This window comes from Dipteris shenzhenensis, chromosome 6 (genome assembly GCF_047967505.1).
Source record: "Dipteris shenzhenensis isolate YYH24624 ecotype China chromosome 6, Dip_SZ_1.0, whole genome shotgun sequence".
Taxonomy (NCBI): Eukaryota; Viridiplantae; Streptophyta; class Polypodiopsida; order Gleicheniales; family Dipteridaceae; genus Dipteris; species Dipteris shenzhenensis.
The window spans coordinates 35,922,491-36,060,974 of record NC_141601.1 but is presented as its reverse complement, the minus strand read 5'-3'; the positions used below and the strand labels follow the sequence as shown (position 1 = coordinate 36,060,974).

The 138,484-nt window shown below is 41.6% G+C and overlaps 2 protein-coding genes across 2 annotated transcripts in view; one reads left to right on the top strand and one right to left on the bottom strand.

The window, feature by feature from the left end:
- Nucleotides 1–24,394: 24,394 nt before the first annotated feature.
- Nucleotides 24,395–95,867, bottom strand: ATO (splicing factor-like protein). The gene is made up of 12 exons (XM_087375865.1): nucleotides 95,634–95,867; nucleotides 95,429–95,542; nucleotides 95,045–95,149; nucleotides 94,802–94,944; nucleotides 69,083–69,179; nucleotides 68,818–68,982; nucleotides 26,373–26,444; nucleotides 26,125–26,262; nucleotides 25,936–26,013; nucleotides 25,430–25,558; nucleotides 25,171–25,317; nucleotides 24,395–25,088 (listed from the first exon to the last, which is right to left on the bottom strand). Exons 1-12 carry the CDS (start codon nucleotides 95,805–95,807, stop codon nucleotides 24,942–24,944), a joined length of 1,509 nt encoding a protein of 502 aa, XP_087231991.1. The 5' UTR covers nucleotides 95,808–95,867; the 3' UTR covers nucleotides 24,395–24,941.
- A 38,557-nt stretch (nucleotides 95,868–134,424) lies between these two features.
- Nucleotides 134,425–138,484, top strand: part of LOC147901117 (uncharacterized) — a 6,642-nt gene continuing 2,582 nt past the window's right edge. The window contains exons 1-6 of the mRNA XM_087375530.1: nucleotides 134,425–135,169; nucleotides 135,372–135,409; nucleotides 135,501–135,728; nucleotides 135,819–136,042; nucleotides 136,171–136,328; nucleotides 136,490–136,952. Of these exons, the coding sequence (XP_087231656.1) occupies nucleotides 135,050–135,169; nucleotides 135,372–135,409; nucleotides 135,501–135,728; nucleotides 135,819–136,042; nucleotides 136,171–136,328; nucleotides 136,490–136,952 (1,231 nt within the window). The 5' untranslated portion in view covers nucleotides 134,425–135,049. The remainder of the gene's footprint in view (nucleotides 135,170–135,371; nucleotides 135,410–135,500; nucleotides 135,729–135,818; nucleotides 136,043–136,170; nucleotides 136,329–136,489; nucleotides 136,953–138,484) is intronic.

Sequence of the window (138,484 nt, the reverse complement as noted above, 5' to 3'; positions counted from 1 at the left end):
CAGTGCAGAAAGGTAGACTGTTAGAAAGTGCGAGGAGGGGGTTATTTACTCGAGGTAGGATAGATTCTTTTAAAAGGCTTAGATAAAAAACAAGGGAAAAAAGAAGGGTAAGTAAGTAGAATTTTCATGAAAATTAGAAGGGTAAGTTAGGATAAGAGCCATATAAAATAAAGTAGAATAGGTTATAAAAGGAGCAACAATAAAAGTAGAAAAATAGGGAGGGGGGAGTTTTAAAAGGAAAAAAAATTAAAGAAAAAATTTTTAATTAAAAAGAAAGAAGGGTAAAATAATATCAAAAAAATGCATGATAGTAATAAAATTGGAATTATTCAAAAAAATACAATAGATAAGTACAGGAGTTATATTTGGGGGGAAGGACAGGGAGAGGGGGGGAAGGGCAAAGAGAGAGAGAGAGAGAGGGGGGGGGGGGGGAACTTACTCCCCACCTACCAATAATAAGTGAATAAAAGTGGATCTATATGATAAGTGTCAAAATGAAAAATAATGCGACTAGTAAATGCATAAACCACTTTTGCAAAGTAGATATAAAAGCTCGTTAAAAAATAAGATGGATCACAACATGACTAGGGATCATCCATGCTAAAGAATTATCCAATGGATGTGAATTAATTGTATGGCACTAGCCTGACCAAAGGCTAGTTGGGAAATCACAGTGTGTGTTGAGATTAAAAAGTCCCATCAATAATTGATCCATACAATTAATTCCATCAATTCGATAAAAAGTTCAAAAGGAAAAACATATAAGGAAAAAATGTTTGGGACATCTAAGATGAAAAATGCAACTAGAGTTTGCAAAATTTTTTATCAAAATTAATTAGCAGTTCAAATTCCGAGGTTGGGGTCCACTTACTTGCCACCATCCAAACAATCTAGGTGTTAGAACATCATAGTTAAGTTTGGCTAGACAGGTAATGCATGTTTTCCCCATCTTGTTATCGCTTCATCTAGGAATATAGACAACCATATGGATTCTTAGATAGTTAAAAAAATAGTTTAGCCACAAGTGAAGTTTAAGTCACATGGAGTAAGGAGCAAATGAGTTCATGGGTTAAGAAGGGATTAGAGGAGGCACAGGACGATTAGTGGGCTTGGTATGTGGTGTGGTTAAAAACAAAATGTAAAGGAAAGATTTCACGGGGGCACATAAAAGAATAATTCATAGTTAGGGAAGTATTTGTGTGTGTGTGTGTGTGTGTGTAAAGAAATGAGTGTCTGTGTGTGAGATACATTTACTAATCAAATTTATTTTTTGTGTGTGGGGGTGTGTGTGTGTGTGTGTGTGTGTGTGTGTGTGTGTGTGTGTGTGTGTGTGTGTACATACATATATAATGCCAAGCTACAATTACAATTGAGTGAAGAAGAGAAATTGTGGGATAATATTTTGGATTTCCAAGTTTGTCGAAAGCTCTACGAGTTGTTCAAGTCTTATTCCCACCTTCTAGTTCAATTGTATTATTGAGGATTGATTAAACTCTATTTTTCTACATTTATATTACTTTCCTTTGAGAGAAGTATGTCTCCTTCTAAAGATAAACATATGGTGTTGAAGCTACTATGGAGATTGCCAAGCATAAAAGCTCCTTGAATCCTGCATGAAGTATAAAATCATTGAGCACAAATGACAACATTGGAAAAAGGTAAAGAAGCCAACCATCCAAGCAAGATGAATGTACATTCAATAGGATTCCTGAGCACAAAATCAAATGCAAGGCACTCCAAAAGCAAGAAATAAGGTAGGAAGTAGAATGCTAGTAGGGTGTAGTTGTGGAAGTTGGTGGAAGAATTTTTAAAGATGCATCACAAAAGATGAGAGCATGGAGGGGGAAGAGAGAGAGAGAGAGAGAGAGAGAGAGAGAGAGAGAGAGAGGAGAGAGAGAGAGAGAGAGAGAGAGAGAGAGAAGCTGAAGTCAAGCAAAATAAGTGGGAATAAAAATAGTAAGTTGAGAATCAACCAAACTTTGAGGAGAACAAAAGGATAAGCTTTTCATTCTTCGAAATTTGCATTGTGAATCCTTTTGTAACTCCACCTACAAGAAGGCATTGCGACCATTCTTGAGTTGATTCTCTATGGATTGCACAACCATGCCTCTCTCTCTCTCTTCTCTCTCTCTCTCTCTCTCTCTCTCTCTCTCTCTCTCTCTCTCTCTCTCTCACACACACACACACACACACACACACAAAAATCAAGCTATTTAACTTTTTCATGGGTCTGGGATGAGATCATTTGTTATGTTTTAAGGGATATATAAAAATTGGATCTCTACCAAAAATGCAATCCATGTCTAAAATTGTAATCATACCAAGATGTCCATTTATATATAGGGAGGCTATGAAAAATAATCCATGAATGTATAGCTTTGAATACTTGGCCATCAAGTATAGGAGTTTGCTACTTGTGCATATTTTTGGCAAGAAGGTATTCGAAGATACACACAATGTTTTTATTCCCTCGTGAGGAGTTTTCTTTTAATTTAACTTGGAAGAACAAAGAGTTTTGAAACTTCACATTAAAACTTTGTTTTCAATACTTTAAATTTTCATCCCTTTTGTATGCATGAGAAACAATTTTTCTATCCCATCCATTAATACCACATGAGGCAATCTCTAACTTCTGTGTGCTCTAATGTAGTCTAGAGAGGCACCATCATAATCTATAGATGACACACGTTCAAAACAAACCATGGAAAATACATTCTGACATTTTTGTTAGTATCAATTGAGAGAGTGGAACTATTTCATTATTTTTTATGAAATTAACTTTATAAATTGAGTATAACACAACGCTTTTCAATGCATTGCTTGATGAAAATAAAGTAATCTCCCCAAATATAACGTGCGCTACACATAGAACAAGTGACTATGATTCAATGGTAAGCATCATAACCTTGTAGTAGGCAGAGAGGCTTTACAAGACCTCCATTAATTGAAGAGGCCTCTTAGAAGTCCTTAAGCACCATTACACGTTCTATTTTCATGCTCTCTTGTGCTTTTTCAATGAAGTCTATTATTAGTCTTCCTATGACCTTCACAAGAGACCAAAATCCTAAACCATGATAAGATGCTGTGTAAAATCCAATGCAAAATACACCAACAAAGCTATACCCTGAACCATCCTTTCCAATTAAAGGAAAAAATGGTATGGTATGTTATCTTTAATGAAAATTTTCTTAGTGTTGTCGACGCATATTTGAGAGGTAAGAAATTCAGTAGGGTGTGAATCTTTAACTAAAAGTTTCATATCCTTGATAAAGTATATTCCATTTGTGATGTTGACTTATTAGGTGTGTTAAAGAAGTAAGAATGATCAGCATCCCATGTCTATACTTGAACAATTCATTCAGTAACAACTGCAAATCAATTTTAATAAAATTTTACTAAAACCTCTCTCTCTCTCTCTCTCTCTCTCTCTCTCTCTCTCTCTCTCTCTCTCTCACTCTTTCTTGTTCTCATAGAATGCCTTTGCATATATGCGTACATGTGTGATTGAGAGAGAAATATTATAGTACACTGTGTGTGTGTGTAAGAGAGAGAGAGAGAGCATGTGTATGTGTGTGGGGAGGAGAGAAAGGAGGGGGGGGAGGGGGAGAGGGAGAGCGAGGGTGTAGAGGTAAATGTGTATGTGTCTGGGCGAGAGAGAAAGGGAGGGGGGGGGTTGTGAATGCTTTGCTCCTAACCCCCCTCACCTAGGTGGGTTAAGCCCAAAAGTGACCCCACCTCTTACACCTCTTACACAACTCTTACTCCTAGGTGGGAACCAAAAAATTCAAAATTCAAAATTTGAATTTTGAATTCCCTCCCTCCTTCTCTCTCCTCCCTCCATCCCTCCCCCTCCTCCCTCCCCCTCCCTAACTCCCCCTCCTCACACCCTCCTCCCCCTCCCTCCTCCTCTCCCTCCCTCCATCCCTCCTCTCCCTCCCTGTCCCCTCTCCTCCCCTCCCCCTCCCCCTCCTCACTCCCTCCTCCCCCTTCTGCCTCCTCCCCCTCCCTCCCTCCCTCCTCCACACCTGCTCCTCTTGCCCTCCCCCTCCCTCCCTCCTCCATGCTTTCTCCTCCTTCCCTCCCCCTCCCTCCTCCTCTACCGTTGTTCCTCCTCCCCCCTCCCTCCTGCTCCTCCCTCCTCCCTCCCTCCTCCTCCACACCTACTCCTCCTCACCCTCCACAACTACTAGTCTGCCCCCCTTTCCTCCCCTTGAACTACTGGTCCTCCCTCCTTCATCCCTCCTCCTCCTCGTTCTCCCTCTTCCTATGTGCTGCTCCTTCAAGCTTGCATCTCCACACCTTCTCCTTTAGTCATGACACCATTCAAGGACGTCTCCAACAAGTACCAGTTTCACTTAGTTGGAGGCTGAATATGCAAGCACACATAGTCTAGGATTGAGGGAAGATTCCAAAATCCACAATCTTCGTTCGCAAGGAAATAAACATCTCGACGTTTGGGTAGAAGGATCCTTGTATCCTTTAGAACCTACCAACCAAAAGAGCCCTCCTTTCCATAAAATGCATGAGATAGTTCGGTTTGTTGGAAATGGACATGCAAGGTTGCTTGGTTATTGCAATAGGTTAAACAATGCTCACAATGGCTATGCAAGCAAGTGAGATGCGCAGAGCCCAAGTAGAGATGCTAGCACATTTAGGAAATAGCACCATTGATGCAATGCATAACTCTATGTAGGATCTTCAAAAGGAGAACCATGATCTTCATGATAAAACCAAAGCATTTGACTTGGAGTGCAATGCATTGGACTTGGAGCAACACAAATTAGAAGAGTCACTATATAAGCTAGCTGAGTCCAAAAAAGTCTTGGAAAGATCTATACACAATCAAGTTCAACGAGCCATAGAGAACGAACGAGAGAAGGATGAAGAACGAGTGCAAAAGATGAAAGAAACACCTTTGAGATTAAAGGAGAGGAAAAGAAGGTACTTACATAACATGGATGCATTAGCACCCATTGGTGGTGCTAGAAAGAGGAGAGTCTGGGCTACAAGGTTGGTTATCAAATGTTCCAATGAGATTACACTCTTTTGTGCTACACTGTTTGTGACTAAGTTTTTATTGTGTTCTTCTTTAGAAACTTCATGGAAGATGTGATGGGAAGAATGGACGGGGATGATATTGACTGTTCATATGCTCTAGCTAGTTTATTGAAGTTAAGCGATGTCATTGGGATAATAAGGGACCCAAGACACAAGTGCCTACGTGTGCAAGTTGCTGAGAAGGTGATGAAGGACTTCAAGGATATTGTGGATGCAAAGGAGATGCTTGCAGCTTGTGATACTGCTGATGTAAGTCGTGAAGCTTACACATTTGTTTTCAAAATTTTCAAGTTTGCTATTTTAGGAAAGTATAAGAAGCCTACAGTGCCCCTACCCACACCTTCGTCTGTGAGATGTGCACAAAGAGAAACAAACCAATGTGTAAGAGAAATGCTTGGAGGTTACCATTGCGTAAAGGGCACAATGACTTGGAAGAGTAAAAAGAAATCTGGCTTGCAAACGTTTAAGATGAATGCTTTCAATAATGTCTACTTAGATGCTGAGAAACTGCAACAAGCAATGGTCAAATTCTATGGCATGAGAGAATATGGTAATAGGAAATCCATTATCGCATTGCACTTCACTTAGTTCATTTCCTATATCATGTTTATCCTAATGATTTTTCTCTTTTGTTGTACAGATTGCAATGGAAAGCTCATATTTGTCATCAAAATGGATGAAGCTCAATTGATGAAAGAACACAAGTTAGAGAGAGTCAGCATCTACATTATGAATAAAGCCTTAGCCTTTGTTCAAGGGGATGAAGAAGTAGAGCAAGATTTCTCAGTGTAATCAGAGAAAGATATATGGTGGCTTGCAACATTTGAGACTCCGAAAGAGTGCCATGAGACATTGAAGTGGGTTCCACTGGGAATTGTTGACAATGTGCCAACAGAAATTGCGGGAGTCAAGTTCACCGTACAATTCACCATACTAGATCTTTCCGAAGGATCGACCGAATACCACATATTATTGGGAAAACCATGGCCTATTCTTGCTCATTATGCAGTCATTAATCCCAACCAACAACACTGAGGATTTCATGAAAAAACTTGAAATTTGTAATATAATGTTCAATCATGATATCATTTTTAATGCTTTAATTGGTATTGTTCATTCATTGCTTTCTACTAGTCATTAACTAGAAATGGGTAGTTGAAAATGCATATTTTGAATTTCTAAGTGGTTGTTTTGGTGTGGTGGTTTAATCGTAAATATGAAGAGGGATAGATCAAGGAGGAAAAGTTGCACCTAGATTTCTACAAGCAAATGTTGCATGCCATGCAATTCAAACAATCAAATGTTGTTTTTCCTTGCCCCCTACCCCGGTAGTAGTCATCGACTTTCTCTTAAGTGTTCACAAGTGCTCAAGCTATGGTCTATCATCAACCAATATATATAGTGGGTTTGCTAATGCTTCCTCACAATTACATGTATCATTTATTTTGTTTCATACAAATGCTCCATACTTAAGGCCACTATATGCATAAGAATTGTTGTGAGGTAGTCCTAGAAGCCACAAAGGTCGTGCTTGGATTTAGTATCACAACCACTAAGATGAATCCAACTATGTCAAGTAGGAGTGTCATGTGCCACATTACTTTAAATGCTCTCGCCCCTTTGCATTGCATAAATAAAAGGGGTGAGTACCTACTAAACACTAGTTAGCAGCACTCTAGCATAGCAATGGTTACATAGCAATCAGGACTAGCATAGTAGATGCTATAAGTTAGCAGTACAACTATAATGCTATTAGTGCTAATATTCATATACCAATTTTAAGATAGCCAAGTGCTAGCAATTCTATCATATCACTTCTAGATGAGCATATATCCACCACTAGACATTTCTAACTAGCACAATCACAATTATATAATAGCATCTTCCTCAAATGAATTTGGTTACCACAAAGCTAGCAATAGTGTACTAATACTACTACGTGCTACTAGCATTGGTACTCACCTTGCTAACTTGTAATTTAGCACTATTATGATACTAGTAGGTATAAACATTACTCAATACCAAATAGCAATAGCATACATGTCTAACAAAAATACCTATGCTAGCAGTGTTTACTTATGCTTGTTTTGCTAAGACACAGGCTCAACTAGAGGACAGAAAAAATCAAATAAGCAGATGAAGAGAACAGATGGTAAATAATAAAAGCCTAGAGCTTGCAAGAAATTATAGAATGATGATAGGATATAGCCGAATGTGTATACAATGCTTACTACTATAGTAGGAGTACCAAGTAGCCCAAAAAAAAAAACAAATACATTATTATTAAGAATTAAATCATTTCATTGCACTTCATGATGAGATTATGGGACTTTTTATCAATTCTTTAAGTAGGATTACCTTGAATGTATTTTTTAATCAAAAGAGACATGAAAATTCATACAAGACATGATATGGGAGTAGAGGATTAAACACTCCAGATATCCAATGATCCATGATTTAATTAAGAGATTAATCACATACAAATGGCCATGATGTAAATTACAGTGCCTCCATGATTTAAATTATAGTTTTCCCACCTAAGATTCCACCTAAATTACACTGCATATGTTGTGTATGCTAAGTAATATTTGTTCCTCAAAGGGTACATTTCAAGGCCCTAGCCAAAAGAAAAAAGCACTAGCAATTTCTCCAAAAGAATAGCTTTCTCGTGGTTCCCCGTCATCGAATACCCTTGGGGGGGTCACTATTTATAAATTTTATATATCATGTGCATTAAAGGCCTATTTGTAAAACCCCTTATCTGTAAATTTATCATGAATAAAACACACTCTTTTTTTGTAAAAAAGAGGTAATTAAAATATACTTTTGTTGAACCCACATGCTACGCTTACATGTTTATGAGTAACTCCCTAAGGAGATACCACCCAAGACATCTGGATAGTGTCTTGAGAACAAACAAAGAAAAAGTTGCATTGTTTTTTGAGAACTTCTTGTATGTGAGAATTATGATCACCTCTATAAATTTCATCCGCTTGATAAAATGTCCCATGAGGAGTCCTTTCTTAGGCCATGAATAGCATGGTAGCCCTTACCATGATTGATAACATATCTTTGTATGTGACCAAATGAAACACAATGACAACTATTGAGTATAATAGCCATAACATATTAACAATGAATATCACAACAATGTTTGTAATCACTCGCACACGTTTTGATTTTTTTTTTTTTAATAACTCGTTAATCATAGGATGACTATATAGCTAAAGTCTTTAGCATCTTTAGCATTTGAAGATTCCATTGCTTCTTCCATATGAGATGTTTTCATCCTTTGTTGGAATATAGCATGAAACTCTTCTTTAGTGGGAAGGCTAGCTTCATGTTCAACTATATCCCTATATTTAAGAAGTCTACAATCTTAAGGCAACCTTAAGAAATGTATTTTTACTGATATTTGAATCCATTTAGAAATACTTGTCCACATCATCTCATCTATAAATACTTCATCTTCCTCAAGATTATGTTCCTCAAGGTTATGAGGGATAATTTCAAGGTAGTAGTCCTCCCATAATTCAAAAAGAGCTTGAATATCCAAATATTTTACATATTTTTGGTCACCAAATATGAAAGAAGGGAGGACTGGGGTTGGAATGTCCTCTCTCTAATTTGTGGTGGTGACCTTTTCATTAACAGTAGAGACTAGGACCTATCTCTTTCTAGAGCATAAAAATTAAATTGTTTATGGACATGTCTTTCTTCAGTAAGATTTTTTTCTTCCCCTTCAATTATGATTTCATCTTCCACTTTAGGGGGTCCATTTGTAGGCCTCTATGGTCTCTATATCTTCTTCATCATCATCCAAAAAAACATGCAAGTAGCGCATGAAGGCATAATAATAAGTAGCAAGTCAAAATTTTATTGTTGTGGATTGGAAAAAATTTCTCTTTAATTTCTCTAGGAAAAAAAGATTCTTATTTAACTTTGCCTCATAGCATCATACTGCATGATGTCATTGACATGCATCGATTTGTCATTGTGAGGAGATCATGAACACCACAACATTATTTGAAATGACTCTTGGAATTCCTACTTTTTCTTTTCAAGATAAGAGACTTTGAGATGAGAGCTTTTTCAACGAGAAAGTCACAATTAAATATCCATGATATCTCCAACTGTCGATGATGCTTTGGTGCTTTTTGAAGAAATTCATTCAAAACCATCATTGCTAGAGAAGAAACACAATAAGAGAAACCCAATCAACACAATGTGATGAGAGAATCCAAATCAATGGAGGGGCCAAATTTGCACTGTAATGAACCACATGAAAATGCAAATAAGAAAAACTTGACAGGTCTCAAAATCATCAAAACATGATAAGGAAGTTTTGATATTGACAAAGGGTCCTAATTGCATTCTGATGATATGAATAAAAAAGTGAATAAGGAAAACTAGATAGGTCTCAAAATCATCACAATGTATTAAGGGAGTTTCACAATCGATCGAGGGGCCCTAATCACATTGTAATGATCCAACAAAAAAGCAAATAAGAAAAACTTGACAGGTATCAAAATCATCACAATGTGATAAGGGATTTTTCTAATCGTGTTGTAATAATCTAAATGAAAAGCAAATAACAAAAACCCTAATAGGTCTTAAAACTATCACAATGCGATAAGGGAGTTTCATAATAGATGAAGGGAACCTCATCACAAACATAATAAGGCAAAGGGGCCCTAACCACAATGCAAACAAGACAAATCCAATACGTCTCAAAATCATTGCAATGCAATAAGGGACTTTCAAAATCAATGGAGGAGACCTAATTGCATTGTGATGATCAAAAAAATAAAGCGAATAAGAAAAACTTGACAAGTCTTGAAATCATTGCAATGCAATAAGGAAACGAGCCATAATTTTGTTGTGGTGATCCAAACAAAAAAGTGAATAAGAAAAACCCAACAGGTAATATCACCTGCCCTAATCTATGCCTGCACCGCATGCAAGGAGACTTTTTATTGCAAAATTTTATGTTGTCTATGAATGACCTTGCAAGGTAAGACAAAAGATGGAGAGCAATGCAACACTTGTAGATGGGGGAGCAACCATAACTGCTCGAGTTAACCACAGATAGAAAGGAGCCACCATGAAATAGAAAGGAGCCACCATGAGCAACATTCCTCATGCGAGCCAAAGAGAAGGCTGCTAGAGTTAACACTAGTTTGGTAGAAGGATGTAGAAATGTCCTAGGACAATTTTATGTCTTGTTAACTTGGTTACTTTCTTGAATTACCCTTAGCATTGATAAGATATTTTGGGGTTTTGACCATTGATCATATTGGCTTTTGTTCTTTAAAAAACTTGGAATTATTATGGATTAGAACTCACACCTATGACTTTGAGTTTTACCTAAAGTTTTAATGTCAAGTTTTCAATTAAAGTTTCAAGTTGTTTTCTTCGCTTTTAAACAAAATGGCCATACTTCTTGATGAGGATGAGTTATTTTGTCTTTTTTAAGTCCCATAGTCTAATTTTCACTATAATACATATGCCCTACATATGTTTCGATTGCTTTTGAAGTTCAATAATCATACTTCCTATGATTTATGGACTCAAAATTAAAACTGCATGGTTGCTAATAATTAGGCAAATTTGATCTTTTGCACATTTTCTTACATGTCTAATTTTCAAACTCAATCATACTTTGTAGATGTATCTTCCATTAGTACCCATTATGTTTGATTGTGTATGTATAGTATATATGTAAACCCCTTGCTTATAGGGGAATGTATACCTTGAACTTCGGTAATGTGCTTTGGAACATTTGTAAAAGATTTCATTGTATATGTACCATATCATCACCACATTGCAGTAGCATCAATTTTTATGGGACCTAATATCATGTAGAACTTCAAATTCAAACTTATTTTGATTATTGATTACAATGTAATCTATGCCAATTTCACTCCACTCGGGCTCTCTTGTGCGACGTTCATTCTCTGATCGTCAACTGCAGGCAACTCCATTGCAGTTAATGCATCCATTTGGATTGGTTGCTCTGGCAAGGGATCTTCTTTCTGTCACTCGTTATTACTTAGACGTGCCTTCTTCATCCCCTGGCCTGGTGCAGTAGATGGCCCTGCTATATATACAGCAATATGTCTTCTTACTGGGACGATGATTCCTTGCAGACTGGGGGTTTGGGATATAATGTGATTAGTGGCCTTGTCAAGACTCATATCTTGTTGCTTGAGTCGACAAAAGTGATAGAACCTATACGTGCGTGCTTGACATGCTTGTTAAGCATCTTTGTTTACATGCAAACCAAGCGTGAATATCCAAGCTTGTACCGGAGAAGAGGCATCCAGAATGAACTGGCATGTAGTAGATTACATTTGGATTCTTGAACTTCATATGTACTCAAAGGCGAAGATTCTATCTTGCTTTCCATCAGAATTACTTTCATGGTAAAGCATCACAAAACATAAAAATCCCAATCACTTTATGCAACATGATAATGCAACTCTTGCTGTTGAAGAAAACAAATGGATTCCAAGATGAATTAATCTTTAATGCAATGTTAAGAATCGGTATAAGTAAAGAGTAAGGAATACTCAAGAGCAATAGTTAACGAACACTTCTTTCTCTTAAAAGATTTGGTTAAAACCTACTTTTCCCCTATAGCCTCTCCATGGAGATGGTACAAGCATATCAATAAGAAAGCATAACTCCACAAGTAGTACCTCTATTTAGTTTAATCATAATATGATGATTTAGTTATATTTTTGCTAAACCTAGTTAAATTTTACTTATAGAATAAGAAATGCATCCATGAATGTCTAGGGTAACTTTCATAGTCATGGTATATAGGGTCATGAAATTCCTACTTAGAACTTCAAGATTTTTTTCTTTCCTCATGCTAGTTGTATTTCTAGATTAATTACCAGACAAATCAATGAAAGTCCAAGATAGTAAAGCAATTGATAGGATTATAAGGAACAAAATGTGTGCGATCATGTATCATACGAGGGGTGCCTGCATGGAAACCCACCATGACTCTTTAGCTCAACATCCCAAGTGTAGTACTAATCTTCACAATTTAGCAATACACACGCAAAGCATTTAAGGTCAAGGCAACCACTCTAGTGAGCATTGCAATGTATCTTATAGAACATCAAGTCTACCTAGTCAATCACCTTAGGAGAAAACTTAGATACAAATAATGAGTCATCACCTTCCTCAAATTTCTTGACAAAATAAAGGATATCCTTCAATTCTATCTTCTCATATGCCTCTTCATTTAATTTTTCGCAAACAACATTACATTAAAAAACACCAATATTAATTCTGTTATAATTTATCTATTTCAAGTAACATTAGCATTCAAAGATGGTACACACCATTCATATGTAACTATGTAATTTATTTAAGGCTCCAATAATGGGCAATTCATTAACTAACCCAATAGTTATGAAGCTTGCTACAATAATATGCTTGGCAATATCAAATTACCTATAGTTTTCCTTAATTGGCTCCATCCAAGCAAAAAAGAAATATTTTTTGTAGCGAAATCCTTGTCTGCAAGATTTCTTTAAACTCTCCTCTAAATGCTTTTTTATCTCCTCCAAAATAGAAGACCTTTCATAAGCAACACGAACAACCCCTTCTCCTTCGAATTATAACCATCTAAAATAAAGTTCATTTTTAAATTTGATTGCCTTTGTCCAACCTATTTGACATCATCAAGTATGTAAATGTGACATACTGGGATAAGTTGAGGTGGAGTATCTATTACAATCCTAAGTCTACCCATTGTTTTTGGGCCAACTACTCCATTCGTAAATATGTTGGTATTTCACCATACGTATCATCCTCACTTTTATCCTTTTACTTCTCAATTTTTACTTTAACACAAAAATTCTTTCCTTCTCCCTCTTTTGAATACATCTCATGAAAATCCTCTTTCATGAAGTCATCATCGTCACAACTTTGAATTGTTCTACAAAAACTGTGTTGATTGTTAAAGTATCTATTGGTAAACTATTGACATCATATGTATTCATTGATTGTACCATCATGCACAGTAATATCAATTGAATAAAGTACTTACACCACTTTTATATTTCTCCTTATCCATTTCCTTATCTAATTATTGCATCTCCATTGCAAGTTTGTACAATGACATGGTCATCACCATTCTAATAAAATTTTAGTAATGCCAAATATAGTTCTTAAAAACTGATTGAAACTCTAAATTGTATGTATTAATCTCATCTTAATAAATCTTGCACAAATCTATGTATCAATTGGCTTGCACAAATCAGGGAATGTAACCCAAATCCAATACGTATGACTATGGGTTCTATAGGAAAATACATGGTGATGAATGCACAAAAGAAGGTTAGTCAAGTTTTTTTTTGTACATTTTTCTTTAAGAAATACATTGTTTTATCTTAAAATCATTAAAAATGTTTTAAATACAAACACCATATTTTTCCACTAACTGTAAGAAACCAATTAAGTTACATGGTATGTTGAAACACCGCATGGTATGTGTAGAATATACCACATAGCATTGTCAATATAGCATGTGGTGTTATGGATATACTACACTCTATCTCGAATTTGATACCATGCGATCAATTGTAGCTTGCATGACTAACATGTGTCCACCACATGGAAATTTTTAACATGTGATTGCCTACTTTACTACATGGTAGCCCAACTATACGACACGTTAAATTAGTGCACAATATATAAAAGGGATGTTCACCATTATTCACTGCATTAAATACCTAGTCCATTGCATGTGCATTGCTTCCTCCTTCTTCTTTTTGTGAGTTTTTAGGTTTTGTTTTTCAGGTTCCCTATTTAATATTTGTGTTTGTTAGGTGACACTAGGTGTGTGGCTCATAGTATTTGGCCTGATCAAACCATCCTAAAGGTGTGGAGAGAAAGAGAGAGAGAGAGAGAGGGGGGGGGGCGAATATTAAATCAAGGCCACTAGCAAATGTTGGTCTAGTGGTGTTATAACTTTCTCTTGGTACCTGATTACCTCCATCCCTAAAATAATGGCATCACCAATAGTAGTTGTGAGGTCACCATCAGTAGGAGTTGTGAAGTCACGACTAATAGTGATTGCAAATGGACCACCAAGCACTAGTAGCAAGGTCAACTTGTAAGCCTTATTTTTGCTAGGAAGGATGGCTTGTAGATTAATAATGTCACTCAACCCTGTAAAAGCAGTGTCAAGTGGACTAGGCCAAGGACTTCCTTGGTCATTGAGATTTTGCTCATTGGGATCAGAATTAAGACTATCATGCTCATCGCAAATTTTCTCATTGAGATTAGGAATTTTTCCATTGGGAGTAGGGCTAGGGTTTCTTGGAGGGATCTTGGAGGAGTACTAGGGTTCTTTCTAGAGGATGGATAGGGTTTCTTTCTATGGATCTAGGAGGGAATGGAGAAGAGGATCAAGGAGGGGATGTTGGAGTGGGACAAAGAGACCCCTCTTGGGTACACTGAATACTCCTTGGGGTAAAATAAGGATAGGAGGAGGAAGCTATTTTGCATGCAACCTAGTAAGATTGGGAGGATGAAGCTACTTCAAACTTCACATGCAATCCTAACAAGAGTTGTGAGGGCTGCACTTGATGGCTTTGGTCTACCAGTATTTTTAGTTCTAGCCATAGGAATTGAGATTGAAATTTGATTTTAAGCTTGCCCCAAGCTTGCTTATATAGAGAGTTTGAGAGAGTTTCTTTGGCCCCTCTTTTTATATGCATACACATGCATGCATGCACATAACTCCACACACATTTACCTACTTGTGAGTTGCTGGTGCTTGTGGGTGATATGCCTATGGTATAGACTCACCTACATCTATATTGGATGATCACACACCTGATGAGGGGTTGATTATGTGGAATGTAGTCTCCTTGCCTTTCCTCCACCCACATTGGCAGGACAATTTTGTGACTTTTTGAATATTCATTGTCCTCCTTAGGCTTCACCTAGCCTCCATGAAATTCCATCCTTAAAAGCAATTCTGTAGCTTTTGCAATATACGTTGTGCATACAGTTGCTTGTTGGCATCAAATTCTAAGCATAAACTAGATGGAGATATAATTACTTGTTGGAGTATGCAAAAGCTTAGCATGCAAAGTGCGTACATGTACTCTCTCTAATGGGATATGCAAAATAGAGTCCCACTTAGGGTCCTTTTTGTCACTATTATGAGATCCCATCAGTTGCATGTGAGAATGCCATTTTCCCATTGTAAGCTTCCCTTTTGCATCCTTTAAGGGTGAGTGTGGTACAAGCATATGAATTATCATCTGCACATATGTCACAACCATACAAGCACTTGAATGTCTTCAAATCATCTACCAGAGTCCATTTTATTTGAAATGTTCCATGTCCATCTGCTAATAACGGTTTCCCTTTCTCTTGTCTCCAAATAATTGATGGGACACTAGTTCTATCTAGAACCCACTTTAATGTCTTGTGGCACCCTTTTGGAGTCTCAAATATAGGAACCTACTAGATCTACTTTTTAGACTAGATTGAGAAATTCTGCACAACTTCCTCATCCCACTGACAGAAAACCAAGGCCATAGTGCAAATTCTTACCTTCTCCAACTTGTTCCCTTTGACCAATTAGCTTGTTCCGTTTGATCGATTGACCTTCATCCATCTTGATAGCAAAAATTATCTTACCATTGCACTCTATTTCATGAATAAGAAACACTTTGTGAGAACTGTACTATTCCCCAATATTATGAGTTGTTCTCCTTAGGCTCTCTATAATCCACTTGCTTGCAAAACCAGTCTATGCATGGTCAAATCATTTGCAATCACCAAGCAAGCCAACATTTAAATTTTGAAAATTGCAAATTCAAAATTTGATTTCCTTCTCCCTTCCTCCTCACCCTCCCTCCGTCCCTCCCACCTCCCTCCCCCTCCCTCCCTCCTCCCCACTTTCTTGCACCTCCCTCATCCTCCCCCTCCTCCACATGCCTCTTCCATATGCCTTCTCCCTCTTGCTACCTTCCTCCTCCTCCTCGTGCTCCTCACTCTTGCAAACCTCCTCTGCCTTTTCCTCCTCCTCCTCCCTCTTGCAGATGCCTCCTCCTTCTCTAACATTGAGTCACAATCCTCCTCCTCATCCATCCCATATGATTTCTCCTCCTCCTCTAGCCTTTGACCAATGTGCATTGTAGTCTCTCTACACTTTCTATCTACTCATGGTGCCATTTCATGACATCTATAACAAGTACCATTACAAGTTTCTATTGGAGGCTCGATATACAAACACACAAAGTTTGAGGGGCAAGAGAGTTGCTAAAAGTGAGTGCCACAAGCTTCTCTACAAGGAAAGAATCATATTGACCTTTGGACACAAGGTACCTTGTATCCTCAAGATCCTCCCACCCAAAAGACCCCTCCATTTCATTCAATGCATGAGTTTGTCTGCTTTGTTGGATGGGAACCCTCCTAGGTGTAAGAGATGTAACAAGTGGGCTTAATTGTGGGCTTTAGGATTCGTTTGTCCCCCACCAGGAATCCATTTCCTAATCCATTCCTTATGAGTCCCTTTTGAGACCCCATTTGTCCCCTATGTTTATGTTCAACCTATTTTGTAGCCACAACTTCAAGACATGGATAGTGACATGGTGGACACAATAACAATGCAATATTCTAAGTTCCACATACACAAGGTTTTCTTGGTTCATGCCATGCCATAATTTTGTTTCTTGGTTTCAAAATTTATTAATGCATAGAACAAATACTGTGTGCATATGTAAGCATATAGATGAAAGTGCCCTTGATGCGTTGCTTGGGGAGACTTGGGGGAGCAGGCAAGGTGAACAAAAGGGTGATGTATTTCAATGTCATACATGTAGGACAATGTGGTTATTAGGAACAACTTATATTGAAAGACATTGTATTTTTCTTTTCAATATAGGAAGTTAAAAACAACGGGTGCCCACGAGCTTACCCTTGACTCAAATGACGATGACAACACACCAATATGTGAGCTTGATGGGGAAGATGTCACATCTGTGATTGTCACATCACAGCGGATGTTTGAGATAACTTCTTGCTCATGGAGTATGGGTTGTTAGAGTTTTTCATCTTTTCCTTAAATGGTCAAAGAGTACACAAGCCAAAAAGCTCATGTCTCACGTCAATTTTATGCCTCATTGTGACATAGAAGATAGCAAACAATGTGTCTGAGTAATGTGGCCATTAAACTAAGGAGAGAGATTTTCTCTTTTTTCCACTTCAGTTGAAATATTATAAAAATTTGGTTTATTAGACTATAAGGTTTTTATTGTGTCGTTTCATGTCTTAATTGCTAAAAACTATGCGTTTTTAAATTTTCACCTTTTTTAGGGGTGCTTATAGCTATTTAAGGGTGTAACAATAATCTATTACTTACTTTCACTCTTTTAAAGCTAGAATTTCCTTATCATGCCACTCCCTCTAGCATCCCTACCGTTGACATGACAATCTCCATGGATTCACCATGGGCATCTTTCTGTGAGTTCATCTCATGAGTCGGTCAACTAAGCAGTAACCGATGCAACTTTCCCTGGTATGGCATAAGAGATATGGACATGTCAATTTTAAAAGCTTGATGCAATATGGAGAACGAGATATTTTCCCTATTTTACAAGACCGTAATCTCTAAGAAAAAACCAAGGACCTCATCAAGTACATGCAAGATTGTATAAAGGATTTTCATATTAGCTTAATAAATCTAGGAAATTATGTGTGCCCTCATAATATCTCACCTATTGTACATTGATGAGCCTCGATTCATAAAGCGTCTTTAACGTTTTGTCTCTAATCTTCCAAATGATTCCTATATACATATTAATATCAAGAGTCTTCTAGAGTTGGATATCGTAGGGAACATGAAATCTAGGTTCCTCTTTTGGAAGATGGATTTTATTTTCCTTCTCCAACAAGGACACCAACATGAAGAGCCCTTATCCCCACACAGTCCCTCTACCTCTAGTTCCGAATCCTAGATCCTAAGAATGAGTCCAACCTCTACTTCAAAGAGGCAATTTATGAGGAAGATGAGATTTAAGGAGAGGAATCCTTTAAATTTCTCTAGATTGATCCCAGCATAGAGCCCTTAAGTAGCACAAAGCCCCCACCTCTGCAAACATGCCTAATGATCCAGGAATGGACATTTTGAAATTAGTCTTTATCAATATCGATGGAAAGGAATACCTATTCCTCCATGACATGGAGAATCTATTTTGTTTAAGGGAGGATGAGGCACTTGGAGTTTTATCAGGTTATGAGGTTGACAGCAGCATCAAAGATCCTAGATTTGTGGGATGATTGGATGAAGACCTTGACGAATTTCTTTACACAATATTGGCTAATTTGAAGAATGGAGAAAGGCCCTGTCATGGGTGATTGGGAATTCTATCATACCATAAAAATGCCAGCAAAGTCATTCTGATCCACTGCCTAGTAGCAGTTGTCAATGCACTTTGTGCAAACACAGCATCAGCCATGTATTTGGCTAGCAACGATGCCACTCCCATTGTTGCTATTCGCAGTAGATTTAGAACTCGAAACCTACTTAGGGCTTCAAAAACCTCTATTCTATACGTCATCGAGGTAGCAAAGAATATAAATAGACTTTAAAGCCTCCTTGTAAAGATCCTTCTTATAAATAATACATGGATCTCTTTCATATCATTTCTTTCGCATGGATACATGCCCAATTTCACTTGTTGTTTTTCATTGAGTTATTCTCTGTAAGTCTAAATTTATTATTCCTCATTGCATTGAGTTATGTTTTAATTACTTCTTTTCATTGAGTTTAATGTTTTCATTAGTTTAAATAATCCCATTATGCAATTTAACACATCAATCCACCTGTTTCCAATACTTCATTAACAATGTTTTGTCAATTTATCCTTATTTGATGCCGACACAAAAGGCAAAGTTCATATGGGGCATATTTGATGCAAGACAACCCCATTTCTTGCCATGTGCACGAATTTGGGTCCGAGGGGTGTCCAGGGCCCAAAATTGCATCATAATGGGGAAGGGGGTTTTCTTGCATAAAATGCTCACTTGATAAACTTTGCCTTCTACACGAAAGGTAGATTCCTTCATCTTGGCCATTAAAATCGGATCATTTGTTTGAAATGTCAAAATGGCATAGGAATTTAATGCAATGTATTTATTTAAATGCATTAAATTCCCACTTATGAACCATATACACACACATATATACACATATAATATAAACACATACATACACATGAGAATGTACATATATAGTACACATCATAAACATTTAAATACTTATATCATTACATACATACATACACACACACATGTATATATACATCAAATGGGTTGATTGCACGACTAATAGATTTTTAAATGTTTTCCTTAATTTAATTAACGTCATTATGCAATTTAACAGATGTAACACCCAATTTCCAATAATTCATCATTAATTTTTGAGAACTTTAGAAGGGATTTGATGCAAGGGAAAAGGAAAAGTTCATCAAGGACACCTTTTACACAAGGAATCCCCATTTGCACTATGGCATGAATTTGGTCCCTTGGACACCCTTGAGAAGCCCAAATACATGCCACAGTGGCGGGAAATGGGGTTTCACTTCTCAAAATGTCATCTTGATCAACTTTGCCATCAAAATTTTCTCTTGCGTCTTTTTTCGTACTTAATATAAATCTTTTCATTTCTTTTTACAAAAATACACTAGAGTCCCATAGTTTTCTAGAGATGCTTGAGGTACTATATGGGTTGGTCACTCTGTGAGAGCCTTTATCTAGAATCACACCACTAATTTTGGCATGGTGGAAAGTGTTCATCCCCATTAGTTTTGACTAGTAGGATTTATACATAGTTGAGCTACTAGCATTGAAATAAGCATCAAAAATTATAGAGAATCTCTAACAACATCAATACTATCGATATAAATGTTAATAAAATCATCCATGTAACTACATGTCAATGCTAATAGCAAAGCTTACGAAGATGTATCCGCAAATGATGCACTTGGATGAATGGTCTTTAGCCCAGCTATGCCCAAACTTGGTAGATGGAACACCATTTGTTGTTAAATCTACCTAATTTCTATACTTGATTTGATCAAATCTCATGCCTTCTAGACTACTTGATTCCTATCCTTGAATCTTATCTTTAATTTGATAAAATCTCATATTTTTCTAGCTAAGACAATGACATATGTGAAGAATGTAGGATGTCAAGGGAGCTCCCAATCCATCCAAACTTGTCTAGTTTCTTGTGTTGATTGTGTTCAAAAGTCTTCTCAAGTCTACTATTAGTTGCCGCACAATATCTAACCATTAGATGGAATATTGTGGATGAATAGCCCTTTGAGCCATTTGATATTGTGGACCATTGCAATATGACTAATTTTTTAGGATACAATGTATGGGTTTCCAAATGGCACCACTTGTTATCCCACAATGTTCTAGAATCTAACTAGTTCCATCCAACTTGGGTCACTTTAACCAGCATGCTAATGAAGCACCCATGTTTAGCACCTAGTTGAGGTTAGCATTTAAAAATGAAAAACAATTATAACATAGATGTGTATAGATCCAGGTAGGATCACACGTGGTAGGACGGTGGGATCCCACCTTTAGGCCAACATGCCATATATATATATATATATATATATATATATATATATATATATATATATATGCATATATATATACATACATACATACATACATACATACATATGTATGTATGTATGTATGTATGTATATGTATATGTATATAATATAACACACACAGACACACACATGCGCGAGCGCGCATATATGTGTGTGTGTGTGTGTGTGTGTGTGTGTGTGTGTGTGTGTGTGTGTGTGTGTGTGTGTGTGTGTGTACATACATATATAATGCCAAGCTACAATTACAATTGAGTGAAGAAAAGAAATTGTGGGATAAGATTTTGGATTTCCAAGTTTGTCAAAAGGTCTACGAGTCATTCAAGTCTTATTCCCACCTTCCAATTCAAGTGTATTATTGTGGATGGATTATACTTTATTTTTCTACATTTATCTTCCTTTCCTTTGAGAGAAGTATGTCTCCTTGTAAAGATAACTTTATGGTGTTCAAGCTACTACGGAGATTGCCAAGCATAAAAGCTCCTTGAATCCTAGATAAAGAATAAAATCATTGAGCATAGATCACAACATTGGCAAAAGGTGAAGAAGCCAACCATCCAAGCAAGATGAATGTACATTCAATAGGCTTCCCAAGCACAAAATCGAATGCAAGGCACTCCAACTACAGGAACTAAGGCATGAAGTAGAATGCTAGTAGGGTGTAGTTGTGGAAGTCGGTGGAAGAATTTTTGAAGATGCATCACAAAAGATGGGGGCATGGAGGGGGAAGAGAGAGAGAGAGAGAGAGAGAGGCTGAAGTCAAGCAAAATAAGTGGGAATGAAAATAGTAAGTTGAGAGCAATTCCCTTTGAGGTCCTTAATCACCATTACATGTTCTATTTTCATGCTCTCATGTGCTTTTTCAACGAAGTCTGTTATTTGTCTCAAGAGACCAACATCCTAAACCATGGTAAGATGCTATGTAAAGTCCAATGCAAAATGCACCAACAAAGCTATACCATCAACCATCCTTTGCAATTAAAGGAAAAAGTGGCACGGTATGTAACCTTTAATGAAAAGTTTCTTAGCGTGGACGATGCATATTTCATTTGAGAGGTAAGTTCAGCAGGGTGTGAATCTTTAACTAAAAGTTTCATAGCCCTGATAATGTATATTCCATTTGTGATGTTGACTTATTGGGTGTGTTAAGCAAATAAGATCAACATCCCATGTCTACGCTTGAACAATGCATTCAGTAACAACCACGAATCAGTAACAATAAAACTATACTAAAACCTCTCTCTCTCTCTCTCTCTCTCTCTCTCTCTCTCTCTCTCTCTCTCATATTATAGAGAGAGAGAGAGAGAGAGAGAGAGAGATGCCCTTGCGTATATGCGTGCATGTGTGATTGAGAGAGACATTGTAGTGCACTCTATGTGTGTGTGTGTGTGTGTGTGTGTGTGTGTGTGTGTGTGTGTGAGAGAGAGAGAGAGAGAGAGAGAGATGCCCTTGCGTATATGCGTGCATGTGATTGAGAGAGACACTGTAGTGCACTCTATGTGTGTGTGTGTGTGTGTGTGTGTGTGTGTGTGTGAGAGAGAGAGAGAGAGAGAGAGAGCATCTGTATGTTTGTGGCCAAGAGAGAAAAGGATAGGAGAGGGGGAAGGGGGGAAGGTGCATGTGTATGTGTGTGGACGAGAGAGAAAAGGGGGGGTTGTGAATGCTTTGCTCCTCACCACAAAATCACACAACTGCTTATCTAGCTAAACATTGAGTAAACTGAGTATATAACCAAGCCAAGAAGGGCCTATGGTGGAGGGGTTATTGCAACTTGAAATTTCATTTCTTAAAATTGAAGACATTTTAAGATCCCATCTGGAGACCCAACAGAGCGAGTCTCTAACCCGTCGTAGACGGGTCATGGTACTCATGAATTAAATAAAGGGGGAAGGGGGAGGGACATTAAAGAGGGAGGTACATGTGAATTAGGAAGTGGGGAAAAACTAATGAAGAGGAAAAGCCATCTCAACGGGGGAGGATTTATAATACTATTATAAGAAAAGGGACATATATATTTCTTTATGGCTTAGTGGTAAGGCTCTCGCATGGGAAAATAAGGTTTTAGATTCAAATCTTTTCTTGAACATTTGGGGAAGCTCCGCTTCGACATAGTCCAAGAATAAAGTAAATTAAGTCATGGATAAATTAAGCCATGGAGAAACATAGGTTAATTCATGCATAAATAAATTAAGCCACAGAGAAACATAGGTTAATTAAAGCATAAATAGATTAAGCCAAAGATATACATAGGTTAGTTAGGACTGCATGCACCAAAACTAGTTAATTAATGGGTAGAAGTAGGTGAATAGGTACTCATAAACGTAGCATTTTTCCAAATTTTCCTCAGATCGATGCCATGTAGTCCAAGCAACATATGTTTCAAAAAATGTCTCATTTCTAGACCAAGATTGTGAGTGCTTTAAAAAGTGGGCCGGGATTTTTCCACACTTCGTAATATGGTCTTGAACTATGCATCTAGTCAAAGTTTTCATATCTTCTAGTCTATGGGCAAACCTCCCTTCATTGAGAAGCCAATTTGCATATAGGAGGTGAATGGGTACTCATAAATGTAGCATTTTTCCAAAATTTTATCAGATTGATGCCATGTAGTTCAAGAACACTGATAAACACTGATGGCTAGCCTTGTGGCAAATGTCACTGCTTATGGAGCAAAACCTGGCACCATCATTCAATTTTTCTTTACTACTCAATTTAACAATGGGGGAAAAGAAAAATCGTATTCTTTCCATAGGTTGTCCTAAAACACTGATGGCTAGCGTTGTGGCAAATGTCACTGCTTATGGAGCAAAACCTAGCACCATGACCTTGCCCAGTATTCAATGATGCAGAATATAATGCAGAATATAATGCTGCTTTAACAATCATTTGATATTTACGAGGAAAGCAGTTGTTTAAAAGCTAAACCTAGCACCATCATTCAATTTTTCTTTACCACTCACTCAATTGAACAATAGGGGAAAAGACAATCGTATTCTGTCCGTAGGTTGTCCTAAAACACTGATGGCTAGCCTTGTGGCAAATGTCACTGCTTATGGAGCAAAACCTAGCACCATGACCTTGCCCAGTATTCAATGATGCAGAATATAATGCTGCTTTAACAATCATTTGATATTTACGAGGAAAGCAGTTGTTTAAATGCTAGTATTAGCCATACTATGAGCTGCATGGCTTTCGGAACACCCACACCCTTGCTTAAATACCTCACCTAGGAATCAGCCATCATATCAAAACAGAAGCTAGAACGTGTCAACTTTGCCCACCATTTGCATTCTAAATATATATCCTAAGTGAAGATGCAATTCAAATTTAAGAGTGTATTTGAACATCAAAAGTAATACTAACTCAAATAGCGTTTATTGAAACTTCAACTAAAAGCAAGCTTGCACTGGCATGCTATAATTATCCCATTCAGCAAAGCTACCATTATCCCATTTAGCTTTCCTCTACTAAAGCCAACAATGCACGCTTGAACATCTCCTTGATGTGAGCTACATAACACTAACCTCACACTACAGGCTTTAAGATCGGTTTGGGAATCCCAACCATGTAAGACACCAGACCAAAGTTTTTCATATAATCTATTAATTCACAACTTCCTTTCTACATCCAACACCAAGCCAGCACCTTGCTTTTGCACTAAAAAAGGAGTAGATATTTGATGAAAACAGTGTCACCATAAGCAATTAACATGACGTTTGCCACCACCCGCTCTCTCAAGAATGCTTGTCCATGCAATAAGACAACCTTTTCACGCGCAAGCAGCAAGGATTTCCTACAGCAGCACTTTCTGCTTTGTTCACTTAACATTTCAACTCTACCCCCATCCTCCATTGGCTCGCATGATTACACCTTAAATAGCTTTCTTAAATTTTGTGTACTAGATTTCTTCACTCTTACATTCAGACGTATGATTTCCCAACAAGCCACATTGAAGCGAATTCCATCCCCCTTAAGATGCCTCATGACCAGCACTGCATTTTCCACAGCAGAAAGCTTCCCAGAACGTGCCTACCATCCGTCCGTATACCAGCCTCACAAAAGCGATTGCTCATGACAGTGAAACTTTCGCTCAAGTGCACCCAGCTTCTCAAAGAATTGACTCAGATATGATACAGAGATCTGGCTTGCATATGCTCATCAGGCTAATGCATTGTCTCTATCAAGTTTAATCTTGGAAGTTCAGCTTCAAATTATATGAGACCTTGCCGCTGGAGATCTGTGTACGTCTTCTTGTTATAAACATTACCCTCCTGGTCCTCATATTCCTCCTCCAGATCAGGTCTCCACTTGTTTACTCCTTGTCTCTCTTGTATCCTCTCCCACAAAGCCTTTGCATCCTGGAACAGAATCACAAGCAAACAATGTTCAGGCCTAGAAATCAGAAGCTTACCAAGGGCAGGGAGCTACTGACATACTAACCTTGATATTTGTTATTTCGTGAAAGTTCTTTGTGTTTGGAATACCAAGGCACCGCATGCCATGTTGATGTCGCCATTCTTTAAAATGCCTCTCAAACGCCCTGCGTCCCCAGTAGCTGTAATTACCACAAATTTCACACTTGAATTCCTGCACATGCCCAACAAACTCATTGAGCAATCAGAAGAAGCCTGACAAACTGTTGCTTGAACCTACAGGCATATTCAAAATGTACATTATGAATTAAGTGGGTGCTGTCTACCTGGCCCAGTCCATGAAGTTTGTACAACCAATATGGGATCGGTTTGCCATCCCAGCCCATAGGCAGTTTCAAGGGATTGTAAATTTGCTGCTCTTCCTCATCACTCTCACTTTCAGCTTGTATTTCCTCCTGCAAATTCAACGCCATGAAAAAATCTGATCAATTTCAAGTTCTCAAAACCCTACATATCCTAAAGTTCCATACGGGATTCCCATCTTACAGTAGCCAGCACACATACTCAAAATAACATAGCCCAAGCAGAGCTTTATAACTGCACCACATTTCCATTCTACGTTAATACCCATTTTAGACAATGCAGAGATTGCACAAAAGAAACCTCTTCCCTCCAACCCTGCCCTTAATCTAGGAAAATGGATTTCTTTTGCATTCTGAAATCAAAACCTAAGTAATAGAAGCCCAGTAACACCAGTTGGCATCACTGGATCAATCCCTTTTCCAATACTTAGCTCTCCATAAACTATAGACATTGCATCCCAGATACGCACCTCTTCCCTTTCTGCTTCCATTTCTTCATATGTCAAAGCTTGCTTCTTCTCAACATGTGCCTTAGTCTCTTCAATAGCCTATACTAGCAAGCACAAGAAAGGGTCAACCGTACATACTTCCAAAATAGCAGAACCACGCATTGCAGAGGCGTCCAACTGAGTCTAAAGCTGAATTACATACAAAACTACCTCTTGAAGTAGCTCACATAGACGCTGCATCTTTGCTTCTGCAAGAGCAACTTCCTTCAATGCTCTGAGTTCTTCCTCTGTCTTCTTATGAGGTGGCTTGGTAAAATGCTTACGATCCAGCTCTTCTATTGGAGTGAACTGTTAACATTCCAATACAGCACGCACTTTTGATGAGCCAAAGAGTAACAACCAAACAGGCATGAGAACTATAAAGTTAAAAACTACAAGCAGGAACAATGCCAATGTACCTTTGTGAGAAAGAGCCTCTCTGCCCGTTGTTGAACTGTGCCACCAGTCTTCAACCCCAATGCAGCCAAAGCCTACAAAACCATAGCGTACAAACACCCATAATCAAATGGCTCAGTACACACAGTGCACCGCGCACATGCACAATTTAAATATATTTATATATTATAAGATAGGTAGAAAGGTATACGCATATCACCTACACACTCAAATATACAAAAAGGATAGGGGGTTTTGCACGTGTGCGGGTGTGCATCTCCATCTGTCCGTCCATCGTCCATCGTCCCTCCCTCATCATCCAGGAAAACGCCATACATGTTATCTGCTGCTGGTTTGCTGTCTAGCTTGAGTTGCTCGTAATGGAACCCTCATGGCTTGAGGTGTCACTGATATTTCTTGTTGAGGGGATCATTGGATTCGTGACCCTTGCTCATAAAATATTCTAAGCAAGCTCATGCATTATGTTGTCACACCACTACATGTCACTTGTGTGTCAACTCCAAGAACTGGGCATGAAGACGGCCCATGTATTGAGGTGGCAAAAAAATCAGGCTTGGATGTTCTTCATGAGCTCCTTCTACTCGTATCTGGCTATGATTTGTGTGCCACTTGTGCTACCAAGTGATAGCTTGACCTAATAAATGCACGGCAGTGAGAATGCACTTCTTGTTGTCCTTGTAAAGTGACTCTCAAATTGATTTAGCCAAGAAAGAGCACTAAGCGTTTTACATCATACCTGTCAAAGTTTAGCTTTCCTAGAAACAACAAAAACAGGCCTTGTGGGTTCTATTGCTTTGGATCGAATCAAAGACAGGATCTTGACTCCGCATTCTTTGGCTTCATGAAACCCACAATATCATTCCAAGTCTAAGCTGTCAGATTCTCTATATACACAATGCCACTCCACAAATTTGGGGCTTTTGTCAAATTTTCTGTCGGAATTACACTAACTTCTTAGCAAGGCCTTGTCCTCCACTTTTCTTCACATTGGACTTTCAAAATTTGAGGCTTTTGCTCCCATTTCCTTGCATTGGCCTCTGTATTGTGGTGGATTCTCCTTTTCAGGTACATTTGAGCAGTCATGAGCAGATTTTGCCCTTGACTTAGAGGCAGGACAGTTTTGCTGGACATACGTTATTGTCAGCAGAGATGTGGTTTTTGCTAAGCATGCAGCTTCGCCTTGGCTGGACTGTAAAAAACAGCCTTTTCTAGATGCCTCTAATGTGTTTGATTCCTTGCTGCCCCTCTTTCAATCAAATGAAGATTCAGACCAGCACGTGCAGGGTTCAAATCCTTCAGCTTCTAGCAAATCTCAGCCTCCTCAGATTGATGCCCATATTCAGCCTGATTTGCAGCAGCTTGATGATCATTGTGAAGAACCAACCTTCTCAAGAATGCAAATGTGTGCAATGCATGTAAAATTTGGCCCTCCAATGGGGAAGAGCGCCCTCATGAGAGTACTTGTTTCTAATTCGACCTACATGCCAAGTGGGAGAGAGAGGGCGGATGAATGCAAGGTGAATGAAGAATGCTACGTGAGATTCACAATGAAAGGGTGACACCCTTTCATTAATGTCCCTTGAGATCACTCAAGTTCCATCTTCCCATTTACATCTACCCTTAGCCTATGACCCATGCATCTATCATTCAATGCACCTTAATGCACCCTTCCCTTCCTATTGCCCCTAGGACCTAGACACGTGTGTGCACATTTTTATTAATAGAATAAGTATCACATGTCCAAATTTGATGCTGTTTGAAGCAGTGGCTCCAACTCGACTAGTCCTATCTACTAAGATGATCCACCACCATAACAAATCGGTCGGTGTCCATCATAAATACAAATACATGTTACACCATTGGCGCAAAGTATATAATAATGTTTTAATGTCTCTTGATCATGGATTAGTGATTTCCCTTGTCATGACACTCCCCCCTGCTTGAATGGACAAAAGTCCTCTCCTGGATCCTCTCTTGTGTCTTTCTCTTGCGTACGCTTCTCTATTACTTCTGCCTTTGCATCTCCTCTTCATAATCTGCAAATAGTCTTCTTGCTAGTACACGATCTCTTCTCAATCAGAACTTAAATCTCATCTTCAAGTTCCGATTCCTCTTGATGCTGAATATTCAAAATGCCGAAGTACCACTACAGTGCCTCTTCAATATCTCTTCATACTCAAAACTCTCTTCTGAATACCAAGCTGCTGAAATCTCTTCATAGTAACCTGCTCAATAAGCTGAAACATATTCTGAACAAACTGGTCAGTATTCAAAAGATCAACAAACTGGTCAGTATTCAAAAGATGTTCTCTCACCCCAAATGTGTTATTGAACTAGATAGACCTTGGCCATAGTTGATTTTGCGATGGAGAGCTACTTAGTCTATAGAAACTATAGACCTTCAATCTCTTTTTCCAACTCTTCTGTTAGAATTATAGATATAATTCAGCAGTGGCCAATGTAATTTAATAAGCTAGTTAGGGGCACTTTTCCCTCTTTAAGAGGTTTTTCCCGCTAACCGTAGTTAGTTCAATAACTATGGTTAGTGACTACTAAGGTTTTGTCACTAGAACAAAACCTTATCTCTCACACTTTCAGTTGTACTCTTAACACTCTTCTATTGCAACTCAGCTTCCAAGCTTTCAGCTCTCCAGCTCTCACTCTCTTGCTCTCTCTCACTCTCCATTCTCTCACATTTGGTATCAGAGCATTTGATCCAGCTCCCTGCTTCTTCCCTGTTCAGCTCCAGCCTACAACCCACGCTCCTGCTGCTACACCTCGCCCGTACAGTCTGTACGACTGTACGGAATCCGTACTTCGTCTCTACACGTCCGTACCCTGCCGTACCTCACCTACCGTACCGTACCCGCCGTACAGATCTGCCACACGCGTGGTCCTCGTACATCGCGTCCGTACAAGTGCCGTGGTCGTCGTACATCACGTCCGTACAAGTGCCGTACAGTCCGTCGTCAAACTGTACGGTTCGCCGTACCGTTCCGTACCTGTACATACACCTCACTGCCACCAGCCGTACAATTCGTTGTCATCGTCCATACCAACACGTACCTTCTCCGTACTGTCATTCGTACTCCATACTTCCGTACTGGTCCTGCTTCCGTACAGCAGGTAGTCCTCCGTACAATCTCTGATTCCGTACAAGAGAAACTCGCAGGTGATCTTTGGCAGGCACATTTTGCAGACAGCCATTGTTTGGCTCAGTTTTTTGAGAGTACATTTGGGGCATTTTGTTTGTTGCAGACATTGCAATCATTTTGTAGTTTCGGAGCTACACTTGGAGCAAACATTGCAGATTTGGTCTGAAATTTGGGGCTTTCTACTGAAATTGCAAAATTTGGGGCTTTCTGTACTTCTGCCCCTTTCTGGTTGCAATTTCAAGCCCGAAATTTGGGGCTTTCAATTTTGCAGTACAATTTCTTGAAGAAATTTGGGGATTTTGTAATTACACTGCAATCTTGCAATGAAATTTGGGGCTTTTGCAGACAGAGCGCAATTCTTGCAACATTTGGGGCTTTTGATCAATTTGCACCTTTCAGGTTGCAATTTCAGGCCTATTTTGGGGCTTTTGTGTTGGGAGAGCAATTTCTGGAGTTTTCAGTTCATACTACCTTTCTTGAAGTGTTTTGCAGCACTTTTGGCAGATTCTGGAGAGTTTTTGATGCTTGGACAGATTTTTGACAGTGCAAGTACAAAAATTTGAGTTCCATTTACAGCCGGTGCTTGGCTGTGTTTTTTGGGAGTTGTGCATTTCATTCCCAGTAAGGGAATTCAGTTTTGTATCTGCTTAAATCTCTTTCTCAGATATGGCCCAACAAAATCAGAATGACTTCCAGTTCGGTGGTCTTTCATAGGAAGACAAGTTGGATGGTACCAACTACTCCCTCTGGAGTTTTATGGTACGCAATATTCTGATTTCTCGCAATTTAAGGGATTATGTGAATGGGTGTGAGATCCGACCAGCAGGTATGGCACCTAATACCCCTCTTCAGCAAGGAGGTGGAAGAGGTCGTGCACAGGGGGCAGCTGCAGAACAAGTTGTTGGTGCAGCTATAGCCACTACTACAGATCAGAAGAGATGGGATTCACGAGATGCCTTAGCTTTGTCATGTATCTCTCTTTCAGTGAAAAGATTTATCATTCCGCATATCCGGTCGTGTAAGACCTCCAAGGCAGCGTGGGATATTTTAGAAAGCATGTCTGCAGCCCGAAATGATGCCCGAAATGATGCAAGGGTATCTTTCTTGAAAAGAGAGTTAAGTAATACACATATGGAAGAGGGTGACTCCATGTCAGTCCACTTCACAAAGCTACACGATCTCAGAGAGCAATTCTTAAACATAGATGAAATTATTCCTGATTCAGAGATGATTACAACCACTCTGAATTCTCTTCCTGAGTCTTATCTCAGCTTTCATACCCCGCGTAGCTGCGGCGCATCTGCAAGACACAGCGCGCGACGACGACGACCAGTAGGTCGGCCGACAAGGCCGACACAGCGGGTGACGACCAACAGGTCGATCAGAGCCAAGCCGGCCGACAGACGTCGGCCGTACTGCCGAGCCTCGCCAGCCTCTTCTTTCTCTGCCCCACGTGCCCCCGACCTCTTCTACGCTGTTTTTCGAATAGCAGTATAGGCTGCATTTCTCGCGTGTCTCCCCGTGGCTGAGACAGCTGCACATATGTGTGATTCTACAAGGTCTCCGGGCATCACTCAACTCTGAGGCTTAGCTTATGCCGCAAACAGAGTTGAGACAGGTTATTCACTTGACCAGTGGATTTGACACAGTGTATGCATTGTCAGATTTGCAGTGTGTATGCTTGACACTTGGGCAGAGGTTTATGCTTTTGTCAGTGTGTACCCGCACATGCCTTGTGAGCAGTAGCAGTTGATGCCATTTACTGTGTTAATGCACGGGATGTGCAGCCAATTCAAGGGGCTTTTGATGCTATTATGCTTGGGACAAATGCTTTAGCTTGTTGCTGCAAGTACAATCACCTTTGGTACAGATTTGGTCGATTTTGACCAAGTTTGACTTTAGTCAAATTTGGGGCTTTTGTAGCCTGACCGGAAATCTGTCAAGTGGGAGCACTCTACATGCATCAGGCTATCTCGTAAAGCACTACTATGCTTTGAAAGTGCAAATTTGACTTACAGTTTTTTTTTGGTCAAATGTCAATCTTTTAATTGGGGTCAAATCTCTGATTTTCTTCATGCTTTCAAAGGGCTTTTGAGCAATCTCACTTCCACACTGTGAATTCAGTTGGGGGGGAAGTTTCTGGAGCATATGGAGATCTAAAATCAGAGATCTTCATCCACAATCTGAGATTCACTGTTTTTTGACAGTCCGGGACTGTCAACCATCAAGTTTGACCAGATTTCACTGTCAAAAAGGTCAAAAAGTACTGCTACTTTTTCAGCAAACAGTTCTGGGATTTTTCTGGAGCACTTTGAAGGAGCTGTACCGCACTTTCGCCAGCAAAAAAACACAGGACAGATTGCTGTACTGTTTCTGCAGCAAGTGGGAGAAAGACATTCAGTCGGTTTTATGCCACTGAAACAGTACCAAGTTTATTTTCTGATCGTACTTCCGCTGCGGGGGAATTTTCTTGGAGTAACTAGTGCTTAATTGCACGACTACAGGGAGTCAAACTCTATTTTCTTTACCATGAGTTCCGGCAGCGATGTGTCGTCCTTGTTTTAGATAAAGAAGCTCGAAGGAGCTAAAAATTACGACATATGGAGGACACAATGCTACAATGTGTTGATGCAGAAGGACCAGTACAAACCTATAAAGGAGAAGGGTGTTAAGCCCTCCAACATTACTGATGAGCAGTGGGAGAAGATGGACGGCTTGGCCAGGTCGACCATTATGCTTACAGTTGTTGATTCACTGGTTGTAGGCATCAGGGATGAACCTACTGCGTGGGAGATGTGGCAACGTCCTGAGGATACTTATGCCAAGAAAAGTGCCACGGGAAAAGCTTACTGGCTAAAAAAGCTTGTTGGTCTTCAAATGAAGGAGGGGACAGCTATGTCCACTCATATTATTGAGTTTAACAGCATATTCAGCCAGGTGATCAACCAGGGGTTGAAGCTCGATGATGAGCTGAAAGCTACACTCATCCTATGTTCTCTACCTGAGTCATGGGACACATTCAGGACTTCTACCAGCAACTCAAAAACCATTCTGGTATTTGCAGATGTGGAGAGTGCTCTTCTACAGGAAGAGATGAACAGAAAGAACAATGCTATTGGAAGTCAAATGCTTTGAATGCACGCAGCAGGTCCAAAACACGTGGTAAAGACAAAGAAAGAGAGAGGAGCAAGTCCCGCTCTAAGAGTGATCTTGTATGCAACTATTGTGGCAAGAAGGGACATATTGAGAAAAAGTGTTTTCAAAAGAAGAATGACCAGAGAGCCAAAGAAGGCAAGGCTCAAGGCAAGTCTAAGGGCAAAGAAAAAGAGGAGCTGAATGTTACTTATGTTAGTGACAGTGACAGTGGACATGAGATATGTTTCACCTCTTCACTGGAGGCTCGTACACTTCATGCTGGTGATGGATCAGATATGTTTTCCTGGATTATAGATTCAGGAGCTTCCTTTCATGTGACATCCTACAGAGATCTGTTTGTCAGATATGCAGGAGGGCAGAAGGGAGTTGTCTTTCTTGGTGATAACCATGCATGTTCTATCATTGGTATAGGTGATGTCAGGCTTGTGCTTGAAAATGGCCAGCAGTTAATGCTCAAAGGGGTCAGGCATGTTCCTGAGGTGAAGAAAAACTTGATTTCCACAGGGTTGTTGGATGACGATGGTTATCATACCACCTTTGGAAGTCAGAAATGGAAAATCAGCAAAGGGGCAATGGCTATTGCCAGGGGTCCTAAGGTTGATACTTTGTACTCACTTCATGCTGGACATTGTCCGCATTCTGATGTAAATGCCACCGAGCTGCCAAAGATTTCATTGTGGCATAGCCGGCTTGGCCATATGAGTATTAAGGGAATGGAGCAATTGGCTCATTTTGGTTACTTGCCGAGTCTAAAATATTCAGATTTGCAGAAATGTGAATTTTGTCTCTACGGTCGTCAAGTACAAATACCTCATAAGAGAAGGTCAAATCAGAAATTACAGCTCTTGGAGCTAGTACATACAGATGTGTGTGAGATGCCTACACTCTCTTTAGGAGGTTCAAAGTACATACTGTCATTCATAGATGACGCCACCCGCAAAGTGTGGGTTTACACTCTCAGAAAGAAGAGTGATACGTTCAAGGCTTTCACTAAGTTTGTTGCACTAGTTGAAAATGAGACAGGCAAAAAACTGAAAGCCTTACGATCTGACAATGGTGGAGAGTACTTGTCCAAAGAATTTCAAGAATTCTGTGAGGCAAAGGGTATCCAAAGGGTTTTGTCTGCACCATATGATCCTCCACAGAATGGTACAGCTGAAAAAATGTTCAGGACCATTCAAGAGAAAGTCAGATCCATGTTGTCACATGCTGCATTGCCCCACACATTTTGGGCTGAAGCTGTAAAGACAGCTGTGCACCTTATTAACAGGTCACCAAACAAGAGACTATGTGGTGGTGTGCCTGAACAAGCATGGACGGGCAAGCCTCCGTCTTACAAACACCTACGGGTCTTTGGTTGTGTCGCGTATGTGCATGTACGCAGGGAGGACAGAACTAAACTGGATCCAAAGTCTCTTAAATGCATATTCCTAGGTTACGGTGACAAAGGTAAGATGGGCTACAGGATTTGGGATCCCAAGAACAGAAAACTTATACGCAGCAATGATGTCGTGTTTGATGAAACCATCATGTTCAAGGAACCTGTTGTACAGCAGGAACCTTTAAAAGTAACTATTGATGATGACAGGCATCATGGGCAACACAGACAGGCTGTAAATCAGCCACAACAGCAGCATAATCAGCCATTAAATGATGCTGCAGCAGATCCTAATGGACAGCCAGTTATGACAGAAAACATCCCAATGGATGAGGCACAGTTAGGTGATCTTCCTGACATGCAAATGCAGCCAGGAATCATGGAACAGCCACCTTCTCTGGGTGATGAACAGGCTGGACAGCCAGCTCAAGATGATGGTCTTTGGGTTAGAAGGTCAACCAGACAGACGCGGCAGCCAGAAAGATTTGTTCCAGGCATTGATTATTTGATGCTCACTGATTGTGGAGAGCCTTCATGCTACAAAGAGGCTAGGCAGAGGGCAGACAAGGTTCAATGGGATCTTGCTATGAAGTCTGAAATGGACAGTCTTCACAAGAATGGCACTTGGGAATTGGTACCCTTGCCTACTGGTAAAAAGGTACTGCCATGCAAATGGGTTTATAGACTTAAAGTCACACCTGGTGAAAAGCCAAGGCATAAAGCCAGACTGGTTGCCAAAGGGTTCAAGCAGGAATATGGTGTTGACTTTGAGGAGATATTCTCTCCCGTTGTCAAGATGACAACACTCAGAACTGTATTAGCATTGGTTGCACATGCAGATATGGATTTGGTCCAAATGGATGTCAAAACAGCATTTCTTCATGGTGATTTACATGAGGAAATTTTTATGCAGCAGCCAGAGGGTTTTACAGTGAAGGGCAAAGAGAAGCTTGTATGCAGACTGAAGAAAAGTCTTTATGGTCTAAAGCAGGCACCCAGGGAATGGTATCATAAGTTTGATACATTCATGCGAACCCAGGGTTACAGGAGAAGTGACATTGATCACTGCTTATATACCAAGAAAGCTTCAGATGGCAGTTTACTTATCCTCATTTTGTATGTGGATGACATGTTAATTGCTGGAAAATCTCATAAGGAAATGAATGCCTTGAAAAAGAGATTGCACCAGACCTTTGATATGAAGGATCTTGGTGATGCCAACCATATATTGGGTATGCGCATACTTCGGGATAGGGAAAAAAGGCTGCTATACTTATCTCAGAAGGAATACATTGGCAAGGTCTTGCAGAGATTTCACATGGAGGGGGGGAAGAGTATTGGTACTCCATTACCTCCTTATGTGAAAATCAGCGCTTTGGACAGCCCTCAGACAGATGCTGAGATAGCTGAGATGTCAAAGATTCCGTATGCATCAGCTTGTGGCAGTCTCATGTATGCTATGGTTGCAACCAGGCCCGATATTGCGTTTGCAGTGGGAGTGGTTAGCAGATACATGGCTAAACCTGGCAAGAAGCATTGGAATGCAGTGAAAGGTGTCATGAGATACCTAAAGGGTACACAGGACTTGTGTATATGTTTCGGCAGTCAAGATGCAAAAGTGCAGGGTTATACAGACTCTGATTATGCCGGTCACCCTGATACCCGGAAGTCTACTACCGGCTATGTTTTCACTTTCACTGGAGGTGCAGTGTCGTGGGTATCTAGAATGCAGCAATGCGTTGCTTTGTCTACTACAGAAGCTGAATATATTGCAGCCACTGAGGCGTGCAAGGAAGCTATATGGCTATCTCGGCTAGTGGCAGATTTGGGCTACTCTAGTGATACTCCATTGTTGCATTGTGACAGTCAGAGTGCCATACAGTTGGCACGAAATCCTGTTTTTCATGCAAAGACGAAGCACATCGACGTGAAGTATCATTTTATCAGGGAGGTGCTTGAGAACAAGCAACTTCAGCTTGTGAAAGTTCACACTGATGACAATCCAGCAGATCTGTTGACAAAAGGATTGGCTGCTGTGCGGTTTGCACACTGCAGACGGCTCATGGGTATTGGATAAGCAGACCAACTGGTCCTGTACATGATGATGTATATTGCTGTTTTTCTTTTACTCTCTCTTATGGGCACACTGCCTTTAAGTGGGAGGTTGTTGGGGTAAAGGCACTGGCCACCCTTGTAACAGTATTAATCTAGTACTACTAAGTACACTAAGTACACATTGTACTTAGGTACTTAGTGGCCCTAGTCTTATCCATATATATACTAGTGTGTGTACTTGGGGAGGTACCACTCATTCCTTTATCCCCACCCACTGGTGTGTGACTACAGTGAGTGTGTCTCTCTACTCCCTACTCTATCTCTCCCTCTCACTCTCCATCTCACACTTTTCCCTCTTTAAGAGGTTTTTTCCCCTAACCGCAGTTAGTTCACTAACTATGGTTAGTGACTAGGAACTTCTAATGCGAAAATTTTGGACGATTTCTTCCTCCAGGTATGCCCTAATTTTGAAATTTGCTGCTGCAAGATCTTGTACTAAGGTTTTGTCACTAGGACAAAACCTTATCTCTCACACTTCCAGTTGTACTCTTAACACTCTTCTATTGCAACTCAACTTCCAAGCTTTTAGCTCTCCAGCTCTCACTCTCTTGCTCTCTCTCACTCTCCATTCTCTCACATCTTCTATTTCAGCCCTATTCATCCTATCAGACGCTCTACACGGAGGAGAAAAAATATTTATTCTCTGTTCATACTCTACAATGAATATGCCTACTCTCTATTCAGTTCACACATCCATACACCAATGTTGACTGAATGGATAGAATTTACTCTTGGTTCTATGTTCACCGTGGAGTCCTGGGACGAGGAGGTAGAAGCCTCACCCTCCTGCTTGGATGCTTTGCCTTTTCCTTTTACAGAACTTGTTTAGGCAATTTTGGCTAATAGAGAAGGGCATTTATGCCATGGATGCCCAGGCTTATGTTTCTTACATCTGAAACAATTACCCTCCTTGATTAGCTTTTTCTTCTCATTGTCAGTCATGGAAGGAAATGGTATCCATACAGGACGTGATTGGTTGTTAACATTTTGTACAATAGCTTTCTCTTTTCCTTTGTTGAAAGGTTTCCGAGAATTCAATTTCCTCTCAGCAATCTCAGCCAATTTAGTGAGGTCTTTCAAGGTAGTTGGGTTGAATATTTCAACCTCATATCTCACTTTCGGGGTTAGGGCTGCTAAATACTTCTTCCTTTTATCATTCTCACTCTTCTCAAGCAACTCTAAAGAGAGTTTCCAAAACCTAGCTGTAGATTCAGCATTAATCTCGTTATCGAATTGCCTGAACCTTTCCCAACAAAAGGTCAATTCTTCTTCATGCCTCGGAGGCATGAAAGTAGCCTTAAGCTGCTCTACAAATTTGGACCATTGAAGAATAGGCTCTTTTCCCATTTGTGATAAAGACCACGACATCAAAGCATCCTTCTGTAAATGTAGTGTGGCAGGAGCAAGCTTCTCGTGGTCGGTCTTATCTTGATTGGCAAAATATAGCTCAAAATGGTGAATCCAATTGAGGATTTTATCCGCCTCTCGCGCTCCGTCATACTTTGGGAACTCTATTCTCTCTTGAGGTTAAAATTTAGCTCTCTTTGAGGGGGTACTTAAATCATCATCCCCAAAATTCAGCACTCTCTTAGTCCCCATTAGGGTACCCCGTTCCCCGTCCAAAGACCAGAAAAATCAAAGAAAAAACTTACCTCTGAGACTCCAAAATTCAGAGGTTGCGCCCTAGAAAACTTGGCTCTTACTCCGCTAAGAAAAAACGGAATGGAGACCTTCCGACAGCCTTGCGTCACACTTTGCTCTCACCTTCTCGCTGGATTTTGCTGCCTATCCCAGGACTTCCGTACCGCCCTTGGTGAGGTGAAGCGTGGCCTCGCCGTGCGCCGTCTTTTGTGCCACTACACTCTTCCGTCCGCTCGTCTGCCTTCCTACGCGGCAAGGTTTGCAAGTACGGTGCTTCGTTGCTTGTTGTCGTACATCCTTCCCATATGGACCCTTTTCTATGCTGCGCTGCAGTCCGCGCATGTTCCGCTGCAGTCTTTCTTTTCTCCTACTGTCCCTTTTGTGGATTGTTGCTGCTCTGATACCAAATGTGAAGAACCAACCTTCTCAAGAATGCAAATGTGTGCAATGCATGCAGAATTTGAATGCCAATTGGCCCTCCAATGGGGAAGAGCGCCCTCGTGAGAGTACTTGTTTCTAATTCAACCTACATGCCAGGTGGGAGAGAGAGGGCGGATGAATGCAAGGTAAATGAAGAATGCTATGTGAGATTCACAATGAAAGGGTGACACCCTTTCATTAATGTCCCTTGAGATCACTCAAGTTCCATCTTCCCATTTACACCTACCCTTAGTCTATGACCCAAGCATCTACCATTCAATGCACCTTAATGCACCCTTCGCTTCCTATTGCCCCTAGGACCTAGACACGTGTGTGCACATTTTTATTAATAGAATAAGTATCACACGTCCAAATTTGATGATGTGATGTCCAACCACTAACAACATTGCAAATGTTTTCACAAAGGCACTTCCAAGGGACCAACTGGAGCATCCCATTCGATGGATGGGATTGGCCCACAGTTGCAGCATTGAAAGGGGGTGTTAGAAGTCACTGACCCACCTGTGAGCCCCCAAACGAGGAGGACAAGGGGTCAGTATACTAAGACGGGGTAAGGGCTACCTAGTGCGTGGTTTTGTAGCACTGAATGCATGGGCAGAACACATCTGCGATGGATTGTGTTGTAGAAGGTCAGCATAACAGTCGGGATAGAGGACGGCCAGGGCCTATTTATAGCCCTGGCAGTAGGCACCTACACCTGGAGCCAAACCCTGGTCAAGTCGGGTAGCAAACAATCGGCTGAGTTGGCTGTTACAGTTTGTTGAACCTACAGCATCAATAGGCTGTTCAGGGCTGGTATCCCCTGCACTTCTCTACAACATACTGAAGCCAATACAACTGGCACCTAGACTTGACACACCGTGGAACGTTCTACTTGAGTAAAGTCAGCACTGTAATTGCAACAGGACTGCTCCTAACTGACAGCAGAAACCACCAAATTTGGTAGAATATGCAGGAAGGTTAGAGTACAGTAGTACCATATGTTTTAGGAAAAAGGTAGGGGTAGGAGGTCATGGGCTGGACCTGCTGCACCCAGCAGCCCTGTAACTGATTGTGAATCACCCTGGCGGCTGCAGGCAGCCCTGCATCTAAAACGAATTCGTTTTGGAGCTTCTAGCAAACCCTGGCAGCTCTCTAACAACACACGAATTGCTTAGGTTGTTGGTAAACTGAAAGTAAGGCAAAGAGTGGACAAAAACTCAGAATACTTGCATTATGGAATGAAGAAGAGTGAGGTCCTTAAGTAGGCACCTCATACATGCTCACTGACATCATTGATGACTTCATAGCTCCACAATCATCTCCTCAATCTGCTCCTAGATTCTCTCAATCATCCTATGTGGCTTTCCACCACCTAACTGTGCTTGTGGGCACCTAACTGTGCCTCTAGCACTCACACATAGAAACCAAGGTGTGCCTGAGGCATACACCTTGAGATATCCCATCAAACCCCCCCTCAAGGGAATGCCTCAGGCTATGTCAAGGATTCATCTAGTCTCATAGTTTCTCATGCCATCTCATGGTGGTCAAGGATAAATCTATGGCTAGGTTCTCATGCTAGCAAGGGTTCCCATGGATGTAAGGTAAACAAAAGGGATACAAAAGACCTTCCAATGGTTATCTCCACTGCATGTACATGCACACAGTGTCTGCAAGAGGTACCATGGAGCAAAACATACACATGGCCTATATCATAAGGTGACCAGAGGTGTTTACAAAACACACAAAAACACAATAGTTTATTTCATTCATTTTGGAGGACTATCCAGGCTGAGTACCTTGACATAAAAAGAGAGATCTGGAGCATACATAGAGATGATTTAAAATGCATAATCTTCATGGGATGCCTCATCTTGTGGAGGCAAAATATCCATGTCAAGGCAAGGTCTTACCACATGGGCAGTGTCTAGTGCCTTATAAGATGGTACTATGATAGAACAAGTGGATCTGAAAATCAATGATGCTTTCACTTACATGCTTCACAGACGTGGCTAAAATGAATACTTTCCAATCAAAACCAGGTATAGCAATTCAAAGCAAAACTGAAGCCACACTTGTACTGATGTTATTGAAAGTTTCAAAAAAATAGAAATGCTAGAATAGCATCTTATGTAGCATCATCTTCAAAAAGCTTGTCAAAACTGTCAAAACCAAAAGGCTGAACTTGGGAGGCTTGTAGCTTACTCTTCAGAGCAAAAGAAGAGGGGCTTTCTGAAGCAAAAGAAAGCTTACATAAAGGTGAACTTCTGGTGCAGAGATCTGAGGATATTTCGCGCGACTTTGCTGGCTGGAGCGTCTTCAAAAACGACTGGTTTTTCTCTGTTTTTACCTTGAATATGCAGCCATTGCTGCTCAGATTTCAGCACAGGATAGCCCAAGGCATGGAGAATCTACCCCTGAAAGGAATTAGAGGAAGATGATGTATGCTGAGAGAAAACGCAGAAGCAAAAGTCGACGGACTTCGTGTAATGGCGACGAAACGAGGGTGTCTTTCTCTGATTCCTTTCAGCCAAGGGTTCGCCCCTTCGAGGTGGATCTCCAGCAGGAAGGACATGGGAAATGGTTGAGAACCGGAGGAGAACAAGCTTAAGCAAACTTTGGGAAGAAGAGGAAGAGATGGTGAAGAAGAAGATGAAGAAGAAGATGATGATGTGGCAGAAATGGGCTCAAGGGGGATCAAAGGACTCTGATACCATGTTGGTAAACTGAAAGGAAAGCAAAGAGTGGACAAAAACTCAGAATACTTGCATTATGGAATGAAGAAGAGTGAGGTCCTTAAGTAGGCACCTCATACATGCTCACTGACATCATTGATGACTTCAGAGCTCCACAATCATCTCCTCAATCTGCTCCTAGATTCTCTCAATCATCCTATGTGGCTTTCCACCACCTAACTGTGCTTGTGGGCACCTAACTGTGCCTCTAGCGCTCACACATAGAAACCAAGGTGTGCCTGAGGCATACCCTTGAGATATCCCATCACAGGTAGTCAAAAATCAGCAAGGGGACTTGTCAGAACAGCCCTGGTGCCCTTTCTTAGCTTGTGCCCCGCCTCTCTATGCCTTTCTCTGGTCCAAAAAACATGCCTCTAAGACAATTTCACCCTTTTTTGCTTGCTCCTCAAGCCAGGGTGCTAAATGTGGCCCATGAAGCTATTTCTAGCAGTGGAATTCTTACCCCTCTCTTACCTCCAGTCCCTTGCCTTGGCCCATGGAATTAATAACAGGGACTTGTGAGAGGCTGCACAAGGACAGGAGGAAATCAATCCTTTTTAGAATTCAGATGAGTATTGAAACTCTTGTATATTCTATTTCAATAATGAAGTACAAATCTTGAATGAAATGCCAAGTACAAATCTTATATAGGTATGGCCCAAGGCAGTACAGACCAATATTGCTTATGGGATTACCTCCTAGGATGCCATGTGGCAACTTATGGTATCCCCTAAGAAAGAAAAAAAAACACTTACAAGCCAATAAAGGCCTTTCCACTAACTTTAGCCTAAAGTTTAGCCTAAGTAAAAAGTAACCCTCTGTTACAATCCTTCCTCCTCAAATAGAAATTTGTCCTCAAATTTGAAAAGGCTGTAACCTGGACATACAATGCTTCTTGTAAACCTGAATAGCTCAATTCTGGTCATATCAGCTGAACAATGAGATTTCTCAGTCAAATACCTCCTGTAGGCATGCTGATCTGTAAATGAATCATATAACATTCCCAAGAAATCAAGCAACTGGGTGGAAGAGCTATGCTGTCCAATATAACAGATTTGATCCAATAATCCAGTGAGACATGCTGATCTGAGAAAGAATAGTGAATGCTGGCTGTAACATATCCATATATGCCATATAGCAAAAGAAAATCAGGTCTGCTCATAAAGATGCAATTTTGGCCATAGAATTCAGCTCAGCAATTGAGGGTACTGCTCCACAATTGTAGATGGCTGCCAAGAAGACTCCTCATCAAGTAGACCTATCCATTTGATAAGATATTCCATGTAGGACTTGTTCCTCAACATATGATCTCTAAATCCAAGGATCTTCTCAGGTATATACTCAATCTGGCCCTCTTCATCCATAGGAGGTAGCTCCTCCATAACTTGCTCCTTAGGCCCGAAATACTTCTTGAGAAGTGATACATAGAATACTTTGTGTATTCTAGAGGATGATGGAAGCTCCGACTCATACGCCACTTCCCCAACTTTCCTCAAAACCTTGAAAGGTCCATAATACCTATGAGCAAGTTTAACATTAGTATTACCTTTCAAAGAAGCATGCCTGGACTTATGTAATCTAAGAAACACATAATCCCCTTCTTCAAAATGAAGATCTCTCCTATGCTCATCAGCATAATCCTTCATCCATGCTTGAGCCCTTACCATATTATCTTTACGTTGCTGTAATAGAGCAGTCATGTGAGCCAAATCATCCTTGGCTTGCTAGCTAGTCAACGCTTGATTAATAATGGTTGATGGAACATGAGCTTTACAGCCAAACATGGCTTCAAAAGGGCTCATACCAATTGAAGTGTGCTTGGTGGTATTATAACAAAACTCAGCTAGATGCAACCATTGGTCCCACGATGCTTGGGTCTCAAAGCAAAAATGCCTAAGATACTCTTCCAGCCAGTGGTTAACCCTCTCTGTTTGTCCATCAGTTTGAGGGTGATCTCCTGTACTTGGGGTAAGAAGTGTTCCCATAGAACTGAAAAGCTCTTGCCAAAAATGCCCCATAAACTTAGCATCACGATCGCTCACAATTTCATGAGGGAGTCCATGTAAATCAATTGCGTGGCCACCTTGGAAGCTGTAAACTGTGTCTTAGTAGGAATGAAGTGGGCAGCTTTAGTAAGTCTATCAATAACCACAAAGATGCTATTCCAACCCTTAGAGGTCACTGGTAGGCCTGCAATAAAGTCCATGCTGATATGTGTCCATTACCTTCAGGTATAGGCAGAGGTTGTAGTAGACCAGCTGGTCTCAAATTCAACTCCCTGTTTTGTTCACAGGGCTTACAGCTTTGTACATAAGCAAGAATATCCTTCCAAAGCCCCTTCCAGTAAAAACTCTGTTTTACCTTATCATACGTCTTGTTGAGGCCTACATGCCCAACCATAGGAGATGAGTGAAATTCCTGCAAGATTAGCATCTTATAGGAGGAATTTTCAGTAAGAAATATTCTATCATTATACCACAAGAGCCCATTGTGCAACTTGAAATTGGGATATTGCTAACAGTCAGGATCTTGCAAGTCTTGGAACATAGCAGATGCTTGAGGATCATTCAAATACTCTTCTTGAATGCCATGGATCCAATCTTTATAAACCTCAGTAATAGATGACAAAGTACAAGCGCATATCCTGGAAAGAAAATCTGCCACAATATTTTCTTTGCCCATCTTGTAATCTATGTCAAAGTCATAGTTTTGCACAATGGATAGCCATCTCCTTTGCTTGGGTGATAGAGAAGACTGAGATAGAAAATATATGAGAGTCTTATGATCAGTCTTGACCTTGAAATGGCTGCCATAGATGTAGTGGCGCCACTTTTTGATTGCATGAAGTATTGCCAACATCTCTTGGTCATAAATGTGGAAACTTGACTCCTTGTCATCCAATTTCCGACTTTCAAAGGCAATAACTCCATGACTCTGCTTTAGGACAGCTCCAATGCCCCTTCCACTAGCATCAGCCTCAATTATAAAAGGTTGAGAGAAATCAGGACATACCAAGATAGGCGCTGAAGTTAATGCCTCCTTTAATGCTTCAAAGCTCTTATTGGCACTGTCAGACCATTGGAAAGCATTCTTTTTTAGAAGATCAGTGAGAGGAGCTGCCAATTGGCAAAATGCCTTATAAATCTTCTATAAAATGATGCTAGACTAGGCCAATCCTTTACACACTTTACCTTGCCGGGATCCACCTTAATGCCACTACTGCTGACAATATGGCCCAGATATTCCACTTCTTCAGCCATGAAAGTGCATTTACTTGATCTGGCATACAACTGGTATGTACTCAATACTTCCAATACTTGCTGGACATGCAATAAATGCTCTTCTATAGATCAATATATCATCAAAGAATACCAACACAAATTTATAGAGGAAAGGCTGCAATACCTTGTTCATTAAGGCCTGGAAAGTTGCAGGTGCATTGGTTAGACCAAATGCCATCACTTTGAATTGATAAAGCCCACGTTCTGTCCTGAAGGCAGTTTTATGTTCATCTCCCTCCTTCATCCTTATTTGATGATAGCCTGACCTTAAGTCAATCTTTGTGAAGTACTTTGCCCCTCTAAGCTCAAGCAATAGATCATAAATTCTAGGGATAGGAAACCTATTCTTAATTGTCATTTTGTCCAAATCCCTGTAATCGTCAAGGAGTTCCTTTATTTGCCTTGCCACCTCCTCTTTCAGCTCTAGAAAGTCTGTATAGAGCCTTGTTGATTGGCTTAGATCCTGGCTCCAACTGTAACAGATGGTTACTTTTTACTTAGGCTAAACTTAGGCTAAAAGTTAGTAGAAAGGCCTTTATTGACTTGTAAGTGTTCTTTTCTTCTTTTAGGGGATACCATAAGTTGCCACGTGGCATCCTAGGAGGTAATCCCATAGGCAATACTGCTTTGTGCTGCCCTGGGCCATACCTATAAAAAGGCTCTAGTTGTACTTGGTAAGAAAATTCATGACTTGTACTTCATTACTGAAATAGAATACACATCAAGAGTTCCAACACTCAGCTGAATCCTAAAAAGGAATGACTTCCTCCTGACCTAGTGCAGTCCCTCACAAGTCTCTGTTGCAGATCCAGCCCATGACCTTCTACCCCTACCTTTTTCCTAAAACATAAGGTACTACTCTATTCTAACCTTCCTGCATCTTCTAACAAATTTGGGTGTGTTTACTATTAGTTAGGAGCAGTCCTGTTGCATTGGTATCAGAGCACTTTTCGTGGGAATTGGTGGGAAATTCTTTGTCCAATCACTTTGAAATTTGGAGCATCTACTCTTGAGCCTAGAGCCTACCTCTCTGCAAAAATTCAGCGCCAGAAGTGCTCTCTGTTGTGAGCTGCCACATGGCAGGCTTTGAGAAACCCTGATTTTCGAAATGCTCAGAATTTGGGGCTTCTTACATCGGTGGAAAGCCCTTGCTTGCCTGATCATTTCTATGCGTGAGATTCCTAAAAGAAAGGAGGATTGAGTCAACATTGACGTTTTTTTTTCTCTCTGGCGCAAGAAAGTGAAGAAAGTGACAATCTGTTGTTTTCTTGCACCAAATTAGGACATTCTTGGCTTGTTCTGTTCGCCCTAACCTCATAAGGCTGCTCCCTAAGTCCGGTGGTGATCTAAGACTATTTGGAGGAGAGCTGAGCAAATTCAACTGGCTGGAACAGAAGAAACTCTGCGAAAAATCAGATTTATAACTCCATTTTGGGTCAGCCTTAATGCATATGGTCGCCCAGCTCCATGGATGCAGCTGATAAAGTTTGATAGTGATCTGATTTTTTGTTACTGAGAAACTCGAAATTCAATTGCAACAGCTAGCGCAGGACAGTTATTTGCCAAATGTTCTAGCAATTTCTTGCAATCCAGGTGCAATGTTACGATTTTTCTACTTCTGATTGGCTCTATGGTTCATTCCTAGCGTAAGGATCGCCTCATCAAGTGGGAAATTTCAAGTTTTTTCTCAAAAATTTGACCTGCGAAATTAGGGCAAAACTTGCATTTGGGGCTTCTGGTACTGGTTTTTGATCAGGGCTTAAGACAGTGCATTTACTCTTGATTCGAGTCATTAAAGATGCATGTAAAGAGGCCTACAGGTCAAGCTAGTAAGCAGACAATGAATTGGACCAATTGCATATAAACTAGAATTACCTCCTGATGTTAAAGTACATCCATAGAATTATCGCGGAATACAAGGTCAAGTGGAAGGATCGTATTGAGGAGGATTCAACATGGGAGACATTACAAAACCTCCAGAGGACATTCTCGGGTTTTTTAGTGAATTTAGGAGTGAGTTCTTAGAGGAGGGGAAGTATGTCATGTGCACGGATTGGTATCTGACATATACTAGGTACACAAGACTAGCTCAGGTAGCCTAGGGAGGCTTAGAGCTAGGCAGGCTTGATTCTTGGGTTGAGTGGCAAGGGTACGAAACAGTTAGAGATCTTCGCTATTTTTAACGCTTGGGGCCTGAGTCTATATAAAGGGCCCAGAGGTTCAGTTCTCAGGGAACCGATGGGAGAAAGTCTCGTTCCCAAGTGCTAGGTCTGATCCCGGATTAACAATGGGTATCCTTGATTCCATCTCAGAGAAGGAAGCAATTGATGATCAAACTGTAGTTTCTGAACCTAATAATCCTCATGTTGGCAATGTTCAAGGGGATTTGGCAACAACTCCTCAAGTACAAACATCCCTTAACCAAGAGCAGATCATAAAGAATTGTATGAACCCAATGCTACAGATATTCAAGAAGCTAACTAATGAGATTAAGACCAATAATCAAAGGATTGACCAAAGGATGCAGAACATGTCTGCCACTTTTAATAAAAGGTTGGACCAGTTCAAGAGTAGCCAAATTTAAGATGGAAAGAGACCTATGGATCCCTAAATTGATGGAGACTCAGGTTCAGATGATGATGATGATCATCCTATACATGTAACTGAACCGGTTGGTTTTATGGCTTCTGCCCGAAGGACCTATCACTCTAGTGGAGTTACAGCTCATATGGATAAGGATTCAGCACATGGTAAGACTCCTAATAATAACAATTCAACAGCTGAAGAGTTGTGTCGAAATTTTCCTGAATATAAGTTGCTACTAGCAGACCTTAGGGCAGCAATGACATTCCAGCAATATATACAAATAGTTAAATCTATTGAACCAAAAGGACCTGTTCATCAAGACAAAGATATGAAAGAAAGACAAGATTATACTTCCAAAGTTCAAAGGTGATTCTACCTATCCTGAGGAATTGGAGGAATGGCTCAGCAAGATGGATGACTACTTCCTTCTATATCCAAAGGGTGATCAAGGTAAAATCAGATTTGCTATTCTTCATCTGGAAGATTATGCCCACTCTTGGTGGAGGCATCTACAGCAAGAAGGGTTAACTTTTAATGCTTGGGATGAGTTCAAGGCTGAAATGCTTAAAAGTTTTATATCTCCTTTTACTAGAGATCAATATATTTGTAAGTGGTATGATCTTACTCAGCAAGGATCAGTGAAAAATTATATCAAACAGTTTTGGAAATTAGCTCTGTTTGTTCATGGTATTGATGAAAGAGTTAGAATGCTCAAGTTCATCCATGGTCTGCACCCTAGTATTGCTTCAGATGTTGCAGCTCAAAAGCTCGATTCTCTTAAAGAGGCCATGCAGTTGGCAGAGCTTTATGAACCCAAATATGATGGGAAGGAGAAGACTTTGGATATTGGTCACTTTGGAACTAAGCCTATGGTCAAAGGGGTTTCCAATGATGAAAGCAAACTTCCTACACCTGCTACAACTTCTTCTATTTCTAGGTTCCCCACAGTGTACGGCAGTGGCATGGGAAAACCTAAGGCTTACAAGGCTACAGATGTAAAGTCATCCTTTAAGCCCACTCCAAAGGATGATATGAGTGATAAAAGAAACAAGTTGGTTAAGCAATTATCTCAAGCAATTGTTGATGACAGGAAGAAGAAGAATTTGTGCTACCTTTGTGGTAAGAAGTGGACCCCTGAACATAGGAATGTGTGCAAAGCAAAAACAGGAGCAAAGTTGAGCTTGATTCTAGAGATTGATGAGGATTTATCTCCTAATACATCTGCAGCAGAATCTGAATTTCATGAATATCAGGACCGTGTGAATGAAGGCCTTGATGGTGATGAGGATCATAGTTCCAAAAAGGGGCCCACCTTTTCCTTTGATCCAGGTGGGTTATCCATGTTTGACACCATGCTTAGGGATGATAGTTTACCAAGGTGCTCAAGTAGATCTAGACAATGAAACATTGAAGTTGCTGAAGATTATGAGGATGAGATCAGAAATTCTGATGGAAATGATGCTGTTGATGATGATGAAGTGTATTGGGATACACAATCAGCTATGTACAGCATCTCTCCTGATGTTTTTATGGGCTGCAAGGACTCTCAAACCCTTAGGTTAAAAGGAACAATCAATAACAGACCAGTCCGCATTTTGGTTGACAGTGGGAGCACTCATAACTTCATTAATGCAAAGACACTTCAAACAGTGAGGTTATGCCCATCCACTTTGGATCATGGGATCAAAGTTGAGGTGGCTAATGGTCAGCATTCCCACAGTAAGCAATATTGTCAGGCTGCTCAAGTGCAACTTTCTCAAGACTATACTTTTCATGGACATCTATTTGTCTTGGAAATGGGACCTATTGACATTGTCCTTGGTTGTGAATGGTTGAGAACCTTGGGAGAATTCTCTATGGACCTTGACAGGCTATATATGAAGTTTATGCATGACGGTAAGCACATCACTTTGATGTGTCACCAATCTCCTAAATTGTCCTTAATTTCTGCAAGAAGAATGGCCAGAGACCTCAAGAGTGTTTGTGGAGTCTATGCTATTCAGTTGACCAAGTCTCAAGAAGGTAATGGGTTGTTAGTGGAGGATAAAGACATGTAGTCCCTATTACAGCAATACTCTGATGTATTTGCTGATCTTCCTAACCATCTCCCTCCCATGAGAGATGTGGATCATGCAACTGTGTTGGAGCCAGGATCTAAGCCAATCAACAAAGCTCCATATAGACTTTCTAGAACTGAAAGGGAAGAGGTGGCAAGGCAAATAAAGGAACTCCTTGACAAGGAATTTATTGTCAGTCACCCTTTGCCTCTCCCGTGTTATTGGTCAAGAAGAAGGATGGCTCATTTAGAATGTGTAATGATTACAGGGATTTGAACAAAATGACAGCTAAGAATAGGTTTCCTATCCCTAGAATTGATGATCTATTGGATGAGCTTACAGGGGCAAAGTACTTCACAAAGATTGACTTAAGGTCAGGCTATCATCAAATAAGAATGAAGCAGGGAGATGAACATAAAACTGCCTTCAGGACAAAACGTGGGCTTTATCAATTCAAAGTGATGGCATTTGGTCTAACCAATGCACCTGCAACTTTCCAGGCCCTAATGAACAAGGTATTGCAGCCTTTCCTCTATAAATTTGTGTTGGTATTCTTTGATGATATATTGATCTACAGCAAAACAAAAGAAGAGCATTTATTGCATGTCCAGCAAGTATTGGAAGTATTGAGGACACACCAGTTGTATGCCAAATCAAGTAAATGCACTTTCATGGCTGAAGAAGTAGAATATTTGGGCCATATTGTCAGCAGTACTGGCATTAAGGTGGACCCCAGCAAGGTGAAGTGTGTAAAGGATTGGCCTATACCTCAGAATATCACTTAGCTGAGAGGGTTCCTTGGTCTAGCATCATTTTATAGAAGGTTTATAAGGCATTTTGCCAAATTGGCAGCTCCTCTCATTGATCTCCTAAAAAAGAATGCTTTCCAATGGTCTGACAGTGCCAATAAGAGCTTTGAAGCATTAAAGGAGGCATTAACTTCATCGCCTATCTTGGTATGTCCTGATTTCTCTCAACCTTTTATAATTGAGGCTGATGCTAGTGGAAGGGGCATTGGAGCTGTCCTAAAGCAGAGTCATGGAGTTATTGCCTTTGAAAGTCGGAAATTGGATGACAAGGAGTCAAGTTTCCACATTTATGACCAAGAGATGTTGGCAATACTTCATGCAATCAAAAAGTGGCACCACTACATAAATGGCAGCCATTACTGATCATAAGACTCTCATATATTTTCTATCTCAATCTTCTCTATCACCCAAGCAAAGGAGATCGCTATCCATTGTGCAAAACTATGACTTCGACATAGATTACAAGGTGGGCAAAGAAAATATTGTGGCAGATTCTCTTTCCAGGATATGGGCTTGTACTTTATCATCTATTACTGAGGTTTACAAAGATTGCATCCATGGCATTCAAGAAGAGTATCTGAATGATCCTCAAGAAGCTGCTATGCTCCAAGACTTGCAAGATCATGACTGTCAGCAATATCCCAATTTCAAGTTCACAATGGGCTCTTGTGGTATAATGATAGAATATTTCTTGCTGAAAATTCCTCCTATAAGCTGCTGATCTTACAGGAATTTCACTCATCTCCTATGGCTGGGCATATAGGCCTCAACAAGACGTATGATAAGGTAAAACAGAGATTTTACTGGAAGGGACTTTGGAAGGATGTTCTTGCTTATGTTCAAAGCTGTAAGCCCTGTCAACAAAACAGGGAGTTGAATTTGAGGCCAGCTGGTCTACTACAACCTCTACCTATACCTCAAGGTAAATGGACACATGTCAGCATGGACTTTATTACAAGTCTACCAGTGACCTCTAAGGGTTCAAACAGTATCTTTGTGGTTGTTGATAGACTTACCAAAGCTGCCCACTTCATTCCTACTAAGACCCAATTTACAGCTTCCAAGGTGGCTAAGCAATTCATGGAGAATGTGTTTAAATTACATGGACTCCCCCCGGAAATTGTGAGTGATCGTGATGCTATGTTCATGGGGCATTTTTAGCAAGTACAGCAGATCACCCTCAAACTGATGGGCAAACAAAGAGGGGTAACCGCTGGTTGGAAGAGTATCTAAGGCATTTTTGCTTTGATACCCAAGCATTGTGGGATCAATGGTTGCATCTAGCTGGATTTTGTTATAATACCACCAAGCATACTTCAATTGGTATGAGCCCTTTTGAAGCCATGTTTGGCTGTAAAGCTCATGTCCCATCAACCATTATTGATCAAGCATTGACAAGCCAGCAAGCCAAGGATGATTTGGCTCACATGACTGCTCTATTACAGCAATGTAAAGATAATATGGTAAGGGCCCAAGCAAGGATGAAGGATTATGCTGATGAGCATAGGAGAGAGCTTCATTTTGAAGAGGGGGATTATGTATTTCTCAGATTACATAAGTCTAGGCATGCTTCCTTGAAAGGTAATACCAATGTTAAACTTGCTCATAGGTATTATGGACCTTACAAGGTTTTGAGGAAAGTTGGGGAAGTGGCTTATGAGTTGGAGCTTCCACCATCCTCTAGAATACACAAAGTATTCCATATATCACTGCTCAAGAAGTATTTGGGACCCGAGGAGCAAGTTATGAAAGAGCTACCTCCTATGGATGAAGAGGGTCAAATTGAGTATATTCCTGAAAAGATCCTTGGATTTAGAGATCATGTGCTGAGAAACAAGTCCTACATGGAATATCTTATCAAATGGAGAGGTCTACCCGATGAGGAGTCTTCTTGGCAGCCATCTACAATTGTGGAGCAGTACCCTCAATTGCTTAGCTGAATTCTATGGCCAAAATTGAGTCTTTATTAGCAGATTTGATTCTCTTGCTATATGGCGTATATGGACATGCTGCAGCCAGCATTCACTATCCTTTCTCAGATCAGCATGTCTCTCACTGGATCATATGATCAGATCTGTTATGATGGACAGAATAACTCTTCCACCCGATTGCTTGATTTCTTGGGAATATTATATGATCCATTTACAAATCAACATGCCTACAGGGAGGTATTTGACTAAGAAACTTCATTGTTCAGCTGATATGACCAGAATTAAGCTGTTCAGGTTTACAAGGAGCATTGTATGTCCAGGTTACATCCTTTTCAAATTTGAGGACAAATTTCTATTTGAGGAGGGAGGATTGTAACAGATGATTACTTTTTACTTAGGCTTAAACTTAGGCTCAAAGTTAGTAGAAAGGCCTTTATTGGCTTGTAAGTGTTCTTTTCTTTTTTTAGGGGATACCGTAAGTTGCCACGTGGCATCCTAGGAGGTAATCCCATAAGCAATACTGCTTTGTGCTGCCCTGGGCCATACCTATATAAAGGCTCTAGTTGTACTTGGCAAGAAAATTCGTGACTTGTACTTCATTACTGAAATAGAATACACAGCAAGAGTTCCAACACTCAGCTGAATTCTAAAAAGGAATAACTTCCTCCTGTCCTTGTGCAGCCCCTCACAAGTCTCTGTTGCAGGTCCAGCCCATGACCTTCTAAAACATAAGGTACTACTCTATTCTAACCTTCCTACATATTCTACCAAATTTGGGTGTGTTTACTATCAGTCAGGAGCAGTCCTGTTGCACCAACACAATTGCATGATCCACATCTCTCATGGAAGGAAGATGGTTGGGAAGATTAGCAAATACATTAGAGTATTGCTGTAATAGGGACTGCATGTCTTTATCCTCCACCAACAACCCATTGCCCTCTTGAGACTTGGTCAACTGAATAGCACAAACTTCACAAACACTTTTCAGGTCTCTGGCCATTCTTCTTGCTGAAATTAAGGACAATTTAGGCGATTGGTGACCCATCAAAGTGATGTGCTTTGCATAAACTTCATATACAGCCTGTTAAGGTCAATAGAGAATTCTCCCAAGGTTCTCAACCATTCACAACCAAGGACAATGTCAATAGGTCCCATTTCCAAGACAACCTCGCTGTTTGAAGTGTCTTTGCATTAATGAAGTTATGAGTGCTCCCACTATCAACCAAAATGTGGACTGGTCTGTTATTGATTGTTCCTTTTAACCTAAGGGTTTGAGAGCCCTTGCAGCCCATAAAAACATCAGGAGATATGCTGTACACAACTGATTGTGTATCCCAATACACTTCATCGTCATCAACAGCATCATTTCCATCAGAATTTCTGATCTCATCCTCATAACCTTCAACAACTTCAATGTTCCATTGTCTAGATCTATTTGGGCACCTTGGCTAACTATCATCCATAAGCATGGTGTCAAACATGGATAGACCACCTGGATCAAAGAGAAAGGTAGTCCCCTTTTTGAAACTATGATCCTCATCATCATCAAGGCCTTCATTCACACAGTCCTGATATTCATGGAATTCAGATTCTGATGCAGAAGTCTTAGGAGATAAATCCTCATCAATCTCTAGAATCAAGCTTAACTTTACTCCTATTTTTGCTTTGCACACATTCCTATGTTCAGGGATCCACTTCTCACCACAAAGATAGCACAAATTCTTCTTCTTCGTGTCATCAATAACTTGTTTCTTTTATCACCCAGATCATCCTTTCGAGTAGGTTTAAAGGATGGCTTTACATCTGTAGCCTTGTAAGCCTTAGGCTGTCCCATGCCACTACCATATACTATGGGGAACTTAGACATAGAAGAAGTTGTAGTGGGTGCAAGAAGTTTGTTTTCATCATTGGAAACCCCTTTGACCATAGGCTTAGTTCCAAAGTGACCAATACCCAAAGTCTTCTCCTTCCAATTGTATTGGGGTTCATAAAGCTCTGCCAACTACATGGCCTCTTTAAGAGAATTAGGCTTTTGAGCTGCAACGTCTGAAGCAATACTAGGATGTAGACCATGGATGAATTTGAGCATTCTAACTCTTTCATCAATACCATGAACAAACAGAGCCAATTTCTAAAATTGTTTGCCATAATTTTTCACGGATCCATGTTGAGTAAGATCATACCACTTACAAATATATTAATCTCGAATAAAAGGAGATATAAAAGTTTTACACATTTCAGCCTTGAACTCATCCCAAGCATTAAAAGTTAACCCTTCTTGCTATAGATGCCTCCACCAAGAGTGGGCATAATCTTCAAGATGAAGAAAAGCAAATCTGATTTTACCTTGATCACCCTTTGGATATAGAATGAAATAGTCATCCATCTTGCTAAGCCATTCCTCCAATTCCTCAGGAGAGGTAGAATCACCTTTGAACTTGGGAAGTATAATCTTGTCTTTCATATCTTTGTCTTGATGAACAGATCCTTTTGGTTCAATAGATTTAACTGTTTGTATATATTGCTGGAATATCATTACTGCCCTAAGATCTGCTGGTAGCGATTTATATTCATGAAATTTTTGACACAACTCTTCAGCTGCTGAACTGTTACTATTAGGAGTCTTACCATGTGCTGAATCCTTATCCATATGAGTTGTAACTGCACTAGAGTGATAGGTCCTTCGAGCAAAAGCCATAAAACCAACCGGTTCAGTTACATGTACAGCATCATCATCATCATCATCATCATCTAAACCTAAGTCTCCATCAATTTGGAAATCCACAGGTCTCTTTCCATCATAGATTTGACTTCTCCTGAGCTGATCAAACCTTTGATTAAAAGTGGCAGACATGTTCTGCATCCTTTGGTCAATCCTCTCATTATTGGTCTTGATCTCATTAGTTAACTCTTTGGATATATGTAGCATTGGATCCATACAACTCTTTATAATCTGCTCCTAGTTAAGGGAAATTTGTACTTGAGAAGTTACTGCCTAATTCCCTTGAATATTGCCAACATGAGGATCATTGGGCTCAGAAACTACAACCTGATCATCAATCACTTCCTTCTCTGAGATGGACTCAAGGATACCCATGGGCTGCTTACTAGCTTGACCAATAGACCTCTTTACAGGCATCTTTAATGACTGGAATCAAGAATAAATTGCACTGTCTTAAACCCTAATCAAGAACCGGTACCAAAAGCCCCAAATGCTAGTCTTGCCCTAATTTCACAGGTCAACTTTCTGAGAGAAAACTTGAAATTTCCCACTAGCTTACGCGATCCTTATGCTAAGACTGAACCAAAGAGCCAATCAGGAGTAGAAATTCATAACATTACACCTAGATTGCAAGAAATTGCCGGATCTTTTGGCAAATATCAAACCTACGCTAACTGTTGCAACTAAATTTCGAATTGCTCATTAACAAAAGTCCAAATCAATATCACACTTAATCACTTGCATCCATGGAGCTAGGCAACCATATGCACTAAAGCTGACCAGAAATGGAGCTGTACATCAGAAATTCGCAGCAGTTCCTCCATGCCAGCGAGTCCAAAATTGCTCATAACTCCCCCAAACCGTCTCGGATCACCACCAGACTTAGGGAGCAGCCTCAAGAGATTAATGCCAACAGATCAAGCCAAGAATGACTTAGTTTGGCGCAGGAAAACAGCAGATCGTCACTTTCTTCAGTTTCTTGCGCCAGAGAGAAAACCACTTCAATGTTCACTCAATCCTCCACCATTTTAGGATTCCCACACACCATTTTAGAAATGATCAGGGAAGCAAGGGCTTTCCACTGATGCAAGAAGCCCCAAATTCTGAGCACTTTGAAAATCAGGGTTTCTCAAAGCCTGCCATGTGGCAGCTCACAACAGAGAGCACATCTGGCACTAAATTTTTGCACAGAGGTAGGCCCTAGGCTCAAGAGTAGACGCTCCAAATTTCAAAGTAATTGGATAAAGAATTTTCCACAAATTCCCACGAAAAGTGCTCTGATACCAATGCAACAGGACTGCTCCTAACTGACAGAAAAAACCACCAAATTTGGTAGAATATGCAGGAAGGTTAGAGTAGAGTAGTACCTTATGTTTTAGGAAAAAGATAGGGATAGGAGGTCATGGGCTGGACCTACAACAAGGACTTGTGAGGGGCTGCACAAGGACAGGAGGAAATCAATCCTTTTTAGAATTCCGCTGAGTATTGAAACTCTTGCTGTATATTCTATTTCAGTAATGAAGTACAAATCTTGAATGAAATGCCAAGTACAACTAGAGCCCTTATATAGGTATGGCCCAAGGGAGTACAAAGCAGTATTTCTTATGGGATTACCTCCTAGGATGCCACATAGCAGCTTATGGTATCCCCTAAAGAAAGGGAAAAAACACTTACAAGCCAATAAAGGCCTTTCCACTAACTTTAGCCTAAGTTTAGCCTAAGTAAAAAGTAACCCTCTGTTACAGTAATCACCCTGATTACTGTCTTCTGCCCCCCTTTGCTGAATATTCTGTTATCTGTTTGAGAGCTTTTCTTCCCACATCAGTGCGGAGATGTCACCAAGAACAACTCTTCGATTACCACATTAGCTTTGGCTTTTGTTTCACTCTCTGAATATGCGTCAGACTCCTTCCTCCTATTTTTCTGATCCGCCTTCTTCTTTCTGCAGTCCTTCGCAAAATGGCTTGGCGTGTCACAATAGAAGCACTTCTTCTGCTTCTTCCTCTTGAAAGTGCCCTTGTCCTCAGAGTCTTCCTTGGACTTGCCACCGTTAGGCTTGCTCTTCCCTTTGCCAGTGTAATCCTTCGCCAACAATGCCTTGTCGTCTTTGTCGTTGTTATGGAGCTTCTCCCTAGCTTCTTCCTGTAGCAGTAATGGACCCAACTCCTCAAAAGTCAAAGGCTTGGTCCTCTGTCTTGTTGTCACAGTCGTAACAAGGCTTTTGAAACTACGAGGTAGCCTCCTCAGTACCATCAAGGCCAAATGGCACGAGTCACCTTCTCACCAACTGATGCTGTAAACTACTCGGTGCTTTCTATCAATTCAAACAACGGATTTTGCAGAGGCATTTGAATGAGATGATTGCGAGTTGCCAAACACATATACTTAAACTTAAGAGTTTGCAATTAAGCTGGAATTAAGACTTATACAGCTTAAACACAAAGTGACATCATTGGAGAATGCAATATGATTGAGGGGCCAAGACGGCCCCCCCCCCTTATCCAGGCTCACTTTATTCTTGAAAATGGAGATACAAGACCAAGGTGCAATGCACCTTCCAAACTGATGAACTCAGTGAAAACCTAGGACCTAGATACAAGACTCAAGAGCATATGTACAAGGTAGACAACAAAAAGGAGGACTCCAAGCTCAAGTTTCAACTCTTGGCTTGCCCAATCCACAAGGAAGAAGCCTCCAACAATCACCACTTACATCCAACATTAGAGACAAGCACTAGTTTCTAGAAAGATAGTAGAAACAACATGAAATAGTGCTGTAAATGAGATAAACTTGACAATACAGGCTCCCTTCGTGACTTGACCCTTTTGTAGATGAAGTCCTTGATGCCTCTGAAGCTACCTTGGGTGAGGAGAGTGTGGAAATGGGGCTGGAATGAGAACAGCTTAGAAAAACAGCCTGTAGGCTAGAGAGAGAAAGCTTTTATGGAGTGATAGCTGTAGTGAGAGAGTGCCAATGCTGATCCCAAGGGAGGAGATCTAAGAGAGGAGCTGCTGCTGTTCCAGAGGTGCACAGAAAGGCAGATTTCTGCAAGGGAAATGGGCTGGAACAGTAGAGAGAGAAATTCTGCAGTAGAGAGAGAAAGACTGCAGCAAGAGAGAAAAAGGGGCTGTGGCTGCTCCAGGCTAGGTGAAGGAGAGAGGATGCTGCTGCTGTTCCAGAAGAGCTGAGAGGGGGCAGATTTCTGGAGAGGAGGGGCTGGAACTGTAGAGAGAGAATGTGCTGTTGTAGAGAGAGAAAGTGCTGCTGAGGTGAGAGAATGGCCTGGGGAGAAGCTGGCTGCACCCAAGGAGCTGGAGAGGTTTTGCTGCATCATCCAAAAGGAGGGAGAAGAAAAGTGACGAAATTGTCAAGTGTGGAATGAAGGGGAGAGGCCTTCTTTTATAGGCTCAGCCCCCCCCCTAGGCCTAGAGTGGAAGGTGGACACTTGTCCCAGATTTTTGGTGGGCTGCAGTCCCAAAGAGGACAGCCCACAACTTGCCCCAAATCTACCAGATTTGGGGCCAAACACTTGGCCTGCATGCCCTGCCACTTGCCATGCATGCTGCCACATGTGTGGGACAGATGGACTGACCTGCCAACTCAGATTCCATGTGGCAGTCTGCCACGTGTCAGCTGCCAAAGAGTGTACTATTCGTAACTTCAGTTTGGCCATCCGTTTGAGGATGAAAAGCTGAGGAGAAACTTAGAAGAGTTCCAAGGTTCTCAAACAAAGCCTGCCAGAAGTTACTAGTGAACTTTGAGTCTCTATCTGATACTATAGACTTGGGCATGCCGTGGTGTCTAAAGATGTGTCTAATAAATAAATGGGCAGCTTCAGGTGCCTTGAGATTCTTTCTACAAGGAATGAAGTGGGCTTGCTTGCTGAATCAATCTACTATCACCCAAATCATGTCATGATTTTGATTGGTCCTGGGAATTCCTGTAATGAAGTCCATGGTGATGTGTTCCCATGGTCTCTCAGGAATGGGTAGGGGCTGAAGTAAACCCTTGGGTTTTCCTCTCTCATACTTAGCTTTTTGACATGCGAGACAAGCTAAAATGTAGGCAGCAGTGTCCTTTTTCATGTTAGGCCAGTAGAAAAATTTATCCATGGCTGAAAAGGTGGCCACAATACCCCTATGACCAGCATAGGGTGGGTTATGGCTTTCCTCCATCACTTTAGATCTAAGCTGCTTTGTGATACATAGTTTGTTCTCCATGAATAAATAGCCATCCCTGATGTGGTAGGGATGATGGGTGCCTCCATCTTTCAAATGTGCCCATGGCTGAGCAAAATCAACATCTCCCTCATAGAATTCTTTGAGGGCTGTTAGCTCATCATGATAGGGAACTGAAATATGGTGAAGCCGTGGTCTACGAGAAAGGGCATCAGCCACTACATTCTCTTTTCCAGGAGTATATTGTATCTGAAAATGAAATGATTGCAGGAAGGTAGACCATTTCATATGTCTCTCTCTGATCAGAGGTTGAGTTAGAAAATATTTAAGACTTTCATGATCAGTTTTTACAAGAAAATCTATCCCTAAAAGATAATGTTTCCAAAGTTTGAGAGCATGAATTACAGCTAAGAGTTCTTTTTCATAGATATCATAATGAAGTTCAGCATCTCTTAGCCGTCGGCTTTCAAAGGCCACAGCATGACCATTCTGGGTAAGAGAAGCCCCAAGGCAATCACCACTGGCATCAGCTGCTACTAGGAATGGTTTCCTTAAGTCAGGAATGATAAGTACAGGAGCTGTAGTCAGGGCATGCTTTAGAGCATTAAAAGAGTCCTTTTCTTTTTGGGTCCATCTGAACTTCAGATTTTTCTTAGTGAGATCATGTAGAGGGGCTGCAAGTTCAGCAAAATGCCAAATAAACCTTCGGTAATATGAGCATAGGCCTAGAAAAGACCTTACCTCATGGGCATTCTTCAAGTCAGGCCACTCTACAATTGTCTGTATCTTGGCTGGGTCCATACGGACACCTTCTCGTGAGATAGTGTAACCAAGATAGTGAATCTCAGGAAGAAAGAACTCACTTTTCTTCTCATTGATGTGAAGAGCATTTTCAGCTAACATTTGAAATACAATCTTTAGATGTTCCTTATGCTCTTCCTCATTCTTGCTGAAAATGAGGATGTCATCAAAGAAGACGGCAGTGAACTGTCTATAGTTCCTGAACAACCGTTCCATCAGTCGATTGAACGTGGCTGGGGCATTAGTAAGGCCAAATGGCATTACCATATATTCATACAGCCCAAATGTGGTTCGGAAGGCTGTTTTATGAATGTCCTCAGGTACAACTCGTACCTGATGGTAGCCACTTTTAAGATCTATGCGGCTGAAAATTTCAAATCCTCCTAAACGATCAAAGATATCATCTATACGAGGAATTGGGAAACGATTCTTAACCGTCTGTTTGTTTAAGGCTCTATAGTCTATGCACATCCTGAAGGTTTTATCCTTCTTTTGGACTAGTAAGACAGGAGAGCAAAAAGAAGAACTACTGGGTTGGATCAATCCCTTGTCCAAGAGTTCTTGGACTTGCTTGAAGATTTCATCTTGTTGAGATTGACTAACTCTATATGGGGGTCTATTTGGAGGTGAAGACCCTGGAACTATGTCAATTTTGTGATCCTCTGGTCTCTCAGGAGGGAGGTGACTAGGAAGTTCCTGAGAGAAGCAACTAGAGAATTCATGAAGGAAATCTAATCTTTCTTTTGTGAGAGGATCTGACTTTTCTTCACTTGGTTGCTTATCGCGTACAAACACTAGAAAAGAACATACTCCTTTCTTAAGCAAATTGGGAGATCGTGCATGACTTACCATAGGAATGGTGTTTCCTGAAACTCCCGCTGTAATGCTCACATCTCTACCCTTATGTTGGAGGGTTAGAATATTCTTCACATAATCGATTCGGGGATTGACTTGCTTATGCCAGGGCATGCCGAGAATTACATCTGATCCTTGAAGTGGTGCCACCATGAAGGGTAGATGATCCAAGTACCCCTGGATGTGTACCCGAAGCTTGCCGATGATGGGGTACACCTTCTCTTCTTGGTTCTTGAAGGCTGCAGTTGCCTTCAAGGCTTCTCCTTTATCCTCTGGGGCTATCCCCAAGTTCTGTGCCATCTCATGAGAAATAAAGTTGTGAGTAGCTCCACTATCGAACAAAAACAAAGCGGATTGATCCTTTACCTGACCCCATGTTTTCAACAAACTATGGGTGTCGTTTACAGCTCCCTTTTCTGGAGGTGCTTCCACCTTGTTAACTACCAAAACTGGCTTTTTGAGGGCTGCGTCTTTGTTGCTGCTGTTTTTGGCAGCTTGAGGGCATTCGTAGAAGTTGTGGCCTCGATCGCCACACTTGAAACACCGCCCTTCGGAATTATACTTTTGCTTCTGTTGTGGAGACAATGAGCTGAAAGTGCGGGCTGCTTTCTTCGAAGGAGGCTGGCTGGCTGACTTTTGCTCTTTTGGTGCGTCCTTTGCTGTCTCCTTACCCTTTTGTTCCTTGGAAGAGGTTCCCTGGGACTTTCGCTTGTTGTTGCTGCCATTCCGCTTGTTGGAGAAAGATTGTTTCTTCTCCACCTTCAAGGCGATGTTGATGGTGTCTTCGAGAGAAGTAGGAGTGGCAATGTCCACCTCATGCTGAACGATATACCGTAGGCTAGCAAAGAACTTCCTTTGCTGCTCTTTTTTATCCTTCCTACTGAATGCTTGAACTTTTAACAAAGTATCCCACAAACGATCAACATACTCACTGACTTTCTCTTCTTGGCGTTGGCGGAGGATGTCCCACTGCACCATTGTATCTCTCTTAAACTCCTTAGGCAAGAAGTGCCTCATCAAGTTCTTCTTGAAGTGCTTCCAGGTGTGGGCTTGCTGTCCAGTGTTGACCATAGCTGCCCACCAAAGTGAAGCACGGTCTTGCATGTGCAGGACAGCAAACCGGATCTTCGCCTTGTCCTCGTACTCGTCCCCCTCAAAGAAATACTCGAGGTCTCGGATCCAAGCCAGCAAGACCTCGGGCTTGTCCTCTCCCTTGTACTTGGTAAACTTGAAGAGCTTATCTCCAAGAGGTACCTTATGCTTTGCATACCTTCGTCTCTGTGGACGTCTCGAAGGAGATGGACTCCGATGACGCCGTCTACCTCGAGGAGGGGAAGAAGAGGATGATCTTCCCTCCTTGTTGGAGTTGGTGTTGTCCGCACGGCCTCTTCCTTGGGATTGGGCCCTTATGTCATGAGTTTCTGCTTGGCTGCTTTCCAGCAATTAAACCTGTTGAGCAATGTTTGCCAAGAGAGCACTCAACTCATGCAAGTTAGGAGGAGGGTTAGGTCCATTGGCTGCCATGATGACAAGATGACTCAATGAAGGAGAGACTCAACAAGAGAAAGCACAGAGTACAGGACCACTGCCTAAGCTCTGATACCAATGTAAACTACTCGGTGCTTTCTATCAATTCAAACAACGGATTTTGCAGAGGCATTTGAATGAGATGATTGCGAGTTGCCAAACACATATACTTGAACTTAAGAGTTTGCAATTAAGCTGGAATTAAGACTTATACAGCTTAAACACAAAGTGACATCATTGGAGAATGCAATATGATTGAGGGGCCAAGACAGGCCCCCCCCCCTTATCCAGGGTCACTTTATTCTTGAAAATGGAGATACAAGACCAAGGTGCAATGCACCTTCCAAACTGATGAACTCAGTGAAAACCTAGGACCTAGATACAAGACTCAAGAGCATATGTACAAGGTAGACAACAAAAAGGAGGACTCCAAGCTCAAGTTTCAGCTCTTGGCTTGCCCAATCCACAAGGAAGAAGCCTCCAACAATCACCACTTACATCCAACATTAGAGACAAGCACTAGTTTCTAGACAGATAGTGGAAACAACATGAAATAGTGCTGTAAATGAGATAAACTTGACAATACAGGCTCCCTTCGTGACTTGACCCTTTTGTAGATGAAGTCCTTGATGCCTCTGAAGCTACCTTGGGTGAGGAGAGTGTGGAAATGGGGATGGAATGAGAACAGCTTAGAAAAACAGCCTGTAGGCTAGAGAGAGAAAGCTTTTATGGAGTGATAGCTGTAGTGAGAGAGTGCCAATGCTGATCCCAAGGGAGGAGATGTAAGAGAGGAGCTGCTGCTGTTCCAGAGGTGCACAGAAAGGCAGATTTCTACAAGGGAAATGGGCTGGAACAGTAGAGAGAGAAATTCTGCAGTAGAGAGAGAAAGACTGCAGCAGGAGAGAAAAAGGGGCTGTGGCTGCTCCAGGCTAGATGAAGGAGAGAGGATGCTGCTGCTGTTCCAGAAGAGCTGAGAGGGGGCAGATTTCTGGAGAGGAGGGGCTGGAACTGTAGAGAGAGAATGTGCTGTTGTAGAGAGAGAAGTGCTGCTGAGGTGAGAGAATGGCCTGGGGAGAAGCTGGCTGCACCCAAGGAGCTGGAGAGGTTTTGCTGCATCATCCAAAAGGAGGGAGAAGAAAAGTGACTAAATTTTCATGTGTGGAATGAAGGGGAGAGGCCTTCTTTTATAGGCTCAGCCCCCCCCCTCTAGGCCTAGAGTGGAAGGTGGACACTTGTCCCAGATTTTTGGTGGGCTGCAGTCCCAAAGAGGACAGCCCACAACCTGCCCCAAATCTACCAGATTTGGGGCCAAACACTTGGCCTGCATGCCCTGCCACTTGCCATGCATGCTGCCACATGTGTGGGACAGATGGACTGACCTGCCAGCTCAGATTCCATGTGGCAGTCTGCCACGTGTCAGCTGCCACGTCACTCCCAAAAACCCTAAAATTTCAAAGTTGTCAGAATTTAATTCTGATCGCACCCACGGGTTCCTAACAGCTTAGACTATCTATTGACGTACTCTAAGGTCATAATTGAGCCATACTGAGCTCATCTGTTTGTCGTCTTATCTTGTATCTCCATTACTCTTGGCAAGCTGCCAGGCCCACACCCAAAGCTCAGGGAACATTCTCTTGAATGGTTCCTAGGTTGGTATGCAATCTGTGCATTTGATTGGTCCCATGTTTGGGTACTCAGGGGTGGAGTGTGGTTTCTAGATGTCCCTCTCAAAGAGAGGCCATCACTCTTGTGGGTCACTAATGCCCATAACCCCAAGCAAGGGGGTCCACCCTCAAATGCTAGACCTAGTCCCCATTGTCCGTAACTGAACAGAAGGAAAACATTTCATTTCTTAATAAGCATACTATTGAAAAACAAAAAGAAATAGTACCGAGCAAGTGGATACATGTTGAAGTAGGATGACAGATGCCAGTGAATCCCTCACCACCTTGACCTTCATCAAGTGGTCATGTACCGAATCTCCTTCATCCCATATCAAGGTTGTAGAGCTGATGCTGAAGAAGCAAGATCTGGAATGTGTTGTCTGTCTTGTACAGATCCTTCAGAATGACCGACGCCTCTACTGACGTCTCGACCATCTGAATGTGAGAAAGCACAGAGTCCAACATAGTCTCTATGATCAATGCTAGGGCATGGGCACCTCTGTCTTCCCAAGCTTCGAGCTCCTCTCCATCTACAGCCATGAGTATCTTCCCGTGTTTGTCCACCATATCCTCCGGCTTCGCCCCACTACTGTTGTCAATTTTCACAACTTCCAAGCCACTAAATGACTCCGGATCTTTACCTTCCAAATCGGGTAATTTGACCATCCAGTTTCCCAGACTCTCCAAACTTGGGGAGAGAAGGAAAGGAGAGCAAGGGCTGAAGAGGCTTCTAAGATCGACATCTATGCTGCTAAACCACACAGCAAAGTCTAACAAACTCAACCTTCCGTAGACCAAAACTCTAAACGCATCTAACTGAACCTGAGTCACCCTCCTTCTCACAAGGGCATTGTCCTCCAGTCGTGGAAGTCAATTCCCAAGAGCTTCTGAATCATTGTCATCCTCAGCAAGGTCCTTGCCTTCAGGCTCCCACACCTGTGAGCCTCTTACTTGGGCTCTGATACCATTTTAGAAATCGACCAACAAAGGGTACCCACAGAGGAAGACTAATAGAATAGCTAAGGATCTCACACAGTGTGTGTGGGGTGTGGAATCACAAACTTCTTAAACTTATGTGCATAGGATAGATGTGCAGACTCATCAATAGACAATGAACCAACCAAAAATAGAAGACACCAAAATAATATATTTCCGTCCAAAGCAATGGACACAATACAAAAGATATAGATCCAAAGTCCCACCAATGGTGTGGTTCTCTTATCTTACCACAAGGTCCTTCTCCTATCTGTCAAGTATCTCTAGACTCGCGCCTATGTGCTCCACCTCGAGCTTCTGTAGACTTTCTACCCAGATCCAAACACCTTGCTACCCTAGAAGACAGCCAAGGTCCAGCCCTAGATGAACTCTGTCTCAGCAACTCCTAGTTTCCTCTGCCACCTGGATGTAGACCTGAGGGTGTGAGTATAGCTGCTCCTCTGATGGCTGATCTGTTGAATGAATTATGAGGCCCAAGGCCTCTCCTTTTATATGCAAAAACCAACTGGTAGACCCCTTCCTGGTCGACTTTCTCTGCCCTAAAAAACCAACCTGGTTGGCTGCCCCTACCAGCCCAACCAGGGCCCTATATAAGGGCCTTTTCTAGGCCCTTTTCCAGCCTTTGTTCCAGGGCATAAAGCCCTCCATTTATTGCAGGATTCAGCCCCCTGGGCCAGCCCATCTCCAGGCCTGATTTGCTAGCTCCAACCAGACCCACCAGCCTCGGCAAATGGCCAACCCAGGAGCTGCTGCTCCCTTCCATGGTTGTGCCACTTGTAGGCTCAGTTGCAAGCTGTCCATCTGCACACAGATGCCCTCCACATAGGCGCCTTTATCTGTGCAATCCCCCGCCATGTCTGCTGCTCTTGACTGACCTCCTGCCAGGTTAGATTCAGGACTTGCTGTCCCCGCCATCTGCTCCTTCCATACGTTCCGTCCGTTGCAGCCATGCTGGTCTCTTTGATGTGAGGTGCTGCCCGTGTGGCAGCCCCCTCTCTTTCTGTTCTCTTGGGCACATCCTGCCCTAGGTCTCCCTCCCCCACGTTCTCCTCATATGGGGGCTTACAAATGGGGAGGTGACCTTTCCAACACTCCCGCCATTGGTTTATGCAGTCCTCATGGCTTCTCTGCCTCTTATCCCTTCGGAGTTGAAGCTTTTCTGGGCACAAGGCAGCCACATGCCCCTCTTTGCCGCATCTGCAGCATTTACTTGCAAATATCTTTGAAGTGAGTCCTGCCCGATACTTCCTGAGTTGAGTCTTGTCTGAGACTTTCTTGAAAGGTGAAACCTCCAAATATGAGTCCCAAAACTTCTGATTATAAGACTCAACTGTATCTTGTGCACCCATATGCATACTTTCCCAACCAAGGAGGGCATGGTCCCGAAACTCCTTGGGAATGAGCTGTTTATAAAAGGCTTTCTTGAAGCCCTTCCATTTCTTGGGAGGTGTATAATTAGCAGTTTGGGCTATCCACCATACACTGGTTGGACCAGTCAAATGCAAACCAACCATACGAAGTTTCGAAGACTCACTGAAATTTTCCAAACTAAAGGCAGCATCAAATTGCCTTATTAATTGCATTGCCTTCTCGGCTTGACCATATTGGCCATTATATGTGGCAAATCTCCCACCATTTTTGAACTCTTTAGTCTTTACTCTCTTGCTAGACTTCTTCTTCTTCTTGCCTCTGCCAGCTGAGTAATCAGCTCTTTGTAGGCATTCTATTTATTTGTCTGCATACCCTCTACCTGCTGAACCTGGTCAGTCTCTGCCATTCCCTCGTGGGATGATTGGGCATACTATTGTGAAGCCATCACTGCAACTTATCTGAGATTTGCACACTGTGTATGCAACTGATGCACTCAACCTTTGCTTTCAAGGAGAAAATACCTCAACAAGAGGTATAACGCACTCACAACTTAGCCCCAACTCTTACAAGAGCTGTAAAGTCAAAGAGCATCAATTTCTGTGTTATCCCTTTCTGGCGTTGCAAAATGCACTCAAAATGCATCTAATTCCTCTTCTCTGAGCACAAAGGCCTACATTTCATTATTTCCCTGCAAATCTCTGATTTTCTCTGTTTTCTGCTGATTTTCTGACATAAGTGCAAACTAACGGCGTAAACTGTCTCTACAACCTTTTTTTTTAACAGTTATTGGATGAGTAACCGGCTGGTTATACTAACCAGACCAACTGGCTCTGGTCTGGTTAGATGAACAAACTGGTTAGTCTGTGACTAGGCCTGTAACCAGAGTAACTGGGCTGGTTACACTAACCAGACTGGTTTGGTTGAGCCAGACTAACTGGACCTCTAACCAACTCACTACCCAGGATTAGATTAGATTACCCCCCTCCCTGGTCAGGCATGTCAGCAAATCTGCCATGTCAGCATGTGCCACATGTCTGCCACGTCGTTGCTGCCCTACTTGCCACGTGTCAGCACTGCATCTGCCACATCATCACACGTGTAGCCACATCAGTGCCACGTCAGCTCTGCATGGAGTGCCACGTCAGTGCGCCACGTTAGCATGTGCCACGTGTGATCTAGCACATCATTTGCTTTGTCAACGCCTAGGTGGACAGGTCGCAACGTCATCGCCATCTTCAAACACCCACCTACAGAGAACGCTGTGCATGGAAGCACCATGTGTTGTCACCACAATAGAGACGTCCATTCGGAGTACATATGCAGTGATCGGCTGGACCATCGCCAATCGAAACCTCTGTGTGCTCCGTCTTTCTATCTCTATCATTGACACACGTGATGACCAAATCAACTTGGCCTAAAGGTTCTTGTGCTAAGCAGGCTGAACAAAGACTAGTGGAAATTCCAAGTTCACCGTACGAATAGGGAGATTTCGCTTCTGCTAAGATGGTTAACCACGGTTACCCAAAGAACCAAGGCGCTGACTTCGGTCAGAGAGTGTTGACTTCGGTCAATGAGACTTGGCTTACACCAAGAGGGTTAACTTTGTTAACCAAGATGCAGCAACCTCGGTTGGGGAGAGACTTGGGCATAATTAAGAGGCTTTGACTGATGGTCAAGCCCCTTAATTACGACCAAGAGGGTTGACCTCGGTCGACCAAGGAATTTGTTCTATGTTTTGTGCACATGTTTGCTTGGTGGGGATGCCCGCAGTGACTAGGATTAGTCCACAGATCATTATTTGCATGCAAAGTGATAAGCTTTGATGGGTGCCATGGTTGTGCGCTTTAGTTTATTATCGCAGGTATCAAGCGGGATTGAGAACCTAAGCTCTTTTGAGCTCTACGCTCAGCTAGAAGGCGTCCATGTGACCAAGGGCTATGAAGATCCTAGAGCTTTGTCCTTTGTGGCATGTAACTAGTTTTTAGTTAGTTATTTTGACAAGTGGCATGTTGCCAAATGAATGAGCCTTGAGCTCTTGTAAAATATTCACGTTTTGGAAATTTTTGTAACACAGCTCTATGCCGAACTCTTGTACTACTGATTTCTTCTCTCAAGTAATAAAAACCTTTGGGGTGGTCCAGCCCGACAATTTGTCTTGGGCCCTAGTGCTGTGTGTGAGAGTGAATGAGAGAGAGTGTTTGCTGTAAATGAAAGACAATGAGAAGGAGATATCTATGAGGTTTCCTAAAGATTGCATTGGTATCAGAGAATGGCAAGGATTGTCCTCTACGACAATCTCGATCAAAGAAGTTGCTGCTGATGGGAGCAAAACGAGTGCCAGCAGCTTGAAAGCTTTGAATGAAGCAATCAATGCTTCTGAGGAGTACATGCATCGATCTTTGTTATACTAAGCTAGCCGATGAGGAACTGCAACTGATGGAGAGCCAGCTATTATGTTGACGTAAGGCCAGACAAGTTGTTTGGGTGCAATGAAGCTGGAAGCCAAGTGATAACATGGCCATTGACGCCTCTGGCGCAGTTCTTGTGATCATGCAGGGATTTCGATGGGAGATTGACTTTGGAGTATTTACAGCTTGGTGACAAATAAAGTCTCTCTTCTTCTCTTCTCTCTGCTGTCTATTCTCTTAAGTGAGGCTTTCATTAGTGAGAGCATTCTAAAGTGCTTGGAAAGAGTTCCTTGTACCAAGGTTTGAGTGATTCAGACTTATATTCTCTAACAAATGTCACTATCTATTGAGACTGTCTTAACGTTTTTGTTTTTCGAGAATGGATCTAATTCTATTAAAAAAAAGAGCTGCAACAAAAACCATCTTTACAAAGATCTCCATAAAGTAGCAGCCAAGCCAAAAAATTTGCCGCATGGCCATTGTCTGATTTCTTTTGAGAAAAAATACTAGGAATGATCTTCCTATATGAAGCTTTAAATTAAGCAGAGCAGTGCTTCCACAATAACACAAAAACAATTAGTCAAGTGAGAACATAGGTAGGTAGGTTTTCCAAGAATAGGGACTAGGGTAAAGTGAGAGAAAGTTAGCGAGGTAGACTCACCTGCTTAAGCTTCTCAGGCCCGAGTTCGATGAGTTCATCTACTGATTCATAATCATCCATGTCAATCATCAGTTCAGCACCATCAGATTGACCAAATTCCATACCCTTATCCTCCCAACCTTGCACAATCCCAGCTTCCCACCGATCTTCAAAATCTGCCTCAACCTGCATATGATACTATTTATTTGATGCTACAACACGTAACTTAAAGTTGTTCTATGTCTTTAAATATTCAATTTCATTCCCCAAAGCAAGAGATTCTAACCTTGGCAAATATCTTGTCCACATCTTGAAGCGGTTGCGTCCGTTCAAAAAAAGTAAGAAGATACCCCGATAAGTTTGCAAGATATTCACTATATTGCCTGTACAAGCAGGTAGAAGATTTAGAGCCTTCAAGCATAGCCACTCATAGACAAGAAAAAGACACCATAGGTCCTTTAAACCAGCATGGAACCTACTACAAAGTTAAATAAAAACAAAAAATGCTAAAATGCATTTTCAGACAAACATATAATAGACTAGGAGACAAGTAGAGAAAAAACCATAACCAACCTCCATTAACCAGTATCAACACAAAGCTTAGGTTTCTTCTCAAACTAAGCACCCATGACCGCATCATAGGACTCACAATACTCAGGCCATAAAGTATTTTATACTCTTTAAGACTGCATCAGTGCACAATTCGCAACACACCCCTTTGGCTTTGGTGGCACATTCATTTGTCTGAGAAAATGACAAATGACTAATATAAATTGATGCTACTTTTGAGCATATGGAAAGTCTATCCTACTCATCAACGTGTTTGTGGATTTTTTGCATGTAAGTAGCCACTCCATGCTCCCATCTCAGAACAATCTATCCCAAGAATAAAAGGGATGATGTTGGCCACTACACAAGCTAGCATGAGAGAGTCAGTTGCCACAGCCACACCAGCCTCTACATCAGCTAAGGTTACATCCCTCACCTGGTCCACTCCGAACTGTGAGGGACCACTCAGCTATCGTGCAGCTTATTCATTAGTATGTTGCTCATTTTCCATTAGTACGAATTCAGGACGAACAACCTCAGCTCACCATGAGGCAGTTACGTGGCGGCGGCTTTTGGGCCAATAGCCATACTAACCCTACCATGCATGTCACAAATTTCATTTGGCATACGTGTGTGTCCAACCTTAGCTCATTTTTTGCCACCCTAGTATAAACTTAACTTGGAAGATGAGTTCTCTTCTTTCCCACAACAGCTTGCATGTGTTGTCTATAGTAGCACGGTCATCACACCGGCACAGCAATTGGGTGTGTCAGAAGACAACAAGCTGAAGCAGTTCATAGGATTGGTCTTTGAAGGTAAGAGGAAGGGCCACCTCGAAGAACAAACGAAGGCTCTTATCAGAGCGTATGGCACAACTAAGGGGCCCGCAATTTATTGTCCTATTCAATATGGGAAGCTCTACAGATGCTATCTCCCCACAATTAGCCAAGAAGATGGGGTACACTCTGGTAACTCATTAGCTTGCCATGATGGGCTCATGCTTGAAGAATTCACACAAATCACGCATAAGGCCACTCATTTTTCTTTCTCAATTCAAAAGACGGGACTTCATCATTACACATTTGTTCAGGTGCAACGTGATATTAGGGATCCATTGGTTCCGTTAGCATTCACGTGTTCCAGATTGGCAACGAGATTCCTTCACCATATGATCGCTGAGAAAAATTATTCCATGTATGACAAAGAGTTGCTCGGAGTTATCCAAGCAAGCCATTCCTCTCTAGACGGACTTTCACTATAGGACTGGAAGCCTCTCTAGACGGACTTTCACGCTGAAGACAGATCACCAAGCTCTGAAATGGCTTCAAACTATGTCAAGCTCAAAGTGAAGTGATCAGCAATCTAATATTTCAACTTGGGAGTATGATTAAGAATAGCTCCATCGCTGGTGCTCTCAGTAGGACAACCTCCATCGAGACAATTAAGGGGGCCATTGTAGAACCAAATGCTAAACTCTGCTAAATCCCCATACTGTGCCTTCATACTATCAACGTCTTTCACCACTCTCGTTCCCGACCATTATTCCATTCAAGATGGGTGGCTTTTCTACAAGCGCAGAATATGTGCACTTAAAGACAAACAACGGGTGCTTTTCTATGATGTCCACGACTCCCTCACAGGTGGCCATCAAGGCATTAATGATACATTGGAGAAGTTGGAAAGCTAGCCCAAGATGCGGAAGGATGCTTACAACTATTTGCAAAGTTGTTAGATCTACCAAAAAGTCAAGGTTTCCCACAAGAATGCGGCTGGTTTAGTTATGCCATTGCCTATTCTAGAAAGTCCTTTCCATGACATAACCATGGATTTCATGGGGCCATCTCCATCAATAGCTACGCGCCAACATATAGTGCTTAGCTATTATTAATCGCTTTAGTAAGTATTGCATGCATGTACCTTCCAAGCAGACAACCAACGCAAAAGACATAGCACGCTCGTTTATCCGGCATTAGTATCCCATTGGACAGCTGCCGCAAACCATTACATCAGATAGGGATTCGAAGTTCACCTCGCATTTCTGGAGGGCCATGTTTGATAACTCATGCACCAAGCTACAGATGTCCAATGCATTTCATCCACAGACAGACTAATCTACAGCCAGCTAGCATTCAACGTGCTCAAGACATATTGTCATCATACACCACCGAAGTAGGAGCATTATCTTCATTTAATACATGCCATTCTTAATGACACTTATTCATTGATATTAGCCGCACACGATACGAAGAAGCTTTTAGCAAGAAGTTTTCACCACTCCTTACCAAGATGATTTCTCCACCTCTCGAAGCCAATAAGACAACAAAAACCATGGCAGAGATTACAAAATCAGTCAAAGACCATCTAGCCAAAGCACAAGCAACATACACACACCATGCCAATAGGTCTCATTGAGATGTCACATTTAAGGAAGGAGAATCGGTTTATTTACAAATTATCAAGCGAAGCTTGAAGCAGGTGGGCAAGCGATGCCCCAAGCTATCCTCTAGAAGCTTTGAACCCTTTCCTATCATTATGAAGATCAACAACATCCCCATGAAGTTGCGGCTGCCAGATAGTTGGACTATGCACAATGTCTTTCACGTATCGTGGTTGAAGCCATACTTCAGTGATCAACGACGCAGAAATTATAGAACCAAAACAGACTCGTGGAATCATGAGTCAAGACGACGCATTTGAGAGTTCTACACCAAGTTCCGAGATCGAGGGACCCAAGAGGCAGTATGGTTAGATGAAGCTTTTTCCAAGAGTTTCCATAAGTTTTGGTAGAAGCCGAGCAATTATCACCAAGTTTAGGAGGAGGGAATGTCACATGCACCCCTGCACTTGGCTGCATTGTGATACACTGGCATCATCGTGAAGTGCCTAGTAGATCCCTTTATAGGTGATTTTGTCGTATGCCATGACCCCGTTGCAAGCCCTAATCCAAGGACAGTACTAGTACATAGGGAACTTAGTCGGTTAGTGTTTCCTTCTAGGGTTAGCTAGGACTAGGTCATAGCCTAGTACAAGAGCCCCAAAGGGGCCTTAAAAGGTTGGCCTATTGACTAGTAGAGGGCTCGAAAGGCGCCTTTTATATGCAGCCTCAGCCCGTCCCCAAGTCAGCCAGTAGGGCTGGCTACTGCTTGCCCTACCAGCCAGCCGACCTCAGGCAACCAATCGGCCTGCTAATCGGCCTATTTGGCTGGCCAATCGGCTAGTTTGGGAGGCTATATAAGGAGCCCTTGCCCACTTCATTCCACCTTCAGCCCTTGCTCTCACCTTGTGCCAAGCTCCCTTCTACTCCAAATCGGCCGTACAGCAGCAGCACAAACCAGCCATACCAAGATCGCCATCCAAGCAGGGTTCCATGCAGCACTACAGTTCAGAATTGGTTTGAGCATTTGTTTCAACAGCTCTCATCTCTCAGTTCTTCTCTTAGTTTCTCAGCTCCATCTCCTCATCTCGCAGTTCATCTCTCTCATCACGCAATAACCCTGCATGCCCATGCATAGCACTAGCCTCATTAGCCTCGCAGAGTGGTCTAGAACATCAGTGTGGGCAATATTAAGGCCATAGGGCTGTTCCTCAAGTCTACGGGTCACCTCCATGTGTTCATAGTTGTCCTCTTCAGAGTTGCATTCCGTGCACTCTAGAAGAGTCTCTTTTGTATTTCAAGTTCTCCAAGTTTCACTAGGTACAAGAACCATTCAGCTATTGACTCTATATCTCTAACCCTTATATCTCTCTCCCCCCTCTCTATGGTGCATATGCAAAGATGTCTTGCAATAAGGTTTAAAGGTCTCTGGATTACATAACCATTAACCGTTGCATGTTACATGATGAGTGGTATTTTGAGATTATAGCTGCTTCCTCACATATGCAATATCAAGGGATCCAACTCTTTGTGATTCTAGGCCAAGGTCCCAAAACCCAACCATAGTTTTTCATGTCACAACGTAGCTCTCATCACCACAACCATAATCAAGGTGGTAACATACGTCAGGTATCATATGTACAACACAAGTACCGAGACATGCACTATATGGTAAAAATTTTTAATACGTCAAGCATGTCCCCTTTGTAAATTTGTAAAAATTCACTTGAGAATAGAGAGAGGGAGAGATAGAGAGGCATAGAAAGGATTGGGGGTGGGACAATATACTCATGGCTATCGTCACGAGGACGTGAAATTATGGGACTTTTGATTTGTGACTCCCATAATTTGCATGTGATTGCCTTGAGCCTCTAGGGTGCGAGGGTCCCACCATGGGGCGGGACTTGGGGAATTACAATTCCTAGTGGACCCTTGGAAATAGTGAATGTGTGCCCAAGCAATCAATTCCTAGGGCCAAAGTGTGCAACAAGGGGGCCAAAAGAGTGGTGCAAAAACTGCTATTTTTAGCACATGACTACAAAAGGGGCCCAGTGCTCTTATTTTGGGTTCAGTTGGCCAAATCCATTTCAAAGGGAGCCAGATCATCAATTGTGACCTGCCAGAGCCTGCGGCAGGTGACTGCGTCCTGTTCTGGTGTTGTTTTCAGGTATTTGTCCACTGTTTCAAGGATTGCGATTTCTTTTCAGGAGTTTCCAGGCTGTTCAAGCAAGGCAGGGGAAATTGCAATTTCTTTTCTGGGCTGTCCAGGCTGTGCCGGAAAATTGCGATTCATTTTTCAAGCTGTCTAGGAAGATTGCGATTTGATTCTCGTGGCTTCCGGGCTGTGCTAACTGACCTTGGCAACTTTCCAGGTGTGGGTGTTCGCTTCTAGGCTGTTGTTGGGGCTGTGCCAAAGCAGAATCAGCTTATCTCCGTAGGATCTTGGGTTTTCTGACAAGGGTGACCTTTCTTCTGTGGATTCCAGGCACAAGAAGAGTTGTGCCTGCTTTTGCCGTTCCCAGGTTGGTTGCTGGATAGTTATTGTGTTTGGGTTTCTTTCCTCACGAAGAAGGGTTGATTTATGCTGTTGGGCAATGGCCAGGGAGGTTATAGACTGTGGCAACCCACTGGGAAGTGTTTGGTTGTTTGATTGCACCAGAGTTCAGCTATTGAGGGCTTTGTCTTGTTGTTGTTCAGCCGTGTTGGCTGGTTGGGCACTTGGATGTGCGATTGCAAAAGTGGTTCAGACAGTGGATGCTATTTGGGTCTCTGTTGCATGCTTTGGTTGGCTGAGGATACACGATTGCCTAGGGATTGGATGCCATTCACCATTTGAAGTTGAGCATGGAATTGCAGGGTGGGCTGGATGAGAAGTCTGAGGGCGTCGGTTTGCCTGTGGAGCAGCTTCCCAGAGAGAACTTTGTAATCAGCCTCTTGGCTTCAAATGAATGTTAATTAAATACCACAAGGGGCACCAGTGTTTGGGGCCAATAGGTGTCTTTGTTTTTTAGTAGAAGCGCTCTAGCTCCCCTGTGATTTGTGGTGTGTTGCGAATTTGCTTGTCTATTTACTGTATAGGCTGTATTTGCGTGGATCCTACCACCCTTTACATTGTTGAGGCTGGTTTCAGTGGTTCCATTGCCGGGGTCCACCTAACTTCTTCAAGAGGGGATCCTGTGGTTGGCTTGGTGCAAGTCCAAGGAAGAAGACAGCATACTATTCAGTAAATATGTCACACAAGGAGAGATCCGTGAGCCTTACTGAGGAGCAGCAGATGTCTCAGTCTCTTGGAGGGGACCAGGGTGCAAGAGAAGAGACCCAGCATGTTGCAGAGCATCAAGATGATCGGACGGATGCGGAGGATATGGAGCTATTTAAGGCACAGATGCAGAGCTTTGTGAGTGCTTTCATGCCGTTCACACAAGATCCTCGCTTCCAAAAGATGATGAACTCAGATGTGCAGCCGAACAAAAGGAAGCCTGATGATGGGGATAGGGATGTTGAGCTAACAAGCGACCCCATGTCACTTTTCAAGTCAGCCCTCTCAGATCCCTTATGATCAATACCAGTCCAACACAGTTCTGGGACCGTCTCAAGGTCATAATTTTCAGTCCATGGTTTCCAAACAGCAAGGAGTTTTGGCAAAGCCAGTTCAGCCAAGCTATTTTGGTGGTGGGTCAATGTTTCAGGCTATGGTCATCCCTCAAGCCCAATTTTCGGGTATGCCTGCTAGTCAAACAGTTGCGCTTCAGCCTAATTTACAGCCCACGGGACAAAACATGATGTATGCAAATGTTGGAGCAGCCCCAGGGATGCAAATAGGTAAGCCTAACGCAGCAACAGGTAACCTTGCTTTGGGAAATATGCAAAATTCGGGTGCTGGTCTGAATGGTACAGCTTTTCCTAATGCTGGTAGTGTGGGGGATACAGTGAGTGCTGCTGTCCTATTTGCCCAGGCTCCTGTTTATGACAATTTGGCACCTCAAGGGAAGTTGAAGGACTTTAAGGAGGCAGGTGCAGCCGTGAAATTTGAGACATTCAGTGGGGTGCAGGACAAACTCAAGGCCTTGACCTTTTTGTAGCAGTTCGATGCAGCTTATACAGTAGGGAATTTCACCGAGTCATCTAAGATACGCCAGGCTGCTAGTTTTCTAAAGGGGAATGCACTTCAGTGGTGGACCACTATGCTCATGCAAAACACTGCACCAAACACATGGGTAGGTTTCAAGCAAGTGTTTTCAGCCGCGTAGCTTACCACGACTTTTGAAGTTGACATTATGACTGCTTGGCATGAGCTGAATTCCATTAATTGCCACAATTTAGAGGAGTATAACAACAAGTTTTGGGCAGCTTTGTTGCCAGTTAGCTCCTACCGGTTTGTTCCTTTCACTGAGCAGGTTGAGAAATATTGTTGCGGACTGCCTAAGGAGTTGAGAAACTATTGCACGAAGACCCAAGTTTCTAATATGTCTCAGCTTATCGAGAATGCTAGCACGGCTTATGCTTTGATGCAGGGGAAGACTTCAGGGTTCAAAGGTGGACAAAAGCAAGAAGCTAAGAAAGATGACACAAATAAGAAAACAGGCTTCCGATTTTCCAAAATAGAGAAGGCGGCCAATCATCAGAAGGCTGCGTTTGTTGCAAGGAGGCGACAAAATAATAAAAAGGCATCCGAGTATTTGAGTAAAGAGGAGCAGAGAACTCTCTTTGAGGAAAAGAAGTGTCTCAAATGCAAAGAACCAGGTCATATATCTCGGGATTGCCCACAGTGGAAAGAGGAGAAGCCAATCAAGAGAGAATGAATCACTCAAACCTCCACCCAAGATCTCTCAAACTCTTACACACACTCAACTCAGATAGATGATCACAGATGCAACAAACCCTCACTCAGAAATAAATATGGACGAAGAGAGAGAGTATATTCATCCATGGGATGGTGGGCAGAAAAAAAATCGCTCCAAGGGAGCAGTACAAAACACAGCAAAGTGCTGGAGAATATTGATGAACTCTCTCTCTCACAAACTGCTCCAGATCTGAGTGCTGAACACAGCCTTGGAGAGGGGCTTTCAGTCTTGCACTGGATGCTGGAATGAATGGAGGAGTGGGCCTTTTATAGGCACTGCCTAGGCCCCTTGAGTTGACCGACCAGCAGGGTCGGTACCCTGTCTAGTGGCCGACCACATGGACCCTAGAAAACCGACCAGGGTTGGCCCTGGACGGTGGCCCTGGTTGGGCTAACTTGGCCTGCCACAGGCCCCTATATAAGGGTGCCCTGTGCAGCCAGTCTGCGCTGCTGCAGGAGCCTCCATGTGAGGCCTAAAACCCTGTTTTACCTGCTGTTGCAGGCTGCAACCAGCCCGTGTGCTGGTTGCCTATGATGACGGCCTGAGTCTCTCTCCCTCCCCAGCCCTCCTACCTCTCACTACCCCTTGTCCCCTCAAATCGGGGGCTCACAGGTGGGCACAGTGAGTTTCTAACAGGCTGAGGCAAGCAAAGGTAATCAGAAGGGGAAGAAACAGAAGATCGTGGCTGGGTTGATGCCTGATGTGATCAGTGAGCAGCCCCAAGGTGAGAAAACTGAGTTATGCAGAGCTTGAGGTAAGATTCGGGATCAAACAGCCCTTATTTTCTTTGATCCACGGGCAAAGGCCAATTTTATTTCTCCCGAGATGGCAACGAGATTAGGCATTCGAGCTGAGGAGATGGGACCGAGTTGTGAAGCTGGCATGGCTAACCCGGAGTTCACTACTCCTGTCACACCTACTATAGGGAAGTTGCGTGTACACATCCAGTCTTTTGTGGACAGCGAAGATTTTTACATTATGCCACTTGCAGGTTGCGACATTTTGTTGGGTATGCCATGGATGCATCGTTGGGATGCCGTGATTGAAGCCAAGAAGAGAAAAATTACAGTTTTGCATAAGGGGAAGACCCATGTAATTGACACGAAATTAAAAGGGGAGTCTGTCCCAGTTGTAACGGCTTCTGCCATTTATTTCTGCATACATGGTTTTTGCTCGAGAGATACCCCCTGTAAATGAAGAACAAACTGTTTCCCGTTTAGAAAAGCAAAGGGCTGTTTTTCTAACTGAATTTTCAGATTGTTTTTCTAATGAGTTGTCAAGTGAGCTTCCACCCAAAAGGCTAGAGGACCATGGGATTGACATCATACCTGGCAGTAGTCCACCCAATAGACCACCTTACAGAGTTAGTGCAACAAGAGGAGATCATGAGTCAGGTAAATGAACTTTGGGAAAAGGGGCTGATTCAGCCAAGTTCATTGCCTTATTGTTCTCTAGTTCTGTTGGTTCAAAAGAAGGATGGTTCTTGGTGTATGTGTATTGATTACCGTGCCCTAAATAAAATCACCATTAAGAATCGCTTCCCTATACCAAGAATCGATGACATCCTGGATAGGTTGAAGGGGGGAGCTGTTTTCAGCCGCATTGATTTGAAGAGTGGGTACCATCAAGTTCGCATACGTCCAGAGGATGTCCATAAGACGGCGTTCAGTACTTCTTTTGGGTCGTATGAGTTTTTGGTTATGCCTTTCGGACTCACTAATGCTCCTGCCACCTTCAATTGTATGATGGACAGGATCTTTCGAGACCACAGAGCCTTTGTGGGTACTTTCTTTGATGACATGATTGTATTTTCAAAAGATGAGAAGCGAGCATCGGGTGCATCTCGCGATTGTGTTCGCTGAGCTCAGGAAGCAGAGGTTGCTCATAAACCCCAACAAGAGTGAGTTTTTCATGGCTGAGATTCATTTTGTGGGACATATTGTTTCTAAGGATGGGATTCGTATGGATCCAGCTAAAGTTGAAGCAATACGGAGTTGGCCACAACCAAAGAATTTGCACGAGGTTCGTAGTTTCTTGGGTTTGTGTTCCTACTACCATCGTTTTATCCGTCACTTTGTAGAAATTGCAGTCCCTATGCATGCGCTTTCCAAGAAGGAGAGACCTTTCCGATAGGCACAAGCGGAGAACGACTCTTTCGAGGAGTTGAAGCACAAGCTTACAACATATCCGATGCTGATTTTACCAGACTTGAGGAAGTCTTTTCATGTGCATGCGGATGCTTGCAGTAAAAATGGTATTGGAGCTGTTCTCACACAGGATGGGTATCCTATCACTTATGAGAGTTGCATTCTACAGCCAGCTGAGTTGCATTTACAGATTTATGAGAAGGAGATGCTGACTGTCCTTAATGCTTTATCCACTCGGAAGCATTTATTGGGAGCTGATTTTACAGTATAGACGGATCATCAGTCTTTGCGCTACTTCTTGACGCAGTCTAAGCTCTCCAAGAAGCACGACGTGGGCAAACTTCTTGTCCATGTTTCATTTTCAGATTGTTCATGTTAAGGGCAAGAAGAATGTGGTTGCAAATGCCTTGTCCAGGAAGCCACAAGTTTCAGCTGTGACCGTTGCTTATCACAATGAGTTGGAAGAAATGAAGGATTTCTATGTGGAAGATGAGCAATTTGCTGAAATCTATGACCAGCTTATTAATGGACAACAGCACGAGCATTATGTGCTTAAGGATGGGTTTATGATGATGCATGGCAGGTTATGTGTAACTAAGTAGCTAAGGCAAAAGGTCATGAGGGAATGTTATGCTCCACCGTATGCAAGACATCGAGGTATTGATGCTACAGTTAAGGCGGTGGAACATTTCTTTTATTGGCCTACATTGCGTCGTGATGTTGATGAGTATGTCTGCACATGCCTAACTTGTCAGAAGGCGAAGTATGATCGCAAGAAGACTCTTAGACTATTACGTCCTTTGCCCATACCCAATGGACCATGGGAGAGCATAGCCATGGATTTTATTTTTGATTTGCTGAGGATGCCTACAGGTAATGATGGAATATGGACGATCATTGATCGCTTCAGTAAGCAAGCACACTTCATTCTTGTACGGAAGAAGATTGGGGCAGATCATATGACGAAGTTGTTCATGCAGAATATCTTCAAGTATCATGGTAAGTCTCCATTTGAGATAGTGGAAGGCCGACATAAGATTCCACCCATCTTGCAGACAAAAGATAAGATTTTTGAGGCTGATAAGTATGTGGAAAGCTTGGACATAGCTTATCAGAAGGTGAAGCAAGTTTTGCAGAAGTCTTAGGAGAAGATGAAAAAGGCAGCAGGCAAGCACAGGCGTGACGTTGTCATCAAGGAAGGTGATTATGTCTTGCTGCGCTTTCAGAAAGCGAGGGTGAAAAGTACACAGGGTCGTACTCGGCTATTCCCTAAGCTAAGTATGAGGTACTATGGGCCTTTCAAGGTAACCCAGAAGATTAATGATGTAGCATTTCGCTTACAGTTACCTGATCATTGGAAGATTCACAATGCTTTCCATGTGAGTCTCCTTACGCCTTTTCAAGGTGATGTGCCTGAGGATTTGCCTTCGGAGATTCAGCCAGAGGTGGAAGACTTAGATGAGATCCTTGTACCCAAGCACATCCTAGCACATAGGAAAAGAAAGGTAAAAGGTAAAGTTGTCTAACGCTATTTGGTGAAGTTTTGTAACTATTCATCATTGCATGCAAAGTGGATGGAGGAGGACGAGTTGGCAGATACTCCTCAGGTGTTGCAGCTTTATCTTGAGGCTTTCCAGTTGGAGCCCACTTTGCGTGGTACTCATTCAGGTTCAATAGAGCGCCGGGTGTCTGTAGCATTACCTGATGCACAAGGGGGGAGTGAGTGCTTCCATTCTTGTTGTACAGACCCGCTCATGTGTCTTAGAGGACACTTTGTGTTGCATTTTGTTTCACCCGAGGTACTGGTTGCCGACAATATCTTCGCCGTGACGGCCTCTATGATTGGTGTGCTAGCCGCTTCGTTTTGATGCATCTTATGTGCAATGTATTATATATTTGTTATCTAGGCTCTACAGAGACATATTCATTGTTGATTCACCTATTGGCGGCATTGGTACGCTGTCCTTTCAGGTTTGTTTGGTCTGTTGGGTCGCTCCCATTTCAGACTTAGTTGATCTGTTGATGGCCTTGTTGGCTGTCTTTCAGATTTGGTTATTTGGTTATTTTTCTATTTCAGCTTTGGTTATTTCATTTGCTTTTGATTTTTCCATAGCTACTCTTTCTTTTTGTTTTGGTTTGCAAGCAATCGAGGACATTTGCCTTCTTTCAAGGGAGGGGTCTGTCACGAGGACGTGAAATTATGGGACTTTTGATTTGCGACTCCCGTAATTTGCACGTGATTGCCTTGAGCATCTGGGGCGCAAGGGTCCGGCCATGGGACGGGACTTGGGGAGTTAAAATTCCTAGTGGACCCTTGGAAATAGTGAGTGTGCGCCCAGTTACTAAGCAATTAATTCCTAGGGCCAAAGTGTGCAACAGGGGGGCCAAAAGAGTGGTGCAATTAAAATTTGCTATTTTTAGCACAGGACTACAAAAGGGGCCCAGTGCTCTTATTTTGGGTTCAGTTGGCCAAATCCGTTTCAGAAGGAGCCAGATCATCAGTTGTGACCTGCCAGAGCCTGTCAGGAGCTGCTAGAGCAAAAATCGCAGATTCCCAGGAGCTTCAGGAGCCTGCCAGAGGAAAATGTCACCAGTCAGGGCCTGTACCAGCACATCCAGGACCTGCCAGAGGAAAGCGCACCAGATCCAGGGCCTGTAGCAAATTGTGATTTCTGCCAGGGGTGTCTGCTGCAAATTGTGATCCAGTTTCCAGGTCTTCCGGGCTGTGGCAGGTGACTGCATCCTGTTCTGGTGCTGTTTCCAGGTATTTCTGGACTGTTTCAAGGATTGCGATTTCTTTTCAGGAGTTTCCAGGCTGTTCAGGCAGGGCAGGGGAAATTGCGATTTCTTTTCTGGGCTGTCCAGGCTGTGCCGGAAAATTGCGATTCATTTTCCAGGCTGTCCAGGCTGTCCTACCAGGGCTTCTAAGCTCAAGCTGAATTCTAAGATGGAATTAACCATTCTCTGTCCTTGTGCAGCCCCTCACAAGACCTGTTGTAGGTCCAGCCCCTGACTTACTTTCTCAACCTCCCTTTCAAAGTTCTAAAACATACTTCTATGCTTCCTTCAGCATTGTACTTTCTGCAATGTACATTCCAGCAAGTGAAATTTCTGATTGTAAGGAATGGATCTAGCCTATTTCCTTTCCCAAGCTATTCTAAAGGTGATTAGGCTAGCCTGGAGCTGTCATTTGAGATAAATAGGCTGAGAATTAGCTCTAGTTAGTAGCAGCATTGTTAGAGTGGTATCAGAGCACTTTATTGGGAAATCACATCAGTTTACTTTAAAACTTGGAGCACATAATCTTGAGCCATGGGCCTATCTACCTGTAAAAAACTGTCGCGGCCAGGTGTCTAGATTTGCAGATATACACGTGGCAGCCCTAGACTAGGTCTTCTTACATCATTGTGCTCAGTTTGATCAGCAGATCAAAAGTCCTCAAGAAATTTCTGGAAATTTCATGGTATGAGTCAGCATCACTCAAGTTGTATGAGCACTGCCAGTTTTATTGATTCTGCTGCGAATTAGGGTTTTGCTGTACCAAATCTGGATTTTTTGCATATATAATTTTGTCCCAGCTACCCCAAGGCCTGTACGAAGTTTTATTGGGATCTGAGGTCATTTGCCCTAATTTCTACCTCGAAATTGGTTCCAGCAGAAGCTTTTATGAACATCAGCAGTTATAGTTTCCCTAAAATTTGGGGCTTTCATGTTTTTCCTGCATATATGGAACTACCTGAGCTGATTACACTCTTGTACCAAGTTTCACATTGATCGGAGTTCATTTACTCTTAAAATTGCCTCGAAATTTGTTTCAGCAGGTACAATCTAAGGTTTTTTCTGCTTACAGATCATCTGATTTGGGGCTTTTCAGTTTTACTGGGTATTCTACTCTGGCTATCCCTAAATTGCAGCAATCATTGGTGATTGAGCCCCAAAACTCACAATTAGGGCAAACTGTGAATCTGGCACATCAGCGGTAAATCTAGTGCTAGCATTGGCATTAAATTTGGCATTATATTCTGCATACTGTTATTTGACACCCAAAATAGTGTATCTGTACACTACACACTGTCATTGCCCCTTCTCATTACATTTTCAGTGGTTTGGGACATTAAAATGCCTAACAAGAGGACTGGAAGTCAAGGCAGCATGCATCCTGTGGGTGATCCTGATCCTAACACTGATACTGAACCTGGGGGTGATGCCATAAGGTCTGGAGGAATGGCCATTCTTGACATTGGCCACATTGATGGTGATCAGGGTGAAGGAGCTGATTTCAATCATGCTCATGATGATACAAAGGGGATCTTGGAAACCTCTCCTCGTGTGCAAATGTCTCACAGTCAGGAGCAGGTTATAAAAAGCTGTATGGCCCCTATGCTGCAGATATTGACGAATGAAATCAAGATGAACAACCAAAGACTGGACCAGAGATTGCAGAATTTATCTTCAACCATGAATAGAGGGTCAAAAGGAGCCAAATCCAAGAGGGAAAGAGATCTATGGAGGCTACCCTTGAAATAAGTCAAGATTCTGATAAAGAATTTGAGCATGTGACCAAGGCTGAAGGGTTTATGGCATCAGCTAGAAGAGCTTACCATAGGTATGATGGGGTTGCATCCAAAGCAAAGGACCTTCCACAAGGGACAGCTCAGAAAAGTCCAAGCCCTGAAACTGAAGCCTTAGACCAGAGATTTAATGAATACAAGAGTCTCCCTGCTGACCTCAAGTCAGTTCTCACATTCCAGAGACCCTCAGAAACCAAAGGGGGATTACTGCAGGGCAGTGAGGTTAAGGATAAGATTACCCTTTCCAAGTTCAAAGGGGAGACAGGTTCAACCAGTGAATTGGAAGAATGGATCAGTAAATTGGAACTATTTTTTATTATATCCTAGCCGGGATCAGAGTAAAATAATATTGGCTGTGTTTCATCTTGAGGATTATGCCCACTCATGGAGGAGCCATTTGCAACAGGATGGTGTGATAATTGCCACGGATCAGTATATTTGCAGATGGTATGATTTGACTCAGCAAGGATCAGGACAAATTAAAGAGTTTTGGAAACTTGCTCTATTCATCCATAACATTGATGACAGGAGCAGAATGCTCAAACTCCATCCTAGTATTGCATCAAAGGTGGCAGCTCAAAGGCCCAGTTCTCTTAAGGAAGCGATGCAGTTGGCTGAGTTATATGAACCCAAGTACATATATCTAGATGAATCCATGAACATGCCCAAACTCATCCTCTAAAAACACAACATAGTGCAGTTTCAATCTCATGATAGTCACTCATAAGGTTGAAAACCATAAATTCCATCATGCATAGCAGGGACTAACACCCAACATCCTTGAGCAGATAATGAATCCTCTTGGCAGCCCTCATCTATAGTGGACTCGCATCTGCTCAGTTGACACAGAATTTGGGGAGTCTTTGAGCAGCAATGTTGATACACGGATATGATCCCATCCCATTTACTCTTTTCACTGTTTTCCATTTCTGTTACAGTGACTCTTCAGAATTTGAGGACATTTTCTTTTTGGGTGGGGAGGACTTTAACAAAAGTGGTATTTTAGTAGCCTTTTTATTAGCCTTGTAGTTTTGTACTTTGTACTTTAGGCTATAGATTGATGCCACGTGGCAGTGTGGGGTTACCATCCCATAAATAAAGTTGTATTTTGGCCTGCCCTAGTTCCTATAAGAGGCATGGCACCCCCCCATTTGTACCAAGCTTGATTTATACTATTATAAATTATAATGCCAAAATGGAATTCTTCTAAGCTCAAGCTGAATTCTAAGATGGAACATTCTCTGTCCTTGTGCAGCCCCTCACAACACCTGTTGTATGTCCAGGCCCTGACTTACTCTCTCAACCTCTCTTTCTCAGTTCTAACAGGTACTTCTATGCTTGCTTCAGCATTGTAATTTCTGCACTGTACATTCCAGCAAGTGTATTTCTGATTCTAAGGAATGGATCTAGCCTATTTCCTTTCCCAAGCTATTCTAAAGGTGATTAGGCTAGCCTGAGCTGTCATTTAAGTTAAATAGGCTGAGAAATAGCTCTCGTTAGTAGCAGCCTTGTTACCATTAATATGTCATCAAAAAGTACGAGAACGGCTTTGTAGGGAAAAAGTTGTAGGATCTGCTTCACAAGGGCTTGGAAAGTTGCAGGAGCACGGTAAGGGCACAGGCCATTACCTTGAGTCCTGAAAGCAGTTTTGGGCTCATCTTCCTCCTCCATCCGCTTACCTAAAGTCAGGCTTCCCACATTAGTAGGTGGTGTTGCAATGACGGGGACAACAGTGGTGCTGGTTGTCCTTTGGCTTGCTTTGCCACTTCCGACTAGCTGTAAAGAATAGATGCCACAAACACTTTTGAGATATGAGAGCTAACTTAGGGGAAGTGAAACCCATTACTATCTTAGCTAGTCTTCTTGCAGACATGAGAGCTACCTTAGGACAAGTGAAGCCATCCAATGTAATAGGCTTACCATAAAGAATGAACTTCTTTAGCATCTTGTTCAGGTCCAAGGGAACCTGTCATGTGCACGGAGTGGTATCTGACGTGTATTAGTTACACAGAACTAGCTCAGGTTAGCCTGGGGAGGCTTAGAGCTAGGCAGGCTTGATTCTCGGGTTGAGTGGCAAGGGTACGAACTATTTATAGGTCTTCGCTATTTTTGGCGCCGGGGCCCGAGTCTATAAAAGAGGCCCAAGGGGTTCAGTTCTCAGTGTGCAATTGGGAGCAAGTCTCGTTCCCAGGTGCTAGGTCTGATCCTGGACTGTGTCGCGGACGCGCGCCTGCATCTTAGCGTAGCCCAAGGCCCAGTGGCAGATCCAGGGCTTCACAGCGCCACCTGGTGGTATGGGACACCAGGCTGGTTTGGATCTGATTGGAAGTTCGTACATCTTCTGATTCGGGATCACATCCCGTAGATGTCACGGTTGGGTGGTGAGCAGCCTGCTCAGTTCTGATGTTGTGTGTGGTTATTTTGCAGATCAGGGGTTTCAGGAGTGCTGGGATGTGTCAGTTGGTATCAGAGCCAACTCCTGAGGTAGGAACTTCTGATGCGAGAAATTTGACGGATTTCTCTTCCAGGTATGCCCTAAAATTCGGATTTCCTGCTGCGTTTTTTGCTGTCTACCTGGGGTAGAAGGGGTGAAGAAATATCTGGAAAAGGCAGGAAGAAGGAGAGGCTTGATTTCGAAATTGCTGAAGGGTCTAAGTGAGAGAGGGAGTGAAGTTTTAGCTAGGAGAGTGTGGAGAGAATTGGAAGAGTGGCGAAACAGGGGCTGTTAGGTAGGAGATGGAATCGGGTTGCTGGTCAGGGCTGCACAGAGGTAGGTGTCGCTGGTAGGTGAGGCTGAGGAGTGCGCCATCAGTTGGTGCAGGATTCGGCCCAGGCAGGGGTGGGTGCGGCCAGTTGCTGCTAGGGGTGGCTGAGGTGCGAAAAAAGCACCACCTTCCAAGTTTGGAAGGTGGGGCAGGAAAAAGCATCGACCCTCCAAGACTGGAGGGTGTGCATGCTAAATTTAGCCTCAAGCCTCCAATTTTGGGAGGCAGGCTTTCCTAGAAAGCATAGCCTCCAGAATAGCTGTGCTACCTTCTATAAAGCCTGGCGAGATCTCAAGTCCAGCCATAGTCTCAAGCTAGACAGCGCAAGAGAGGCCTGCCCCTACCAGAGTTCCGCCATCTAGATACGGCTGCAATAGCAGCAGCTCTGCGTCCTGCCTCTGCCTGAGATTCGCCTCCAAGAAACGGCTGCAACAGCAGCAGATATTCCGTACTGTACGGCCTGCAGCGGACCAGCAGAAGGAAACCATCACCTACGCAAGCTGATCGTCAGTTTACGACATCTCTTTTCCAGCCAGCTTCTTTGATTTCGCCACATCTTCGAGGGACGGTTTCTTTCCTCTACTCTTCTCCTTCCAGCTTCGATTCTCCCAGTTATTTCTCTCAGTTTGCAATCAAATCAGATTTCAGCCATGTCTGATGCTCCAAATCCCGAGTTCGCTATGGGAGAGCAGGACTTAGATTACACTCCAGTGGGAGAGGATGATCAGGGTCTCTATGACGACCTGATCACTAAGAAAGCCTTCAGTGAGTTCACGACTGCTCTGGATGGTAAATTTGAGCAGGTCAACGCTAATCAAACGGGGTTGACACAGCAACTCCAAGGGATACAAGCCACTTTGACTCTTCTGGCTAGCACGGTTCAGGCACTCACGCATGTGGATGCCATGGCTTCCGTGCTAGGCCCGAATATCACTCCGGATCCCTTTCCAGGTGACCAGAAATCAAGAACAAAGGAGGTGGTTGACACTTGGTTGCACAAGTGGCAAGTACACTTCCAATTTCACCCCTATCCAGACGAGAAAAAGATTCGGCTAACAGCAGGGTTTATGTCAGGTAAAGCCTTGCTTTGGTGGAAAGAACTTCAGCCTAAGCCTAATACTTGGACAGAATTTGAGGGTATCTTCAGGAAGGAGTTCCTGAAGAAGGAAGATGACTATGATATCGTCGGCAAGCTCAAGGCCCTCGATATGTCAAAATTAAATTTAACTTTTGAAGTTTATCTTCAAAGATTTAGGGATCTGCAAACCAGGGCCACTAAAATGGATCCTGTAACCTTGTTAGGTTTTTTCGTGGATGGTTTGCCAGACTCCTATAAGTTACAGATTAAGAATAACAAGTGCACAACATTGCAGGAGGCCATGACATATGCGCGCATATATGATGATACCATGGCCGGTACCAAGGCAACCACAGTTACCGAGACCAGCGGAAAGAACAAACGCAAGTTCTTTCAGCATGCGACTGGTATTGGGGAGACGAAGTCTACAGACAACGCCTCCAGGAAAAGCTTAACTCCTGCGAAGAATGGTAAGGCCCGTTTCCTTCGCACTCTCAGGCTCAAGAAAGAGGGCCGGTGTTTTTATTGCGAGGAGCGGGGCCACACGAAGAATGAGTGTCCTAAGCGGAAGAACCAGAAAATGGTGCTAGGACCCAAGCTCCAGGCAGGTCCACGAACCGCAGCCAAGGGAGCCAACCAAGTTACGATGACAGGTATTTCAGTAAATGTCATTACCTGCCCCCTTTCTTGTAATTGTACCTTTAATACTTCGTTGTTTGGTTCCCATGATCTTTTTCGAGTTTATGGAGAAGTTAGGGACCAACAGGTTCACATTCTTTTTGATCCGGGCAGCTCTCACAATTTTGTTAATTACAAATTTGTGCAGAAGATGGGGTTGTCCACAGTACCTAGCGACCACACCTACGAGGTGCAGCTTCCAGCTGGGAAGCAGTTTTGGGATCGCAAGGTTGAAGCGCTTCCCATCCGGATTCAAGCCTACACGGGAGCTCTCACATGTTATGTTATGCATTTAGAGCATGTAGACTTGCTGATCGGGATAGAGTGGTTTAAAACCCACAATATCCAGATTGGATGGACGGAGCATACACTTTCTTTTGTAGACAAAGGCACCCAATTTTGTATTCAGTGTGATAAGATTATCCCTTCTCAGGGGCCTATTGTATCTGCGATGCAGCTTCGAAATATATTGAATACTTCTCATTATGATGTCTATCAGTGTGTTTTGATTCCACTTTCTTCATTTATTGTTTCGGTGATTAACAAAAATGAATTAAGTGTGTTTGAACACCGAGAATTGAGAACGTTGTTAGATAATTTTAAGGACGTATTCCCAGCTCAACTGCCGGAAGGTTTACCTCCAAAAAGGGCAGTAGATCATCGCATAGACTTGGTCCCAGGGGCTCAACCTATCAGTGTACCACCGTATAGGATGAGCCAGGTAGAGGAGGATGAGTTAGCTATCCAGCTTCAGGATTACCTGAATATGGGCTATATCCGCCCGAGTAAATCTCCTTGGGGTGCACCTGTCCTCTTAAGAAAGAAGAAGGATTCTTCCTGGAGGATGTGTATAGATTATAAACGACTAAATAAAGTTACAATTAAGAATCGCTATCCTTTACCTCGTTCTGATGATTTGATAGACCGTTTGGCCGGAGCGAAGTATTTCACTAAGATTGATTTACGTACGGGTTATCATCAAATCCGTATCTATGCTAAACACATAGATAGGACCGCATTCCGGACTAGGTATGGTCATTACGAGTTCCTCGTATTACCTTTTGGTTTGACCAATGCTCCTGCTACTTTTCAGCAGATGATGAACGATTTGTTCAGAGATTATCTGGGCAAATTTGTTGTCGTGTTCTTAGATGATATCTTGGTATATAGTAAAACGCTTGAGGATCATATAGGACACCTCCGGGTTGTCTTACTTGTTCTAAGACAGCATAAGCTTTATGCCAAGATGAGTAAATGTGACTTCTTTATGAAGGAGATCATTTACTTAGGACACAAGATTTCTTCTGAAGGTATTAGCATTGATCTGGATCGTATCCAGAAGGTTTTAGAATGGCCTATCCCTCAGACTGTGAAACAACTTCGTTCTTTCCTAGGATTTACGGTATTTCTTCGGAAGTCAGTTCGTGATTATTCACAAATCACGGTACCCTTGACCAACATATTGAAAGGTCGTGGACGCAGGTCTACTCAGCCGATCCCTTGGAATGATGCAATGAACAAGGCTTTTAACACCTTGAAGTTATCTATCAAGGAAGCACCCGTTCTTGCATTACCCGATCCTACCCGGCCTTATGTTTTAGAGGCCAATGCGAGTGATTATGCGATTGGGGCAGCTTTATTCCAAGAGGGCAGACCTGTAGCTTTTGAGAGTAAGAAGCTAGACGACACTCAGTATCGTTGGCCCACACTTGAGAAGGAACTTTATGCAGTAGTGTATGCTCTCAAGGTTTGGAGACACTACTTGTATGGTTCAAAGTTCCTTGTATTGACTGATCACCAGTCAATTAAGTATGTGTGTGATGGATCAGACTTGAGAGGAAGGAAAGCCAGATGGGCAGAGCTAATGCAGGATTTTGATTTCGAAATACATTATCGTAAGGGTTCGTTGAATAGTGTGGCGGATGCCTTAAGTCGAGTTAAGTTTGTAAATGCTTTGTCATTTACGGAAATATCCTCAGACCTATTTCAATCCTTGAGAGGGCTATACGCAACTGATAGTCATTTCAGTTCTTATTGGCAGAGAGTCCAGGATGGGAATTCCATGGTTGACCAGGACTCAGGGATTGTGCCACCTAGGATACAAGCGGCGGGAGGTCAGTGGATGATTAGGAACGGCTTGCTGTTCCGGAATGAAAAGATTTGTGTGCCTGATGTTCTGGACCTAACATCCAAGATTCTCTGGGAGTGTCATGATGCTCCTAGTGCGGGACATCCAGATATACATAGGACTCTGTCTCTTGTGAAGCATATCTTTTATTGGCCTAAGATGCGTGCATTTGTAGAGAACTATGTGGTAGGTTGCCGAGTTTGTCAGGTTACTAAGGCTAAACGCCTTAGGAGCGCGGGCTTATTACAGCCATTACAGATTCCAGGTAATAAATGGGAAAGTATTTCCATGGATTTTATTACTGGTTTACCTCGAACGCGCAAGGGTCATGACTCTATTTGGGTCATAGTCGACCGTTTGACAAAAATGGCTAGATTCTTACCTACAAGAACAACTATTTCAGCTGTTCAGTTGGCTCACGAGTTTGTGGACCACTTGTTCAAGCTCTGTGGTTTGCCATCTGACATAGTCAGTGATAGGGACTCAAAGTTTACAAGTAACTTCTGGACACTTGTATTTGAGAAGTTGGAAACTACTCTAAGTATGAGTTCCTCAGATCATGCACAATCTGATGGCAGTACAAAAAAGGTCAACCAGTTGGTTGAAGACATGCTTCGGGCATATGTATCTAAGAGACAGTCTTCATGGGAAGATTATCTACCCATGATTGAATTTGCTTACGACAGTGCAAAGCATTCTAGTACAGGTTATAGTCCTTTTATGCTTATGTACGGGTTTCAACCTAAGTCACCAGTTATGGTAGGATTAAAAGGGATTCAAAATGATGCTGCTAAGAACTTCTTGCAAGACATGCAGGAAATGTTGCAGTTTGCCAAGGAGTCTATTAGAAGTGCCCAAGATCGGGACAGATTTTATGCTAATAGACATCGTTCACCTAGAGAGTTCTCTGAAGGAACGATGGTATATTTGAGAATTCCTAAGGAATCCAAGAGCCTAAGTACTGGTTTGGTTCCGAAAATTATCCCCCAGATACTGTGGCCCATTCAAGGTCATTACAAGAATTGGACCAGTTGCATATCGACTAGAATTGCCTCCTGATGTTAAAGTACATCCAGTCTTTCATGTCAGTAGACTGAAAGAAGTTTTGGGTGCAGATGATCAAATTGTTTCTCCTCATGAGATTATAGAAGTTACAGATTTAACTTTTATTCCTCACGAACCTGAATCTATTCTTGAATTCCGTGAAAGACAGATTCGAAATCGTACTATCACGGAATACAAGATTAAGTGGAAGGATCGTGTTGAGGAGGATGCAACATGGGAGACATTACAAAACCTCCAAAGAACATTTCCCGATTTCTAAGCGAACTCAGGAGTGAGTTCTTAGAGGAGGGGGAGTATGTCATGTGCACGGAGTGGTATCTGACGTGTATTAGTTACACAGAACTAGCTCAGGTTAGCCTGGGGAGGCTTAGAGCTAGGCAGGCTTGATTCTCGGGTTGAGTGGCAAGGGTACGAACTATTTATAGGTCTTCGCTATTTTTGGCGCCGGGGCCCGAGTCTATAAAAGAGGCCCAGGGGGTTCAGTTCTCAGTGTGCAGTTGGGAGCAAGTCTCGTTCCCAGGTGCTAGGTCTGATCCTGGACTGTGTCGCGGACGCGCGCCTGCATCTTAGCGTAGCCCAAGGCCCAGTGGCAGATCCAGGGCTTCACAGCGCCACCTGGTGGTATGGGACACCAGGCTGGTTTGGATCTGATTGGGAGTTCGTGCCGGTAGCTCAGCTCGTGGCTCGGGGGGACATCTTCTGATTCGGGATCACATCCCGTAGATGTCACGGTTGGGTGGTGAGCAGCCTGCTCAGTTCTGATGTTGTGTGTGGTTATTTTGCAGATCAGGGGTTTCAGGAGTGCTGGGATGTGTCAGAACCCCCCCCCCCCCAATTTCATCCACTCACATTCCAAAACCACATCAATAGGGCCCTAAAAAGAACACCCACAAATGAGTAATCTTCGGATAGTTGGATACTAGTGGCTGGGCAACATTGCTGGCTAAGGGAATGCTATCCATTAGCCACTTCCACTTTAATACCCTGATCCATAATAGTGGTATGCAACCTCACAGCTTGGATAGACTTTGAGTTCATGAAATTATGAGTGCTTCCACTGTCAACTAATATGTGGACAGGTCTGTTTTGGATGAATATGTTTAAACTGAGAGTCTGAGCTCCTTTACAGCCCATAATGGCATCTAGAGATATGCTGACTAGTTCAGCCTGTGCATCAGAATAAATGTCATCATTTTCTTCACAAGAATGTGCATCAGAAATCTCTCTCAAGCTCTTATGGAGGAGAGGAAAAAGAAGAACCAATGTTAGGAGCACATGCAAGGCTAAATCTGGTGCTAACGTCAGCATGATTATAGAGGTTGATGAGGACTCAGCCTTTGATGAAGCTGCAATAGAAATGGAATTTCATGACTGTGTAAATGACAGCAAATACAAGTGATAAAGAGTCAAGTATCACTTTTTTTACCAAAAGATGCTTGCTATCCTGCCTGTACTTAATCCTCAATTGCTAAGTTTTACGGATCCATGGGATTCAAGGGAGTACCTCTCAGATCCTAAAGCCGCTGCTATTTTCCAGGCTTTGCAAAACCCTGACTGCCAAGGCTACCCCAACTCCACTTTACACAATCGTTTATGGTGGTATAATGGCAAAATATTTCTAATTGAAAGTTCCACCTATAAGCTGCTAATTTTGCAGGAGTTCCATTCATCTCCTATGGCTGCCATATTGGGCTATTGAAGACTTGTGAAAAAGTCAAGCAAGGCTACTGGAAGGGACTTTGGAGGGATGTCTACACATATGTGCAGAACTGTAAGCCATGTCAACAAAACAAGGAACTGAAGCTAAGCCCTGCTGGTCTTCTCCAACCATTGTCTCCCTGAAGGGAAGTGGGCAAACAGGGATTTCATTCAAATCCGCCAGTAACTCCTAGAGGATGGAACAGCATATTTGTGGTGGTTGACAGGCTGACTAAGGTTGCCCATTTAATTCCCACAAAGACTCAATACACAGCTTCTATGGTTGCTCAACCATTCATGGAAAACATATTCAAGCTGCATGGCTTACCTCAAGAGATTGTGAGTGACCGTGATGCCAAGATTATAGGTGGTTGGAAGAGTATCTAAGGCAATTTTGTTTTGATACCCAATCTACATGGAACAGGTGCTTCATTAAGTTGAATTTTGCTACAATACCACTAAGCATACTTCTATTGGCATAAGTCATTTTGAGGCCATATCGTTGCAATGCCCAAGTGCAAAAACAACATGATGAGAGCTCAAGCCAGGATGAAGAAGTAAGCTGATCAACATAGAAGGGATCTACATTTTGAGGATGTATTTCTAAGGCTCCACAAATCAAGGTGTGCATCTCTGAAGGGGAATACTAATGCCAAGCTTGCCGATAGGTATTATGGACCATACAGGGTGATGAGGAAAGTTGGTGAAGTGGCCTATCAGTTGGAGCTTCCTCCTACTACAAGAATTCATAATATTTCACTACTCAAGAAATACTTAGGCCTTATGGAGCCCTCTCCCTTGCCCTGTCTCTCCGTCCCTCTCCCCTGCTCAGCCCACCTATCCTTCCCCTCTCCCTCCCCATCTCTACCTCCGCATCAATCAGCAGACCAGCATGCTACAGTTCAGCAACCCCAGCGCTCTCCCAAGCTGAAAGGCAGCTGAGGTTGAGCGAATAGCAAGCTGAAGCTGAAAGACAGATGGGCTGGCACAGACGGGAGACGAATGTGGGCAGGGGAGCAGCATATGGGCAGGCTGAGCGAGCACGGAGGGGAGGCGAATAGCACGAAGCAAGCATCAAGAGTTTCATCAACATTATAAAGGGAGACTCCAGAGTATGTTCTGGAAATTTCCACGGTTACCTAGGATGGACATAAGTGGGAGAGGCTCTTGGATAGAACGAGGCGGCAAGAGTGTGCAAACAACCACCAAAGCAGCAATATTTAAAGCGGCAACAGGATCTATAGGTACGTTTTGTAGTTACAAGTATGAATTTAAAGGGAGAGGGCACATCTGAACAAAACCATCCACCTCTGCTTATACCCCCCCCTTTACAGATTTGTACCGTACAGCATTTTGCCAAACAAGAAATTAGTACGGTGTACATACCAGAACCTCTATGATCATAATGCAATAGTCGGCTCTAGAAACACATTTATCTAGGTTGGCCACCTACAAAAGGCCACTAAAAACAGGCCCCAATATGTATATCAAGTGGTTGTAGAATGGGATTCTGCACAAACACACTTTCTAGGAATTTAAGAGTCGCTAATTGATGTTCAATGACAGATGTCAATTGAATTTGTAAGTACTAAGCTTCAAGTTCTCAAGCTTTAAAGCCTAAGTTTGGCACCTGGTCATATGCATCTCAATGAATCGTGGAACATGCCACAACACTAGAGAAACTATCTATTAGGACATGCCGCTGCTATTATCATGCTCAACAATCCATGGATACGTGTATAGATATCTGCACATCCACACACACTTCCTGTTTCTGCCGGAGCTTATAATACGTTTGATTCCTATTATTATGTTTGATGCTTATGACTTATTGTTCTGAATTAGATTTTCATGTCTTTTCAAAATGCCTAAAACTCAAACAAAAAATATTTAAACTAGCTGTGTTGACATTCTCATTGAAGTTTTAAAAATTCCAAGCTTCTTTACAACATCTAAAAGTACATGAGATCCAAAGCCACACGAGGTCTATGTAGTCTGCTTTGCGAAATGCAAAAATACATGAATTATGCATGCAGCATATTAAGAAAAAGAGTTCACAAAGGAAGACAATTAACAAAACAATAGTTCCAAGGAGAGGATGTACTTGCCTTGTCAATTTATTCTGGCGGGGTATATTGTGTGTCTGTGGAAATTCCTCTAGGTAAACGGAGTACTCTATTGGCTCCCCAATCTTACAGTTCTGATACTGATTGTAGAGCTCGTGCAGATCCAGAAACCTTCCATAAGCTTCCTGCAACCAGCCAAACATAGACACGCACATCTAGATCAGCCTCTCTACTAAGGCAACGCCAAAAAAGGCAGCTACTGGCAATTGGAAAACTGGAAGAGACCTCGCCACTGAAGTCCACCCATGGCTCCTCCTTCAGCAATTCCTCAGGGTCCTCTCCTGCATCGATTACCTTGGCATTAGGGTGACGTCTATGATATTCACGAATCTGCATTCTCAAGATGAAACTATTTGGCATTAGTCAAACCCTTTATCTGTATGCAACTCACAAGTAAAAAGTAGGCTTGAACTGCGAAAAATTGAAGCTGAGAAGTTTCAAGAGACATTCTACGGGCCACGCATAGGGAGTGCTCATAAAAATACTACGAGCCACCTATAGAGCGTGCTCAAAAAGACGCATTGAGCAGCTGACTGAAAATTGCAGAGGAGAACGCGCTTACAAACCTTTTCACGTGCGTACAAACCTTTTCACAGAAAGAAAATTTACCTCTTTAAGCCGATCGTAGAAAGCACTGAAGAAATTTTGCCCACTGGCACCTTGTCCCCCAAGCGCAGCGATCTCATCTCGACGGGAATTATCTTTGTCTTCATAGACATCAATCTGCAGGCAGCGGCGACCAAAATTTTATTACCGAATGACCAAAAGACGAAGTTATGATCAAACTCAACCACTAAGAATGTAGGAGGCTTACAAGCCGAGAGGAGGCGGTCATAATGGAGTCGACCATGTTCCGGACTCTATGATTCTGGTGCAACTGTTCCTTATGTGATTTGGCCTCCCGCTGTAATTCTTTGACAATAAGCCTTTCAAGGCGCTCCACCTCCTCGTGGTCGGCTCGAGTTTGCTCAAGCAGGGTGCCCGACATTGTTAACGCTCCAAATGCCTCTACGTCTGTGTTGGATGATGTACAGCAGGATATATTTTGGATTGCAGTTCAAAACCACTCAGGAAGCTTTGCTGCAGCTTGTCCTGTTACGATGATACTAAATTACGACTTCATAAACACTAAGGAAGCTTTTCTTGCGAATAATTTCACTACAATTGCGAGTGCAGGTGAGATTAACTTACCGAGTGGAGAATCTATCGCCAATGTTCCATCTTCGATTCTTCGATGGAGAAGAACTTGCCCTAATCGCGAACCAAGAAGCTCCAGCCACAACCCTAAAACTATTTGTGTATGTGCTCTTTTACATAGAGTTGTGTATGATGATTTTTGCATGGAAGAATCTACTAAAGTTGTTGCGTGGTCTTGTTGGCCCTCCTAAGGGTCTCTTTAACTCTCTTATTTGCATGCCAGAGTCTAGTCCTAGCCTGGTGGTCAAAACAGACCGCCCTGGACCCGGCTCACGTCTCGGATTGTGTGCCCATCAATTGGACCGCCTTGGCAGGTGCGTGTTGAGTGTTGTGAGCGGGACTAGAAGTGGGGTGGCAGGAGGGTTTTTTTCCTTCTTTTTAAAAAGGGTACTCACCCACCCATGGAGGAGGTGATTGGAGGATGGTCGTCAGGTGTGGTGGTTCACACCACCCGACAGTCATTATGAGGCTGCTAATTTATGTCGCCAACGTGTGATTAGTGTAGCATTGAAGGAGATGGAATGGGCCAATCATTGAAGCAGATGGAATAAGCCGAACACAAATCTTTGTATCAATGTCCAAGCCCGTCCCTTCTTTTGGGCCAGCTAGGACGACAGCCCTTCACAACACCTTTTAGAGGATGCCGACAAGTGGTGTGAACCCAGCTTAAGGGTCTATGATTTTGCATGGAAGAGTGTTATTAAAGTTCTATTGTAAGCAATGCTAAGGTCTTTGGACAGTCCCTTAGAAGTAGGTTAGTATATAATTGGTGTTGGGCATTAAGGTTGCCTTTCTTTACTACTCTTCCTTTCGATTATATGATTTTTCCCCATATAGGCTCACCAAGTGCATATATGATTTGTTTTTTTTTTTACATTTATGGATGAAGCACATTGCAAGACCTTAGGAATTTCATGGATAACAATCAACATGAAGTACTTAATGGGCAGGTCGACCCCAAAGAGACAAAGAACATAATACACAAATCGGTTAACCGTAGCCTACATTACATATTGTAGCTTGTTGAGAGCTGGATTGAGTGCTTATTGTGTGTCCGAGCTTCTCTAGTTGTCCACCCTCTTGCCTAGCTCCTCTTCATAGAACGATCCTTCTAGAATGCAATATGCACATGAGTGCAAGATGTTGCCCTACAAATGGGTCATAAGGATCACCCACATGAGCTTACTTGTTTCTATTGACTTCTTTATATGCTTAGTACATTCTCGACATTCCTCATATTAATGCATGCATTCCCCCATAAAATGCAACATACGAGAAGCTACACCCTCTCATGCCATTTGGGTTAGCTTCCACATCCCCATTACTCTACCCTTAAGGCCCATGACACTTGATGTCAACTATTTATTAATACAATACCCATGCATCCTACCCTTCTTAGACCTATATGTGTCAGTGCATGTCTTTATTAGGATGGACTCCTTAGATGTAGTGACTAGTGCTATAGTGGAGGATTGAAACTCCTTTTGTGAATTTTCACTTGTAATTTTAAAAAAGATTAACTAAGTTGTGTTCCAAATTGCCATTTATGGAGATCATCCTACAAAAATTATCTTTTCATAGAGCCCAATGCCCCTTTCTTTTGCATCCAAAAGTGCTTGCCTCTATCACTATACTAGGAGGCAATGTTCATGCACACTTGCACACGCTTGCTAATAATTGGCTCTAATATCTTTTACAAGTTCCACATGGTCCATAGGAACAAAGGTCAAACTAGGATGTTGACTTAGCAAAATCAGGGCAATGACTTAGCATCCAAGATCTGAGATATATCCAAGTACAGCTAGGGTAGCCTTACATCACCTACCCTTGACAAAATCATCTATCAACTGCTAAACAACTAGACAATAAATGTGCACAACTAGCATACTAGCTCTCCACGATGTTGAGATAGTATCCTAGCATCGCGAAGGTAGCCCCATGACCCTAAGATGGCGAAATCACTAATTGAACTAAAAATGAGATATCTGGTCAATTCTTGCTAAGATATAAACATAGTACCTTGAATTACACTAAAATAGCCATCACATTGAGTAATCATCCTTGGGCATTGGGATTACATCTCAGTGAATTGGGATAGCATTTGCCCCGAAGTGCTATCAAACTTTCTAGAATTTAGGCTAATCACTTCAATACTCATGAGAACCTAAAAAATTTACTTATGGCATCAACACATGGAGATAGCATCAAACACGTTGAGTTAGGTCTAAGTAAGCGCCACTGAAATAAGTCTAAGTCATTGCTGTTGGCATAAGTCTAAGTTAGGGTCAAAGGAATACCCTGGGAGCTAGAGTTGGGTAGGTAAATTGCAGGGACTTGCCTAGGTACATAACACCCTGCAAGGTGAAATTGTTTCATCGACATGCACCTTAGGTCTAGTAAAGTGCTAGAAGTAGAACCGAAGCCTGAAGATAGTGCCTCAAACAACATCTTGTCTAGCTACCTACCCAGCTTCCCATTAATCTGATTAGGGCTTCAGCCCTTATCTCATACTCCATGCACGGACAACCACAAGGTAACATGTCTAGCTCAGAAGAGTCCATGAGTTTTGGCAAAGACATGGGAGAACCCTCCAATGCTAGAGCCTCAATAGCACCAAACTCCAGCTCTATTGAACCTTGATCCCACCCATTCTATAACAGTGGGACACCTTTTCCAATATGATGGGAATATGCTTACTAAAGTAGCAGACATGGTAATTCCTTTGCTAGATAGATAAGGGTGTGAGAAGAGCCTCAAGTGTTAATCCCGCCACCAATGTCAAAAGCAATACATAGGGAACCAAGTTCCACCATACTTGGAGGTTATCAGCACCACTAAAGCAATTCTTTAAAAAAGGTCAATCATATAGGGGCAAGTTTGGCCCTAGGCCCCACAAGACTACCAGGTGCCAACCCTAAGACCACAAGCCTTACGACCCTAAGACCACAAGCCTTAATCTATTAAGCATTGAAAGAGGGCTGGTGCCATCATCTTGTAATCCTAGTGTGCAACCGACCTACGAGCTGTAACCAAGGAGTGCTATACTAAAATGAATCACATTGCTACAAAGTGGTATCCTAACACAGATACATTGTCCAAGTAAACTATGGAGAGCAGTAATAATTCAATAGATTACATCTCAAAGACTCCTTTCCTTTAGGGGGTTGGTTCCACATTGCTTTGAGTGGGTCGGATTTTTGAGCTCCCTGATTGTAGGCTTGGCCCTCCTTGCTCCTTTTCTGAAGGGGACTGGTTTCTCCTTTTAGGGGCCCAGCCCCTCCCTTCATGTTGCTTCCTCTTTCCTTGCTTTGAGCTTCCTAGTTGCAGGCTCGGCCCTTCTTCCTCCTTTCCTAAAGGGGCCTAGTTCCTTCCTTCAGGCTCCTTTTCTTTGCAATCTGGGCTTCTTCAATTCAAGCTCCTTGTCTTTTGCAAAATTTGCCCAATGCAACATCTACTTTCTTGCTTCTGATAGTTGTAGTAGGCAGGCACATTTGATCTCTCCATGACCTGGCCAGTGGCACCCTACATACTCTACATTTCAAACTTACATCCACAAACACCCCAAAGCAAAAAACATGCATAGGATGTAGCACAATGGCCATCAGACCATGCAGTCATCTATGATGTGGGTCTTGTAGATAGAGCATTTTGGACCCTGTTGCATAACATGATAGGCATCTGATTTAACTATTGCAGCCGTCAATACCACAGTCTGACTCTGTACTTGAAGAAGTTACTTCTTGATTCCTTCCTCCCTCATCCTAAGGCTACAGATGTTGTCCTTTAGCTCCTCCACTCTTTGCTCACTCCGTGCAGTAGCTTCATTTGATTCCCTCAGCATCTCTTGAAGCTACTTAAATTGATCAATAGCATTAAGATGGGCCATTTCTAAGACTTCCACTCTAGTTTGGATATCTCTCATGATGACGGACTACTTTTCAAAACCTTTGAAAGCCACTGCAAGCTTGTGTACAACCTTATCATAATCTTGTAGGGTCTTGTGTCTTACTTTCCAAAATTGCAAAAGTGGTTCTACATAACAAATTCCACTACCGCTACAACTTGCTCCACCGTGGCTGCTCTCTGCATCCTTCTTGGCCTAGAGAGCTACCTCATTGTCTTTTACATTATGGCTACTCTTTGCCCCATCTTTCTTGGCCTTGAAGCTCTCTCGCAGTTGCTGCATCACCATTGAAAGAAAGATGAAGAATCCTCCATCATCTAGTCTTTTTCAATGTTCAATGTGTTTAGTAGAACCACTGAAAGAAAGATGAAGAATCCTGGAAGCTCTAGGATATAATATAGATATGAAGAATCCTGGAAGCTCTAGGATATAATATAGAGAGCACAAAAAGCATCGGTTGACGGCATGTTGCAGAGCCATTTATAAAAATCCTCCTTTGCAGCTATCTAATCTTCAAGATGCTTTCACATCATTGCTAGCTCCTTCTCCACAATGTCCCCATCCATTCTGATGTCTTCAAGCCTATCCTGGAGCTCCTTGATGCGCTTCTCTGCTGCTTCTCTTCTATGCCTTTCCATGTCGACCATTTTTTCAGTGACCTCAGCTTGCTCTCGTGTCTACAAGGCCCTCGCTTCTACCTCCTCTACTTTGGCTTCTGCACCCTCCTTGAGCATTTTCTCATGTAGCACTAGCTTTGCTACATCGATGGCTTTATCTTGTAGAAAAGTCATATTCTGAGACATCTTGTCATATAGCTCAAAAATCCCTTTGAGGGTAGATGTCATCAGGTGCATTGCAACTCCAACAGACTAAGTTGACAATTTAGATTTGCCATCCATGCAATTCTTCAAGTTGGTTATCACGCTCTTGGAGATCGCCCTTGAGAAAGAGACATCATGTCCTTTCAGTTTTGCTGTATTGCTACTTGAACATGCCAGAACTTCATAGTTCCTCTCGTATCAGGAAAGAAGTTCATTGTCTTCTTCAACGCATCTTGGAGGTCTGTTGGCAAGCTAGAAAGCTTGACTCCACCATCTGTATTAATCTGAGCGTCTCGGGTAAACATATAGAATATCCTGTCTCTTCCATTGCTTCTGCAAATCACCCCCAGGAATGCCTAGCACCTTTTCAATCATGCTTTCAGTGATGTTAATCTTTTGACCTTGACAGACTATTTGTCCCTCCATGTACACCTTCTGTACTTACCTAGTGAAGTTGGTGAGAGCATTCAAATCGGGATTTTGAAGAGTGAGTGAGAAGCTCCCATATGTCACAATTTCAAGATCAGGGGAGAAGATTGTGCTGTAGAGGGGGAGAAAAGATTGTGTGAGGAGCTCTCGGACGATGTACAGGGGGAGGAAAGATTATGTGAGGAGCTTTCAAACTATGCCGATAGGTTTTGGAGCTCAGTGTATCTAGGGGGATCCATTGTGAGAGGGGATAGAAGTTACAAGAAGAGTGCAAGGGAGAAAGAAACAATAGAGAGGGATAGAAGACGAAACCATGAAGGAAATGGAATAGTGGAGGCTTAAATTTGTAGTTCGAGTGCAAGGGAGAAAGAAATGGTCGAGAGGGATATAAGACAAAACAATGAAGGGAATGGAATAATCGAGGCCTAAGTTTGTAGCCCGACTAGAAGGGAGAAAGAAACAGCTGAGATGGATATCAGACGAAATAGTGAAGGGAATGGAATTGTAAAGGTGAGAGCCACTGCAGTGGTTGGCCCAAATGAGTGAATGCTACCACCATCACAGATCACTAGCCCTTGCTCCCAACAAAAAAAATATTAGAAAAGCTGACAGGATCAGAAATATATAGCTTCTTAGATGGATTTAGTGGCTACAATCAAGTGCAAATAGACCCTAAAGATTAATCTAAAACAACATTTGCAACAACAGAATCAGGAATCTTTGCCTAGAGAGTCATGCATTCAGATTATGCAATGCCCTTGCCACATTCCAAAGAGTCATGTTTACTGCCCTCAAGTCTTTGGTCAATAAGTTTCTATAGGTCTTCTTGGATGACATCCATTCCAACAAGCAAGACCACCTACAGCCTTGAAGCAGTTCTTATCAAATGCAAGGAGTATGGCATCTCTCAACATCCAACAAAATGCCAGTTCACGGTCACCCACAGAGTTGTTTTGGGACACATTATCTCTCAACATGGAGTCTAACATCATTGGATATTTAGTGACAGGAAGACCCCCACTAGAGTTGCGGCCAATAGAAGCCCACAAACTCGTTATCAAAGTCACACCGTATCAACTTATAAGAAATGGTTATAATTGCCTCCAAGAACTCTCTTGGATTTTTGTATCTAGAATGATTCTTGCAGTCGACTGTTATGGGGCTGCAGTTTGCCGACTGAGGTATTAGTCTGGTTTTGGCTTGAGGTGAGCTTAGTTGTTGTTCAAAGAAATATCAAGAGGAGAGACTTTTGGTGTTCAGCTCTCCTGTACATTTGGATATCTTGAATTATATCTGCAGTCCTTCCTTTAGTTATCCGCTCTGTTTTTTACAGTGTGTTGCTCCCCAAAATTTCATTGCTTCCAGTTAAAGTTAGTCAAGTGTTTTGCATTGTGAATTAACCTGGAACACATTTGGTGATCCTACTCAATGTTCGAACTCAGAATAACAGAAGACTGGTGCGGAAAGGTGAAGGACAACAATCAGACAACATTTCGATTCAACAAAGAGCGAGGTGACGAGAAGACCACTTTGCCACAAAACAAGAAACAAGGACGACAACTACAGACTACAAGGGAAGGAAAACATCAAAAGAACAAGACAATTGGTACTACAACAAAACAACTCAAGTCCAAGAAAGAGCAACAACAATACAACTTCATTCCACCTCAAACAGAGTCGCAAACATGTTAAAGAGCAACCTAACTCGAGAAGAGGATGAGTAGATAATCAACAAGCAAAAATAGAATATAAAAGAGCAATCTGACAATGCTCTGACAAGCAATCCAAACAGTTAGCCGGCACTGAAAGAAGATGAGCAAAAACTCCAAACCTCTGAAAGAAGCAAGCACGAAGCTAAAGAATCTTGCTACAACATATCCAAAGCACGATGGACAAGCTAAAACGACTATTGAGGTGTTAAGGAATGTACGAAGTAACTTTTTCAAGCAACAAGCCACAACCAGGCAGAACAAAGTCTAACTAGACAATAGTCACTGATCACAGAGCACAAGCTCTAAACAAGAACCTGAACACGAATTTCAAAAATTCAAGATTCTGAATTAGAGGCTAGCTGCCTCACAAAGGCCTACAGATGAACAACTTGGAGACTACTTTTGCAAAGGACTAACCAAGCAATTGAGATTAATGTTGAATACAAAAGGTAAAGAATACCAGATGTCCTGGTTGATGGAGGATCAAGTGTTAACATGTTATCTGAGGAGTTATTCAAGACATTCTACTGCAATGAGTTAGCTCCAACACCATTCCAAGTGAGAATGGTTGATCAAAGAAGAATCTAGCCACTTGGCATCCTCAGAGGCCAAGAAATTAGCATTTGGGAGTTAAGTTTCACTGTTACATTTGTTGTACTTAGAATGGAAGAAAAAGGCAGTTCCTACTTGATGTTATTGGGGTAGACCTTGGTTGAGAGCTGCAAGAGTGAAACAAGATTGGGAAGTTGAGGGAGTCATGATCAGAAAAGGTAAGAAAAAGTTTAAAATTTGCCTAACATCTAAAAAAAGTTCCATCGGCATATGCAGGCATTGGAGCCAGAAGGTGTAAACATGGTGCCTGAATTTGAGGAGGATGAGGAAGAAAGCTTCCTAACAAGAAACCAATATGTAATACCTATATTTGAGGTAGATGTGACAAAAATAGTCAAACAATACATTACTCAAGAGAGGAAACCACAAGTTACTAATCCAATTGCATAAAAAAATACATTACTTAAGAGAGGAAACCACAAGTTACTGATCCAACTGTAGAAAAAATATAGTCAGATAGATTCGGATAGAAGTTGGATGCACAATAAGAAAACAAAAATGACAACACAACAAAAGAAGCAGACAATGAGGAACGTATATCAAGGGAGAACAACAAAACAAGTATATAAGCCATCATTGAAGCAGAAGCACAGTTTGAAGAGCATATTAAAAGGAGTGCTAGAGTCAAAGAAGATGATCTAGAAGAAATGAACCTTGGCAACCATGACAACCCCAAAATAGTGCTTATAAGCACTGGCCTCAATAGTTCATTCAAAGAACAGCTCAAGAAATTGCTGGTTGAATACAAAGATGTCTTTGTATAGTACTTTACAGACACCCAAGATTTTGCCAACACAGAATCAACCTAAAAAAAGATGCAACACCAGTGATCCAACATAGACATAGGATGAACCCAATTATGCCAGACAAGTGAAGGAGGAGCTAGAAAAACTACTCAAAGTTGGATTCATATATCCCTTAGACCATGTAACATGGTTATCCCAATTGTTATTGTACCAAAAAAGAATGGGAAACTCAGAATATGTGTGGATTATAGGAAATTGTATGCTTCCACAATCATTGATCCATTTCCACTCCCATTTTGTGACTCATTACTAGATGTTGTTGCATGCCATGAATGTTATAGTTTCCTTAACAGATTTAGTGGCTACAGTCAGATCAAAATGGCTCCTAGAGAATCAACTCGCAACTGAGAAGTTTAATGAAGGAGAGACAACGGAGGTGTTCATAACGTGAATCAAAAATCTGCATGACCAGATAGCTGGTGTTGGGATACAAAAGACTAGCGAATAGCTAGCTCGGTGGTGTCTCCAGATATGTCCACCAAGGTCTGATGGATTGGTAATAGCGCTTAACACTCGGGTGAGACAGATGCATAAGGAACCTTGGCCATCATGGCCCTTTCCTCATCTGATTTGGGACTATCTGTATGACTCAGTTTCACATATGGAGGCAATGGAGTACTCACTACCTTCCCCCCCTCCATATTGAAACACTGCAATACTTTTGTAACATACTCTTTTTGTGAAAGCCAAAGGAGTTTCCTACTCCGATCATGCGTGATGCGCATACCAAGAATATGACCTGCAAATCCCAAATCCTTCATATCAAAGGCCTCATGCAACTTGGCCTTTAATGCATCTAGCTCATAAGTATTCTTGCTAGCCAATAGCATATCATCCACATATGGTGCCAAGATTATCAAGCTATTATCCTTACCTCTTTTAGTGTAGAGGCAGTGATCAATTTCACTCCTAAAAAAACCCTAGAACTGAATGAAAGCATCAAACTTTTGATACCATTCTCTAGGTGCTTTCTTAAGACCATAGAGACTCTTCTTAAGCTTGCAAACTAAATGCTCTTTGCCCTTTTCTTCAAAGCCTTCCGGTTGCACCATGTAAATTTCCTCATGCAAATCCCCATGCAAGAAAGTTGTCTTGACATCCATCTGCATAAGCTCCATATCCTCTGATGCCACTAGTCCAAGCATGCATCTAAGTGTGGTCATCTTCACAACTAGAGAGAATATCTCATCAAAGTCCACACCCTTCTCTTGCTTGAACCCTTTAGCGACCAAACGGCCCTTGTACCTAGGCATATCATCACCTGTGACCTTCATTTTGTAGACCCATTTACATGGCAATGCTTTCTTTCCATGTGGCAAAGAAACCAACTCCCAAGTCTTATTCTTCATAAGTGAACTCATCTCTGATTGCATAGCATACTCCCACTTGCATTGATCCTTGCGCATCATAGCCTCTCTGTAGCAAGAAGGCTCCCCGCAATCAGTAAGCATCACATATTCTACCCCTAGAACAAACTTATCAGGCGGTCTAGACACTCTAGATGATCTTCTCAAGGGTATTTCAGCTTGCTGTCCCACCTGCATATCAGCCACATTTGGCTCATCATTTCCACCAATAGATGATCCATCATCTACCCTTGATTGTATACCTGTGGGAGTACTTGGTGGTACCATTTCTTGCACATTTGGTGCATGGACAGCTTGCTATCTATCAACATATGCAGGTGGATTCACATCCTGGAAAGTGATTCTCCTCATTTCCACATCCCTCATGGGTGCCTTATGCATATTCTTCTCATTGAAGACTACATCATGGCTGCGTATAATCTTCTTTGCTTCTGGATCCCAGAGAAGATAGCCCATCTCTCCACTTTCACCATAACCCAAAAAGATTTCCTAGACTTAGGATCTAGCTTCTTTCGAAGCTCTTTTGGCACATGTGCATATGTCTCACACCCAAATATATGCAAATGAGAGTAAGAGGGCTTCTTGCCACTCCATGCCTCTTCAAGAATACCACCATCCGAACTCTTACTAGGTGATCTATTGATCACATGCACTGCAGTCTTCATTGCCTCAACCCAAAAACCACCAGAAATACTTGCATTGGAAAGCATGCATTGCAACCTTTGTTGAATGGTACGGTTCATCTTTTTTGCAACTGGATTTTGCTCTGGAGTATGAGGGGATGTGAGCTCCCTCTTAATCCCACATGTATCACAGAAATGCTGAAAGTCATGAGAGATACTCTCCACCATTATCAGTCTGTAGGCATTTAAGCGTTCTACTTGGTTGATTCTCAACCAAGGCCAGCCATTTCTAAAATACCTGGAACACATCACTCTTCTGAAATATAACATAAGCCCACACTTTCCTAGTTGCATCATCAATGAATGTCACATAGTATTTAGCCCCGCCTAATGACCGTGTAGGCATGGGACCACATACGTCTGAATGCACCAAATCAAGCTTTTCAAACTCTTTCTTTCCCCTTCTTTTATGGGCTGATTTATTCTACTTTCCATAGAGACAATGCTCACAAAATTCAAAGTTAGAAAAACTCAAATGCAGTATGTAACCCAAACACCATAAGAGTTTCATTCCATTCTGGCTCATGTGCCCCAACCTGCAATGCCACAAAGAAGTGCTTAGCTGCTCAGTTATTGCAACAACATGATCAAATACACCTGATACATGTAAGGGATACAAAGTCCCACACTTGGCACCCTTAGCCAAAAGCATAGAGCCCTTTTGAATTTTCCAACTCTGAAAGCCAAAAGTGGTGTGAAAACCAGCATCATCTAGTTGACCCACTGAAATAAGACTCTTGGTCAACTTAGGCACATGTCTCACATGTTTCAAAATAAATGCAGACCCATTTGCAAAAGAAAACTTTATGTCACCTACTCCCACTATGTCACATGCATAGTCATTTCCAATATGCACACAACCTATCTTTCCACTGTCATAAGTGGAGAACCATTCCCTATGGGGAGTAACATGGAATGAAGCACTAGAATCCAAAATCCAATCTTGGGAATATGCATCATCATTGTCACTATCATGTGTGACTGCATTGATCTCCTCGATCTTCACTTTTCCTTTGTCCTCCCTTGGACTCTCTTCCTTTTGATTTGCACCCCAATTTGCATTCTTTTTCTTATCCTTTTGCTCTCTTTTCAGCTTGTAGCAATCCTTTTTCATATGGCCCTTCTTGCCACAGTGGTAGCACTCAATGTTCCGTGCCCTGGCTACGAGACTTCCCTCTTTCTTGGGACTTCCCCCTGAACTGTGATCTGCCCCTTTGCACATTTAAGGCTGCATCTTGCTTGTTGTCGTCCATAGACTTCCGTCTAATCTCCTCGGCCAACAAGCTACCCACAACGTCATCAAATTTCAGTACTTTACCAGGTGCAGAGTTACTGACAGCTGTACGAAAGGTATCCCATGAGGATGGCAATGAACATAAGAGAAATATTGCCTTAGTCTCCGCATCAAAATTCATCTTCTGAGCCTGAAGCTGGCTGAAAATACTATTGAATTCATTCAAGTGAGAAGCAATGGAGACCCCTTACTTCATTTGTAGCTCAAACAATCTCTTCATGAGGTAAACTTTATTAGAGGCAGTTTCCTTTTCATAAGTGGCACACAGTTTCTTCCACAAATCTTCCGTAGTTTGCTCATTTACTACTGTGAAATAAACTGATTCTGCAAGATGAAGTCTAATAGTAGACTTTGCTAATGCATCCAACTCATTCCAATCATTCTCAGATATATTTGTAGGCTTAGCTTCAATCCTTGCCAAGGGTCTAATCTGCTTCTTTTGAATAAGCACATCCCTTATCTGTTCTTTCCATAAAGAAAAGTTTGTCCCATCAAACTTTTTAATGTTGAAAATCTCTTTTCAGACATGGAAGAGGATGCCATAATGCAAATAAAGCAAAATCCCAAATGCTAGTGCCTGCAAGAGAGAATCACACCAAATACCAGGTGCACCCAAATGTGTATGCCACAATACCAAAATTCAAAGCTCAAAGCATCAAAAGATGCATCTGACTCATGTGCATATACTATGCATCCATATGAGCAAATCTGGCCCAAAAGAAAATGCCAACTGCAATGGCAATCTAAAATGCCAATAAGTGCCAAATGACTCAAGCATAAACACCATCCACTGGTATATGCATCAATAATATCTCATCCAAGAGAGCATAGCACTATCAATGCATCACCTGCAATGTGTCAAAGCTGTCCCTCAGCATAAAATAGCATCCATGTGCAAAGCATCCATAAAAATAGCATCCCACAAGGCAATTTGGGCCTATCAGCGCATCCAATAAGGATCGCAATGCATCCAAATGGCCTATAAATCATCCATTGCAACCCAATGCACACCACGAATGAGCGCACGTTGCCCAAACTATAACCAAAGTGATCTGCATAAGGTATGCTCAAGAAATCATGGTCCCACGGTAATGACCGCTACTAAAAATAGAACCTGAGATGCCTCAAAACATGGGCGCCATTGCATAATCGGACTCAGCAAGAAAATCTGCAAATATCTCTCTTCTGCCGAAACTCTAAAATCCCAACCGATGAGTGAGAAATGGGAGTCAACACTTATCCACTGCCATGTGGCATAAATCTAAGGTTTCAAAGCCTTATAATGAAAAATGCATAACAGAGAGATGAAATCGAATACACAGAGATCTATAACTCTGAAAATCCTCCACCGAATCGCACAAGAACTGGCAAGTAGGGGTTTTTGGGTGTCCGGAATGCAATGGGACAAACGGTTTTGGAAACCATGGTCTCAATCACTAGGTCCAACACACAGACTGAAAAACGTTTTTGGAAATAGAGCTGTTTGTAAACTCCACCAGAGTGCGAATGATGAGCAACATAGAAGTTTTAGGACCTCTTGAGTCCACCGAAACTGACAGATCTACAAATGGTTGCTCCAAACTTGAGTTCCAACACCCGAGCAAAAAATGCAGAAACTGACACAGTGAGTTAGAAATCCAATGAAATGATCTCAGATTCAAGAATGAAGGTGTTTCCAAGCTCCTGAAGTGAAGTGGATACCAAAAGCAAGCAATAGTTGCCTCTACAAGTCAATACGGAGTCTCTGTCATCGAACGGAACAGGGAAAAGCTCAAAAAACGACTTTTTCTTTGAAACCACTTAACAGGCTCTCAAAACCACTTCGTAAAGCCAAAGTGACTTTTCCAAAGGTTCCTCCAAGGTCTCTGCACACTCGGATGCAAGTAAAGTCACCCACAAAGCTTCCCATAGAGCTTCTCCTTCCTCCCATAGAGCTGCTGTGCTTCAAGCATTCACGCACGCTCAGCTAGATCACCTGGGCTCTGATACCAGTTGAGAGTGCTCTCAACGAAAGCAAGAACGGAAGAGGGAGAGAGAGAGACAAAGAGCCACACAAGTTTTGGTGGGTGCAGAACCACCCTAATCTTCTTTTTCATTCATTTATATATGCGTTTGAGTATTGTACATAACCGCGGTAAAGGCACATTGACCTTTAACCCCCACAATATGGTCAGGACTATGATGAGACTTATGCTCCAATAGCAAAGATGGATTCCATATGGTTCTTGATATCGCTAGCGACACTCAGCAAATGGAATGTGTATCAGCTCGATGTCAAGAATGCATTTCTCAATGGTTATCTAGATGAGGAAGTCTATATGCAACAACCAGCAGGTTATGTTGAACCAAGAAAGGAGAACAAGGTTTGCCATCTCAAGAAAAGTCTCTACAGCTTAAAGCAAGCACCCAGAAGTTGGTACAGTAGAATTGACAAGTATTTTGCTGATCTGGGGTACATGAAGTCCAATGCAGATCATACTCTCTACTACAAAGTTCAATGGGAAGACATTATATTGCACTTTTGTACGTAGATGATCTGATTGTGATAGGAAGAAAGGATAGCTTCATTAGAAATTTGAAACAAGACTTATCTACAGAGTTTGACATGAAAGATCTTGGACTTATGCACTATTGTCTTGGAATTGAGTTCTGGAGAGATTCAGATAGCACATTCATGAGTCAGCTCAAGTATGTTGACAGTCTCTTGAAGAAGTTTCATATGGCAGATTGCAAGATTGTAGCCACTCCCATGGAATAGAGTTTGAAACTTACTAAAGATTCAGAAAGATCTACAGTCAATGACAGATACTACAGGCAACTCATCGAATCTCTTATATATCAGACAATCACATGGCCAGATATTTGTTATGCAGTAAGCTCACTAGCACAGTTTATGGCAAATCCAAAATAGTCTCATTGGAATGCAGCCAAAAGAGTCTTGAGATACATCAGAGGTACAAGATAGTTTGGGATAGAATACAGAGGAAGTCATCCATGGTTGCATGGATACTATGACAGTGACTATGCCGGAGATCATGAGACCAAGAGATCGACACAGGGATATGCATTTTTCCTTGGTCAAGGTGCTATATCATGGTTGTTAAACAAACAACCAACTGTTTCTTTGTCTTCAACTGAAGCAAAATATAGAGCACTGACTACAGGTGCATGTAAGGCTATATGGCTTAGAAGACTATTGTTAGAAACAGATTACTTTGATGATTCAAAGCCAACAACAATATACTGTGATAATCAATCGGCTCAAGCATTGGCCAAAAATCTAGTATATCACTCTAGGACAAAGCGCATTGATGTCAGAGAGCACTTCATCAGAGAAAGAGTGTTAGTTGGTGACATCACACTATAGCATTGTGATAGCAAAGAAAATGTTGCAGACATCTTTACCAAACCACTGGTAAAGAGCTATTCGAGAAACATCGACTAGCTCTTGGTTTGATGCAGAGGAAGGACATTCCCATTAAAGGGGTGTGATGGAATGTAATGCTCAGTCCTTCTTCAATTCCCCAGAATCATCATCTTGAGGGAAGGCCTACTTCATGATGTTGATCTTGAGGGAAGGTGTTGGGAGTTCACGCTCAACACCATGTGATCATGTGTGCATAGCACCATCACGTGATCATATATGCATAGCACTAACCTTATAGAGTGCTATAAAGGAAAGGGTTAGATGCCCTAACCCTAACCCTAAAAGGGTTTGTATATATTCTATTTTTTCAACTAAATCTAGTGTACAGTTAGTCATTTGTGGTGTGCTCTCTAGCTGTGCCCTCTCTCCTCATCTCCACTCTTCTCCTCTCCCCTCTTCATATTTTGTCAAGGTCAGTCTTATGTGGATGGTGAATCGAGTGGCTCAGAACATAGCATTGATGATGAGTTGGGTATACCTTTTGTTGTTACACCTAGAGTAAGGAAGACCAGGGATGTTTTTGTTAGATATCAATGCTCCACTCTCGTATAACTATGCGGGAACCAGCTAACTCTACTTGTAAGCCCCCCATATGGGGAGAAGGCATTTGAGTAGCTCGGTTATCCAGTAAGTCTTGGTTTGGACACCAGATGGGGGCCATGTGTGGCCTGATGGCTGGAGGGTTTCAGATAGAGTTGGCACACCACCAACTAGGCTACATACAAGTTTGGGAAGGCATCCCTTGACTGACCACACTGAGGGTAGACGGAGCATTTCCCAGGGTATAGCCCACTCTTGGGTTGCAGAGCCCATTTGGAGGCTCAAATGATCCCAGATGGCTGTGGGCCGAACGGTGACCATAGGTCAGTTGCTCTGTTTTGTGCACCGGTTCTATCGTATGGTCGGTGACCTATTTCGGGACCGACCCCCAGTCGACCGTTTTAGGCGGTATAGGAGCAAGCTCGTGAAGCCCATTTTATCACAAGCTACAGCAACCTTGATTCCTTAGCATTCACCCAAGTTTCACATCCATAAAGTTCTATAATAAGAGAACTTTTCAGGGTCAAATTGCCTCTTTTTGCCACTTTTGGACCTATGAGGGTCAAAATCGATCATGGACTTCACAGTCATATGCACCCACTTGAAGGCCACAAATCAAAATTTTTTATGCACATGAGGTCATGAAGAAGTATAGAACTTTCCTACTTTTGAGAACCCTCTTTTACCCTATTGTCCAACAATTCAACCTATCTCCATCAACACACAACATGGCGGAAACGAAAAGGAGAGGTACACAAAGATTACAATGTTGATAACATGTTCAATCAACTATGCAACAAAAATAACAAGGGGAGAAGACACTTTGCAAGCTGGAAAGGCCAAAGTACAATGGGCAGGGAGATCTTGAAAGATTTTGCCAACTTTTTGATGCAGAATTCATGTTGGGAGCTAGCGGGGACCACCAATCAAATGAAACAAAAGTAGCTTGGTTTCCCATCGCCTTGACTAGTGAGGCCTCTAAATGGTATCTGGATCTTCTTATGAAGGAAAGAGCCACATGGAATCTTCTCTTAGAACAATTCAAAAGAAGATTCCAACCCAAAAGATTACAGGATGACCCTACCCTCAAACTCGAGAATATCCAGTAAGGTAAAGAAGAGAAAGTCATAACATATTTGGGAAGAATGAAGAGATTGATATTGTGACCATAAGTCTTCCAAAAAGGGAAACACTTCCTCTAAGGATCACGACACTGAGGACCTGTTGAAGCCATGGCCTTAAGAGTAAAGAAGAAATGAATGTAGGCCATTGAATAGAAGTTGCAAGTATATCAACCACAATACCCACAATGACAAAATGTATGGTGCCCACACTATATGGCCAACCACACTACAAATGTCTAATCTTGAAAAGTAGACTTATCCCACCAGAGCTAGCCCAACCACCAAGGTTATGGTGTGAAATTTGTAATGTTTCAAGAAATGATGTAAATGCATGCTTCTACAACATGAGGGTTGCACAGCCAGGCCCCAGCAATACCAATAGGCTCCAATCCCAATGTACAAGTAGCTAGCACTTGCACCCAATATACAAAATATGAGGCTCAACCCCATCCCTATGATAACACAAGTGCCACAACTATTGAGAAATCCCAATCCTCCATAGTACTCTAGAGCTCCTAAGCCTGATCTAGTAGTAGTCCTAGTTCAACAAATCCAACTAGAAGAACTAGAGCTACAATTTGAGTATGAACCAGAGCACCCCATATACCACATAGAAGGTATAGAAGGACTCCAGAGCTCCAAATCATGATCCAATAGTGATCCTAGTTCAACAAAACCAACTTGAAGAACTAGATCTACAATTTGAATATGAACCAAAGTACCCCATGTACTAGATAGAAGGTGCAAAAGAATTCATCCCAGTGTACGCAAATCAAGTAAGAGCTACCACTTTTCGAGCACCCATCAAGTGCTTTGGATGTGGGGAAAACTAGCGGGTAGAGGAATTCCCACACAAAGGGAGTCCAAACATATTTCAACTTGTGTCTAGAGATTGTGGAGGTGGGCATGTATTCATGGATTTCCCACTCAGAGTAAAGCCTCAATAGGCCAATGAAGTAAAGCCTGATGTACCCCTTGGAATCATTGGCATTGAAAGTAAAAGTGTGGCAATTGCATAGTGTTCAATCTCATCCAGTGCTTGTGTTAACAAGGAAGCAAAAAGAAGGATCATGGCTATCTTCTACTCAAAAGGCAAAGATTTCGATAAAGAAGCAAGCTTTGCCAATCGTGAGACAAAGCATGGCAACACCAAGCACATTTGTGTGCAGCACTACTCAAGAGGCAAAAGAATTCTATCCCAAATTGAGGAAGCTCAATATGAAACCCTAAAGTAGTTGGTAGACAAGAACAAGAGTAATTCAAGGCAAGTCAAGATAGCAGAAGCAGCTGCTAGGGTCACCTCATCCCCAGTTGGAAGGCGCTGCATTAGCTAGCTTAATTAGCTACCCAGTCACAATCCCAATTGATACCCTATTGAGAAACTGCCCTACCATGTGGGAGAACTTCAAGGGGTGGATTGAATCTACACATGGTCCCTCATCACTCAAAGAGGAAGATAGAGAAATCTAAGTCAAATTTTGGGATAGGAATAACATTAAAAATGTAACCATGCCACTAGAATCTCATATAGCCTTTGGCTAATACCTTGCAATAGTGAAGGTGGAGCAATAATAAACATATTGGCAAAAGATCTCTATGAAGAATGGGGACTACGACCAGGAGGAATGCCACATTCAACATACACCTAGCCGAGTATACTAAAATGAAGCCACGGGGCATTGTTGACAATGTGCCAACAAAAATTGATGGAGTCAGGTTTGTAATACAATTCACCATATCTTCCTAAAGGCTTGACTGCATACCAAATATTGTTGGAAAGACCATGGCTCAAAGAGGCTTCGGTACTCCATGATTGGGGCACAGATAGGATCACAATCTCAAATGGAGATATTGTAGTTTTAAAAAATCTAGAAACAAGGGAAATCAAACCCACTATGCCTAGAAATATCAATGACACTTCTTCCACCACAACAACCAATCAAACCCACTAACCTAGAAATATTGATGACACTTCTTCCACCACAACCACTAGTCATGCATTACTGTTAGCACTAAAGGAGTGTAGGACACTTTTATGCAAGAGAGGGAAAATCTTACACTTTTAGGTTTTGTGCAAGGAGGGAAACATTGGAACATGTATAAATATCTCTCAATGCAAAGAAGCTCCCACTCTTTGGGATTAGTGTTCAAGTTTCGTTTTTTTTCATGTGCACGATCTTCTAGCATACATGCTCCCTTAGATTATCATGTTCTAGCATGCTCTTACCCTTGTCATCCTTACCCATGAGCTCCCTTCTTACATCTCCTCCTCCTCTTCCCTCCTCCTCCTCCCTCCTCCCTTCCTCCTCCTCCATCTCCTCCCTTCCTCCTCCTCCTCCATCTCCTCCTCCTCCTCCACCTCCTCCCTTCCTCCTCCTCCTCCTCCTCCCTCAGTCTCAATCTTGTTCCTCCTTCTCAACCCTTTACTCGTGAAACCATGAACGAGCCTAGCTCTTCACTTCTTAACCTCGAACTCTTTCTCAATCTTGAACTCTTTCTAAACATTGGAACCCCTTGTTAGCTTTCTCAACTCTACCCCCTTTAAGATCTACAACATTTCCTAAACCACTGGACACTCATGGAGGTGAAAACCTCCACCAATCCTTGTGATCATCCTCCATTTTCATCTAAGCACACACTAGAGCTGCTTTCCATGATTTTGCCTACACCTCTCACCAAAATATGACTGGAGGATCTATGCTACATTTGTGAACCCCTATGCTACAATGAGAAATGACACGAATGTAGGTGACCAACACCCTCAAACTTGGAAAGGAGAGAAAGAGTGACAACAATGGTTTCTACTTTATTGTTTATTCGTTTGTTAGTTTATTGCTTTCCCCTCTGTCTCCCCCATGTCTCCCTTCTTTCTTTCACCCCCTTTGAAATTTCCCTTCTTTCTTTCTCCCCCTTCTAAATTTTCCATTTTCTCTTCTTTCTCCCCTCCTTTCCTTCCCCTTTCTCCCCTCCTCCATTCACCCCCTTCTAGATTTCCCAAATTTCCCTCTTCTCCCCTTCTTTCCTCTTGCTTTCTCATCCCTTTCTCCCCTCCTTCTTTCTCCACCTTCTAAATTTTCCATGTTCCCCCTTCCCCCTTTTAAATTTTCCATTTTTCCCCATCCATCTTCTTGCTTTATCCCCCTTGTAAATTTCATAAAGGCCTCTCTTCTCTATCCCTCTCATTGCCCTCTTTGTCCCCTCTTTTTTCCCTCTTTCTCTCCTCCTTCTTTCTCACCTTTCTCCGACTACCCTTTTTTTGCTCACTCTTTCTTGTCCCTTTCTCCCCTATTGTTTTCTCACCCCTTTCTCCCCCTTTTCTTAACCCATACTTCATAGTCAGCCCCTCCCTTTCTCAGCCTTATCCCCCTAATGAGTGCATGTCCATCCTTCATATTTAGCCCCTTCCATGCATCCATCTCCACATTCAGCCGCTCCCATGCATCCATATTTAACCCCTCAATATTTACCCTCTCCCATCATATTCAACCCCTTTCTCCTTTATCCACATTGAACCCCTTCCACGCATCCATATTCATCCCCTCCATATTTAGCCTCTCCCATACACTCAGTACATCCTTCATATTCAGCCCCTACCATGCATCCATATTCAGCCCCTCCCATGCATCCAAATTCAACCCCTCCATATTCATTCTCTCCCATAAACTCATTCCATCCGTCATATTCAACCCATCCCATGCATCCATATCCCCCTTTTTCTCCTCTCCTCCTTTATCTTTTCCTTTCTTTTGCTTTCTCCTCGCCTTCTTTTTTAGTCTTAACTATTTGCAAACACATTCATTAGCTCCTATTGCTTTGTTTTTATCCTTGATATTGATGGAGTATGCAAACCATCACTAACCTTTATTGACTCCCGACATGATTTGCAATCTCCCAATAATATGGTACATGGATTCCTTAACATCTCATGTTTTGATAGAAACTCAAACATGATATATATTGGATAGATTACAATGTCATCATGGGAGAACATACTAGGGCCCCACACAAAATATGATTTGAGAGGAACATACCTATGGTAAAAGTGAAAGACCATGATATGGACAAGTTAACCTACATAGATCTGATCATGATCGAAGTTGACAAGCTCATGTATTGAGCATGCACTATCCAAGAAGAGTATAATTGGATTCATGAAGATGTAGAAGACGGTGTCGAGAGTACCTTCCAAGTGATGACAATGAGAGTCCTAGTGATGGTGATAGCAATACTAGTTTGTAGTTTGATGTAAATCTATTTTGTACAAAACATTATAATCTCTTTTCCTTTGATAAAGATTTCAAATAATAGTTAAGTTTTTTTCACACTAATGAGATTAATAGAGATGCCATTTAAATTTCCGATTGTTTTGTATCATTACAGTTCATATTGTTTTTTAGTATTTTTAAATTTCATATTGTTTCATATTAGATTTCATTGAATTTCATATTGCTTTGTAGCACTTTGCAAAAGCTGACTCCCAATCTTCCACAACTCTCCCCTACCTAGTCGATGCCCTAAAACAAATAATCATGGTCACAAAGCATAAGAGGGTGATCAATTGAATGCACCAACTCTACAGATAAACAATTAAGAGAGTCATGGAGGACTTTCAACACCAGCTTAAAAAAAAAGTATTGGGTTATAAACTCATTGCAGTCAGAGTTCTCAATGCTAGATCAATATTAGTTTGACTCTCAATGGATGTTGGGAAAAATTTCTCAAGTCCTAAAATTAAGAAATGTTTAAATTTGTGACTCCTTAAGGCATGCAGAAGGCAAGACGGCTTGGGCTCATGCGGATGATTGGAAGAAGGCCAAGAAGGAGATTAAGGAGCCCAAGAAGTTTGACCAACTACGGGAGCAATGTTAGCTACCATGGCTAAAGTGGGCCAATCGCACTTAGACTCAGGAGGTAGGGATACCTTCCTTGAAGGTTTTGTAACTTCTCTACTCTTTGTCTTCTTTTAGAATGTTTGTCTTTTTTTAGAATCTAAATCATTCGATTTTAACATGTGTTCTTCTATATGTCAAGAAATCAAAATGTGAAGGAGTTGGATGAACGAAGATTATACCTACATGTACCAAAATGGTATAGAGCCATTGTTCAAAATCCTAGAGAGAAGGGAGCAGTTCATCCCCTTTGTTGATGTAAGCTACTCAAACTAGACATATTTTTTTTCCCCAATGCTTAAATTGAACAAGTAGAGATGAACTAACCTCTAAATTGAACAAGTAGAAGATGAACTAACATCTAATACATGTGCTTGTTGAATAGCCCCGAGATATGGATGAAGCATTAGATGAGGCCAGCATGCAAAGGGAGCATCTAGAGGGGCAATTGGATGGGAGATGATGATGATTAGGAAGGCGGTGGCCGTGGGGAGGGGTGAGAAAAATGAGCACTTGGAAGATGATGATAATGATGAGTGGTGTATAGATACAAACGATTCTGCAAGAATAACGTAATACAAACAATGCAATACACACAATGTAAATGGCCAAAAACAATGTAATACACAAATATATAATGGGTAGGTTAGGGCAAGGCCAAGCCCTAATCTGCCCCAAAAACAACAAAAACAATTCCCCCCCATTCTTGGTAAAATTTTCTGAACGAAAGGAATAGCATCACTATTAGTGTCATGTGAATATATGCGTCTCACAACAATACTAATTTACTAACACTAATAATGACCAAAATACTAATGCTTTCTTTTCCATGCTAATACCGATGCTAATGCCCATGTTTTCCAAAGTTAGGAGAAATTTCTTAAAGTCTCAATTCTGTAAAAAAAAACATCGAAAAAGGTTCAATGTTCTATAGTGCTACCTCTTCACACTTAGCCTCGAAACAAAGACCCTCTTCCCTCACTCTCATATACTTTTGCACAAAAGAGAAGATTGATAAAACTGACACAATGATCATTCATATCGGTTTCATGCTATGATCATTCATATAAATTTCATGCTAAAAATTGAAAGACTCCTTGAAGTAAAATGGGGGGCCTGGTAGAGGAGTTCTCTCACTCATTCACACATAGTAAATAACTTGGTAGAGATTTACAAGCTAGAACTATACTAAAATGATATCGTTGTAGAGATAAGATGAAGAGGTATAGTCTATGTTTCATCTCTCTCCTAACTAGCTAAACTACACATCTCTACTACCATATCAAATTGAGCATCGATGTTACACTCTACATATACTATGAAGAGGAAGACACAGCTATTTTGGCTATACAAAATCTACATTATTTGAGCACTCAATCATACATGATATGTTATATACTATACGCTAGAAGAATTGCCCTAAAAGTCTATAATGATTATTCACACTGAGACTTACCCATCGGATTCCCTATATTTGCTAGCTATCATGAAACCCCCCCTTGCCCCTGAAAAAACAAAAGGAGCAACTAGCACGCCCCAAAAATGGAGTTGTTGGGAAACTCAAAACGGTCTTAATTCATTAGAAAAAGTAGACACACTCAAATTCCTTCATTTTAATCAACTTGAAAACAATTTATACCATCACAAGAAAACCTAAAGAGGTCCAAGTATGAATGAAACACTGCAAGTTTCAAGGAAGCTCCATCAAATCATAATACATGAGTACTCAAAGAATATGAAGAGTCCAAACTCATAGGATCTTCCCACCTTTTTATAATATGGTCTACAAGGGACCCATTGCTTATTGTTTGCATAGAGAATATCCCCACAAGTCCCATAGAGAACAAGTCTATTATATGTGTCCTTTCATAATTTAAAAAAGCATCAAACCTATAGTCAAGATGGATAAATGCTTGTTTAAAGCCAATATCATTATGTTCTAAAGGAACTTGCCATTGGAATGAATTAAAGCTCATTATGAAAAACAATTGTGAAAAACAAAGAGAGGACCAAGACTTTGCTTATATGGCACCCAATGTGATACCATTTCTAACTAAAATTAACAATCATGAGCAAGCTTATGTCTTACACAGAAATTTTGGAATACTTTTAAAGTCAAGCTCAAGATTGCTTGCTACTTAATCTATGAAGCATAAAAGGGTTGCATTTAGCAACATCTAACTTTAACAGAAGCTAGCATTGGCCAATTATTCTTATTTATTTTCTCTAGTTCAAGATTTTTTACATTTTACATAAACAAAAAATTATAGACATTAGACTCCCACTATCATGTAAATGACTTTAACAAAGGAAAATCCTATACTTAGACTTTGTTTTATCAAAGGTCCAGGTTTATTAAGCACAACCATTAGATTTTTGTTATGTAGAGATTACATCCTGTGTTGACTTGTACCTTGTACAAGTTGTACGTGATTCTTTGAATGTTAAGGATCAAAGATGAATATTAAATACCAAAATGCATTGAAATGGTACAATCCACGAGACTTGCAAACATTATGAGCTAAAGAAATGCTCTAAATGAACAAACTTTTCTATAGTAGCTTGCAAAACTTTACAAAGGAACACACTTTTTCTTGTATACATTTGTAGGAAATCATAACATAGTAATAATATTCCATCAAACACTAAAATTCCATGGATAGACAAAACAATGATGCAAAGAGGCAATTGTAAATATTCCAAACATTTTGAAATGTAGCGTTAATTATGCATTCCTTGAACAATAAAATGCCATGGATGGACAAAACAATGATGCAAAGAGGCAATTGTAAATATTCCAAATAGTTTGAAATGTAGCGTTAAGTATGCATTACTTAAAACCAATCACAAGTTTATTCCCTCTCTACCATGCCTCCTAGATATAAGAATAAATAAGGGAAGTAGCTATGTTGGACTATTTCAATACATTTATGAAACTTAGCAAATCCTATATCAAAATTTCAATGAGGTAAATGAAGAGGAGATAAGTTTGACTAGTTGAGGATCTGGCCTCTTAAGGGGTGAATGATTTTGTGGTCATCACCTTAATTGATTCATTGATGCTGACGTACAATGTTACCTTCAATGGGATGTCTTATAAATTAGGACATTAAATCTCCACAAGACACATAATTCAAGATACGTGTGTGTGTGTGTGTGATCGAGTGGCTCTAGTCTTAGTTTATATGTAGATCTAACCTCAATAATTTTTACGTTTGCCTCATTTGGTAAACCTTTAGTTTCATGTCCTTATTGTCATGATATTGCATACCATGTACATTTGGTTTTAAAAAAACCATTCAATTGGCCTTTATGCTTCATAGTTTGCTTGTTTCTGCACGTAAAAGATGAGCTACCAAGAGCTACTTACTTTAATATTCAAAGTTAAGAAATCACCACTTCCATCTCGCTCAAATGAAAACACTTGTGCATGGTGGAATGGTGCCTTAACTTTGCATGCAAAGCCTTTAGTTTCTCTGAAGGTTTGTTTAGTCACATACTCAAACATGAAGCATGAGTATCGGTGCGCGCAGAGAGAGAGAGAGAGAGAGAGAGAGAGAGAGAGAGAGAGAGAGAGAGAGAGAGAGAGAGAGAGAAGCTTGAACTCCTTGTTATGGAGATGCGTGTGCGCAAAGAGAGAGAGAGAGAGAGAGAGAGAGAGAGAGAGAGAGAGAGAGAGAAGCTTGAACTCCTTGTTATGGAGATGCTTAACATAATTGTTATTTTCGAGGCTCGAATAACGGGTATCAAAATTACTTTTTCCTACCAAACAACACTGACCAACGGGTGAATGCCACTTGGCACGGACTCGTAAATGCTAGAAAGCTAGAAAAGTTTGGTTGGTGACGAAAGGGATGTGTATGGAGTATGAATTTGGTTTGTGTGTGGAGACTCGAGGTCGTTGGAGAACTTTTGGACTAAATTGGGAGGTGAAGAAGTAATGCACGTGTGCGCAGCATGTGGCAAGTTGCAATTGCGTGTTGTGTGGTGGATGATACCGTGATACGGAGGCCCCACACGTGCAAAAGGTTTTTCGACCAATGAGGGCAAATGGAGGTGACCGGTGAATTATTGGGGGCGACTCAGAGTAGCCAGTTTGCGGCGGAGATTCGCCGAGTCCTATTCCCGGCGTCAGGTCCCGTCAGATCGTCGTCACCGTCAGCTACTCTTTCCCGTCAATAATAATTCGTTCAACGGCCAAGTTGGGAAGGCCGTTTATACCATATTAAGAGCGGTTTCAGACTAGGCGCCCTCGTGGCCTCCCCAATAAAAACTGAAGGGGCTCTCTCTCGTTTGGACCAATCAGAGTCGTGGACCCGAATGCAAAAAACCAAATAAGATGTCCGACGTAAGAAGGCCGCCCATCGCACCATGCGATGGGCGGCTGAAAATTTTAACGTGGGAAATGAGGGTAGGGTATTGAGCATTGAACCTGTGCCGCCAGGTCTACACCAACCACCAAGCCAATAGACTTATGTTGTAACTACGAGGGCTCACTTTTATCAAGAATTTTCCGCTAAGTGGTGTGAGCCACCACACCTAGACATGTCCTAGTTTTTCAACAAGCAAGGCCACCGGGCAATACTCAATCTGAGCCTATTGATTCTCACACCTCTCACTGAACGTCATCAATACACAGGATCCCATTGCTTACATTCAAGGAGATCACAAGATGCGGAGCAACCCCTATCTGTAACTCTCCTTTTTTTGAAAGAAGAATTATTTTGAAAGTAGAAAAAGAAAAAGAAATTACAACTAAAGAGCTAGGTCTAGAGCGTAGGGCCCTCAGTTCCCTAATTTTTGCCTGGCTGAAATCAGCAAGAGGCTTACAATGCTAAAAACTAACGAGTTCCTTTGTTTCCAACTTGCTGAATTACACCTGCTCTAATGAGACTCCATATGCAATATTCGGAGTCTTTCTTAATAACACCCACTCCTCTCAAATCCATATATCAAGTATATGGATCTTCTAAGGTATTTAAGAAAGACTCCCATATATATTAAATATATGGCAGATAGAGTGCAAACACTAGCAATGGTCTTTTTGGTAGAGAGAGAGCTCCTCCTTATTCAAATGATGACCTCATTTTTGCTATAAAGATCAACTTTAAGAATGCGTTAAAATAATATACTAAGAGTTTAAAGCCATTTGAAGAACGAGATAGTCTCATTTGTAATGAACTCATGAATACATAAACAATGCAAGAGACTCACTACGCTGTGCTATAATTGCAATAAGGGATTCCTAATCAATAATTAATAGGAAAGAAACACAATCGATTCTCCAAGGTCCAAGTATTAGTATCTAAGAAGAAAGATAAGCATCCATGGGAGTTTGTCCACTAAAATCTAATAGTATAATCAGAAACTACAAAATTTCCCATGAGCTGGAAGGAATATTACGCCAAAGAACAATTATTGTCCATACAAAGTATGATCGTAAAGATAATATTGGTTATATTCATTCACATGTGCTTGAGTTGAATCCAGAGTAATTAAAAAAAACACTCAAAAGTAATTTTGTAAAAGTTAATAACGATGAATTTTGGCCCTTGAAGGTCACACTAGCTCAATGGAAGATACTCGTAAAATGGTGGAAAAGTGGCCAAAGCCTTGAGATGACGTAACAATGTCTAAATTTTTACTCCTTTCTCAAGCAATGCTTTGATAACGTTACTTTGCAACTTATAACTATATAGACAATGAGCCACATTCTAAGGATGTTGAGCCCCCAAATGAGCCAAACTCTACGAAGTGTGGGCCAAGGAAAAGTCAAGGAGAAATTCTAACAACAATCTCAATTATATCTTCTTCCAAAGGTTTTGACTACATTAGTAGCTAGATACCTACCATGGAGAATATGCCAAGCCTGATGGAGGTTTTGGCTACATCAGTATCTAGATACCTACCATGAGAATATGCTAAGCCTGATGGAGGAGAGTGCTTAAGGAGGTGGTAGAGTCAATTCAAAGGAGTACATAGAGGATATAGGTGTGGCAATTGTGTAGCAAGAAGAGTAGTTATTGCGGATGTGTATGAGACGAGTGTGGGAGTGTTTCCAGTAGCAGTAGCATTCATATGGATTGCAATGGGTTTACATGAGCAAGTGTGGAGATACGATAGATGGGTGCCTTGGAAGAAACAAAAGCATAGCTGTGCTAATGTATTGCATTCAGCATATGAATGAGACGTTAAAGGAGTACTTTTTCTTCTTTGAATTCTCTTAAATTGAATTGGAAATGTATGCACTATGCATTATGTATAAATGTATGCACTATGCATTATGTGTACTCTATGCATTATGTATAAATTCACATCATCATCATTTTTTCTTCTTTGTGACTATGTGTAATCTCAAAGACTAGGGCTATGGGTGCAAGAAGTCCATCCTATGATGAGCAATCACTTCTATTAGGCCATTTGGAGGTAGGTATACTTCCTTCCCAAGGCATGGACAACGTAAAGGCACCATCTGAGCAAAACAAAGCATAGTGTTGGGCACAATGTGTAGCCAACATTTTTTGTAACCCTGCTAGAGAATGACTAATGAAGGAAGATTGTGGGATTGAATCTACAAGAATGGCAAATAAACCTCGGTACTAATGAGGTATCAAGATGAGATAAAGTAAGAAGGTGGATACTAACAAGTACCAAAAGAGGTGTAAGCCCAAACTGGTAACCAAGGTGCAAGATGAGAAAAGCTAGTGGTACCAAATGTGCTGAAGATGAGAGCCCAAGAAGCTCACAGAGCAAGCATTGCAAATCAACATGAGATGAATATCAAGCACAACAAAGGATGCAAAAGCTCACTAACAACAAAGTCACCGTAGAGAAGTGTAGAGGATACACTAACTCATTGATAGCAAAGATATCAGTAGAGAAGAGAAGAGTGGATTGGAGAGTAGGTTCAAGTAGGTGAGTAAGAGGTGAGAAAACTTAGGGAAGCTTGTCACCAAATGAGAAGGAAATCCAAGCTAGGGAAGGGAGTGGAAATCTTGAGCAGTTCAAAACAAGATATGACATTAGGACATCAAAGAGAGAGAAGCATAAGAAGACCAAGAGAGTAAAGGCTCCACCTCCAAAGGGAAAACAAGTGTATCACATCATACAAGACTAGGAAGAAGTACCCATTGAATCCACGAATGCTAGGGAGCAATACAAGTTTAATAGAGTGCTCTAGATGATGGAAGATGCAACAAGAAGTCCACCAACAACTCTAGGAGGGATTCACCATTAGTGGCAGGACCAAAGATGACAATCAAATTAAAAAATACACAAGGCGAGGTGAAAATTCACAAATACACAAGGCAAGAGGGTGAAGATCAAATAAAAAATACACAAGGTGAGAACATGAAAATTCCCATAAATTTCCATTTATAAAGCTTCTTTCTAGCTCCAAATGGTAGAGATACTACAATACAAATATAGAAGAGGAGCACTTGATGTATTTTCCCATAGTGTTCATAGATAAGGCTATCAAATTATTTAAGATAAGGCTATTGAATGGTTCTACCAGTATCTTGACCATCATTTCAATACATGGAATGAGTTGAGGGAAGCCGTTTTGAAGAGGTTTCAAGATGAGTTCAACAAAGAGGATGTGATATTAAAGCTCAACAGAACAAAGCAAAAATTAAGAGAGATGGTATATGACATTGTATCTTGGATGCTCACCAATCATCTGACCACCAGCCAACAATGCACATTTGAGAGCATAGGAATCGCAAATCCAACAATAATATATGATAGATTGCTACACAAGGCTACTATAGTCAAGAAGGGGATCATCAATGAGCCTAAAAGAAGAAAAAGGTAATCTTTGTGAATAATGGAAGCAAAGAAAAAGAAGATGAGCTTGTTGTCAAAAAAGATTCAACAAAGATAGATAGGGAGGAGATCGAAAAGATTATCAAAGCGATGGGAATAAGAGGATCTCAAGAAAAATGAGGATTATGGTGAACCAAATGCAAAGTTGATGGGCACACCACCATCAAATGCAAGTCGGGATGTATGCAATTGTTCGAGCCACACAATCGAAGCATGTTCGTTTAACAAAAGTAAATGAATTATAGAGGTAAGCAAAGTAGATAGGGAGTGTAGAAGAACCTATCAAATACATAGACTGAAGGATTTCAATATGGCATGTTTCTTTTGCGAGAAGGAAGGTAAGTGAAATAAGGATTGCAAATTGTGGAAGAAGCAAGTAGATATATTTCCAAGAGCGTGAGACAATGATGAAGAGGACCTAAAGAGGCACTGATTGTAGGCTTGGCATTGGCACACATCAAAACAAATGTGTCACAAGGTCATAGAGTAGCCATAAGAATTTACTAAATAAAGCCAATAGAGGAAGGGTTCTTTTTTTGAAAGAAAAAAGGAAGATGGCCACTGATATACCAAGGCATTGAAGTAGAGAGTGCCATTGGGCCAGTGATCAAATGGAGGCATAAAAAAAGTGTGTAAGGAAACCCTTCACAAGATTGTGATTGAAAAGTACTTATGATCCCAAATTGGGTTCATAAGTTACAAACTATGCTATGGGCATATCATATAGCATTTAAGGTCACCATGAAGCACATAATTTTTCACCTAAACATTTGATCAAGACTAGGTACTGCTAGGGCAATTTCTCATACACAGATAAAGAGTAGTATTGTAGCATACAAATGGTCTCAAGAGGAAGCATAAAAAAATAGGCTAGATGAATTCTCAAATATAAATTAATTGTGGTTGAAACATAATCGAAAGGAGGAGGAAGGGATCATGATAAATACATCAAAGGATAGAAATTCATAAAAAGCATGCTATTGTTGCTCTAAAGAAACAAAATCTTCAATGACTATGGGCTAGGCCATACAAAAGTTAAACACTATCACAATAATTAGGTAGTGATTATTGAAGATTTGGAAGGGAACAAGTAACCAAAACCATGGATGTCATGAAGATAAAAGAGTGTTGGTTTGAAGCATGATTTGTTGTGGTGGAGGAGATACCTTAAGTGACCCACGGTAATCAACTAGATAGCTGGCTCTTGGCCATCACATGTTAAACCAAAATTAACAAATGAAGGAAAGTGATCATGAAGGAAGAACATGCTAAATCTTGAAAGGTCCCTCAAATCTAGGAGCATTAAATGGCCACAATGCTATGGTTAGAGGAGGTTCCATGATCGTCGAGAGGGCACCACAAGTTTAATTAGTAGTGAGCTAGAAATTCATGTATAATTGCAAGGAGGTAACCTATATCCACCACCATTTAACTCACTACAAATGAATGTATCCTTTTATGAGATCAAAGTGAAGATTTCTCAAGATACACACTCTCCCCCTCTTTAACCCTCATTATATTTAAGCTTCTCACTTCCATAGCTTGGCAATCCTTCACATCCCCATTTTGAGTCACAATCTTCTCAAAGATTTTTCTACACATTACAAGGATTAATCATACAGGATGCGAAAGTAGAAGCAATAATAGCAAAGATTATGGTGAATGTTCCATCCAAGCATACGACACCAAGTAAGGAGAGGGATTCATCATTGGCCCCTTAGAAATTGAAGATAGCAAAGAAGCCCAAGGGAATCAATATACAATCCGTCTTAAGCAAAACTAGCCATTGAATAGCTAAAAAATACCTCATTAAACGTTTTTTAAATTTAAAATTTTCACATTTTAAATTATAAATGTCGTAAATAAGTATAACAATTCAATAATTCCTACATGGCACCATTGCATAGATTACACTTAGTAGCATCTGGGATGGACTTTGGCGCATCCAATGTATTCCTTTGTTGGATACAGGTGTTGGTTACCAAGTTTGTGGAAATATTTTCCATGATTCCATTACTACGTGCTTCTAAGATTTCAGACCCCTCTCTTGAGGATCAAAAAATGATCTACCTTGAATCTGAAAACATTATTTTTGGTTCTAGAGAAAACTAAAGCCCATATTCTCTTAAGCCTTTGAAAAGTTATTTTTCACACTAGTGCATAGTACAAATAGCACACACACACACGTGCGTGTGAGTGTACAAACAAATAACTATGTAAATAAATTAATATGGAAACACACACACACGTGCGTGTGAGTGTACAAACAAATAACTATGTAAATAAATTAATATGGAAACACACACACACACACACACTTACTATTCTCCTTTTTCTTTTGCATCCACTTAATTTCTTAATTTTCCCTTTTCCTATATTTTCTAATTCTTTCTTCTTTCTCATAAACAATCCCTAATTTTTCTTGATTCCTCCTTTTTTTTTTCAATTTCTTTCTTAAAGCTCTAAAACTTTTTCTCACCCCCCCCCTCTCCCCGTATCTTTAACCAATTTTCTCCAATTTTCTTCCCTATTTTTTCCTCTTCCTTCCCCATAATTTTCCCTAATTTCACTTGATTTCCCCCAATTATTTTTATTAATTTTTCAAAACTAACTTTTTAAATCCTTTTTCCTTTTTTTCAAATTCTCTCTAGGCCCCCTTTTTTACACCTTTAAAGTCCACATCGAGTTGTTTAAGTCTGTGTTTAAGCCACTATTTTATTGTGACCTTGATAACAAGGGAGGGGTGTTTCTGACACCTATCTTCCCAATTAAAGTTAAGCTGGTTCTTACCATGTTTTCTTGTTGGATGGTGGGGTAGGTATCTAGACTCTCCTCTTCAATAAAAGAGATGCTTATCAGGACTTCACCAAGCTCTAATTTTTTTTGCAAGAATGTTTTTTTTTAAAACATTGTCATTTCTTATCAAAGCTCTTATATACTTATGTAATTTCGTAGGTGCTTTACCTACATACTCAAACTCTTCCTTAATTCTATAATGTTCTCTTTCTTTTCTTTACCCTGACTCTTTTGTCTTTTCACTATGCAAAAGGGGTTGTTGTCTTGTCTTCCACACACACATGGCCCTCTCCCTCCCTATGTCCCTCCCACCCCCCAAATTCTACCTCTTTCCCATTACCTGTGTCAATCCCTCAGTCCATCTATCTACCTACCTTGACCTCTCCCTCCCTCCCTTCCTCTCTCTCTCTTTCTTTCTCTCTGTCTCTCTCTCTCTTTCTCTATGTGTGTGTTTCTACACACAAAAAAAGTGTGTGTATGGGTGGGTGGGTGTGTGCATGCTCACGTGCATACGTGCATGTATGCAAGTGCTTCCACATGAATGTCCTTGTGTGGATGTCTAGGTAATAACTATAGCACAATGTCCATCCTTAAAGTATAGACTTCTTGGTGATATTCATCCGAATTCAAAAATTATAACATTAGATATGAGATGATAAAGCTAGATCCTAATGGTTTTGAGCATTTTTCTTCATTAACTTTCTCATTTAGACATTTAACCTCAAATTATTTCAAAAGTAGTCCATACATAGAGCTTAATCTAAGGAGAAGAGCAATTAGTCCATTAGTTTGCACATCTACAACTCCCATAACCTATTATAAAGGCATTTAACATCAACAAATGTCAGAATTATTCCATACATATAGCTCAATGAAGGAGAGAGTTGCTTTAAAATTTCATGCAAAGGGCGAATTGAAATCAAGACATGTAGAGCCCCCAAAAAAAGTCTTACCAACAATATAGTTAAGGATGTAAAAACATGGAGGAAAAGGAATTTAAAGGCTTAGTACCAAACAAGAGGGGCTTCTCCCCTCATAAGTCCCCAATAATCTCCCCTCTCTCTCCTCTTCCCCTCCCCTTACCTTTCAACCCTTTTCATCATGTCCTTTAGAACAATTAACAAAGTTTTGGACTTTTGTGGGGACCATCAAATCTATCAAATCTAGGCAGCAAAAAACTTCATCGCATGCCTAAGAGTATTAAATGTGGCCACTAGACAAATTTTTTTTTGGAGAGCTAGCTTTATAAGAGTGAGAGGATAAAGGAGCAAACAAGTTGAAGAATATCAAGAAGATCCAAATAGTCAAGATAATTGCATTTTCAAATATACTTGATGGAAGTACAAACCACTATCAATTCTTGAGAATACTTTGTAAATAAGTTAATTACTTTAGAAATAAAAAGGAGAAAATTTCAAAAAGTCTAAGAGTAAATGAGAGTGCCATTTTATTATAACTCATTATTCATGGAGCAAGGATTGTTGTTTAGCAATGCCACACGCATTAAAGCACATGGGCATGTTTCCTTTGATGTTGATACAATGAGCCTTTTGGGATAGAGATCTACATAAGGAAAAGGAAGGATTTGTAGAAGATTAAACAAAGTTAAAAGGAATCATACAAAAATTTTGAGTGCAGAATGAAAGTTAACATTAGGAAAAATTGATGTGTGCTGGGACTAGTATCCACTATAAAAATTGATGTATGTTGGGACTAGTATCCATTATGAAAATTCAATGTGTGTAGGGGCTATCATACTCACAATCATCCAGCCTAAAGTGCATAGAAAGAGAAGCTCATTGATTTGCAATCCCTGGTAGCAAATTATGAAAGAACAAAAACTTTGGCTAATGGTAGAGTTGATAACCTTATTAGTTAGAATGGGATATGAGTTATGAACTAGTAAATTATAAGAAAACCATGAATCTCCAATAGCTAGTAGTTATAGTACCATGTGAGTATCTCTTAAGACTATTAGTGGTGGGAAACATTTGTAATTGGAAATTACAAAAGGACTTTAAAGGTAGATTACTTATTTTAAACAAAAAATTCAAAGAGAAGTTGAAAGATGAAAAGAAAGTGTGCATGTGTAAAATATATTTTTGGAGTCGAGTATTCCCATGGTGTGTCATTTCATCTAGGTACAAGTTGTATTCAAGCAAGCTTAAAAGGCATAAAGTGGGACATTATCATGATAATGATTGCATGCACGTAAGAAAAGCTCCCCTATGTTTTTGATGTTAAGCTAGCAAAATTGATGGCACATATGCTTTTAAACACTATGATGAGGCTTTCCATAAAGAATAGGCAACTAGAGCTATGGCCCTATTTCTTTGAACCTAGAGATTGTTGATGGGATTAGTGTACTCTACGAGACTTCAAATGTACTCTATGAGATTGTTGATGGGATTCATGTACTTTATGGGATTTCAAGATAGAAGGTGAACAAGGGATCATAGAAACCAAGAGACATTTCCATAGTTTTCAAATGATCTAGTAAGGGATTTGGGAAGCTTCATTCCTTGTTGCAACTTGTTCGCACAATACGTCAAAACAAAACTAAATGCTAGAGTCATGCAAGAATGTGCATGTATGCAAGAAGTAGATTTGTTGTTTCATTTATGTACCCCTCTCCCAAAGTGAATGTAGTATCAAAGCAAGGGAGGAGAGGCAAGGAGGACAAAAATTAGAGCTTGTTAACAAGAGCTATTAATAACACTTGCATTGCACCATCTTGAAACTGATAAGTGGGAAAGAAAATGTAGGCATTGATTAGCAACTATGTTGAGTAGAGATAAAGGATAAATGGATAAGATCTTCCAAGTACCTTTTCAATTCTACATCCCCAACAATTCCTTCATTCTAAAGACAACAAATTATACATGCCAACAATAGTCTCATGGCATAATAGTGATAATGATGGCACAACTTCCTAATAGAGTAGGTCATGGGTGCCCACGACCACTTGAACAACCCTCCAAGGCATGCAATTGCAAGTTGATGAGTAGGGCAGAGTGGAACTCAACAACAATGGCACAAGTAGATATGAGGAGAATGCTAAGAGAGTTCTCCCCATAATTGTTGTTATACTACAAATGGGAGGCATATGATACCGAGAGACTTTTGAAGGGTTAGCTCAAGATGTTGAAAGGGAAGAAAAAACATCGAAGGAGGTGTTTTGAAAAGGCTTGGAAATGGGGGGAAATAAGGAAAAGTTTCAAACAAGTGGCAAAACTAGTATAGGCCTTGCTAGAGCTAACTTGTGAGTGTCAATGTGTGTGTAAGCTATATAGTGATCATGAGGGATGAAAAAGGGAAGAGAGGAGAGGGTTACAAAGGGAGGTCCATTAATTTTGTGTGTGTGTGCGCACGCATGCACGCATGAGTGCGTGCATGTGTGTGTGTGTGTGCATGCACGTGCATGTGTGAGTGCATCCATGCATGTGTGCGTAAGCACGCACACGTGTGTGTGTGCATGCGCACGTGCACACACACACACACACACATAGAGTAAATGGGGTATTGGAGGCCCCTTGTCATACATTAAATAAAGGTCATCAACCTTGCAATGCCAAGATAGAGCAATGCTAGCATAGCATTAACATGACCCATTGTGTGCAGTAAATGGGGGATTGGAGGGCCTTGTCATACATTTAATAAAGGTCCACCAAGCTTAGAGGAGCACAAGCGTCTTGTCTCAAAGTGGCCCAACATTTTGAAGACCTACAAGCCAGTGTCTTGTCTCAAAGTGGCCCAACATTTTGAAGACCTACAAGCTCTTCATTGGTGACTTTTGTAGATTCATTAGAGCATGTCCCTTAGCAACTCAAGATTGGGCTAGAATTGCCTCTTTTCCCAAAGCTAGCTTGGAATTCCAATGGTTCCCACTTTTGTTGAGCAAGACTCAAGACAACCATGGGAATGGCGTCTTCATTGCTAGTATTGCCCTAGTAGTGCTACTAGTCGACATGGGAAGGCCTTCTTAAACAGTTAGTTAAACCACTAACTAACATCTAAGTGCTTGTCATATTGAACTAATTTATGCCATTCGGGCATTCAGCTAAAAACCAACCACCACCATCTTGCCATACATCCCCTTGCTGCATGATGGGCATTTTACTAGATCAGTGATGTGTTGAGGTTGCACCCCCTGCAATTGTAGGGGCCAAAGTTGAGCATTTCAATGGCTTGCACCTCGATGGAGTTACACAAAATGCCTTTGTTGAGCAAGCATTTATGGCTCCTTTAATTGTGGACATCAGTGACCAGCCCATGCTATTGTGTGTGCACACAACCCTTGACACTAACTTGATAAGTTGCTGCTACAGGGCATTGAGCATGTTTGGGGCAGTGCCTAGAGTTGACGTCAATTTCATTTTCATTGGGGTGTTTCTTTGTCAATCATCAACACCTCAAAAATCTTGATGTCGAAATGAAAAAGAAGAAGTGGAGAAATTTTTCATATTTCTAGATAGATATATGATGTTTTTTTTCATAAATGAAAAACTATGATAGGATAGAGCTTGTTGATGAAAAACAACATATTAAATGAGGCACCCTATTTAGTGTGGCAGACAACAAAGGGAGTTGTGATCTCTGCCATTTTGGAAGCGTCGAAATAGGGTTATATTTAGAAAAATGAGTGACAATGGCTTATGATACGAACAAATTTTGGATGATTTGACTAGGTTGTTCCTGTTCTTTGCAAGAAGACACCAGACCTTTCGTCAAATCCCTCAAACTATTATCTATTCTTCTATTTGTATGAGCCTTCCTGAGTCAGGAGGCTGAATCTCTCTCTTTCTTATACTTACAATTTTGTCTAAGAAATTTTTGACCTGCTCTAGGGAAGGCCATAGTAACATTTCCCTTGGTTTGAGAAAGGGAAACTTCGGATTTAAGTTCTTTATTTTAAGATTGTTATGATAGGTCCAGGTCCCATTTGCTATTTTCTTCCTTTGAAATCCTCCATCTTTTTCTCTACTCTCTCTCTCTCTCTCTCTCAATGTCATCTCCCGCCTTCTCTTCCACATTGCACATCCAATTCTTGATTTAGGACAGGCCTTATGAATGATTTATTATCATTCACCTTATTTTTAATATTTTCTAAAAAAACAACAATCCGAAATCCAAAAGGCGAAAAAGAAGATGAATTGGATGCGTAGTGGAGATGATGTGCAGAAAAGGGGGCGGAGACTACAGAAAATGATGAATTGAAAGCTGAGAGAGAGAGAGAGAGAGAGAGAGAGAGAGATGGAGGATTTCCAAGGAAGGAAATAGCAAGTGTAAGTTGGACCAATCACAGAAAATCGAAGAAGTTCTAAAATTCAACTGCCCATTCCGCTTCTTAGAAGTGTGACTCTCTAATAAGACCTACCCATTCGGGCAGGCCAAAAAGGCTGATTTTGAATTTTAGGCACTGTTTTTTTTTTTTTGGGGGGGGAGGTGTTCAGGTTGTTTAAAACTATCTACGATGGGTTATAGATCCACTCCACTAGGTCTCAAAGGTGGGATCATAGGTTGCCTTTAATTTCAGGGAATAAAATGAATTAAGGATGTTTAGTTGCGAAAATTGATCTTTGTAGCATTGCCTCTTTCTCTCTCTCTCTCTCTCTCTCCCCCCCTGGGTGAACGTGAGTGGCTATATTTAGATATTTGAACATTTGTATGCTTCTTAATAAATATTCTAATAAACCATAGGAGTGCCTTTATTAATAATGTGATCTAAATTAAAATAAACTCATCACTTGTAATGAATAATCCCATTAATTGCTTAAGTTAAAATTTGTATAAAGGACTCTGTATTTATATATATATATAAATATAAAATTCAAAAAAATTAATTTGAACAATAATTAAAATGTATTTAAACTTTAAAGATTGAAGAAAGACAAAATTTAAGTGGAAAACAAACGAAGCACCGATTTTCGGGGGTTTAGGGTGTTTAAAATGAGAAATTTAGGCACTGATTTTCAAGGGGGGTTGTTTAAAAAGAGAAGATTGAACGAGGAGAATATTCATCGCAAGCGGCGGCGAGTATAGCGGAGAAACCGCGGTCAAAAACGCGGCGACCGGCAACAGCCGGTGCACTGGAACGTGGGCCTCCTTAAAGAGGACCTACTGCCCTCCTGCCCACTTCTCTCCTCTCTCTACCCCTTCTACCTCTCTCTAGCCCCTCAAAATTTTCTCTCTCTTCGGGAATGAGCTTCTTTCCCTGCTTGCCTTCCCGACCCGCAACGTTTTACGACCGTCTCTCCGCTTCTCTCTCTCCGCCCACTTCATCGTTTTGCTATTCCCGCCTCCCCAGTATATCTTTGTAACTTGCCGGCTCCTCCTCCTCATCCCCCACTATCGCTCCATGGCCGGCGACATCTGGGTTTGCCTCCCTGCTTCGTTTTTCTTCAGCCCCATTTTGCCGGCCTCTCCCTACAAGTTGGCCTTGTTAAATCCTTTCCGTCATAACGCTAACTTGCATTCAGTAGCTTTCCCTTCCTGGTGCTTTTGATCCCTGCATCACCCCACTCCTGTAGTGGCTGGCTGCCAATTGTTTGTCTTCTTTGACCCTCCTGCATCGGAAACTTCTCCTGCTCCTTATACTTCTTACACTCCCTTAGCCGGCATGATCGGTGCTTGGGATTGTCGTGTTAATTCAGCTGCATTGGGAAGCATCCCTGGAAGGCCCTCCGGTTGTCTCCTGCAAGGACCCTCGACTGTCCACGTCTTGCTGACTCTTGTATAAGAGATGATCGTGCTCTAAAGCAATTTCATCCGAGTTCTGCTCTGTTTATTTACGCCTCTAAGAATGGCTGATATTAGATGTGGCCATAGCGGTCACTGTCTTCATGACCTTGCCAGCGGCAAAGAGGAGGACGACAACAATTTCGAGTATGTGGAAGTTGATCCAACTGGTCGCTATGGACGGGTAAGAATTTACAGGTTTTACTGCATCGTCCTCTGCTTCACTATCGTTAGTGCTATCAAATTTGCATGGGTTCTTTCCCATGTACAGTAACGAAGATCGGATACAAGAAACAACAAACGACAAATAATTTGTCTATTCAAGTTGATATGACATCCATTTTATTGCGTCTGTCTTGATTTTTATTCTTAATCTTTTTTTTTAGTACACGGAAGTGCTGGGTAAAGGAGCGTTCAAGACTGTGTATCCTATGCTGCAGATTTGGTTTATTGATCCTGGCCCGCTCTTTATCTCTTCTGTATGCTTTCAAACTTGACCTTGACATGCTACATAGATACAGGGCTTTTGACCAAGAGGATGGAATCGAGGTGGCTTGGAATCAAGTTCAAGTGGAGAATGTGCTGCAGGCTCCCGAGGATCTAGATCATTTATATTCAGAAGTTCATTTGCTCAAAACATTGAAGCACAAAAACATCATAAAGCTTTATCACTCCTGGGTGGATAGGAGGGCAAATAATGTTAACTTCATAACTGAGATCTTTACATCAGGGACATTGAGACAGTACGTGCTCCCTCAAGTTTTGGAAACTCTGTCCAGTTTGATGTTTGGTTGAATGAATGGGAGCTAACCATCAGCACCTTTGCATCTCAGATATCGAAAGAGACACAAGCATGTTGACATCAAAGCTGTGAAGAATTGGTCACGGCAAATCTTAAGAGGCCTGCTCTATTTGCATAGTCATGACCCTCCCATAATTCATCGCGATTTGAAATGCGACAATATTTTTATCAATGGGAATCAGGGGGAAGTGAAGATTGGGGATCTTGGCCTCGCAACCATCCTGCAGCATGCTCATGCCGCAAGTAGTGTCATAGGTTCGTGGCCCTAGAATGTTTTTCATCATTTTCATTGAGTACTGAAGACATCCATCGATTTAGCATGTTTACTGTTACCATTTTACAAGCTTTTATCTGCTGTACTGAAGACATCCATTTTTTGGCAGGCACACCTGAGTTTATGGCTCCAGAACTGTATGAAGAGGAGTATACAGAGTTGGCTGACGTCTATTCATTTGGAATGTGTCTTCTGGAAATGGTTACTTCCGAATATCCTTACAGCGAGTGCAGTAATGCTGCTCAAATTTACAAGAAAGTCACTTCGGTAATTTATTTTTCAAATGTGAAGCATCGTAAGAGTGTTTGAGACCTGTAAACTGTGCCAGTCTACTGGCAAATCTTACCTTTGTACTAGATATGGAGCAGTTCATAATTCATTGAACATGTTGTGCTGGCAGTCTGATGTCAGTTTAAACTATTGCCCAGGGAAAGAAGCCAGAAGCTTTAAAGAAGGTCAAGGATCCTGATCTCTGCCAGTTCATAGAAAAGTGCATAGCAACAGCCTCGAAACGGCTTCCAGCAAGAGAGCTTCTGATGGATCCTTTTCTGCAATGCGAATGTAATCAAGAATCAGGCAGGATGATCAGAAAGACAAATGGCATGGATGATTTAGTAGCATATATGGAGGAGCCCCATGGAAAATCTGCTACAGTGCAGATTAGTTATACATTAAAGGAGAAAATACCAAGTTTACCAGATGATAGTAGTGATGGGTGTGATTCTTGTTTTATGGATTTGAAGTTAAATACATTTGCTGATGACCTTGGCAAGCCTATGCTTTCATTCTACTCCAAAGAAGAGCGTGCCAGAAGTGTGGATTTCAGGGTGAGGGGTAAAAGAAGAGAAGATGACACTGTATTTTTGAAGATTCGCATTGCTGACTCAGAAGGTACTTTTGCCTCTAAAATATTGTCTTATCTTTTCCATGTTTTGAATGCTTTTATTGGATTTTGTGACTCCTAATGTTTTAAATGCAATGACTGCTAGGCTTCAAATGTAGTGACATAGGTATCAAAATCTTCCAGATGCCCACCAAGTCCTTCGACAGATTATCTGCAAAGAAGTAAACTGAAACACAAGTCTGGAGATTCATGCAGACAAGTAGACAGCCAAAACGATGTATATATCTTGCTGCAGTAGGATGGATCAAAGTAGAGAATGTGGCTCTCAGTGTACCTCACAACTACAGCGCAGCTGTTTAGGATTCAGATCCAGCACCAAAAGCAGCCTCAATGCTGCTGCTGCTGCTGCGTCGTCCTGCTGTTTGCCCAACAAATACCCTGTCCCTTTTATACCATCTGTCCATGGCCAACCATAAAATAGGCCAACCAGATCTGTATAACCTGGCAGTCTTGCTCCAGGTCTGATCACATCCAGGGCACCTTGGGCCCTGATAAATGCCTCCCAATGCCCGTCTCATTGCAAGCCAACCAGCCACCCATGCTGGGTCTTCATAGCTGCCCATCTAGGAGCTAGCTTCTTGCATGTTGTGGGCAGCCCTTAGTTGCTGCACATATGCAGCGATGTCTTTGCCCATGTGGCAGCCTTTGTTGGCTCCAGATCTGCCCAGGAGGCATGTCCTCATCATGCATGACAGTCCTTTCGTGCCCTAATCTAACACAGATATCTTGCTCCTTTGTCCTCATTCGGGGGCTCATGAGTGGGGCAATGACCCCGATTCCTCAACATGTTTTCCCATGCATCTGATAAACTTATCAACACAATTAGATTGTGTTCCAATCACTGCTGACGTGTTATGTGTTTATGTGGATATGGGCGCACTGTGCATATGTCTACACCTATGCCTGGGGCCTCATGAAATTGCATAGTAACTTGTCCTACTATTCATGATATAGTTTTTGGTTTTGCCTTATGTCATTGTCATGGGTTGAACCACACTGTTTGTTCTTCTGTACTGGAAGAGTTTGACATGTTCCTGCGTTCATTTAGACATATAACAGCTCTTATACCTCAACTGACTCTTTTTGGTCTTGTTTCATACCATTAGCGATTGAATTGCTTCGAATGTTTCTTACTATTAGGCTGTACTGAAAATACAAGCACCTGGGCACCAAGTCTGATCCTATGAGGGGGATTTGTTCTTGTTATCTTGAATGAGCCTGCCTTATGAACAGAACAGGCAGGTCTTTTGTAAACAGTCTAATGGTGGACGAATTCAAAGCCTTTACTTTGACTGTCCGTTGCATACATTCATTAATGCCTAAGGGGCTGGAGGGATGAGTGAGTTTTTCTGGTTATTGTTCTATGGAGTCTGAATGATTGACTCAGGCTTGTGTTTTGTATGCTTTCTTGATGTTTGTTGGGCGTTTTGTTAAACACATAGGTTGATTGGCTATAGAGGCCACCCCACTGGTTATAAATTTTCAAGTCTTATAATTGACATGTTGGTTTGCCAACCGC

What these genes read in the sequence shown, in the direction of transcription:
- ATO (XM_087375865.1), bottom strand. Translation starts at nt 95,807, where the DNA reads ATGTCGGGCACCCTGCTTGAGCAAACTCGAGCCGACCACGAGGAGGTG. An exon ending in TCTACGATCGGCTTAAAGAG is followed by an intron (nt 95,150 to 95,428) that starts GTAAATTTTCTT and finishes TTGAGAATGCAG; the next exon opens with ATTCGTGAATATCATAGACG. An exon ending in GGGTGGACTTCAGTGGCGAG is followed by an intron (nt 94,945 to 95,044) that starts GTCTCTTCCAGT and finishes GGCTGGTTGCAG; the next exon opens with GAAGCTTATGGAAGGTTTCT.